The 111,078-nt window shown below is 40.7% G+C and overlaps 8 protein-coding genes and 1 long non-coding RNA gene across 9 annotated transcripts; 2 read left to right on the top strand and 7 right to left on the bottom strand.

Annotated features, from left to right (window-relative positions):
- Positions 1-10,328: 10,328 nt before the first annotated feature.
- LOC144468432 (uncharacterized) lies at positions 10,329-72,309 on the bottom strand. Its single transcript, XM_078177891.1, has 25 exons — positions 72,070-72,309; positions 71,820-71,990; positions 70,477-71,715; positions 69,573-70,302; positions 69,223-69,393; positions 68,792-69,149; positions 67,595-67,947; positions 66,317-66,373; positions 66,087-66,174; positions 65,769-65,799; positions 62,150-62,289; positions 61,865-62,068; positions 61,458-61,784; positions 61,041-61,277; positions 60,712-60,962; positions 60,154-60,629; positions 59,995-60,096; positions 59,512-59,915; positions 59,034-59,397; positions 58,773-58,957; positions 36,737-36,841; positions 30,072-30,178; positions 10,917-11,047; positions 10,462-10,591; positions 10,329-10,381 (listed from the first exon to the last, which is right to left on the bottom strand). The coding sequence occupies exons 1-25, from the start codon at positions 72,307-72,309 to the stop codon at positions 10,329-10,331; spliced, it is 6,654 nt and encodes a 2,217-aa protein (XP_078034017.1).
- LOC144468639 (uncharacterized) lies at positions 62,823-64,314 on the bottom strand. The gene is made up of 2 exons (XR_013493838.1): positions 64,178-64,314; positions 62,823-64,010 (listed from the first exon to the last, which is right to left on the bottom strand). It is a non-coding gene; the product is annotated as an uncharacterized LOC144468639 (long non-coding RNA).
- Positions 63,206-64,094, top strand: Polz2 (DNA polymerase zeta subunit 2). The gene is made up of 3 exons (XM_078178254.1): positions 63,206-63,346; positions 63,422-63,719; positions 63,782-64,094. The coding sequence occupies exons 1-3, from the start codon at positions 63,328-63,330 to the stop codon at positions 64,086-64,088; spliced, it is 624 nt and encodes a 207-aa protein (XP_078034380.1). The 5' UTR covers positions 63,206-63,327; the 3' UTR covers positions 64,089-64,094.
- Positions 72,310-75,621: 3,312 nt separating the features above from the next.
- Positions 75,622-78,199, bottom strand: LOC144469358 (uncharacterized). The gene is made up of 3 exons (XM_078179539.1): positions 78,188-78,199; positions 77,767-78,120; positions 75,622-75,726 (listed from the first exon to the last, which is right to left on the bottom strand). The coding sequence occupies exons 1-3, from the start codon at positions 78,197-78,199 to the stop codon at positions 75,622-75,624; spliced, it is 471 nt and encodes a 156-aa protein (XP_078035665.1).
- A 1,359-nt stretch (positions 78,200-79,558) lies between these two features.
- On the bottom strand, positions 79,559-80,142 carry LOC144468998 (uncharacterized). Its single transcript, XM_078178838.1, has one exon. It carries the CDS (start codon positions 80,073-80,075, stop codon positions 79,731-79,733), a length of 345 nt encoding a protein of 114 aa, XP_078034964.1. The 5' UTR covers positions 80,076-80,142; the 3' UTR covers positions 79,559-79,730.
- Positions 80,143-85,576: 5,434 nt separating this feature from the next.
- LOC144468966 (tubulin beta chain) lies at positions 85,577-96,152 on the bottom strand. The gene is made up of 5 exons (XM_078178794.1): positions 96,096-96,152; positions 93,944-94,408; positions 88,173-88,477; positions 85,907-86,204; positions 85,577-85,795 (listed from the first exon to the last, which is right to left on the bottom strand). The coding sequence occupies exons 1-5, from the start codon at positions 96,150-96,152 to the stop codon at positions 85,577-85,579; spliced, it is 1,344 nt and encodes a 447-aa protein (XP_078034920.1).
- Positions 96,153-97,413: 1,261 nt separating this feature from the next.
- On the bottom strand, positions 97,414-98,760 carry LOC144469084 (uncharacterized). Its single transcript, XM_078178990.1, has 2 exons — positions 98,701-98,760; positions 97,414-97,927 (listed from the first exon to the last, which is right to left on the bottom strand). Exons 1-2 carry the CDS (start codon positions 98,719-98,721, stop codon positions 97,640-97,642), a joined length of 309 nt encoding a protein of 102 aa, XP_078035116.1. The 5' UTR covers positions 98,722-98,760; the 3' UTR covers positions 97,414-97,639.
- Positions 98,761-105,135: 6,375 nt separating this feature from the next.
- Positions 105,136-106,080, bottom strand: LOC144469086 (uncharacterized). Its single transcript, XM_078178992.1, has 2 exons — positions 106,019-106,080; positions 105,136-105,462 (listed from the first exon to the last, which is right to left on the bottom strand). The coding sequence occupies exons 1-2, from the start codon at positions 106,031-106,033 to the stop codon at positions 105,136-105,138; spliced, it is 342 nt and encodes a 113-aa protein (XP_078035118.1). The 5' UTR covers positions 106,034-106,080.
- A 2,064-nt stretch (positions 106,081-108,144) lies between these two features.
- Positions 108,145-108,738, top strand: LOC144469214 (uncharacterized). The gene is made up of 2 exons (XM_078179230.1): positions 108,145-108,213; positions 108,481-108,738. The coding sequence occupies exons 1-2, from the start codon at positions 108,145-108,147 to the stop codon at positions 108,736-108,738; spliced, it is 327 nt and encodes a 108-aa protein (XP_078035356.1).
- Positions 108,739-111,078: the final 2,340 nt, after the last annotated feature.

Raw genomic sequence — 111,078 nt, 5'->3', positions numbered from 1 at the left:
AAAAAAAAAAACAGTGGAAAGTGTAACAAAATGTGATAAAATAAAATGCACTAATTGCAAATCGCAGAAAATAGAAATAATGTAGACAAGGAAAACTATTTTGAATTTAAAGTTGCAATGTTTCTAAGTGCAAAGGGTTAACGATCTATAAACATTCTTCAAAATTTCTAATACGTGAAGATATGCGTAAATAATACGAAAATTAACCCTTTGCGCCACGACTTCATCCAGGACTGCGCTCATTAGCGCATTTTCGTCATTAATAATTTACTTGATGAAAGAAGAGACTTTTCGTTTACCTTTTACTTACAGATTTTAATGACAGAAAATTCAAATCTTGTTTCGATTTAATAGAAACGATTGGCAGACATATTTATTAGATTATATACGAAATGTTCGTCACGAGCCCGAGTCGTTGTTATACTGCAAGGGGTTAACAGAAATTGATAATTTTTGTAAACAGAATGGAACAAAACAATTCATTTGTACGTGAGTAAGCAAAAATGATTAATACTATGTAGCACGATATAATTATAATGGTTACTGGTATAAGTGTTAAGTAAACAAATAACAAATTCCCCTTTATTGGTTCTCCTATTTTAAAGCTGCATTAATCATTATTAACAACTAACGAACAAATTTCATTAATCATGACTAATTATTCGGTAGTGGTAATTACGAATTTATACATAATTGTAACTAATAAAAGCATTTTCGTCTGACGTTACTAACGAAAGCAATTATTTTTGACAAAACGTTTGAAACGTTTCCTTATTTCGATTAATGAACAATCATTATCTTAATTCTTATTCAATTTTGTTGGCAAATGCTCAATTCCACTCTAGTCCTAGAATTCTTTACATTCTCACATCTTTACATCTCCATTTTTGCTTGACAAAAGTATACGAACGCCTTTTGAAACAGAAAAACTTTTTTATTATTGTGTCACGCGTTCTAAAATTTTTAAAGGGATTAGATTATTAGACAATTGTTATAAAATTATTTTCAAATATTGCAATTGGTTAGAATGAAGTCGGTTAACGCAGGGTCAAGCTTCACTCATGGAACGACGCAAAGATCTGCAGATTTCTGATAGTTATTGCAAGTATACAAAAGATCAAACAGCTCGTATCATTTCTTCAAATTTTCACTACAGGCTCAGATAAAAGAAATTAGAAAACGAAAGTTTCTTACCTGCTCTTGTCATTCAAATCAATTGCAATCTTTGAAAACAATTTCTTAGCCATTGTCGAGTGAACTTAGCTCGCAAACATTTGAAAAATTTATTCGGTTTCAAAAGGCTTTTGTTATTAAATTACTTTCATAGCTCACTGTACATCCGCATCTTCCTCTCTTAGGATCTCCGTATCGCTTTTCCCGCTTTCCTTCCAATAATCCTTTGCCTCGTTCGCACCCCTAAACCTCGCTCTCAGCTTCCTGTCTCGGAAGGTTGCGACGCAATTAAGCGTTCTAGAGAACCGTTCCTTGACAGCCGTTGAACTCCGAGAAAAGAGGCGGAGGAAAGCAAAAGAGCGAAGGGCCACATCGCGAAGTCGGAATCGAGAGGAGCATGCGTCCGGGTAATTGCTTAATTTGTGGAAGCCGCCTCGAGAACGGTTTCGCGTTGCCCATCGGCCGGCCGGCCGGCCGGACTCCTCCTTGCAGGAGACTAGGCTTACCCGGTGCCGGTGTAAACGTGCGGCTCGGTTTCTGTTTTACGAGCGAGTAACCGCCGGGAAAAAGAGCCAGGGACGCACCCAACACCCTGGTTATACCGTGTCCGACGTAAACCGAGTTAAACTGTCGGCAGAAGGATCCTCCTTGCCGATCTGTTATTCTCTAACCCCTTCTCGACCTGGCTCCTGCGAGCTTCGATCGACGTTCGCTAGACGTTTCAATGTTCAATCGAGAATATTAACACTTTCCCTGTGCCATATAAATTTTTATTTATTTATTTATTTATTTACAAATCATTTGAATTGTTTGGTATAATGAAAATACAGATGAAAAATATATTTTCTGAACAAACTTGATAGATACTTAAACGACGGCCCTGTGTCACCTCTTTAATCTGTATTTTCACTAAACCTGTTTATGAATAAATGAAACAAATAAATTTCGTTTCGTTATTTTATTTTTTTACTGTCCTTGTATTTAATCGTTACCAAATAACAACATTTGCTTACTGTACATCGTAAGATATTTTTCAAACAGTTCAAAGTTCCATAAATAAATTTGTTGTATTTAAATTGAGAAGATAGACAAATTTTGAAAATATTGTATATTTAATACAACTTATAACCGTTTAAGGTACACACGAGTTGGTAATGACACTTTGTCAAATGCATCTTGGCAGAGAACATGTTAATTTCAACTAGCTGTTAAGAATTCAGGATCTGTCTTAGCGTTGGATGAATCTACTGACGGACTAGAATCGCGTTTGCAAACTTAAATAAATTACTGTAATCCACGGTACCTCTAACATTCTTCGAACTATAACCATTTCTTGTCATTTGGATGATGAATTATAAATTTGACTACAAATAGTTGCAAAGTTGTCTTAACATTGAATCGCATATGCAAACTCGAATCCCTGGTTGTAATCCTCTGCATAAGGTAGTCATAAGGTACCCTGAACTGTCAACATTTGACAATTTGGACATTCAATTAACCCTTTAAATGAATAGCCTTTGATAGTGAAAAGCTCGCCTAACTCATGGATATGGCTCAATAACATTTATTAAAAATTTAATAGATTTAATTGACGACTTTGAGGCACTACTAGAAATTGCTGCATCATTTTAAAAGTAATTTTCACTTTATTAGATTGGTTTTTATCTTAAAAATTATGTAAAATCGTAAGTACTGTACAACTAAACTAATACGAAATCAAAGCACTATACGTTGGAAGGAACACCTTGGTTTTAATATCAAATGGCTTCGTGTGCAAAAGCTTAAATAAGAAAATTACGTTACCTAGCAAGCAACTTAATAACAGAAAAAAACGATAAACAATTTTAACCTAGATTCATTAAACTTATGGATCACTTGAAGAGCTTAGAATCTAACTGTAAACTCGTCTTAGCGTTGGATGAATCTACTGACTGACTAAAATCAGATTTGCAAACTTATACCCCTTGTTGTATCCCTCCGCATTCCTAAGACCCCTGTAATTGTGGCCACAGAAAGTGGCCATGACTATGAACGACCTTGACAAACAACGTCAAAGGTATCTAACCCCTGATCCCTCCAACGTCCAAGAACCTAACAACGAATTGGAGAAAGTTATTTTATTATGTCGAGTCAGAAATTCGTGCCGCGAATGTTCATATTTTTTGTGATATATTTAATTGATTTCGTAAAGAAAATGTTTGCCTCGAAGATCAAGCACGTTTTAGATCTTAGTCATCCAAAAATAGCATCATCTTCTGTTGCGACGAGTACACTAAAAATCAGCTATCTGGTTAAATTAGTAAATAAATAAATATTAGTAATAAAATTTAAAAAAAAAAGGACAATCGCTCTAAATGCTCCAGTCACTATTTTATAGCAATCGCTCATACACTTTTCAAAGAGATTGCAGCAGCTAACTAGTTAATTGACTTTCTACGATTTATTCCTTACACAAGCCAGCTTTTGGAAGACGTCGGACGAGTTTCGAGCTCATCGCGGCACAGTTTTTTGTGGAAATATCCGAGCTATCCCGATTGCCTATGGTGACGCTGCAAAGAGGGCACCGTGAAATCGATTTCACGAATTCCAGAAATTAGTTCCGTCGTACCGATTTCCATGTGGACGAGTCCCGCGGCCGCACTAACAATCGTCGATCGAAAAATCGAGCCGTCGAGTCGGACAACGGCCGAACAACCGTTTTTCCCGATCGATTAAAAACGGGAAGAAAGAAATCCGCGAACGCCGAACAGGAGGCGAGAGAGAAAAAAGGAACGAGAAAAAACGTGATCGCGACCGGTGACACGGAATGTGAGTAGAAAGTAATATTTACCGGCGATCGGCGTTACGACGATTACGTAAGCGATCGTCGGCCGAAGCGCGGACCGGCCGGCCGTTGTCCCGATTTGCTCGCTTGCTCGCGACTTGTCGCGCGCTCGACCATGAAACTCCTCGATTTTTGCGATCCGGCAAAAAGCGACAGAGAGCTCTCTCGATTTTTGTCAAACGTGACCGACCCGCGGTTGCCCTCCGCGGCTACTTCCGAGATGGGATCGCCGTCTAATCTCCGCCTGTTTAGTCTTCATGCTCGAGGAACGACGGTGTCCATCGATCTCCGACCGATCCTCTTCGCTCGGAGAACATCTCCGAGCTGTCCGTAGCGCCGGCTCGAATTTCACAGTTTTACTACTCGCCAGACCTGGCAATTATTGCGGTGAAACGCCGCCGCCAGTCGGTCACTTTGTACCCGACAATTTTTCCGGGTTTCTTTTTGCCAGCGGAAGACAGAGAAAATTCGTTGACCCGTTGCCGGAGACGATTAGGCGTTCCAGAATTCGTTACGAATCTCCGCGGAGGATTGCTTCTCCGGAGGGAAACGCGACGAGGAAGAGAGTGGCTGCGCGCGATGGTCTCTCGAAAGGTGGGCTCTTGACACGCTCAATCGAAAACGGGAGAAAAAAGGGAGGTCGCTTCGGTCAGTGGAACTATAAAGAGAGGGCCACTGAATGAGAAGAGAGGAGGCTCGTCCTCCCATTGACGCCGGCAACCTTTCTCGCGGGCGGATATTAAAAAACCTGAAAAAACCGGGGCAGCCTCCGACAAAAATTCGGTAAATGGACGACCCATGGAACTCGACGATTAATAACGTACTCCTTGCCATTAAATATTCATGCTGTCGGCCGGCTTCGACTTCTATTGTGGTTTTGTAAAAATCGATTTCATTCGCGGAACACGCACCAATATTTTCTCGACAGACAATCCCCGCCACAAGTATTGTATACAGAGTGTGACCCATTTTAAGACGAGAACTTGATTATCTCCTAAATTATAGATTGCTTGTAAAAGTATTCTAAATAGAACTTACCCTGTTTCGAAGGGAGAATCTTATAGGAGTCACACACTCTCTGTAGGTAGATGTGCCATCGATATTCGGAGGTATTGTATTATACTTAAATTTTTTAATGTAACTGTATGGTTTTTTCAAGTTCAAATGATATTGTTTACGTACAAATTGAAGAAGTATTCGAGCTAGATATATTTTAGGGACATTTAAGAAGGTAAGCTTTGTACGGCATTAATTAAATGACCTTAACATCCTTGGAAAGAACAAAGTGTTATAGGTCAATGAATTCGTCTTGGAGTAGATTACAAACTTCAGAGGCAAAATCTGTGACTACTGTTATTGTGACTACTTTTAGATATCCCCTTCGAAACAAGATAAGTTTCACTTGGATCGTCCTTAAAAACAACTTACAGTTTAGGAAATAATTAAGACTAAATCTTTAAATAGGTCACCCTGTATATATATTTTACATTATAATAAAAATAAGGTCAATGTTATAAAAGTAAATTAAACTTTCTCTTTGATGGCGTGTGCATCGCGTTTTTTAATTCCTTGTTGGAGTAATCTTGACATCCGTTTTATTAGTTTGTATATTATTTATAATCTTATTTGAAACTATGCATGTGTAGTATGTTCGACATATTTCGATAACATATCGCACGAAATGTACTCAGCTATGTTTATGTGACAAACACTTATAATTTAATGTGTTATTTCAATGATACGATGTCGTAAAACTTAATACTAGACTTGAAACATTACCTAGACTCAATGAGAAATTAAAATTTATACTAACTCAGCAGGAATCCTTTTAGAAATACTTTTGGAAGGGAGAGGGTGAAGATTCATAATAAATCTCTTCAGAAATCTATCAAAAGAGGACGCTGGTAACTCTGATCCCCTTGTCATACTTTGGCAGGTCCGACTACTCATGGAAATTTCTCAAAATAGCCATGTTGAACAGTTATCTGTTTTTATTGTGCATTACATAAAGTTATTCCGTTTTAAAAGATGTACGATTATTTTCCACGCCCACTTTATTTGCTTAAAGTTCTGATCACTAATTTATCGTATTACAAATCCAAAATATTTAAAAATTCCGAAATAGTTGAACTTAGACAAGTTATTTCCTAATTCAAATTTAAAGTGCGCATAATACCTGTTGACGCTCCTTGCGAACAATGTTAAAAATCTTCAAATTAAGATCGTCATATTAAATTTGATATTTTAATGAAATGATTAGAGAAAGCCAAATATATGAATTTAGTCTGATTACCAATCTTGAATTTTGCATCTTTTACAATATATTCGAATTGAATATGTTCTTAAATTTTCATTGTACGATCAGATAAAAAAAAGTTAACAAGACGAAAGTTAATTGTGTCTTATTATCCCAACCAATTGCAAATTAGAAAGAATTGTTTTCACTTATTTTATAATACACTAATCGAATTAATATTTTAAAAAATTCAAGTCATTTGAATCAATTTTAAAAACATTATTCCGTTTGGGAATAATTGATTAAGAAAGATATACACTTTGACATTGTTTATTAAATTATACAATACTTTATAAGAGTGTTGTATTCGAGCAATGTATGAAGAACAGCTAACTAAGTCCTCCAAACTCTAAAAATGGCTAAAATGTTTTGCTTTATAAAAATGACAGAACTGAAATTATTTAAGCCTTTTCACATTTCTATTACGAGCTTGAATTTATATATGAAACTCAATTTATACAGACGTTCCACCATTTTTATTATAATGTACGCTTAAATTAAGCAATTTATTTTATCTTTATAACATCAGTAATTCTCAAATAAGGAGTGTGAAACCGGTCATTTTAAACGATGATAGGTTTGGCGTTATCTCAATGGCTTAATTTTTATGGGGATCTCTGAGGTTTATTTTCGACGCGTTACGCAAGATTGAATTTATTATAATTTTTCGCTACTTTTGTTATAATACAAACTCCAATAAAAGCATTTAGTCAATCGTTTCTTTAAGAAAAAGTCTTCATAAACTCAACAATTTAAAAATAAGAAATGTAAGACCGGTAACTTTAACCGACATGGTAGACTTAACATTAATATTTAACTACTTGCGCTATAACAACGAGTCAATTTCGTGGCAAATCATAATCTACAAAATATAATTTTTAAGATACAATGAAATAAAACAAATTTTTAACGTAATTGAAATTATTATGAACGACAAACTATTAAATAACTGGTAAACAAAGGATGGCATTTATGCTAAGGACACATTTACTTCGAATGACCTCATTCCCCGATTGTGAGTGACCCATGGGTCACCCTGTATATTGCATGATGTCCTCCGGAGACAATTCTTGACGTTTCGGAAACAACAAAATCTACGATGCCACATGAAAAAAATAACATATCCCACACGTCATTGTATGTCAAGGAATTAATTAAATGATTAAGCACGAAAAATCAATGAGTCGATAAAAGTTTATGAAATTCTATACATTTCGTACTTAATAGCATAATATAAACTATCTTCTTTCACTAAGAAGTTATTACAACCCTGCATGAATAGGATTTTTACACAAATGTACATAAATATCGTATAGACTTGTTTAGTTGTATCTATAAGCTTGACATTAAACATTGTATGACATACGATGTTTTATACCTGTCAATAAATAAATAAGTGAATCAATAAACAATCAGAAGAGAAATGCAAACGCTTCGAAACAAAATCAAAATTAGAACCTTCATTGTGATGTGGTACGTTTTACGGGACATTTCAACTTGTTAGCAACAATAACGATAAAATGAACATATCGACAACTGGCGTTACAAAATTTAAAACAAATCTTTCTAAACTGATTAACTACTTTACTAATTTTTGATTATTTAAAATAAGATATGTTTTTGTTTCTGTTATTGTAAAAATGGAAGTTTAGCCGTATGTAGAAAGAGATTAAATTACATTAAAGAACAGAGAAGACTCAGAAGATCCAGCAGAGATCGGAGCGAAGAAGATACAGCGGAGCTCCGCGAAAGCCGTAGCACAAGAGCGGAAGCAACACCTCGAAGAAGAGAAGGTCTGAAGAGAGAAAGAAAGAGAGAGGAAGGGGACCGAGTTGAAAAGGGACCGGGCACGGGAGGAAGGAAGGCCCAGGGAGTCGAACGAAGTGGAGTGAAGTGGAGTGGAGAAGTCGGAGAGGCCTGTTATTAGCGCGAGGTTTATGCTCTTTCGGGTTTTTGCCGGTGGCCCCGAAGAAGGAGAAGGAGACGGGCGCAGCCTCGCAATATAAATACGCTTAATAGTTTAAGCACACTGCCGGGGCCCGGGCATATGCTAACCAGCCATAACTACGGCTTTACTACTTTCGTCCACCGAACAAACCCGACGAACCTCTGTCTTTCTCTCTTCATCGTCCTATTGCTCCCTTTCTGTGTTGCATCGAGTGTCTGACTTTAGGAGGACCTCTGTCTTCGTACCAGAAACCCTCGTAAAACGATGCTTTTCTCCGGCCACAGCAATCTCTTTCAATTACCCCATGATCACTGTCATTGTCAGCAACTACGTTCGATCGCGGAACAATGGTTAACCTCTCCCGTAATTCAATACGCTATTCCCCTAAAATCCAAACACGGGGACCTTGCAGAGATCGAGAATGTTTCTCGATTATTCTGGATATCCAGCTAGCTGACGGTAGAGCATTCATTGCGTTAGAATTGTTCGAATTAGAACTGGCTGTGGGTGAGGTTAGAGTTAGGCACTTTTCAACAAAACAGGCACTTTTCACAGTTATATATTAAATCTCAGTTATCATTATCGAATAACTGGTCATAATTAATAGTAATTGTCAATAATTGTTAGCCATTAGTCATTAACGTTCCAGCGCAAAATTTTTGGACACGATTTAACCAAATCAAATAAATCGTTAGACAAAAATATTAAAAGTGAAGTACTTCTGAAGGCGAACTCTAATTTGTTTACTTAATATGTTCACTTATATCTGGCAACATTATAATTATATTGTAATATACAGTGTTAATAATTTGTTCACCCAAGCATAAACAAATTCAATTGTTCAAATAATTTTAACCTCGCAGGTACTAATTAATTAGTGAATCAGATTTTAATAGGCAACTAATGGCTAAATTATCCTTAGTCAATATAACATTAACACATAATTACTAGCAATTCGTCATCTATCTACAATTAATAGTGTCTTTAATTATTAGTCACTGTTACACAAATCATTGAAGTCAAAGTCATTAGTCATATCTCAGACTACATTTTGTCCAACTATAGGTGGAATGGATCTGCGAGATAATTATTTATCTTTCTCTATTTTATGAGAAATTATGTAAAAGGTTACAAACAAATATTTAGCGGGTATTACCAGTTTTTATGTGGAACCAACATGCATTCAAGTTTTTTTAGTAATCAAGAATACATGCTCGTTTCCGGATTTTCGATTGGATATGACAAAATTAATTTCGCAAAATGCGTTTCTTAATTCTGCAAAGTACTTTTGATTATCAAACAGTGGGATATTTTCCATGGAATTTCTCCCACGAAAGCTGAATAAAGTCAACATTAAGGAGTAGAGCGAGTGCAAAATAAAAGAAAGGAATCCTTTGTTACACTACGTATTCCAGACTAATTCGAAATACATCATACACTGTACAATATTATTATCCCTCGGACTGCGAAGACTAGGTCAACTTGACTCAAAGTATTTAAATTATTATCAAGTTACGGAACTTTTAGCAATTACATAATATATTGCTAAAAAGTGTTTTCAAAATTATATTTCCGAAAAATTGGTAATTAACCTTTTAGATACGGCAGGATTTTGCGCAAATAAAGTTTTTCGTAACTAAATTACGATTTTCTCTTAATATATATTTTTTCCGGATATCTATATATAGTACTAATAACATATATTCTTTTCTTAATATATTGTATATACACACTTTCACTTTAATTGTTTGCTTTAATAAATAATAAAACAATTGAGTAAAGCGCGAGCCATTCGCGAAAGCCACTATAGTGGCGCGTAGTGTCTAAAAGGTTAAAGTTGAAAATGATCACAAGTATTGTGGTCCGCTGTTTGAGGGTTAATTAATAAACTGTGTACATTAGGCTTTTTTTAAAAAATGGTGCATTTTAAATAGTATTCAAAACAACAAAAATGTTTAAATAATGTAAGAAAATCAATTATTGTTATTATTATTATTATTCTTATTATTATTGTTATTTCAACTTATTAAAATTATTAAAGACACGTTATCTGTTTCGTGTTCGTTTCAATTTCATTAAAATAATCTTTATTTTGCATGAAGATCCGCAGCATATTGATTAACAAAATTAGTGTACATATCTGCGAAAAATTCTTTCCGAAAACTCTACGAAGTTTTCTCGTATCAACTCGAAAATTCAAAAGCGTGCATAGATTATTACGAACACTCACCATTAGTTTCAGCTCCTTGAGGGTGATCTCCGAGGAGACCTTGAGCTCGTGCGAGCCCTTCAGGTTCCTCCGGGTCCTCGAGGGCCTGGCGTTCTCCATCTTGGGTCTCTTTGCCGCCACCTGAGCAAACCAAAGCGACCATTACACTCGCGCTATAAAGTCTTCATCTACGTATGGTCTCTCGAGCCAGAACACTTTGACCAGCCCGAGGATAAAAAGGGAGGATCCAAAGGAGGCAGGTGGGCCTGTGGTCGCGCCACGGAAACGTAATGACGATTATTATCGCGAAATGGACGAGATGAGGCCAATCTCCTTATCGACCGGCATCAATCTGGACCGGTTCCAGGAGACTCGGTGACTCGGCACCATTAACAAAAATCCCTTTTGTCGCCATCCCCGCGCCGCTACAATGTTGCACAGTCGTTTCTCCGTTGTTCCTACTCACCTCCGTGTCGGTTTCAGACTTTGACTCCTCGGTGTCCTCCACGCACTTCACGTAGATCGTCGCTCTGTCGTACTTCAGACTCTCGAGACGCTCCTGCTCGACCCTTGCCAGCATGCAGGCTGGACATAGATCTAAAAGAAAATGCAAGGAAACATTTTGTTTAGTCGACGATTAGGTAGATTCGGAAAATTGGATTTCAGATTCCGTGAAATCCATCCCCGGAATCGATCGAAGGCCTCGTCAGGGCCGACCAATTTCAAGATTCCTTTAACACCCTACCCGCGGCCACCCTTCGTTAACACCCTTCGGGGTCAGATTACATCGAGCAGCGAAGTTACAAAGTCACCGAATGAGAAAGGGTGACGGGGCGGAGGGTGGCCGCGTGGGCGGGCATTTTGACGACGACGGCGACGACGCCGACGCCGACGCCAACGCCGACGCCTAGCCGCCGCGGGGCTCTTATCCCATGTATAATAGATTGCTTACGGCCGGCGAGATTAATACAGTAATTAATAATATACGGTGACCAGAGCGGCGTAAGAAGCGGCCATTGTTGCTGGCCGGACACCGCAAAAACCGGGCTGAACGGCTTTCAGGAGCGTTACGTCATGTTCAGACAGTTGCCCGGTAAAGGGGCTGTCGGCCAACCCCCTAGAGCTACGCTCTGACCCCGAATGAATTCGAATGTCCACCGAGCTGCGCTGGGGGAGCCTAATTACGCGATCGCGCCGTTTCGCGACAAGAAGAACCACTCTCTGGCGGCCGGGATCACCTAAATACAGAACGATAGTTCGCACATTCTCTGCGTGGTCCCTCATCGATCCCTCGGCCTATTGATCCTCGGAAGATCGAACGCATTCTCTAATGAAAGAGAAATGGTTTACTACAGTAAAGTCATCAGTTACTATGAATATTGTATAAGACGTGTTTAACATTTTTGTTACAAAAGAGACAAAATGAAAGAATTTCATGTTTTATTCGATAAATATAAAGTTATTACATGTTGGTTATTTAACCTTTTAGGTACGGCAGGATTTTGCGCAAATAAAGTTTTTCGTAACTAAATTACGATTTTCTCTTAATATATATTTTTTCCGGATATCTATATATAGTACTAATAACATATATTCTTTTCTTAATATATTGTATATACACACTTTCACTTTAATTGTTTGCTTTAATAAATAATAAAACAATTGAGTAAAGCACGAGCCATTCGCGAAAGCCACTATAGTGGCGCGTAGTATCTAAAAGGTTAATAAAAAAGAGATTGAACATTTGTATAAATATAATATTGATTACAGAATTCTTACATTTTGTTTATTTTTGAATGATGCAATTTAGCATGTATTACTCGATAAATATAGAGTTATGTGTAAATCGAAAAAGGAATGGAAGGCTCAACAATAGGTAACCCCACAATAACCGGCTCACCCTATTATCCGATTTACGTTCTGAGGAATAGATTTCGGGGGTCGAAGCAATCCTCGATCTCTAGCAAACTGCTAACGAGTCGAGAAAATTTTCTAATGACGTTCGTTTATCTTCCGGTGTGATTGCAGCAGGGCCGAAGTGCAAGTCTCCGCGACCAGCAAGAAGCAAAACAATCGGATTTCGGACGCCTGGACGTTTCCGGGAATCACGAAGGGATAGGAACCGGTAGATACTCGAAATGAATTCAAATGTCCACCCTTGGATCCTCCAATTACATCGTCGCCGGGAGGGTGCACACGATAGGATCGTTCGCTATCGAGTTTAATCGGAAATGCGAGGAAACCTGGGCTAATCAGGAACGCGTGGGGACGACTGAGAATCAGCGGCTACCCCTTTTCCGAGTCTTTTAACCCTATCGCTGTAAATCATCCCCTTCGGATCGGGCGACCGTGCTTTCTTGAGCAAACGTATTAGAACGAGTTGGGAATTTCAACGACACTAATTAGCTATAAAATACTAGTACAGAAAACCTTGCTGACCGCTTAACAGATCAGAGATTCACAGCCGACGGCTTTTGTTACTGTATAGAGTATATGTTTTGTAATTCCCCGTCCCAAACTGCAAGCACTTTTTACGAAATACATCGATCATATTCGATCTGTTTCTTGTAGCATACGTTTGTAGCGAATAGTAATAACTGTTCATTTATTTTACTCTGTGATCCTCGATTTCATCCTGATGAGAAGTCAAATTAAAAAATATTAATTGGTATGGCGAATTTCTTTGTGGTAACGTCATTCAACCACATGGCTGCGAACTTTCGTTCTGTAATGAGTTTAAAACGTATCTTCTAGTTTTTCAAATATACAGGGTGTCTTGCTTAAGTGTGACTTTAAATTTTCTTGTAAGCTACATTTTGCAACATAAAATGTCGAAACATAAGACAATGTTTCGAACAGCAGTTGTTTGGTACGAAGAGAACCATACATTGCAAAGATTCAATTATTGCTTCTTCCTTTTTTGTCAAAATATGATCTTGAGTTTTTTTAACTATAATACGCAACAATTAATCATGCCATTCTAAAGTCTATTAAATACAGACTAACAAATTATAAAGGTGTACGAGTTAAAAACTAATGTTTATCGAGATATTCGGTAGTTGATTTTCAATGCAACGAACATCCAAAATGTTGTCAATTGCAATAGATGCAAGCATAATGATTAAGCAATGCGAACGATTTGTGTTTCATAATTTGCTAAAAAAAAAGTAACACCACAAAAAACAATTTGTTTTATACAACAAGTGGTTTACAAGGAAAATGAAAGTAATAGTGTTAAATGAGTTAATAACTCTATCGTTTTATTAGTAATAATAACTCTATCGTTTTCTTATATCCCTGCGCAACAGTGGCAGAAGCTGTTCATTTATTTCGCACTACGTTTTTTGGTTACGTGTTTCATCCCGATCAAGAGCTGTTACGACACAGGGAAAACTGTCTATAGGCTTGCGGTAAACGAGAAGAGTAGCTGGAGATGGAGGCTATTTCGTTAAGAAGATGCATTGCTGGAAGAACGAGGAGGCCGAAAGTCGAGGAGGAATCGTAGGAGGCAACGATGCGTGTCTCGAACAAACAGCGACCGGGTTTTATTGGCTAATAATACACAATAGGCTGTAGCGATTCCCGATAGAGTGGAGCAACGGCGCGGATTTCCTCCTGTATTTCCCTAAAGTGCCATCCGAGGGCAGTCAAACCATAAACGGACGCCGAGAGGGGGGCAAAAACTTGGACGGGATCGAGCGGAGAAGTTTGCCACAGTCCGATTCCTCGGGATTTTATCGCGCGCGCGGAAGTGGCCCGCGCGGAACTCTCTCGTGGGACACCCAATCGAACTTGTCTTCGAGTTCGAGACACCATAATTCCCGCGATCTCCTATGAAATCTACAAATTACAAGAGAAAATATTCCTGCGAAGATCTTCGACCGATCAATCACGCGGACAAATCCCCTCCCAGATTACAGCGACAAAATCGCGTTGCAGTCGGTGATCGGGGCCAATTATATTTGTCCCCAGGAACGACTCCTGCGACTTCTGGGGACCGCACCTGAGACTCGGCGGGGAAAACGCGCCGGCGATTTCCGTGGAAGCTAATTAAGATCGATAAATCAAAGTAACAGTTTGGACAGCCGTGTCGGACGTCCCGTAGGAACTGCAGCGACACGGAAACCCGGGGATCAGCGTAATAGCGAGCCGGAAAAAAGGAATACGCGGGGTAAAAATCGTCGAAAAGGGGAAGAGCGAAACGATCGTGCGGAACTGTGACCGTCCGTGAAATTGGATGATCGATGAGTTTCTCCGAAAACCCTCGTATTCGATTCCTTGGAAAAGATCAATGAATAGTTCCCGCTGTCAATCTGCTGCAGAAAATTCAGAACCCCAGATAATAATGACTTTTCGACCGTAATCGAGGAGCCGCGAGATGCTTATAAGCCCACTTTTGTTCTTAACGCTTTGACACGTTCACTGCTGGCAATCGACCACTAAAATCCCCACACAGTTCAAGCAATTTAATTAATTAAAGTGAAACTAGAAAGTTAATATTTATCATAGGGGGTGGCATTGAAACTCTTTCGCATCCGAAACATTCTGGTCAGATTCAATTTGTTCAAATATATTACAATAAAAATGAATTTTCAGGATTGGTCCAGAAATTAGTGTTCCATATATTTGGATGACGTAATGCACAATGTGCTAAGTGGAGGTCAAGATTAATCTAAAATTGTGTCATAGTTATAATGTTTATAGTTTAAATTTACTAATAATTACAGTTTCCTTAATTCCATTGTAACATGAAAAGGGATATTCTTCAATTTTAATTTGATATTAGCATTACTTCATTAATCCGTTCTCGTACAAATAAAATAGTGTTCATGTTCAGAAATATATTAAATAAAAACAATAATATTTTACGCTAAATCAAGTTGTCGATTATCTTCTACACAATGCATAATAGCAATTTTTACCAAAATATGATTTTAACTGCAAATGACCTCTGCTAACTAGATATGTAAAAAACCTTCGTAACTTAGGAAGATCACAAATAGAAAAATATTCGCGTGGACCTTTGGTACTGACTTAAAGCCGTGCAAACTTCTCGTATTGAACTTTTTCGAACCTTCAACCATTTACGGGATATTTGCTAGGACGTTTATAGACTCAGACGATCTGTACATGAAAACCATTGATACAAGTTACATCGTTCCTCTATAAAAAAAAAAGGAAAATACCCAAAGAATTGTCTCGTCAAAGACCGATGCTTTGCAACTCCCACAAAATGAACAGCAAACTCAGACCAAATTACTTTTTCAAGGAACGAAGAAGACGACTTTTAAACTCGGAAAAGCAAGGAGATAATTTATTGTACGTTTGCACCGAGAATCTTGGAACAACGGTGTAAAAAGCTGGTTTACATGGCAACGAAGGAGTAGGACCATAGTTGCCGAGGAGGAGCGCGCGCACAGAAGGAATTTACCGAATCCAAGGAGCGCGGTTTCCAGTTTTAAGCGCTAACGATGCCAGCCGAAGAAGGAGAAGATCGTCGCAACAATGATTTCGCTAACGAACGTCTTCGAGCGCCACAACAAAGTCGAAATATAATCCTCTTACGGATCCGGGCGGGTCGCGCGTGTAATCGGGGCTTAAAAGCGGGCATTACACGCGGCTTTCCGGATCCACAGCCGGTACTCCGGTGTCTCGAGGAAATCGGAAGGACCTGCCGCCTCTAATGGATCCTCGATCGACGAGTTAATTAAACGGGAACCTCGGTTTTCAGTTACCTTGCTCCTTACTCCGTTTACGAACAAACGGAAATCATTCGCGACGTCTTTTCACTTGTACCGCTGCATCCGAAAATATTGAGTTAGTGAATAATTATCAGGCGTTTCTTTGACGTGCTATATTCTAATACAAATTTAAAATATTTTATAAATCCATGGGTAAAAATATCCTTCTACTTTTAGGTTATAAAAATGCGTGTCGATAATCATACTCATATTCATCATATCATGTACCACAGAGAATGGTTTGCCCGTTTCAAATTTGGCGCGCTAGCTTTGAAGATTACCATGCGAATCAGTCGATAAAAAACTGGCAGGCGAACAAAGTTTATGACGATTTCGATAATTTATTGAAGTAGATGGTGACTACGGTTCGGATTAGTCGTTTAAAAATGTTACTGTTGCATTTTTATCCTTCCTTTTTCATAATAAATAGCGTTCAAGAACGCCTGATAATTATGCACCGACTGAATAGTTGCAAATATTAGGTAAATTCACATGTTCATAACGTGAATCGATGTCGTATGTTATAAAAATATTAAGGAATATCATTGTTATTTTAACGGTTTGTTCATGGTACCCCACTTAATAAAGAATATCAAAGCGCATATCCTTCTTAATCAAGTTGCTATTTCTGATGAGTATAACCGTCAGCTAACTGATTAAGAAAGGATATTAGATATAATAAAGATAAGATATATAAGAAAGAATATTATTGTTGAATATTTGTGCTATCGTTGGATGAATTCCTGTTTCTAAATAATGTGACGATTCGAGAAAGGACGATCATCGTATCGTATGCTAATCGTCATGGACGATCCACGGTCATCCATTATTTTCTATTAACTGTTGTACAAAAATGTACAGCTAGCGATGTCGCCACTGTGACACGCCTGGACGTAATGCTTCCTAGACAAACAATCTAAAAGCGCCCGTATTTGGCTAAACATTTTTGTTTCCAGCTGACTGTTACATAACAGTATTTGCGCGAGTAAATGTATAAGGAACAATGTTCAAAACTATCTATAGAATTTTTATATCCACTTCCATATGCTCCATCTATTTGTTGTTGTATTACCCATTTGTGATACTGTTTCAAGGAACGGTCACAATCGAGCGGTGTTCCATAATAGGTACTTTTACGTTACTTCCCCTTGTAAAGTTAGCAAAATACTTGTCGGAAACCGTGAGAATACTTCCCGAGCAACCTGAAATTCGCAGGAGGGAAAAAGCAAACTGGAGCACCGGCTGGAGTCCGGCGATCCGGACGATTAGGCTTCTGGATTAACGAAGGCTCGTCGCTGTCAGTGCCGCGGAACAACCCCAGGGCCGTTGTCGGAGGGGAGGCAGGTTCTAAGTGAGCTTTATCCTCGTTTTATCTTGTTTTCCAACCGCCCCGCGGTCCCCTCGCGAGGACGAGCATCGGTCATCTAGGCGCTCCATTTAATCCCGCTGGAAAAGAACCCCCGTCGCGCGGAGCGCAAGTGGGGATATCCTGCAGGATAAGGAGCAAGACACGAAGGGAGAGAGAGGTGGGACACCGGCCAGGTCCAGAAACCGGCGGGACGTCGCTAATTCGACCCTTCGAAACTTGACCTGCTCTCGACTTTCCGCGTCCACTTCCGCCCCGAATTTACGGCGATATCTCCTGCGCCGCGGACTGATGAGTCCTCTTAATTGTCCGTGACTAATGTCGCTATTCTACTACAGTCCGGATCTTTTTCGCGGAGCTGTTCAAGCATCTTAGATTGTCCAGCGAAGAATTTATTTAGGGTTTGTGCGATCTCAAACAGGTGGTACGTGAGATTTTTCACGATTAACTGGGACAACTCGGGACACTCGACGGTCCCAAAAAAGCGCGTATCATTAACGCATTTCGTGCCACGTGTACCACCGATGGTAAATGCTTGCATGTATATTTAATGGGGTAAAAAATAGTTTATAACAAATCTGAAATTAAAAAATCAAATTCCACCACAAAAATGGATCGTAATGAATTTGTTTTATTATTATGTACGATTATTAATATTTACAGATAATATAGCAAGTTTTAGTGAAATAACGAATGACTAGAGTGAAGAATCGAGTAAAAATAGCTCGGCATGGAACGTGTTAAGAATTCACATTTATCGACAGTCGACGTCGAGAAAAAAAGGTAAGGAGAAGACACGTGTGCAACGCGCTACATGTGGCGTTAAATTCACGACGAAAGACGTTGACGAAAGTTGGGCATATTTTACCGAAGACGATAGACTGCCGATTGGAGAATGTATCGCGGACTTCGAGGAATTGAACACATTATTAACACTTTGTCGACCGATCGGGGAGATCTCCCCATTTAGAAAAAAGTCGGGGCCCGAACGATCGGGGAGATTTCCCATTTTGACTTTAGCAATGCGTTTCTCATTTTCTATCATTGTTAACTACCTGGGCCTCGAGTTTCTTTGCGATTGCTGACGGACTGCTGCTGCGGAGCACAACATATAATAAAGTCAACTAATTTTGAAGGCTCCTTATTGCCTATTATTACGGTTCTTTAGGTTCGGGATTTTGGGATCTCTAAAAACCGTTAACGCTCAAGTTCTACCAGTCATAAAATCTGACTCGACCATTACTTTATGACCGCTACATGTACCCACGTGTCTGACACGTGCGAAAATAGTCAACCCTCGCGGACATTTTTGCACCTTACTACCTGGTCTCAAAAAGGTCCAGCCTTCACCGTCACACTAACATTGTGACATTTTTCTCTTCCATGTTTGAGTCGTCTTATTTATCCTCAATTATCTTCAATGTCCTTAATTTCCCGACATTGTTGGCTATACTTTTTGAAACATGATTAAAAATAATTGTTATAAACTTTTAATTTTATGTTTTGTACAAATAATACGTGAAATCGTTAAACGAAATTGATGTCGTGAAATATAATTGCTCACATGACTAGTTTTCTGACTTTTTTGAGTTCAAACACTGAATTTCAGTCCGTGCTACTTTCCAAAAAATGCGCGGTGGACAGGGTAATTTGGCTTTCTCAAGTGCGGTGGAAACCGAACAGTTCTCTGTGGCGGTTGCGGTCGGCAAAGTGTTAAGATTGAACGATGTGCAGAAGCTGCTGTACGGTAAACGTATGCTGAAGGGGTCAACCAAGCAGTTCGTAATGCATAAAACAGGTTTAACGTCATGGCAGATATTAAAGGAAAGATGAGTTCAAGACCGAAGTGAATAGTGCAATAGTTCACGCGTAGCTTGCAGAGCGAAGAAGAGACCGAACGAAAGCGCACGACTGTGCATCGATGTGAGAGATAACAAGCCAGGGAAACATGGAGGACATAGCATTTAACGCAATACAGGATTCGGGTTGAATACTCGAGTATCGCTAACTTTCGGATCCCGATCCAACCCGATCACGTTCAATCCGACCCGAGGTTTGACTATCCGTCCATCTCTCTACAAAACCTACTTAACTAATTGCCTCAAAAATTTAATTGCACCTTTAGCATATTTCTGACTACAGTCCATACTAGAATTAGCCAAAAATTTGTATTCTTTTCTACTGTTTAGATCTCCGAAGTTTAACCACTGCGCTACGATTTAACTTTCGGTAGCCGCGCTCTACAATATAACATGCGGTAAGGCGTTACATTGACTGTAGCTCGAATAATGAACTGTTAGTCAACGTGACGGACACGTCGTTTTTGTTTCTGCGACAAATGCCTATGGGCGTGGTATATATGTCGCTGGCGGTTTAGAAACAAAAGTATCTCGACGCGAGTGGCGCGTCTTTACAGCGCAAATGCTTAGGAAAACGTGCAAAAATGTATGATCGAATTTCAAAATATCGTTATTTGTTTTATTGTCGACTTTTTTTTTGTTCTAGTACCTGCTATAGCCAAATTCATGCTAATTAGGGAACTTTCACGTTTTTTATTTTGGAAAAAACAGAATAGCCGGTATCATGAACAACGTAAAACGACCTTTTTTAAAAGCTCTATGTTCGAGAGTATAACGTGCCATTAATTTTAAATATTTTTATCCTACAAATTTTAAAAACGTTTTTGAAATACGTACAAGTAAACTCTACCAGTTTGACTGCAAAAGGTATAATAGTTTATATAGAAAAAATTCTCGAATAATATTAAAAACTTCATACTAGTATATATATTGCCTTAACTCTTTGAGACACTGAATTTCACAGAACAAATATACCCATGTGGTACAGGAATTTAGTTACGTTTTCAATGAAACACAATTGGTTTATTTTGATTAACAGAGGAGTCACATGATATAAAAGCACAAAAAATGAATAGTTCAATTGAATTTCTTATAGTCCCACCGTGCCACATAGGTTCCTAATGAAGACAGCAATAACGCAACTATTGCAATATTATGAGGTGGGTCTAAAATTGTTCCATGCATTACTGTATATCAAAACGGTGGGACATTTTTAATCCCACCGTACCCTAAAGAGTTAATATGAATCGTGAAACCGTGCGAACGTCGCTTTTCCAACAGGTGAAGGGTCGAACGGAGCTTCGGACACAGCGTGCAAGAGGACAGCGAGGGAGTCGAAACTCGAGCAAACAGAGATCCATTCCGGAATGCTGGGTGTCCAGGGAACAAGTCGCAAAGTCGTGTCCATTGGTCCGGGAATGCATATATTAAGACGTGTCCGGCGCACTTGTCGCAGCGCAGGGAGCGCTAACAAATGTCCCTCCAGAAACGTTTGACCCCCGACAAAGACCACCCCCGCAGACTAAATCTCCAGCCGAGGCAGGGCCGTCGTTCATCGCAGCGACCCGTACACCAAACTAATCAGCAAATTCGTGTTCTAAATCTAAATCGCCGACCGAATATTAATTCGAGACCGGTCTCTGTCTCCGTTCCTCCGTTCCTCCGTTTCTCGGACCCTCGGCCGCAGCTTCTACGGGACTCCTCTTCTCCTCCGTCCACAGTTTCGCCTAGGTTTTGCGATACAGACAGTGCCGTAGCTAGCCTGATTTGTGGCGGCGGTGGTAGGAGCGCCGCGGAACGCTTCCTAAGCGATATTTACGAGCTGCGTTCACGGAATCGGAACGCCGTGGTCGCTTTTAATCGCGTCGAAAAGCCTGCCTTCCCGGAAACCGATTTCGAGTCCGAGGCGCGAGTAAAAACGACACCCGACGGCGCGACTCGCAACTGGAATCGCGACTAATTCGATTTCCTGCTTGAGGTTCTTCACCGGACTCGGAGACCTGACTAACGTCACCGTCTTCATCGACACGGCATTGTCTTACAGTCCTCCCAAGTCCTGAAAACGAGGTCAGAGCCCTTAATCTGTCACCCAGGAAATTAACTTTCGTTCGACTCGTTTCACAATCGAAATCTTTCTTCGCAGTGAGAAGTTACATCATCACGCTTGAGGTAATGAAAAGAATCGCTTTCCACATGTTGATAATTTATTTGGACAAAATATCTCGTGACATATTTAGTAAACATATAAATCAAATATTTCCAATGCAGAAATTAATGAAACTGAAGTAATTATCTCACAGTTTTTAAGTATATATCCTGCTACTTGTTGCACAGTTTTCTTTAGTATGTTCTGAAACTTTTACTCTAATACATAGAAATCGTAGTAATGGAGTTGAAAAGTGATTGGTGCAACTTGGAAGCGTTATCATATGGTCGCACCAGGTTTCAACCCTTTGCACTCGTGTGATGAATCGGAGGCACCACTAAAACTGTTCCATCACTTTCCAAAATAATTTTTAACATGTACAAACTGCACTTTGTTACACAAGCTGGAAATACTATAAGCCAAAAAATTATCTTAAATTCACAGTTAAAATGGTTTCGAGTGCAAAGGGTTAATATCTAAGGGCGACGTAAAATAAAATGCGTTCCACCTATTACTTCTAAAAATTTCCAGGACGGAAGATGTCATACCCATTAGAGTTGTCATTATGGTATTACGGAAAAAGTCATATCTGGTTAATAAGTTAAAGATAGATGTTCTATCAGATTCATTTTAAACGTCATTTTATATTTCAGTCATTTTGAGGTGGGTTTTCGTTGTTAATAATTAACTCGTTCTGTCCCAAGCTGTTTTACTCGACCCTTCACATTAATATGAAAATAATATTATTAATTATGTCCATATAATAATATTAATATTTTACTAAAACTCGACATATTATTCCTAATTATTAATTATCGTATATACAGCAAAAAACGAACTTATTATAACCCATTCTTGTGGTGGAAGTTAATTCCTCAGTTCTAAATTTATTATAAACTATTTGTTTAGCGCATGAAATAAATGTGGAAACAACAGTCATAGGCGTCTCCTATTTTAGATAGTTAATTCTGTGATTTCTTTTGTCGCGGCAGTCCAAATAACCCTTGTCCCCCCGGCACGTTTTGTGCCCGATACCGAATCAAAATTCCACTCTAACGATATTCCAAAGATCGTAGGTCGTAGCCAGAACAAACGGACAATTTAGCCATCTTCGAGGACTATTCGTGGACCAAGATGGAACAAGAGTGGACCAAGGGGTGGTCTGGTACAAAAAATCGGGGGTTGCTTTCGGTGACTGATACGGCCCTGACTAACGAGCCACCGGCGGACGATCGTTCCGCTCTTAGAGCCTCGAAGGGTGGTCCCGTCCTCCCTTTCTCGTGCACGTCCTTTCCCATTTCTTTCTCCGTCGTTCGCGGAGGCGCATTAGGCACCGTCCAACCTCGTATCAATCACTCGACAACCCTGATCGCTTGGCTCCGCTCCGCTCGGCTTCTTCGTCGGTTCGGGGCCTCCCGGTTGACAGAACCGGAGGTGACGCGATTGAATACCACCCTCAGACGCCACCCTGCGATCGCCGCGTCGCTGGAAAACCGGGGGAGGAAATGTTTCTCGTTCGACTGCACCCGGTTAATGGCCGACAGCCGAAGAACGATCCGCGGCTAATGATCTTTCCCGTTTTTCCCGGGATCACCAGGTGCATCGAGACAATCCCACAGGTGTGCCGCTCGATGCTCCCTTGGCGCTGCATGCGGCAAATTATGAGCTGTACTTGTTGAATGAATATGGAGAACGGAACTGAAAGTCGAACATCAGCCTCGGATTCTCTTATTTCAACACATTTTCCTATGTTCGAAATTATTTAAGACTTGCAAGCTCTCAAAGTGTCGAGTCTCTGCTGATTTTTGCAAAAACTGTCTTCTTGTTTGAATTCATATCTTGGAAATTGTGAAAGATACAAAATTTCGTTGTTGTTTGGTAATTTCTGGCATCTTTTTTGTATTTGAAAAATATTTTTCCGATAAAAATATTTTTGTCATGCGAGCCCGATCCTCGGTACAAACGTCGACAAATTTGAAAAATGTTTTGATACCAATGTTTTTTTCTTTCGAAAACTAAAAAACAATTTATCTATTAAAGAAAGCAAGCCGGTTAAACAATTCTATATTGAAATAACAAGATGTTTTCCGAAAAATAGGTTAATGAGACTATCGAAATTATTTACTTTGAAAAAATTAAAAACTATTGATGGCGATGACAATCAGTATCCTCAAATATACGGGTACAGATGTATACACGCCCGAATAATACACTGATACTCTAATATTATAATTAGATACCATGTGTTCATTTGAAACCATTCAATCGAAATACCTAAAAAAAACAACAGTTTTAGGAAACATTTTAAACGCTAAAATTAACATGAACTTTAGCACGTATAGTGTGAGTCAAAATGAAAAATATGGATGCATCGCTCCCAAGAGATGTAGATAACTTCTAGCCCATGGAAGATATCACTTAAATCCCCGCTCTACCGTTGGTTCGGTCGAAAAAGTTTCTGTCTAGACTGAGGAACCTAATCGTTCGGGAAGTAGCCGGGATGTAGATCAGACAACTCGTTCCAAGCTCGTGGAAGATATCACGGTTTTAAGCCTAAACGACATCTCCATCTGGGCGATCGGTGGTCCGGCCGTTGGACGTCCCGAGCCGAAGACGCCGGCCATTCGGCGACCGGCTCCTGGGCCGTTTGCAATTCAAATGACTCCCGATGGAGGATCCCCGAGATCGGTCGGGAGAGGCAGAGCCTTGACAAATGTCGCGGAGAAAAAAGGCCGCGCCATCCGCGACCGAGAGACGGACAAGACAATGGGATGTTTAGAGGGCTCGGGAGTCTCGAAACGCTGGTTCCTCGAGGAACGGAGGACGTTGAACATCGGTCCGCCGCCAGGATCCCCCTGGTGCTACCGTTCCCGAGAGCCAATTTGCCTGCCAGCCCGTCGACAAGGATCTGTCGTTCGACAAAGTGGGCTTGTGCTCGCGCGTGCCCCACCAGCATCAACCCCACCCGCTCCGCGTAAATCTGATCGGACTGCAGGCCCGAGGACTTGAATTGAATCGTACACACTATCACCCGCTTCTTTTCGAACCCTCTTTCTTCCCCGGTCCTTCTCTCTTCCGCTTCGGAGCCAGATAGCAGATTCACCTGCAAACGGTGCGGCTCTTTTTTCAAACGAAATCTCGAGTCTGGTCTCGACAAATTCTTGATCTCATGGCTCCGCGTCTCCGATTGCAATGCAAAGAAGAACAAGGTACAGCGATATCATGAATTTTGTAAATGAATAGAAGGACAGCAGCAGAGTGGCCAGGATATTAGGTTGTTGCAATTAATATGGCCAATTTTCATAATTAAAACTTGCCTTCTTGTAGCTTAGTTTCTCGCAGCAGATGACGTTGTACATGCACAGTTTGAAAATATGCGTCCGATACGTAATCTTGACAAAACGTGCACACATTCCATAGATATTGCACAATACGTATAATTGAAAATCGTTTTCATTAAATATTGGAAGAGAAGAAATTCGTATAATTTATTTGTACGCTTTCAAACTCGGATATAATAGGTGCGGGACGATACAAAACATAAACATTGTTCTTGGTGAAAGTGTTACGAGTGATCGAACCATCATTTTACGGCTGTAAACTAACAATTATGGAAAATACCATTGTAAAGGATATGGGTGAAGCAGATTCACGTTCTGTCGTTTAAAAAATCGCTGCTCACACGAATCCATCGAGAAATATACAATTCGTCAAAAATCATTAAACAAACTGATACAACGTTGACAAGATTGAAATTTGAAATTTTTCCTCAGCCTCCTTTTTCATCGATCTTTCAACTGCAGATTACCATATTTTTAAGAACGTATGTCACTTTTTCATTAGGAAACTAATTTCGAAAAAAAGCTAACGTAAAACTGTATTTAACGAATTCATTGCCCCATTTTCTCGCAATTTTTTGCCCAGAAAATGTGTATTGTATTGAAATATCCATTAACACAATACTATACGGGCTATTTGATCGAAAGCTTTTGCGCGTAGCCGACATATTTTACGATATTTTATAGAGTAATTATTTTACAATTCAGTTATAATTAATTTGTTGTTTCATTATTGTATTATATTTTATTTACTAAGAATTTCCGATGCAATGTACGTATTTCCCTTTATATCATACTACATATACATAAGGAAAATGTACGAGTGAAAAATTGCATGATATCATGGAATGAATATAAAATTAGGACGACATTTTTTTCTCGATCATTTTAACTCTAATTTTTAATATCATTGTCGATATTTTTAAACGTGATTTATAGCATTCAAAATCATCTAAAAGACATGCTTTTACACATGGATGGTTTCGTCCTTTTCTAAGCTACAATATTGCATTAATGAAAATATACGACCAGATTTAAAAAATCGATAATGAATTTAAAACCTCGACCTAACACTTTACCGACTGCTAGCGTTTCAACAGGCTCGCGTCGGCTCTGTTCTGGTTTAGACTGTCACGCGGGGGTGTCTGTGTGTCAATTTTCCAAACGATATGATACAGTAGCGTTGGCGGCGAAAAGTCTATTAATCGACTACCGGTCGGTAAGAGTTGGCGACGAAAAGTCTATTAATAGGCTACCGGTCGTTAATGTGTTAAAATAATCAGAAAAGAAAATGTGATTTGTATTCGTCTCATGAACTCTCCTATAATTCTTTACCTACACATTTCTTTATAACGTCAGGTTATGTCAGGTTATGTTATAACGTCAGGCATAATAAATGTATTATTTGTGCTCTACATAAAATGGACACCCCGTATATATAATAACATATACATATATATAAATCGTCGGCATTTCGCGATCATTCAAGGAAAACCAGATTTTTGTATTTCCGGACTGTTATGCATTAAGTTTGTTAAATGAAGTTTAACTTAGATAATCGAAAGCAGCCAATTTTCATTTGCAACGAGCTAATAATTTGACGAATTGAGACCAGATTGCATGGAGCAGACTGCAGCAGTAAATCGAGATGCACGCCGTGCTCGAATGCAGTCAGAGGGAACGAGCAGAGGCCACTGGCGAGGGCCAGGGGTGAGAAACTTTTAGAACCCCATTTGGACCGGCACCACCTACTCGACCCCCCCTCCCTCCCCCTGATGCCGCGCCGGTTTTTCTGTCGGTTAATTTTCAGGATACTTCTTAATTATAATGAGACACTTTGCGAGCGCCGGGGAGAGAGAGGCATCCGAAACAAACGTGGTAGGGGGATTTATGTAAATCGACGGCTAATGTCTTCTGGCATTATTCCTCGGGTTTTGAAGAGGGGAGAGAGAACGACACGGCGTGATCGTAGTGGTAGTGGTAGACGTTTACACAGTTTACATACACATTCACGCGAAATTGTTCTCCTTGCATACAAGGAGAGGATGGTGCATACACCATCACAATATTTAATCTCTCCAAGCATGAATTTTCACAGTAGGGAATAATCTATTTAATTTTTTCTTTTTCACTTGTCATTCGCTTCATTTCATTCGATGAGGTTTTTTCGGTATTGCCGAGGGATTCTGTGGCGAATAGTTTTTCAACTGATTCACATTTTCTTTACACTTAGAATAATTATAATTTGAAGAAAACTAAACGTACATATGCGGGCCGTATCCCTGTACAGATTAAAGAATCGCGCATTGTTTTATTCTATGAACCATCGCAGAAAATACGGACCTCAAAATTGTATAGGTTAACTCTGTACACGTAAAAATAGAAAGAACTGATCAATCATTTTTACCAACATTTATAATTATTATTATGTAAATCATGTGTTACATAATTATTATTTTGTATTTCCCTACGTTTCACCATCTCTCCTCCTCGTGAATGAAAGAATGAAATGAAATTAAAAATGTGTCCTGCTAACCCCACCGATCGTCGTTCGCGAACAATTAAATTATTTGCGAGCGCGATCTCGAAACGAAGCTCTTCGAAACTTGACTAATTAATCCGATATTCTGGTCAAGCGAAACGCAAGACGCGGAACGGCTAAAGGAGCTCTCGAGTCCAGTCGATTTACGAGAAACGTTCGTGGCTCGATTAAGCCACAAATAAGCCCCAGACATATTGAGAGAGCCGGTCGCGATTTATCACGATTCTAATGAAGCTTTGCGACTTAGAAAAAGGATATTCGAGTACTACCCGGTTGCACGTACACGGTGTCCAATTCGCAACGATACAGACCGATCCCTCGGAACAGAATTCACACTGTAATCAACGTATCTTTCTACTCCTATGACAATCGAGTGGACATTTTTGTATCTTAGCACTTGGAAGATTCTTCTTATATACCTACCAGCAACCCAGTATTAACCCTCTGCACTCGAATATCGACTCTAGAACGGCGCTAAAAATTGCTACACTGCTTTTAAAAGAATTTTCACGTCCTGAAATTAATCTATATTCGATAAATTGCCAAATGCTTCTATAATCATACACGATCAATTTCATATGTATCGAATAAAATCATACAAAATGGAAATACTGTAGAATTAGTATTGAGCGCAAAGGATTAACAAATAAAAGATTTTGTTCTTATCTCTGTATTTTATGTAATAACCACATATAGTATGAACAAAAATAATATTTAAAAAGAAATGGTACTTTGTTGTGAGTTTATAGAAAAAAAAAATTCAAGAGATTACATGTAAGAAATCGTTTGTTCGTTGGAAGGCGATTCTGCTGGGCGTGCACAGGTGCTAAATAGATCCTGTAATAAATACCCCACCGGGTACATGAGACGCGAATCGCGCGACGCGATTAGGCGGCGACCATATTCTAGACACATCGCGCGGAGAGATCCGGTCGAAAGCAGCGGGATGAAAAAAGAAGGAAAATCAGCGACGACGGTGTGCTAGGGATTGTGTACCGATAATTAGACCGGGCACGTACACAGAACCGGGGATAAAAACGAAGGAGAGACACATGGGGGAGCGCTGGTAACGATCCGCCTAGGGACGATCGTTTACATAATGACCCCCCCGGAATCGTACGAAAATTAATTGCCGATAAGATCGAACGGTCCCAGGATGGAATAAAGAGAAAGCCGTTAATTGCGCGCGATCGGTCTTCGGCCCGCAGAGTCCACCAGGAAATTGATACGGCTATCGTCGCACATGCGCCGACCGATAACCGGCCCCGCTGTTATAATCGTTTCAATACGCCGCCCACGCCCCGAAACTTTACTTTTCATACAACTTCGAACACCCTAATCTCTTCGCCGATGCCTGCTCCACCGTGATCCCGTTTTCCGATAAATCGCAACCGAAAAACGGCTTGAAAATTTCATCGAGATTATCCTCGTTGGATTCCAATTATCGCTTTTATGGTGTTTGGTATCTATACAATCCAAGTCGTGTGTTAACCGCTTGTAACTACATGTTAGACTCGCGGTGAAGATTTTATACATGGTCTACCAAACGAGTCGTTTATTTTGAAAGTGGCCTGAGTCCATTTGTTTTAAAATCTAAATATTTAAGGGTTTCGTGTTTAATCAATTTTTGGTAACATGGCTATTGAGGTCTGGAGATGAAAAAAGGAAATTATATGTAACGTAAATATGTAAATGTTATGCTGTCAAGAACGCGACGCAGAAGTCTTGGATAGATGTTAATTAGATAATATTCTACGTTTCGTTGCTTGATATGATGTTGAAAAAATTTGAAATCAAAGGAAATTATACAAAAGACGTATATTCCACGAAGAACCATTGATCCAAAGTAAAAGAATATAGTCAAATTAACCGATGCAGCTCATAAAATGAAATGAATCTTATAACTTATAAACCTATCGAACATCAACAACAAAGCAAACATAATATGTTCAAAATGCAAGAAACACATATGCAAAAACCACAAATACAATCGTTGCAGTAATTATGTAGTAATTTTTACAACGACAACATTATTTTCTCCTGCGATATTTAAATCCTCCAACGCAATTTACTCTGTGTACTCCACTAAGTAATTAATCTATATTATTTTCTGTAATCAAAATGGTAATTATCCTATTTAATAAGTAATACTAAATAAATAAATAAATTGTAAAAATTGAAATATTTTTCATATACTGTATTTCTGTTTTTTACTTACTTTCTTTATCTCTCTCACTCATTTTGACAATTCTGTAAATCAATTTTTACTTTCCGTTCTGTTTTCATATGAATTATTGCACCCTTTTGCATAATAAAGAGACTGCGAATCTTCATGTAAAATAAAGATTGTCTTCATCGATTTCATTAACTAGGTTCGTGAACTAAAAGTGATACAAAGAAGCTCTTTCGATACTTTTATTGTTCCAAATTGTCATTTACCCGTTTCTATTTTAAATGCATAAAATCCGCAGTCTAATTAACAAGTTTAAAAACATAGTACTATAGTGTAGTAACCAGAGATATGCAAGTGTTTTCGACCATTGGCGTAAGTTTTACTAAACACCCTAGAAGGGTTAATCGAGCACTCGGAGTATGTAATTAATTATTACTCGGAGCAAATAACACTCACCGGGATTGGTGTAGAACTCCGGGCCACGTTTTCTGATAGTGATCGGGTAGTCGACGTCGTAGAACTGCATCAGTTTCGACCACTCCTCCGCGGTGACTATACTGTACCTGCGAGAAAAATAAAAAGCAATCGGCGTGGGAAAAAGTGTCTGTCGAAAAGGACGACGGGTGCGGAGAGAGAGAGAGAGCGTAATCGGGTTTGTAAGCGTGTACAAAGTGTAATCAATGTTTCCCGTTTCTTTTTCCGTCGTCGTGCTGTCCCGCGACTTTGGAAACAGTGAAGCGATCGTTCGGTCGATTGTTTGCCGAACAATGTGCAACAATGAAACGCGCACAGAGAACTGGCGCATGGCGTGGTCGTTCAGCCAGGGGCGTATTCGCAAGCCGGAATTCACGATTTTCCGACAACGGCGTAGAATCCGTGATGGTTTTTGCCCCGTCCCCCTTAATTATACCGCAAATTAGAAATTTCTTGCCGCGCACCGGCTCCAGCTTTTTGCCCCTCAATTGTTCACCCGATCCTGGCGTGGTTCCTGAAGCTCGCGCGCACCAGCCCGGAATCTCGCGCGCCGCCTTTGATCGATAACACTTTGAAAAATTGACCCGTCGCATCGACCCCGAAAAATATCCCGCAAAATATCCTCCAAAATGCCAATCCGATCTTCTCAAGATCTCCAGCCAAACTTTCCTTGAATTTCAGCGATTTCAACAATCGCGGTAATCAACAATACCCTAAACGCCGCAATTGCAATTAAATCTTCTAAAACAAACTTTTCGTTTCAGGTACCGTGAATAATATTTTTGATTCGCGAATAATGTGACAATGGAAAATTGTGCGCATGAAAATTTTGTTACTGATACCTGCAAAATAGTTAGTCAGAGTTCTGTTGAATTTGTCGTGCATTACTCTTGCATTAATCCACGACGAACGAATCGCGTACCGATCACGAATTGTTATTATCAAGAGTTAATCGCAAATAACGATTTAATTGTTTTCAACTGTTAGTTACAATTAGGGATAAATAGAGGAATTTAAAAGAATAGAATAAAGTAATAAACACGATAAAGACAGTTCTTAACGGAAATATATCAACATATTCTTCCGATTGCAATAATAAATCAATAATTAATTATTTGTCAGTCGACGATTAAAAGAAACTAACATTGTTGATGTACTATTAATTTCAAGTCATTAAAATGATCACAAAAAAAAGAAAATTAGGCTTGACTCATGTTTCGCAATCGATGTAGAAAATATTTATTTTTCATAAAGATTCGCAATCTAATTAAAGACTTAGACACTCTAATTTTAAACAGGAAACAACTTTTTTTCAAATTGCATGTAAAAAATTGTTTACAGTTGGTTGGGACGATAAAGAACCTAAAAATTACGTTTCTACAACTTTATTAGCTGACAATGAACCTATACAAAAATTTAAAGACTGCGTTTTGTCGAAATGTATAATTGTCGCAAATTCTGAAAAATATCCGCTATCTTCAATTATTTGCAATATATACCAGCGTGAACTAATTTAAGTGAAAATTCCAGCACGTTTATAAGTTACCGGGAAGTGTCAAATGATATTTTAAATTTTCTTTGTGGGCTCGGATAAAAAATACTTTTACATTTTGTTATCATCCCAACCTATTGCATTTTTTAAAAACAAATTTTTACTCATTGTCCAGTAAATTATTTCTTCTGTCATCTTAACAAATATTCAAGTCGGTTGATACAATTTGACAAAAGTTATTCCGTTTTAAAGGAATAACTTTGAATATTTCCGTATCCGACCGTATTGTATATTATACTTCTATACGACTATGGTAAATAAAGAAATAAATAAATAGATAAATGATTTCTATATCATAAACTGTTATTTACTAACTATTTGACGGATTTAATTTTATAAATATTTAAATACTTCTTCAAATATTTGAAGTTCCCAAAAAATAGATTTCAATTCACGATCAACGCAACAAAACTCTTTCACACAACTTTTTTTAGAGAAATAAGCAATTTTTCGTGTAAAATAGCCGCCGCATTCGCAAGTTTGTTCTTCAAACATTGGAAATTTGAATTCGTAAATAGCGAGCCCAAAGACACTGAAATATTTAGTTCTGATTAAATTGAAGAACGTTTCAAGTTTTAAGCCACGATTCCGCTGTTTTACAAACGCTGCGGGGAAAAGAAGCACTTTGACTTTCCGCAATACAATGGAATACGAAGATAACCGTGACTCGTTCGAAAAAATCTGGGGGAATCGCGGATTCGATTATGCGATCGTGAATGTTCGAAGGGAGACTACTGAACGACGCCGAGCGATCCCGGCGAGATAAAAAAGAAAATAGTGGGAGGCTCGTTAAACGATTTAATTGAAAGTGATCGCGGTGGGTAATAAAAATTAGCGGGAATACGGGTCGGCAGACGAGAGGGCTGGGAATTTATAGAGGCGCGATCCGTCGCTACGGGACGGTCCATGGGGTGCGGGGGTTATGGGGATGTACGGGAGCGGAGGAGCGAGGCGGCGCTGATACGGGACGATGATGACTCGGCCCGATAATTAGTTGCGCGACATTAATTTCGATTCAGCGCAATATGCCGCGCGGTCTCATTTGAATTTTCACGAGGCAAAAACCGCGCGGACGAGCTTGTCGCCTCTCCTCGTGTATTTGCCTAACGCCCGAATAATGGTGGATGCATCGAGGAGACCCGGAGAAAAAGGGAGGGAATCAGAGAAATCATCGTCGAGGGGAACAGAAAGAACGACGCGGCGCGAGCTGATGGGACAGGATATCGCACGCTTTTGCCGGGCATAATTACCGCTATCGATAAATCGTAAATCCTCTAAATGAATTCTAATTTCAGGATCAAATTATTTTTCCGTCGAGGCGAAAATAGCCAGCCACCCTCCTATTAATTATTGTAAAAGAAATGTACATCTATTCTTTAAATAACGTGCACAATCCTCGAAACAATATTAATTGCTAGGGTAAAAGAATTATTGTTAAATTTTATCGCGAGTGTTTTTTTTTCTACTAAGATTAACCGTTTGCACTATGACTTATTTCGTACCTACATTTATTAGCACTGTTTCATTCTTAATAATTTCCCCTAAAAGAATGATAGAATTATTGTTTATAGCACGTTTTCGACTACAATTATTCCTAGATATTGGTAACAGATACATCAAGTTTTATTTCCATTTAGAAGAAATATATAAAATTTATATTTAGTAAGTTATGCGTGACATCGTCATATATCTGGCACGTTGTTATAGTGCAAGGGGTTCAAATCTGTAGAAATTAAAAATTATAAAATGTGTAGAATATCTTCTACCTGAGAAAACAGAAATATTATTTACATTAATATTTTAAGTAACAATCTCCGCATGTAAAATACGTCCTGGTGCTTGAATAATTGCACATCCAACACACGACATTCAGCATTACATACACCGGATTGGTGAATTACCTAATTATTACAACATAAAATTCAGCGAGATCGTACATAGACCGCAGTAACATCATCCATTGAATATAACTTATAAGGTAGGCTTAATACCTACTGAGTTAACCTTGACGAATTAACAGTGACGAATGGAAGAGGTTGAAAATACGAGACGAAACAAAACGAAAATTGGAGGATAATGTAGAAATGAGAAGAAAATCATATTAGATAAAAAAGAGTTGAGGAAATTGAACAAGAAAGAAGATGAAATCAGAAGGGAAGAAGAAATAAGCATCATAAAATAAATCAGAGACAGGAAAAAAGGCTGGAGAGAAGAAAATCACCATTCAGGAATTGTTTTCCCATAAGAAATTTTTCATAATAACGAGTCCAGCTTATGATACATAATCTACTAAATACATACTAGGTATGTAATCGTCTAAAGATGAATAACAATGATTCTATTCCAAGTTAAAACAAAATCTAATTGTTCTATTATCGAAATGTTGAGATCTTTATTGAGAGAATTAAATGGAAATATAAAAGAAACAAGAATTGCAAGATTTCGTTAGAAACATGATTTCCTTCGTATCTACAGTGGCGAACATATAAATTGGAAAGTATATGTATAATATGTGTCATCAATTTTTTAACCAAATAACTTGAATTGTTTTAATATGTTAAACAACTAGCTTATTAGAAAATGAGTAAAAAAAATCTTTGTAGATTTTAATTGACTAGGATAATAAGAAATTAGAAAATGATATTTTTCAACTTTCCAAATTTTATAAAGTTACCAAGATCTAAAAACGCATTTCGTTATGGAGCCAGATAAAATGTTGCAAAAACATTCTTTAATTCTTTATTATTCAACTAATTGAAATACAACAAAAAATTGTTTAATCAATCTCCAACAATCTCATCGATCTAACGTCTAAAAAAAATTCGTCACTTCAATTTTAAACAAATCGTGTTAGTTAGCACCTTTTCGTCTTTAATAATTTCCTGATAGAAGGAGACAAATTTTGTTTGTCCTACGTCTTCATATAGTTTCACTCTTAGACTTTGATAATTGAAAAATCAAATTCTGTTTCAATATAGATAAAATTAATAACACGTATTTAATAAATCATGTATGAAATCTTCATCCCGAATCTGATATAGGTGCAAGGAGTTAAGAACAAAGTGCTGATCAACGTAGCTGCGAAAGAAATATCGATGCAAGAGGTTAATGCACTCTAAGAGTGCATCTTGAGGTCAAAGAGGTGCCGAAGAGGTTTAACTTTTGAATGACTCCTAAGGTTGAAAGGTGTCTCTCCTCCCGATTCAATTTCCCTTGGATGAAGAGTGTGTCGTGAGAAGGTCGGGAAAAATGATTTTTTAACGGGCCGAGGGTCGAGCAGACGGCCGACTTAAGCCGTCGGCTATCTTAGCCAGATAGTGGACAATGGTTTAGCATAATGGTCAGAGGGTGGATGCCACGCGTTGGCCCCCGGGCCGTGCCAATGACATTTTCGCGTATCCATCACGTCACGCAGCCTCGGAGGACGTCGGAGACGCCGGAGGACGCCGGAGGAGGACATCGGAGAACGTCGGTGGATCGGGAAAGGAAGAAACCAGTGCCAGGAGGTCACGCACTTTCGCTTTATAATACCGTGGCCCCCAGAGAAGATCTTTTCTCTAACCCCTCCTCGGAAAAAGAGACGTCTCAATAAAGATGTCTCCCTGGAATGGACACCGCTGTTCATTACATTCCACCGCTCTTCTCGGAGAACAACATTTCCCTTCCAACTGCCTCATCCTCACCAACTCCCGAAATGTAATCTCAGTTAATCATTGATTCAATCCGATCATCGAAGGCAGGAACTTTGATGTATGAATAACGATCTATCACTTCGTTTATTTAAATGTTTCATCACTCGCTTGTCTCGTAAACCTACAATCGCTATTTTTAATTATTCTTTCAATAATTCAGCGATTTCTACTGTTAACGAAATTCGTGACTTTGGCAAAAATTTTTTCATCGATCTTGCATTCGTGCGACATATTATAAATATCTGCATCTCAATACTCCACTAGACTGCGTAAACAGAGTTTTCTAAACAACTTCATCAATATTAATACCGTAATTACCATCTATTAAATGTACACTTGTACGCTCATGTATCGCGTACTGCTCTATGTTAGAGAGATCTTAGCACCGATTTTTGTGTCTAGTATCCCTCCGTTTAGGTCAGTCAATATCAACTTACAACTATGACTTTGTTCCCGTATTACGTCGTTGAAATTTACTGCCTCTCGAAAACAGGCGTCTCATGATACATATTCTATTTGTCCATAATATAGTAAATGGCAATGATACATGCTCAAGTATACCAAAGATACTTCAAACTTAAATGTTACGTCGCATCGATCAGGTCACATATACAGTTGAATTAATCGTATTATAATAACTGCGTATAATATTCACAATACCACGAACTTTTTCTTGTCCCATCTTTCTTTTAAACACTGTTAATATGAAGTTCTACACACCTACCAGTCTTTCCGTATTGTAAACCAAATGTTTTTTGCACGTTAATAAATAAATAAATAAAATATTAATAAGTCAATACAGAAGCCAACTATAATAACGATAATTAAATTACTGAAATGAAAACTAAATACTCTACGTTTATATCGAATATGGTAATCATGAGTAATGGGGAAAGTAAACTTGCTTGTAAAGGAAGCGGTCAAAGAAAGTCCCTTGCCTGTTATCACGACTTCAATTGCTGACCTAATTAGACTCATCAAAATTCAAAAATGTCAAGTAACGTCATAATCAAAGAGCAAGGTCTGGTGAAAGGTATCAACTACATTAGATTTTATAATGAGAATAAAGCCATGGTATACTGAACTTAAACTTTCCAGAGGTTCTGTAGTTTTTGTTCATAGATGTCGTTCCAATCACTACAATTTAAATGCTTTATCAATAAGAGTAAATATTATATGTAGCAGTTCTAAAAAGCAAGTTTTATCTTCCTCTTTGTATTAATTCCTTCTTATGTAATCCGGATATAATAGAAGTAAGAATAATTTATAATTTTCAGCAATAAATAAATAAAATTTTCCTTCCAAACACCATAAAAACTACATACGCTCTCCAGAACTAGGTATTTATAAACTAGGCTGTGTACAGACTATTGTCGACGATAAAATAACAAGAAATTACTTACAGCTCGTTGTTGATGGTGAGATAGAGAAATCCTTTATGCGGCTCGCAGAGCAACACGGCGTTCCTGATCCCCGTAGGCGGCGCCTTCGAAAATACTTCGGCGTATCTGCGTCAGAAAAATGAAAAAGTTCAATCGACACCAAGAACAAATGAGCCGTTTATTTTGGAAGTGGCCTATGTCCACTTTATTTTAAAATTCAGACATTTGAGGATACCGTTTTGTAATAAATTTTAAAACAACTGATGACATGGTCTAAGGATTATTGCGTTCTAGATGCTTTGCTAAGATGAAATTATATGTAACATAGGAATGTAAATATTAAAATAGATTGACGTTTTTGAAAAATGAACTTAGGTCATCTTCAAAATCTCCTGAGAACAGCCTCTAGAAATTGCATTTTCTAAAAGCCTGGACACCCCAAATTTCAAAAGTCTAGACACACGAGTGATAAATCTCAGAGCATTAAAAATATACTTGCTGGATTATTTTTTACAGGGCACTGTCAGTCAGTTAATCGTTTCGAATAATGCAACCTCGTCCGTGACACGTCTTCTGGGTCGTGGACCAGAAAGACGACGAGGAGGAACGCTTCCTTCGGGACATTCCGGGGGTGGAGATGTGTCGGGGGATTGGGGTTGTGCATCATTTTTCACATACCACGAGGGGGCGGACGGTTTTTGCCGGCTCCCTACCCGTCCACCATCCAGATAATGCTCTTAAAGACAGATATCTCCGCGGAACGAGCCAGGTACGCCGTCACGTTTCTCCAGAAATCTGCCTTCGTGTTACTCGAATCCTACAGTTTCGTCAAACTTTTATATTTTCACCGTGAAAAATCCCCTACTCGACGGCGCCTAAATAAGAGTTCAACTAGAGTCCGGTTTCCCGACGATTTAACCCTTTGCCAATATGTATTTTTTAAAGTGACAAAAATATTTTTCCCAGGAAATTAGACTGTGATCAAAGACGCTAATCATTCGAAAATTGAGTAGTATATCCGATCTTTTGTCCTGTATATAAGCGAATCGTACCTTACCAATATTTGAAATAACATACGTAATCCTGACGTAGTCACTATCTTTGAAAACATCTTTTCTTTTTTATTTTCTTGAATGAACATAAGTTCATGATACATTTTTTTGTCGAAACTATATTTTTCAAAACAGTGTTCATGATATTTTAAAATGCGGCTCATTAGTGTCCAACTTCGTTGAACATTTATTTATAAAGTTAAAATTTATGCGATCTAAAGTTACATACAACAAATAGATTTATAAATGAAATAATAAAATGCCAGTACCTTCGATCGATAATTTTCTAAAAATTGATATTTGGATACGTAAGTTGTAGGAAATTAGATTAGAAATCTTCATCCCGTGTGCTCATAATCCCTATAAATCCCAATATTTTTGTTAATAATAATGTAAAATGATTCAAAACTTATTAAATTGATCGGTTAATGATAAACGTGTTATTCGGAGCAAACTGAGCTGCATCGGAGAGCGGACGAAATATGTGTGAACAAAATGCGCAGTGACATAACCTAGAACTAATCTAAGACTTCTACATCTATTAACCAAAATCAGGTTCCAAAATAATTATAACATCGTCGTATTTATTCATATCGAAAAACCTGTTGCTTGAGTCACCAAATTCGTATGTATAAAATACAGTAAATTACATAAAATGAAAATACTATAGGTACGAGAAACTATCTGAGACTTCGAATTAAAATGGCTTCAAGTGAAAAGGGTTGAATTCGTTTTAATATTCTATTACCAAGGTAATCTGTCTCCAAACTTTTTTAGACTAACTTTGCCCCGGTCTCCCCCACTAGAAAATCTTCCGACTCTTCGAAACGGAGGAATACGGATAAAATCGATTCCGAAAGAAACGTGTTCACAATGAAAGATACAGGGATGGAGAAGGTAGGCGACGGGAATCGTTCGGAAACCGCGAGAACGCCGTGGACGAACAAATATGCGAGGCGGAGGATTTAAAAAATGTCTCCCAGCCGGGTAGCTTCGGGCGGGTTTTCCAGGAGCGAATACGCGTATTAATTATGAGGCTTGTTCAAACACAGTCGAACGTAGGTGGACCGCGCACGGGGCGGAGGAGAAAATTGGTCACCCTTATTACAGTCGGACCGGGGACACGTACTCTCTGTGTCTCTCCACCCTTGTTTCCTTGCAAACGATCTGCCCATCTACTCTCTTTCTCCCTCTCCCACTCCCATTTTTTTTATTTCTCGTTCGAGGCTTTGTTTAACGTCTGTCGCGGAATTTTTCCGGCCCGCGGCGATTATTGCTCCCTGGAGATGGAGGAAAACAGGAGTCGAGAACTCGTGTGCGGGGGTGGTTTGGTGACCGCCGCAACACGGGGATGTGAAACGGTCGCAAGCGACGGCCGAGGAAATCGTTTGGAAATGCCTCGATTATTTGGAAACCAGCCGTCGCTCCTTGGGGCGACGGCATTGGTCGCAACCGTTTGCACAAATGTACGTCCCTAACCCTTGCACCGATGATGATCAGAGTCAAAGTTTTACAAAGTTCTACGTCGACAGTTGCCGATATTTTTGATTAACTGTTTAATCCTTTGCGAATCTATGCTGTGCCAGGTTATGTCAGTCTCAACATTTACTGCAAAAGTTACCTATTAACCTTAGCATGTCTAAGGGAGGATCATAAAATGTCCACCGAATTTTAAACGTGTATTTTTATTTTAACAATGTTCTTTTATAAATGTATTGTATTTTACTTTTGCAGGTACCAAAATATAATATTCAACAGCATGATATAATACTATGTATTAACAGCATACTATTTGTATCACTTTTTTACATGGATACAAAAGGTTTCACAAGCAGACCTAATATTTTAACTCATTGCGAACGGGTCACAAAAATGTTGTTCTACAGCCTGCAGACAGTGACCACAGGAAAATAGACTAAGGAAGAAGTGGAGTGGCGAAGCTTTCGCCGGGACTCCTACAGTGCCAAGTCTACCGCGTGGACATTATAATTTGAACTGTAATTGCGACGCAACATAGACCCTCTGTAGTTCAAAGTTATAATGTTCACCCGGTAGACGCACCACGCCGCTGTGCGATACACCCGTGCATACGTCGCTTGCCCCCACTACTTGCGTAGTCTATTTTACTGTGAACACTGTTTGCGACCAATCACGGGAACTGTCATTGTCGTCAGTTAGAGTCAGCAATGTAAAATATGTATAGCTGACCACTGAGTAAAGATAGTAATGAACTGTGGATTTAGAGTGGATTTATATGAAAATAAAGCACAGTTAACTTACTATTGAAAATACTGGATATTCAAAATTAATTTTCGCGACAACGAAGTTTCATTGCAAAAGTTCCATTCTTTATTTTCCCTCTCGGTTTTACCGGCAATTCTGAGGTGTCAAGGATGAAAATAGCAACCGCCGGTTTAGAATAGAGCGTGAATATTTTATCGAAGTTTGCGCAGAGGGATTGCGGCGATTGTTCTTGACGCTCGTTGGCAAAGTTGAAAGCAAGCGCGACGGGTTTTCCGTTGGATTGAGCTCGAAGGCTCGTCGGATGATTCACATACCGGCCACGATGCGTCTTGAATCAGCTTGTAATCATTGCGGTTTATATGATCACTGTGGTCGAGATATCATTATTCGATACCGGTGCGCAATATCCTGCTCTATGCACGACCGATCCTGGAGACAACGCGATCTTCGCCGAGGACTTTAATCAAGAGCGAATCGAGACGAGTTTGATCCGAGTCGCGAGGCTCGTCCCGAAGAAAACGAGTAGCCTCGGATCCTTGGTTCTTTGCGTCCGGCGAGCAACGACACAGAACCATTTCAATTTCACGCCGTCAGCCGTATTAGCTGCCTCGCCCTCTCCCCGCTTCTCAGCAAATCGCTTTTCCTTCGTCGATCGTAGCTTATTTTTCCTTTGCACAAAAAGATTGGCGAGATCGACGCCGCGAACACTGGTAGCAAACGCAAATTATTTCCAACGATTGATACACTCGTCGATAGTCGAGAGAACAAATAATGGAGAATTGGAAAGGGAGAGCGAGAATGAGAACGAGTGCGCGCGCGTGTATGTGTGTGTGTGAGAAAGAGAGAGAGAGAGAGAGAGGGAGAGAGAGAAAGAGAGACGGTTCCAAGGAAGTATCGAGGAAACAGATAAATTTCTTGGCGACCGGAGGAGCGTCTAGCGAACGGCAATCTTTTCATTAGCAACGTCAAAAGTGACACGCGGCGAAGAAGAATCGCCTCGAAGGGGACAACAATACCATTCCTACCCCGACATCCCTTTGAATGCGACCGATGGCTCGATATTAGCCCGAGCAAACCGCTTTCGACGAGAACGACACGATTATTCGAGCGAAACAGGGGTGAATCCTCTCCGTTTCACTCGCCAACACCCTGATAACCTTCCCCATCCCTTCTGCCTCTCTTCCCTATCTTTACCCTCCCTGACCTCTGCTTTGCACTTGTCCCACCTACAGTTAGCGACTCAAAAATTCCAGACCTCGAGGTCCCAAAGACACTTATGTTTTCAACTCTCGGGATGCCAAAACGTCATTGTTCTTTTCTGACTTCTGCTTTGCGGTTGCCACACGTATTAGGTTGTTACACATGAAACGGCGGTTACTCACAACTCAAACGTCGAACCACCAGACGTTGGTTCGAAAAATTTTATTCCGGTGAGTTTACCTCACGTCTATAGACCAACTGTTATAGAAAATACCATTGTAAAGTACGTGGTTGAAACAGATACACATATCACCGTTCAAGAAATTGCGGAACGAATGTTGATTATTCAACTGTTTTTCAATTTATCAAAATTCATGAAGCAAACTGTAACAAAGTTAACAGAATTAAGGTGTAAAATTCTTTCTCACCCACTTTATTCCACCAATCACATACATACTACTCTAAATTTTAAGAACTTCGATCGCTTTTTCACTAGAAAACTGTTTCGAGAAGAAATTGATGTAAAAACTTCATTTAACGAATTTATTGCTTATCGGTCTCCCATTTCTCAAGAATACATTAATGATCTTGATCTATTTTTATTAAAGAAATATTGATAAATACATTGTTGATCGGCAACTTCACAACGTCCAAGACTAAAAAACACGAGCTAACTCGTTATCCGTCAATAATGGATTAAGTACATATGTTAAGTATAAGTTGAAATTAAAAGTTCAAAATCTACCACTTCATTTACAACAACTTAATAGAATTAGCAACCACAAAATTTGTGGCTTCGAGGTCCCAAAAGATCTTCAGCTTTTGATTCTTGAAATAGCAACGTCATTTTCTCTCCGTCACCCCTGTCCTGTCGGGTGCTTGTTACTAAGATTTGGGGAACTTCCAAAAATAACCGTTCTAAACTGTATATATTGATATGTATTGATTTACGGTACATATTGACTTTAATAATAATAATGATAATAACATTTTTATTTAGGGAATTGACTCTTTGTTATAGAAGGAAAAGAATATGAGAGAAGAAGTGATATAAATAAAAATTCACGTAGAAGACAATAGTTAATTAAAACTATTGTTTAGCAATTGTTTGCAACTATTTTTTTGAAAGGAACGATTATGAAGAACCGAAAACCAGAACTTATCATAAGTAGACTGCGGATTTCATGCATTGTTCCATTATTTCCAATTTACTAAAACTGTTAAGAGATATTACACACTTTTATGTAACTCTTTTTTTTATACAATCAGTATAATCAACTCTCATTTTGAATAAAGATCCGTAGTACAGTTACAAGGTGTATCGGTTATGACTTTGGTCCTTCAGGACCGATATAATACGTTGGTTCTACAATTGTTATTTTTTGGTTACGAGTTACGATTTGACTGTAGTTTTACTTTACGTAATAAATGTGTTCCATTTCCTTTAGATATTAAAAGTATATATTCTTTGTTACTGACAAACTGCGACTATGACTATCTCATGAAATCAAAACCAAGAACCGAAAGATAACTATAATGGAGCCAATACAATATTGATTCTGAAAAACCGAAACCTATATCACAACTGTTTTGCAACCCCTGCTTGCCATTCCTGTAATTAGCGGTCCAAAAATTCAAGACCTCGAGATCCGAGACATTCTTTTGTCTTTGATTCTCCGAGTGTTTCGTGATACGAAAGCTCCTGGTGTTTCCGACTCTTGGAACAGCAACGCTCTAGTGCCTCGCGAAGTAAAGTTTGAGTGAAAAATATCTGCAGCGCCTAACGTTACGGCTGGTCGATCGGAAAGAGCCGGGAGGCTGAGAAAAATGGTGAACGACAGGGCATCGAAGAGTATGGACAAAGCGTCATCTCCATCGCGGGAGGGGCACAGAGAGACACTCGGGACTCGGGGACTTCTGCGGGGCCCGATATCGTGCTCGGGCCGCGTCCGGGCCGGCCGGCCGGCCTCGGCTAAAAGTAGTGCAAGAAAATAATAGAAGCGAGTATGATCGCGTCGGCTCGGATAACGAGCCGGATGATTTACAGTTTATCCTTACACCTCCATTTACGAAGGGACCGGCAGAACTGTGATCGCTTTAAATTCGCTCTCGTTGATGCAACTGGTCGTCCGAGCCGACGCGACGCGACGCTGCAACGGCTGCAACGGTTGCAACGGTTGCACCGGCGGCAAGCGAGGCGGGGGAGGAAGCGAGACGGGCTCTGTTTCTCATCATCCGTTGCCCCCCTCGGTCCACGGCCCTCCCCCTGTCCCTCCGCCCTCGTTTCTCTTCTTGTTTTCTGAATGTCCCGCGGTACCGGGCGCAACATTGTTTTTCTCCCTCCTCGTCTCTCCCTCCTTTCCCTCTCGCTACCATTTTCTCTGTCGGACGCTCTCCGATGGTCGTTCTCTCCGTCGTTCTCTCGGTCGATCCGCGGACGAGCTTTTTGGGATTCCTTTTTCGCCGGCCGGACACCGGTGGACCTTTTACCACGGACACGTACACTCCGGTGTGCCTCTCTTCTCTTCTCTACTCTTCTCTCCACTCCACTCCACTCCACTCCCTTCCCCTCCGCTCCTCTATCCTTGCCGCGCCACTCCTTCCCCTGCTACCGTAATGATCGCAACGCTCCGATGCGCCCGGCCTCCGTGAGTGCATCACCCGCAGGATGCATCTCTCGTGTACCTACCCGACCACGGCCGTCCTTCCCTCTCGCGTATCAAGGTGGCCGGCTCTCGATTGTAACGTTATAAATTATTATCGTGTTATTACCACGCGGCGGTTTCGGGCCGCGGCAGTTTTTTTCCCGTCCCTAAGGGAGACGCGGTTTAACTTTGTTTGCGAACCCGTACCATTGGCCTTTATTCGATCCCTAACTACAAGTTCGTTGGATCGGTGGAGATCGAAGGAAGATCGTGCAGGATTTGGAGACGGGTAGAGAGAGAGGTGGAAGAAGCGTGTCCCTGGGTAAGCCGAGATCGCGTGGGAGCGGCCTGTCCTCGATCGTTGGTCGCGGTATCTCCTCGATCCGAGAGCGTTTAGTCAAATACCGTCGGTGGGAGCGGTAAATCAGGGAAAACCTGGGGACAGTCGTGCTCCCTTCTTCCCGGGCCGGAAGACAAATGTCGGCGGGGAGTCGGGGGTGCGGCGGGACCGGCGGCTTGGCCTCTCTTCTGCACGCGTAGATGCATGGTCTCGCGGTCGGTAAATCAAGCCCGGTGATATTAAAAGGCCGCTTATACGCGAAAACACAAGATTTATTTCTGCTGAAAAGAAGAGCCGGCAAGAAATCGCCTGTGTACCCAATCAATGGACGGGGGAGACAGGGACGAGAACCGAGACGGGAAGAAGAGAAGGAGCCAGAGACCAGTCGGGGGTAAGGCGAAACAGGGACCGATTCGAAATTAACCAAACGGAAAGAAAGAAGCCCACGAAGACCGCTGCCGGGAAGCTCAAGATAAATAGAAGGCGCGTTATTCTACAAGTGAGATCGGTTTCTTGTGCCGCGCCGCTCCGCGCCGCGCCGGTCGCCAGATCTCGAAAGATCGAATTTGTAGATCTCCTAAAAACCGTTAACGGACAATCCTCGCGCTTGCCCCGTAGAAATCCGACTCGAATCTCGGCAAAAATCAAGACCAGCCGGCTTGCGGATCGATGGAATTCGCGCGGTCCACGCGGTTCCTCGAGGATCCAGCGACGATTCAGCGACAGGGATCGATGGTATCGGCTCGATTTCGAGTCGGGCACGCGGCTCCCAGGTTCCAGGACCCGAGCTGCATACCGTGATCGCCGAAGCATCGTCCACGGATTTCGTTTTTACCGCGACCGATCTTCTTGTTTGCTCGAGGGGGCTGCTCCCTCGGTCGCGAAGATAGCCCGGACTAAATTTACGCAGCCGCGCCGGGCCGCGCCGAGCCGCGCCGAGCCGCGAGTAGCACAGTTGACCGACGGACTGCGGCAGGATGTCGATTATCGACGGTTTTTGCAGGCGCTGCCCACCCCTCCTCCGCCCCTCCTCTTTTTCACCAACCGAACGCATAATTAGCTTTCGTTATTCTAGCGCGCCCGGCTTCCGCCCGGCTGACAACGATTCCGCAAACGATTCCAACGTCGCCTCTCTCGCCTTGATCCGCGTCCAGCCTCCCTCCCTCCCACCCTCCATCCCTCCTCCGCCACCTCCTCTTCCTCCTGTTCCACCTCTGTGTGCCTATCCTTCTCTTCGATCGTTCCACCTGAGGAAATTGTGAAATCCTCCGCGCGTTTCCCTCGCCGCGGTGCGGTTCGCATTTTTTCCGATCGGTTCGTTGCGTCTGATTTGTTTTAGAGATTGATCTCGATCCGCTTAATCGAGCCGGAATAACTCGCATTGTCCTCCTTCGTCGCCTTGAATCTCCGATCCCGGTTCAATCTGTTGCTATCTGCGATCTATGATCGTTACGAATCTCGGCCTCCCAAAGATCGACACAAGAATCGAAACACGCTGTGTCACTGAAACGGGACTGTCCCGGTCAGACCACGTTCTCCGCAATTTTTCATTAGGACTTAACGAAGACTTCGATACAGCAAGGATTCTTGCTATGTAACTCTCGAATAGCTGGTGCCGGGTCTGTATGGACCCAAACTTACAAACGTTTCATCTAAATTTTAATTTTGTGGCAGTCATATGTAATTACTAACTATTAATATTGAAAATAATAGAAGGATATTTGGCCTCAACAAAGAGGTTCTAATAATGTGAAAATGAAAATTACTCTCAAAGATTTTTAGGCATCTTGCCGTGGCTGCCATAAATGCTCAAAAATGTCTTCCGTCCAAAAATCCAACGACATTATCGGCGATATAAGGAGTGTCAAGCGACAATAAAGTGAGCAATCGAACAACTTTATATTTCCACAGTAATTCTAATCATTTCATTTAGGCTATTTGTTGTTTTGACTAAAGATTAAAATATCATATATAATAATTACTTATCGTGTATTTACCAGTTAAACAAACTTATTTGCTTCGTTCTACACCGCATTTTTCGCGATGTTGCATTATTTTGGTGAAAATATAATCTCTAGCCTTAAAATTGTTATAAAGTATGTTTTTGGCGAATTCAGTATGCCAACGGTTGCTAATAAATTCAACTCGTCGAGTTGTCGGAGGTTTCATTAATTTTTAAATAATTACACTAACATATATTATTGAGGACTTGTTTAAAATTGCGTTGGATCGCCGCGGATATCATAATCAAATTAAGAATTATTGATTATTGTTTCAGAATACAGTAGAACACTTCTACCTTGTACACCTAGATTTGCTATTAACGCAAATAACATTGCTATCCTATATAAACGACACATTTTATTTGATATAAACGTAACGAAAGAAGTAATTTAAGAGATTCATTGTGTAGTTATAGGTAGTTAAACAAACTGGGAAAACATTTTTGTAGTGTAGGTCATTAATCACTGTTTGAACCGTTCATAGCTGCATTCTAACGTCTTCGTTCCAGTGCAATTAACTGTTCATTTCGATTCATTTATTTATTTACTGAAATAGTGCTTCTAAGCCCGATCTAGCATGCAGGAAATGATGCAATTTAAATGAATCTAGAATGTATGCGACGTGTGACATATAAACGAGATTACAATGTTGCCCTAAGTACGTATAAGTTACTGTCGCTTTACGATTGCAGACATTCCCATTGAATAATTGGATTTGATCGGCATTTGCATTGCATAAATACAAATTCTTGCAAATGCTTGTTACATATTTTAGTTTCATTATACAACGTATTGTACGTAAAAGTGTGATAATGCCAGCCGCAAAATTTTTAGCAAGGAATTCGTGTTGCAGTTCTAACGGACGGGAGGCCTGTGCCCACAACGATATTGTTGTAACTCTGAGTGTCACCGGAACCGGAGAATCGAAGCAGTATCGTAGCCTCGATTACCGGGCGGTTCCGCGGCGAGGACGACAGATTGCCGATCACCTATGACAAAACACGTCCGAGGAATGCGACGGTAGCTTAATTATGACTTCAGCTTAACCCCGCCGCGGAATGATTTAATGCACGGGAATTCCGACAAAGTTCTCCTCGCGTCCGTTGTTCGAAAAACCGATCCCCGCCCCGTGCCCGGCGTCCGGTATTTACAAAGTTCGCTTGTAACGAGGCTTCGTTAACGGTACGGGAAGCAATAATCGCTGGAGTCGCAGTGAACCCGCATTCCACGAGTTATTGGCGAATGGATCGCTCTCTCTCTCTCTCTCTCTCTCTCTCTCGCTCTTTCTCTGCCAATCTGTCTCTCGGTTGGTTATGCTCCTAGGATATTCCGTTCGAAGCAGGAATAAGAAAAGAAAAGAAAAGAACGGTGCAAGATTTTCGACACGGTTCGAGGTCGATCGCGCGATCATTGCGGAAAAGAGTCGACGCGGCGCAGCGGCCGAGTCACGTTTCGCGATCGTTGATCAATTAATCGCGGCCTGGCAAAAAAATTCAAATAGAGCGAAAACAGCCTTTCGCCGAGACCTCGAGCTAGAAGCGATTCGAGGCAGCGATCCGACCTTCGCGCCGATCGGCTCACCTTGGCGCGATCGATGAAACCAACGGAGCTGAAAACTGGACTTCGATCGATCGAGATTTCGAACTTGAACGCATTTCGAATTCCGAAGAATTTCGCGTCAGAGTTCGAACAAGTTTTTCTCCAAGACTTTCGGAAATTCATCGAGGAATTTGATCGTCGCGGGAAAGAAAATCGAAGAGGATCGAAGGCTAGGGGAATATCGACGCGGCCGTTTCTCGCAACGAGACTGCGGCGAGAGTAAGCCGAGGGAACCGGCGAATCGCTGCACCGTGTTGCACCGAGTTGCACCGCACCGCACCGGCAGCGCTGCGCTGCGCTGCGTTTTTGCTCGATTTCTCAAAACCGATCGACCGTTCCCGATCAGGGAGCAACACGCGTACCTTGCACGCCAGGCGTGACCATCGACTACCGCGATACACCACGAAAAACGCAGCCGCCCGCCATGCTCAGTCGCTCACGTCTATTTACATTGGACACCATTGCGTTGCGGGGAATGATCGACCCTGCTCGGACGTGCTTACCATCGACGACAATCCGCTTCCTCCCTCCCATCCCCAGCCAATCGGTATTACCGGGGCGTTCCTTGAAAACTATTCAAAAATCCCAAAAGAAATCTGCCCGCCGAATACTCTTGGGACCTAGCCCTATAGTTAACAGTCTTCTCTGGCAAGGCTGGATCAAATTGGACCCATATTTACGCATTATTTGTCAACAGTGAACATTTCGTACACAGTGTATATTTTGTGTGAAAATTGTGCAAATGTGTAAATAACAATAAATAACGTAGTCTTCTCATGATAATAATGCAATACTACTATTCCTTACATTTTTCACTTTATTTAATTATCTTTATCTCTCCTTTTATCCTCTTCTGTATATACAGGGTGTCCCGGAAATCGTAGTACAACTGGGCAGGGGGTGATTCTACATCAAAAAAGAAGAAAATATTTTGGTATAACATTTTTTGTCTTGAAACTGTTTGTTTCTGTCCGGGTCAGTGTTTACAAACAGGGATAATTTTGCGGTTGAAACAATACACATTTGTTACACATTTGAAACGTAAAATAACTGAGGCATTCAAAAAATTAAAAAGCGATAACAACTTACAGTCTGTCCAGATGTCATTACTTCATCGAGCAAACTTATGTATGCAGCAGCGAGGAAGACATTTTAAATAATTATTGTAGCATTGCAAGAGTAAGTAGTAAAAAAGAAAACGGATGCGTAATCAGTAAACACACTTTGTATTGTTTTAATCGCACAATTAACACTGTTTGTAAACACTGTCCCGGACAGAGACAAGCAGAGCAATGAAATACACGACAAGCAAATTGTATTAAATGGTTTAAAAGTTGAACGAACTTTGAAGTCGATTATCACGAAAATGGAGCACCGGATTGAAAAATGTTATACCAACATATTTTCTTTTTTTTTATGTAGAATCACCCCCTGCTCGGTTGTATTACGATTTCCGGGACACCCTGTATCATTTCTTTTACTTTTCTTTTACCTGTTACTTGTGCGACATATCGTGATACTATTGTACCACCAGAAATTCCTCACTTTGATCAAAGAAATGTTATTGTTATTATAAGTACTTTATACAATAAAATATAATTTTTCGAATGAGTTGCACAATATTCCATAAATATATTAATATTTAAAAACATCGAAATGACATCAAATACTTGTAACAAAAATTCTTTCTCTAAAATTTCGTATATTAAACTTTGTAGAAAAATGAATACTGATGAACTTTTGTTGGAAATATTTTGTTATTACATCATTGGATGTATGAAAAAAAAATCGTTGAGAGTTTCGATCTGCCTATAGGCGCCGCACTGGGTTGGAAATCTGTTCGTCGGATCAAAAAATCCGCAGTACTTCAATGCAGTAAATCAGTACTCCAGGCATGTGTTTTATAATATTTGCATATCTTAAAGATCGGCGCCTAAAGGCTCTTGAAATTAACGCGTTTCTCTTCACAATGTTTCAACTTCCATATGAAGCCATGTGTAACACCTCTAAACGTTTTTATAAAACCCTTCTCAAAATTCAAATTGTTTATATTTTGCGGCATTCTTACATAGATTATAGAATCATTAGGGACTAATAAAATAATAAAAATTCGCTTATTAATGTACACGGTGATCCACGCCATTTATGCACCAAACACATCTTATAAAGTATGTGTTGGACATTAAAGTTTTGCCTACATTTGTTGCTTGGTTTAAAGATGCATCTATTTCTTTTTTATAGGTGCAGGCACTTCGGAGTAAAGATGTATCCGGCCTTTATTAACACGAAAAATAATAGCCAATGAGTAATTTCACTTTATTACAATGAAAATTTTCAAATAAACGATTCTGACCTGCTAAAATTTGTGATAAGTTCAAATCTCCATTTTGATAATGCGTGAAGAACGTTTTCAAAAAATGCAAAAGGTGCGTAAGTTGCCTGAGTCACTCTGTATGTAAACCATTAAAGTTCCATTGGAATTTTCAACTTTTGTCTTTAGTGCGATGTCCCCGTGCATATAATTATCTAAAATAGCTATCACATTGGATATTGAATCTCTGATGGGTTGTCAATAAATGTATACAAAAGTTTATCAAAAAAATCTAATTTTGAACACGATGAACGAGTTTTGTGGCCCACCGCGCGACGGGTACTGGTTTGTGCCTTGAAAATCGGAGGGTCTCGAGTTCGATTCTCGCATGCGATGCTCCTCCACTAATTTTTTAATTTCTTCGCGACAAACTCAGCACGGGTCTAAAGTGTCCCGCCTTCGCCATTTGCCTGCCTCGCAAACTGTCCGCCATCTGACTGCTAAGTAACAACAATAAGAGTAATCGTTTCTATTCCAGTCGACCGTTTCTTCTCATTAAAACCGACTGGAAACGCGACGAACCTCGTGGTCCGAGAAAGCCTTTCTTTTCTGACGTCCACGGTTTCGGTTCCGCTTTCCCACCCCTTTTCGCAACTTCTGAAAGACCGGCGAAGACCACGGAAAAAAGAAGGAGCGCAAAAGGGCGAGAGAAGCGAAGTAGACGGAGGCGGCGGAGACGGAGCAGGCGGAGGAGGCGTTCGGCTCGCTTTGCCCGAGCACTGATGATAGTTTTTGCTCGGCAAGATTTTTTGCCGACACTCCCCGCAACCCCCTTGCGACCACCCCTCCGGGGGTGGATGATATATGACCGCCCCCGAGACACTGGCCACCCCCGCTGGGAGCTGCGCAAGGAGAGACAGAGACAGGACGAGGGAGATACATCCTGATTCCGGAAGAATTCGTTCGGTACGCGGCCGGGCATTTGTGTTTCAAACGGCGGATCGTTAGCCACGGTATTTGGGGGTGGATTTCGCGGGTGGTAATGCGAGTTCGATTCGCTCTTGCCTGTTTCTTGAGAAGAACCGATTAGTTCATAGGAAACCCTTATTTTTTCATCTTTAGCCCGCAAGAACAAGGTTTACCATCTAGAGCAACGGCGCACAGCGCGGGACCAGGGGAACCCGATGGCGGCAAGTTATTCATATCAAATACTTCTACAGTATGTTGCCGGGATAAATCGTCAAACTTTAGATATGAATTTAAGATCGTAAAACAAACAAATTTCTCCTGTATAAGTATGCATAAGTATGCTTGTAAATGCTTTCTTCAAGAAATATTTACTACTATATTTGTACCACTTAGTAATGTATGCCAACAAAATAATTCAGGTTTATCGCGTAAATGATTGAATAAAATTGTTGTATTTATTTTAAAAATAATTGAAATAATAAAAGTAATAGATAAATAGTATACCTATGAATAACAGAAGAAGTAGCTGACTGACACTGTTCACCTACTATTTCGTTAAATGCTTGCATTATTCTCAGTTTTAATATTTCAATGTTATTAACGGAAACTCAAATCGAGTAAAAGAAGTTTTGTTCGCAGTGCAAACGGTAACACGGTTAGTAATTGTCTATGTTGGAAATACGGATATTTCAGTTATACTTTCCTAACTCTCGATAACTATAGAAGCAAATATCTCTTAAAAGAAACACTTGCGAGTATACTTTCAGTGGTAAAAATTGTTTATTTTAGGGTCCTAAATTTATGTATGACATAAAGAAAGTTAATCTGCATTCAGTTCATTGGAAACGTAAACTATGATTTGGCATGATATTTTTTATAATTTTAGTGTTGAGTAGAAGGTTCTGAATTGGCCCATCTTGAAATCAGTCTTACATAAAATCGTAGTTTATAATTGTGTTATTTTCTTCAATTAAATAGAAATTAAATTATTTTCTTCAATTATTTTCAATTAAATAGTGAGCAACGGAATCAGGTTCACCTCAAGTGTGCTTGAATCACACCAAATGACGTTTATAAATATATCACTGCTTCTTTTCGAGTTATACTTCGCTGAATACGATTAATGTAATTTTATACTTAATTTATAATATAAGATATTTACGCGAAACCCTATAATTGGGTCCTTATGTACAGAAACACTTCGAATTAAAATTTTCTTATTATTATCGTCATTATAGCAATAATGTTATCGTCATTATTTTATCGAACTTTTTCTCTAAACAAATGGCAGACGACATCAAGTGTCAAACGGTCAAGACAGGCCCCGTACTCTGAGTCCGAAAAATCCCAGCCGTGGTACAGCGATGGTTAATTAAATAATTTAAATTTGTGTATTTAATAGGTATATAACTGTGCGTAGTTATTTATAATAAGCCTATGAATTTTATGCATTTATGAGAAAAACGTGTAGGTGAAATACGAAATAGTAAAAAGATTGTAAGACTTTAAGAATTCTATTACATTATATTTTCCACCTATTAAATATTGTATTAAGATAGAAAATAAACTGATATTTTACTCCAGTTTGTTGCAATGAAAATAGACAATTTTTATTTTGCATAAAGATCCGCAGTCTATTTATGACATATGAAAATCTGAAATTAGGTTCTCAGGAGAAAATGGTTATTTGTTGCAACCAAAATGTGAATACTCAATGCAAAGTCTGTAGACAGTTCCTAGGAATCCCGTTTCAGCAATTCCGATTTAAGAGTACGCGATGCAGGGGTGCAGACCGTGTAGATAAAGAAAGAGGTGTAATTGCCGTGTAAAATGTCCGAGCAGTGTCATAACTCTCTAACAAGATTCGTTCGAAGCACGGAAAACAAAGAACCAGCGATTTCGAGCAAGAAGGCGAAGGTTCTTCATTGGAAAATGGGAACGAGAAGATTAAGTGTTTCAATTAAACTGATCGAAGGGACGATTGCGAATTCTGTATTCCCCGTCAGTTGGAACAGCTTCATAAACTCGAGGATGTCAATTACCGTGAGAGTGGCCAGGAAGCAGCACACCCCAGGCCGACATCAGACGAGAGACAGCTTATGGGAGCGAATCTCGATGATAAAACGTCAATATTTCACTCCCGAAAGATATCCTGCAAGAAACACCAGCCCGTAGTCTAGCGAATCTTTCGAGAATTAGCAAAAATGTCGAGTTTCCAAGGGGGCGCAGGGAATGAAAGGAGAGAGGAAGAGTGTCGAGTGTTTCCATAAGAGAAACAAGGGGTCGGAGTCGTCTCTGGCTGCAGAGCCTGCTGCAATGAATCAACTTATTTAAGGGTAGTTGGATTTCGCGAGTCGATGCACGCCGACTACAACCACCCCTTGGACCCCCTGCAACCCCCTGCGACCCCCTGCGACCCCCTACGACCGCCCGGTGCTCCGACGCAGCACGCCTCGCGGAATGATTTATAGTTTTCCTTCCGTGGCCACCCAGCCACCTTGCCGCCCCCTTTTCCTCGGCCCACCCCTCGGCGAACGGCACCCCTCTGCCAAATGTACGCAAAATAGTTGGAATTTGCTCGCAGCCAACCCCTCGCCAACTTAAATCCCGGTGTACGAAGATGGAGTGCCGCGGATATGAAGTAACGGTACACACTCTCTTCCTCTCCCTCTCCCTCTCCTGCTCGATTAAGACGTTCGAGAATTGTCGATGATTGGATATTTAATAACGGGGCGAGAAGAATGGGCGGGCGACACCGTCGAATGATCGATGGACCGGCTCGAGGTGTTGCATTGTCGCGTCAAAGAATTTTGCATTCAGGGGCGTTTCACAATTTTTTTCCCATCTTGTTTCATATTCAAAAGAATCGCAGTGTCGGTCGGGCCGGACCTTTGAACTCGATGGAACGAGTTCACGCGTCCCTACCCTCGATTTCCCTCGATGCAGGGTGTCCGTCCGGCCTTGCCCGGGGTCACCTGACACGGTTCCGGCGTAATTAAAATCGCGCTCGGAACGGAAACGAGTAGGGAAAGACGCGAGAACCGGAAGAAATCGTTGGCGAAGGTCCTCGAGGGTGGTCCTCTAAATAATTATTAATGACCCGACCGAAAATGTGACTCCGATCGTGTTGACACTGCATTGTGAGCCGCAGACAATGCTCCGGTGGCTTTCTAAGCGTGTGCCACGAGCTTGATGGAGGACCAGAACGGCAACGTTCGGGGCCACGGGCCGTAATTAATAACTTGGAATTGATTAAGGTGTCAGATAAGTCCATGGAGCCGGTGGCTCGTGGCTCTTTCTCCCTTTCGCCCGGTCTTTCGAGCGCCGGCTCTCTTTCTCCGACGGCGAGACGCGTTACGATATGATTAATAATTTCGAGATAACGCCGAGCCGTCCCTGCCGAGTCCCTTGCGCCGCCGTTGTCCCTTCGAGAGGGACCGATTTGCGATTTGCGGCCCCACTTACGGCCTCATAAATGACTAATTATTCCGCCACCGTCCGTAGCCGCTCTCTGACCGCTGACCTTCCCGTGGAAATTACGGTCTCTCTTTCTCTCTCTCTCTCTCTTCCTCTTTCTCTACCGAAGAAAATGCAGAAGCTCCATGGAAATGCTGTTCGTTCGCAGTACCTGAATCGGAGCTAGTACCTCTAATCGGGTACACAAGATATACGAGACCCGAATATCCACGAGGGGCCCGGGTGCAGCAAAAATACCCAGATATATCATGTATGGTCAAGTACTGATCGAGTTACTCCGATTATTTCAAAAACTGCAGATTCATTCTGATGTTAATTGCGCCTAAACTCGAGCGCGGCCTCGATTTTCAGAAGAAAGTTGAACGTTGGTAGTAGCAAAGATTCCAGAATCCACGAGATCGTTCTGCGAAAACGGCCAAGGAACGGCGCTTGACGGCCGAGTAAACCGTTCCCGACACATCGGGACCAATAAAAAGACGCGGGGGGTCTTCTCGATAGAAGTTGAGCGATCGTCTATGCAAATACGTAATCCTTTCGCGGATCCATCCAAGCGACGTTGACGGATTGGCGGAGGACTTTACTCGGAGGCGGCCCCAACAGATTGCAATCCGCGGGACCATTTGTTTTCTCGAAGCTGTGAAGAGGTCTCCTATTCTAGGGAGAACGGTTGTCGATTAACGGGTCTCCGTTAATTGCCGATCGAAGGAACAGACACCGGATGACGCTCACTTCTACTAGATACGAGCTATTCCGAAATACGAGTTCCATTGCACCTTGAAATATCGAGATTCATTTGCCGATCCATCGAAATTTGTTTGTTGAATATTGCGGGATCTTAGAGTCGTCACCGTTCGTGGTTTTCAAAATCTTAATAAGCTTGACAGATTGACAATAATTGGCAATGATAAATATCATTAAAAATATAAAAGTTATGTAGGGTTCTCTCTGACTATAAAAGATAGAATGGTTGCGAGTTATAAAATACAGTATGAATGAGACGGATGTTTACAGAGTGTTTGGGCGACTTCGAGTGATCGGAGATCATTGTATAGGTTAAATAAGGAAAAGAAAGAGAGAGAATGAGCAAGAATCAGACAGAGTGTGAAAGACTGTATGCAAGAAAGAGAGAAAATGGTGAGATAATGAGAGAAAAGATGGTAAGGGTGGAAGGGCCTACGGAAAAGATCTAGGAATTCGTAAGAGAACCGTCGCCCCGTAAAGCTGTGCATAGTTGTCGCAGTTGTCGTGGATATAGTTGTTGCGTTGTCATTGTTAAGTGTAGTTGTCGTTGTTGTTGAAGTCGTAAGAGCTGACTGTACAAGATCATTAATAAACTGTTACTGTTACTTTTATCGTTACCCAACGTTATTTATTGCCGTTTGGTATATTATCACGGAGTTTCGTAGGATTTCCAAAGAACAATCCCTATAGTTGCTTTGAGTCTACAATAATCCATATCACTGTATATCGCGTTGCAATGTGTTTCCGTTTAGAGCGATAATGTCTCTTCCGTAGAGTTCGAGATGTGTCATTTTTGTTACCAGATTTTGTTCTAATTGATCGTACATGAATTTGAATAGTAATCGTTTAATATTTTATTGACAAAACTATTGTCTCAATATCCTATAATTAATATATTTTACTTTCTCAATCTGATTAACATTTATAAAAGGTAAAATTGGCGGAAAAGTAATTGATGTCTTACGTTAATTTTATAAAATGTTAAAGCTTTGCGTTCGAAGATGTTTTCAATCCAACACTCTAGACATCTCTTCCGATAATGTAATATAATGTAATATAAAAAGTGGTAGAAATTGAGGAAATGTATTGAAAAATATTAACTTTTCAGAGCGCTCTGTTAATGAATTCGCTGACAGAAATCTCAAGAAGTGTTGTCTAGTGACACGCGCATTTTGGAAACTCTCGAATGCCTCAAACTATTCCAGCCGACCGTGACAAATCCCTTTTCGGTCCTCTCGAGTTCAAACAAATCCTCCGGATAGAATTTCCTAAAAATGATTTCCCGAGGATCCGCTGGAACGAACCAGAGCGTTGATCTCCACGAAGATGATCATCGCGAGGACTCGCGGCGCAGAAAAACGGTCAGCGAAGATGTCGCAATGGGTTCCCGACGCGAAATTAAGCCCGCTTCCGAAACACCGGTGTTAAATCTTTCTGACACCGTCGGAAAAAAGCCCCTAATGCCCGGGCAAGGGTATTACGGGAGCACAACCGGCTGATTATACGCTTCCTCCTGGACGGTCAAGATTGACGGATTCAAATTTGCCGGGGCTTAAGTCCCGCGGGTTCCACGGTTTACGGACAGCCGGCTAAACTGGGATCAACCCTTTGCGCGGATTACGGCGTGTGTCATGTCACGCTTGATTTCGGTGCCGGCCAAAGGCCCGTGAAAACCCGAAATAAGTGGCCGTTCTCTCCCACCCCTCAACCTCGACCGAAACGAGGGGGCAAGCCTTATCGCCGGTGTAAAAGGATGAAACGAGCGGTGATTAAATTTTAATTGCCAGAAACGATTAACGAGACCGCTGGCCGACGTTGTATCGAATTAAATGAAGATCGAGTCAATTTTCTCGAGACCAGTTCAAAATTCTGGTTTAGAAGCAAACCGTGGAATTCGATTTTGCGCCTCCGTGGTGGAAAAATGAGGAGGAATGCGAAGAATTCCCACAAATCTGGCCCGTAGGTATTCCCTCGTTGAACGGGAACGATTTCAAAAGGAGAATACTTTTCCAATGCCATTGTCTTCGCTCGCGCCTTTCAGTAATTAATTTTTCAGACACCCTTTCCCATGTCCGTAACAATTTATAGCGCGGACAGAAATTGTCCCGAAAAACGTGCCTACAAAAACGCCTGGCTCGAAATGTCCGAGAATAGTCTTTGCATACGCTATCAAAGGAAATTGATCATCGCAAGGATCACAAACCTGAAATAATATACGAGAACTTCTCCTAGAAATTTGCTTTTAAAATGTTTATTCGCCGAAAGATTATTCACCGGCTTAATAGATCCGCAAAGTAGTATGCACGATCACACAAGTTTAACGAGTCGATTGAATGGGTAAACAGAAAACAGTTTCCGAGAAGCATCCGCGAGGCCTCGAATTCGACAAGGGCCGGCCGGGAGGGCGAGGCGGGAACTGCAGGGGCGCATTAACGAGCTTTTCCTAATTATGAGAAAAAACTGGACCGCGCGATTAAGGGCTGCGGTGGGCTCCCTCATCCTCGTGTGGATGCCGGGCCAGAAGCAGCACGGAAAACTAATTGAAACCGCCTAACGACCCGCCGGCAAATGATACATCAGCCTCGAGGAACACCATCCGCCGCCGTCTTAATACCGTTTCGCCTTATTCGGGGCTCGTCGCGGCCGCAATTTCGCCCCTACTTCGCCACCCCCAGCCGAGGACCGATTTTCCGCACGGTCCCCAGAACCGTTTCCACCCCCGCGTTGCTGGCTCGGACCCGCGTCTTTCGTCGCTTAATTGCAAGCTCGAACGAAGATCGAGGACGTTTCCCGACCGGATGGAATGATTTATAGCAGTTTCTGGCTCGTTTCGCGCGTTGTCTTTCGTCGCGGTTGTTTAAGCGCTCGGAAAAAGGGATGCATCGAAATCTCTCGAGGCTCTCGGTGTCTCCGAGGCAATCTACCCCAAATAGGAGATGCACCGAACTCCTAGTTCGATAGAGCTTTAAATTCGAGTTTTACTTCCATTCAAAAAATTGTAAAAATTCAATTCATTGTAAGCCACACAAATGTTAAATATTACGTGTTTCTGATCATTATAGTTCAAAAAGTGCATCCGTTGAATGTTATAAAATATTTAAACTTATGTAAACTAGTGTGAGTGATAATAACTAATTAACAATAATAATATGTGACATTTACTTAAAGTAATATTTAATCAAAATAATCTTTTTTCATTATTTCAGTCTCTAGAGATACTTGTCGCGCCATCTAACATGAACAATGGCGTATAGGTTCGTGCGATTGTCTAGAGAAGGCAGCACTAGTCGATCCCAAAAATTAAACATAGCGAGCTTAGATCAAGCATAGAGTATTTTAATAAATACAATACACATAAATTGCAGATCCTTATAATTTCGTTCCATTACGGGTTTTATTGTTTTCAAAAAAGGGTAAAATCGATCGGATGAAGCCCCATAAACTAATAATTATATGTGCTATTCGAATGAACTTACCGAATGAAGGAACGCCAGCTGTCCAGGAAGCTCTTCTCCACGATGAAGAATACCTTCTCAGGGTCTTCGCATTTTTGTATCTCGTTCCTATTCCTCCCATGATACAAATCGTTGAGCTCGTCCTTCTGCTGTTTCGCTTTGATTTTGTCGTCCTTCTTAGCTTTCTGTGCATTCTCCATTTTCTCCTGAAACAGCAGTACATTTCCATATAGATGTATTGCAACAGATGCATATCACCAAGGAATATTTTGTAAGGCATACCTCGCAAATCGAACAAGACGCGGATGAAACAGGGTACTCCTTTGATTCAGGAAAGTATTTCCGGAGGGTGAGCCAAGCTTCTTTTGGAACCACCTTCCTGGTCGAGTCTGGGGTCTTTAAAGATCCATGCTCGCAGAGCAGGTCCTCGTTGAAGTAGAGTATCACCTCATTTTCTTCGTTCTCCTCCACTTCTTTTGCTCCCTCGCTGTCTTTTCTGCTACTTTTACTGTCCTCTTCCGGCTCGTTCGAAGCTTGACCGTCCTCGTCTTGAATCTCATGCTCTATTTCATCTATAAATTTCTCCATCGCTAGCCTCCGCCATGATCTCAACGAATCTGCGCCCACGACGTAACTAGTCTCGGACCTACAACAAATAAAAGAATCTTATATAAGACCGCCGGCTAAAACTTCGCCATAAAAGTAAACCGATTCTACCAAATTCTTATTAATCAAGAAACTACAAATAAGAATGACTTACGGTTCCTTGAAGGTTCGGATAAGCTCGCTGACCTCCTTGTGGTCGCGTTCCAACGAAATCTTGAAGCGGAGCAGCTTATATCGCCGCCTTACGCAAATTTCGCACAACGAGTTTTGATCTAATCGCGGCCCACCGCGGTATTTCTCAAAGATTAATTCTGCGGCTGGCAAAGGTAGACACTTAGCGCGATTCACTTTCAGTGGATCGAGTCGAAAATGCGGACACATCAGGGTGGAATTGTCTATTGGCGGCACACCCTCGATAAACGCGTGGCCGTTTAACCATTTCGATAACCAGTCGCTCGGGATCCACTGATACTTATCCCAAGAGACAGTATTAGAAATAATGTTGTAAATGTCTATTACGAGTTGTCTCTTCAGGTTATGGTCTTCGATTTCCTTTTGCTGCAAAGAAAGTAAATATAAGTCACCGCCAAGGTAGATCTTGCAAAGAACATAAGTCACATAATTTATTGACGTATACCTTTTCTTGCTGGATAGCCAAGAGGCTCAACTCATGCTTCACGTTCTCCTGCCTTACTAACTCGCGTAACGTAGAACTGACTTCCCAGCTCTCAAATTCCATCTGAAAAAGATTAGCCGTATATTTTCGAAATATTGTACAAGTAATACAGTCTCTTACTTCTTCGTAAAAGTCTCTCTCTCCGCAGCTCATGGCTCGATGCGCAGCACCGTTTAGCCTTTTATAGTCCACTTTTGCGTTCTTAAGTTCGAAATGATTTTCCTTGGTTTCTGGTTCATGTTTTCCATTTCGTTCGTTGGAAGTTGAATCTACAACCTCCGAAGAAGACACTACATTCTCGAACTCAGCATTCTTTTCTACGTCCAATTTCGGCACTTTGGTAGGAACGCTGGAATTAAGGACAGTAGAATCTGGTCCGTTCTTGCGCTTCACTTCGTCCGGCGAGTCTGGTTTTTCTTTATCGCTATAAGTTTCTACATTATTACTATTAGCCTCGACTTCTTTCTTCATCTTGTTCTTCTTTATGTTGTTTGTTTTACTGTCCATAGTTACTTTTTTATAAACTAACATATACGCCGTGTTGGATGATAGGAAGCCCTTTGGGACACGTCCACGCTTTACAACTTTCGTACTGTCTGAAATCCATAAAGTATATTCAATTGAGTCTGACAGTATCGTTAAGAGAACAAACCATTTCGTGATAAGTCCCATGCTTACCATTCACGCTGTCTTCAATCCGTTTGTTCTGCATTTTCTCAACTTTGTCATCGCTAAACTGATACCACTCTCCGTTCAAGTTACATATATTGGCAATGTAGTGACCCGAATGTGCGGATGGCCCTTTGTGGCTCAGAACCGCAACAAGGCTGTACACATGAGTTTGTGATGGAGACCTGACATACTCAGACATGTCTAGATCCTCCGGGAACTGTATAAAAGAGTTCAGCTTTCTTTTCTGACCAGAATCTCTATCGGGCACAGCAATCGGGAGGATTAGTGTAAGGTGTACCAAGAACTTTAAGGAAAAGCGACACGTAGATAATTACCTGTGAAAGACGAAACGCATTAATTGTATGTTCAACGTTTCGGGGAGGGACTCCAAGCGTATAAATCGCCGGGCGTCCTTTTTATCATTGCAAGTAACACAATGATACTGATTCGCTCCAGTTAGATGTTCCACGGATAAGTATTTTTCTATCGCCTCCTTGAGGGTAGCCGCGAGCTGCAGATCCAGCTCGTAGAACGTGGTAGAGGTCGGGTATTCGGTGCCGCACTTCGAGCAGCTGCATCAGACATAAAACCTCGGTTATTTAGGAGGTATTAGCTTCCATGTCGGTCAGATCAGTTGATCGCACCAGTCACCGTAGCGAGCAACGTGTCCTACCATGTTCTCATCGTCAAGATCATCAGCATCATCATCGTTTAGGACAATTCTCATTTGTTTTCCACTTCAGAAAACCCACCAATTGATATAGCTGTATTTCCCTTGTGTCAGCCTCTGCAACGTCTGCTTCAGTGCCGCATTTTGTTGCAGTTTCCCTTCGATATGGCACAGTAGCAGCTTCGAGAACTCCTGCGCATCCTGCTGAGTTCTAGTGTCCAGAGACAACACGATCGCGAGATTCATTGGGTCAAGAAGTCGTCTGTTTCCAAATTGCATCATAGCAAATATGTATTGCAACTGGCCGACTGCTGTCACAGGATGGAATGGTACTCCCGCCTTCGTAGCTTGACACACCGCCTCCATTTCTTCTGGGTCCTCTGTGATGTTCCATTTGTATATTATTCTCCTGAAAATATCCAATTTAGTTTCTCGTTAATACTTGCAAAAATAAGATGAAGTGATAGTAAGAAAGTCAAGTGTATATACCTCATATCTTCATTGTGAAACCACATTTGAATTAAACTGTTCACATAGCAAGTAGCACCCAGATTCTTTAAACCAACATATTCTGTAGGGTCACGTAATTCAGATAAAGAACTTTCTAAAGATGCTACTTCCACTAGTTGAGACTTCATATACTTTTCTTCGCCTATGCCTGTTAGACATTGTGGATTATTCGTACAATTACGTCTGTAAAGAAAATATACAATTACATTAAGCATTAATCTAATAAGAAAACGAGAGAAATTTTTGGGAGATTGTAAAACTCACTTGCAATTTTTACAGGCTTTTAAACCTATCCTATAGGCAGATTCTAAATGTATTTTCTGTATTTCTTCGGGTAAGACATTCTCTACCCAAGCCCATGCTAGTTTCTCTAAATCAGTCTTCTTATATGGCGGCATTTTTCTCTATAACAATAATTATACCAGTTAGATATATATACTCATTATAATTTCTTTATTCCAAACTTATAATAAAATTTAAATTATGGAGTACTGTATAAAAACGCTAATTATTAGACCAGTTGTTCTTTGTATTTAAAATTCACAGGAAAATTTAAAAATAGAAAATATTAAATAAACTTAAACACATTCATATTTTGCTTTTGATTCAATAAAAATCTTAATAAAGAATATAAATCTGTATCAGATCGTCATTTTTGTAAATTGATTTATTAAGTATTACATTTTGTATGAATATTTGCAGCTTGGTAATGAAATAGTGTAACATGAAAATGCACGCGTTTCATTTCGCGCCATAGGCAAGTCACGATTCGCTGGTAAAATAAAAACGTAACGAAAGTGGCACTCGATACAATTGATTTTGTCAGTTTTCTTCGGTCAAGAATAACGATAAATAAAAGACGGGTAACGTAGTTAATCGGTAACAAATTTAAAACATATGAACAATATTACACGCCTAAAAATCGTAAGCTATATACCTGCACGAAGGTGGAATTCGTTGCTGGTGTTCGAGGTTATGAGAAATGCCGCTATTATTTCTTCAACATTCTATTCTTCCCCTACAACATTATCTGATTGTAAGGGAACACTTGTCACGTTCGTGAATCCAATCACACTAGTACTTTTTACTAATCTTTATTAAAAGGTAACAAAAGTCACACAAAACAGTCTAACCGTCTGATGTACACTGACCGCCATATGCAATTGGTTTCCCGTGAGGCGCGCGTCAAATTAATCTCTAAATATACGATATACAACACAAAATTAAATATATCAGGCATATTTTATTAATTTATCTTCTTATTTCCATTTCGATAATGTATTTATTTTGATACGTGTATAGTTTTTTTCTTGAAGTCTAGCACGTTTATATGAAACTTCTTTTTTCAAAAATTGTCTAATATTTTTAATGCCCTTAATACCGTCATTTGCATAGACTTCCGTGGTCTAGTAATTATTTTAAGAGGTGAAACAAGTTTCGAAATGTCTCAACATAATATAGGTAAATAGTTCAGTTTGAACAATTTGAATTAATAATACATAATAAAATTGAATTTTTAATTGAAAATGTTTGCAGTCTGTTTAGATATCTTGCTGGAATTTTTAGAAGTGGCATTTAATCATATATTATACTTCAGAAATTTATATCCAAAGGAAATCTTTACAAAGAGGAAGATTTATAGTACAGTGGTGTTTGTTTCTATACATCCTGAGCTTAATGAATACTTGCAAAATATTCTTACTGCTATTAGGGAACTACTCAAAGAAGATGAGAACAGTGTGAAGGCTGTAAATCTTGTTGTTTACAACATAGACAAGCAACCAATTGAGAAATTCACTTTTGATCTTGTTAAGCTACAAATAAATCATACAGAGTACGTGTTCTTCTTTAAAGTTTGTAGCAAAGACTTACTAAACATTTTGATCTTTGTTGCAGGAATGATCCATATTATTTAAAAACAGAGGAAGCTCTCAGAACAATTTGTTTAAAGTTGTCCATGTGTGAGGGTTATCTGAAACCATTGCCAGAGGATTCTACTTTTTCCATTGAGATTCAAACAAATGAAGCAGCCCATGTTGGCCTCAGCGAAAACCCAAATTGTGAAGACTTTCCATGGATCATCGATGAAGATATATCTGAGATGACCGATACAAATTTATTGCCACTGAAAACCATTAAAACAGATTGTATGAATTTGCAAATGTATGTGACCGAATGTAAAAAGAATAAAGGCACGAACTAATCGTAATTATAGCACATGAAGAAATTTGATAAAAATAAGTCAAAGTTTCAACCCTTTGAAAACTGTTCAGCTTTATACCTTTCTCATACCTTTTATAAAACGCTATTACAGGAGCTCAGTATAAGAGTCTATAGCACCAATACTCTTCGATAATTTAAAATGTTCTTTTTTTAAAAATTGAACGAGAAAAGTGCGTAGCAACTCTACATGAAAGTGAATAGTGGCGCCATCATTTGACGAAAGCTGGACCTGTAAGCTCATTTATCACCTAATGGACATCATGAGCTCCTGATACAAAACTGACTCTGAAGCTATTAGGAATCGTATAAAACATTGTTCCAAAGTAGGTGGCAAAATTGATCGCTGTCCTCGTCGCGCAATTGATTCTCTTTATCTTATACATTGTTAGAACTAGAGCAAGAAACATTCCCATGTAAAATTGTTAATGCAAGATATACACTCTATTAACATTATTACCAGAAATGGGCTATTACTAAAGCTATTATTCAGTTATTAGGCTTCACATTAGTTTCCTCAATTGTAAAGGCTCTTAATTAATCTTCAAAAGTGTTAAAATAATTAAGTAATGAAATAATTTTTCTTCATCGTCCACTTTTCCATCGTTGCGATTGCGCATTCGTAATTTGTAATCAAACCTTCACAAAATTGAAGTAACAATATAACTAAATATAAACTGGCTACAAACTATATGTGTAAGTTGAACATGTCTTCTGCATTATCTGACTGGAAATGTTTATAAATTGCGCCTCATTGATTAATTATTAACGATATTTTCTCGAGTTACTTATACATATCCCTAATACAAATATTGTGCAAGACAAGGAGGTCTTTTTTGTAATTTAATTTCAGCAAGCTCCGTTCACATGGGTTATTAGTGAAACACACATGTAACTATAAATTCACTATTTAATATAAACGTGCAAAGAAAAAGGTACAGCACAATTAAGACACGCGTTCAGCCCACATGGCTGAATATTCGCAACAGACTAAGCGCATCCAACAGACTGAGCAAAAGAACATCACGCAGAACCGTACCCACCGCGTGCATTGACATAATACGATCGCGCATTAATTCTCCAGTCATATATTTCTCACAGGTTCGACAGTGAAACAAGAAGAAGAAGAAGAAGAAAAAATGTAATACTCTTCGCGAATTCATCAACTAGAAATAAAGCCTGCACAAGACTGAAATACAAATGATTTTTTATTGCTGAAAATGTATAATTTATGGCTTTAGAAATTAGTTTCTAACCCTGAACCTGTCAAATTGTTTTAAGTAATTTTCCGACATTGCTTATTGCGTATTTTATATTTTTTTAGGTGTAGAGACATTATTGGACCGGTATATATGACATATTATTAATATTTAAACATAATTAATCTTTCATGATAAGACTGCTGTCACAGCCTGAATATAAAATAAAATGAAATACTCTTTCGCAAGCAATTTTTATAAATAACTACGTTTATAATTACAATACTCTTTTTCGTTTATTTTTAACTTTTCATATTTAATGATCAATTATCATATATTATTATTGCCTATATCAGTTCAACCATCTCAACAGTCCTATCTTTCAGTTTAACAGTTTGTCCTTTTAATTTCTCTACTAATTATTTCTTCTTCGCTGTTGTGTTTATCTATGACTACATACGTACCTTCTTCATTTTCCCTACATTCTTATTACTTCTTTAAAATAAGTTTTAATGACACTTAACGTTTTATAATTAATAATTCGCAGCTAATATAGTAAATTCTCCCCAATTGTTCATCAACTTTTAAACGAAGGTGGATATGTTCGGAAGAGAAGATATGATTATTGGAGCCTCGCAACGATTATTAATTAGACGAGTATCAATTAGATTATCAATTATTTGCTGATTATAAACAAGTACAGAAACGAGTCGCGTAGTATCCCCTCTACCCGAGTTGTCCATTTCTGTTTTCAGGTTGAGGAACAAATGAGAAGAATTTACTGTAGTGCTGTCGCATTTCCCCTCTTTTCGTCTGTTTTGTTTAATTTTTCTTCTAAATTCTCTCCTTCGAAGATCATATAATCCATATCTACAAAGTACAAGGTCACATGAATTATGACAATTACATATTGTTCATTATTTTTCACTAATTTTTATCAGAGGATTTGCATGCTACTAGAGTCCTTGTCATACACATGGGGATGATAGGGACAATTAGTTTACGAACTCACCACTGTAGATGGCACCACCATTCTCCTTGTCTATCCTTGTTGCACATTGCTCCTGCCCTTTCATGTTACAAAATACCGGGATAAGTAACGTTAGTTCAGAAATACGCCGACATAAAGGGTATAATCATTGCTGCCTATTTTTGAGTTGGTGCAGATTTTTAAAAAGTTCAAATAACCCTTTGCCGCAATTTAACGAATTTGATCTGTGATAGAGATTTCTAATAATAACAAGTCAATCATGAATGTTATTCCGTTTTTGAAAATCCCGACCACCAACATTCTAGTATCAGTTTTCGTTTTCGTCTAAGAAATTATTGCAATCCAAAAGGAATCATTATAGCCGTGATGAAAATGATACGAAAAGATTTAAAGAACACCTTTTCAAATATAAATATACGATGATACCAATGATACTATTGCATCGATTTATAGATTACTTCAACGGTTCTGAACCAAATCAGTGTAAGTAGAGTGCAACTGCATCTTTATCATAGGATCTTCCTGTCGATAAACTAATATAGTAGATTTCTTCATAGAAACACAATAGGTAGCAGCACTTGTATTGACCATGGAATGACTAAAAAATTTATAAAAATTGAGAATAAAAGAAATTAAATAAAGTAATTACATATTAATATTAATAACACTTGTGTTTTGAATTATTAGTGACATTGTTATTTTTTAATATGTAAAATTCTTCATTTAAATTTTAGTTAACGGATTTACACGAATTGGCTTCCATTTATCAATCAAGATGAATTGACGTAAACTATTATTGAAATTTAACATTCTGTTACTCGAACTAATTGAACAGAGAAAATTAACACTAGAACTAAAGATTTCTCCTAAAAATATTTTCATAATATTAGAAACTATAAAATAACAAGTAAAAGTCATTCACGTTGACTATTAGTTCTATCTGTAATTATTTATGCAGCTGTAGAATCCAATATTCAATTGGTATCGGGTGAAAAAGAAAGAAAAACAGGTTGACAATATTACATTAGTTGTATTGGAACGAACATTGCGTAACAAACATATTGCAAATAAAATGCATTACTCAACGATCCGAACGTACTTCGAATCATGCTTTTGACGAGAACAACTCGTCACAAGCTACATAATTTATCGAAACACTCCCAACTTACGCTAGCGCATTCTTACACATATATTACACACCCTCTACATGTTTATAAGTTATACATAAAGATACATAGATGATTTTGGGCGAATAGCTCGGACGAGCAGTCTGGCAACGAATAGAAATTGTTTAATAACGATTGGTGATCTGTTGAATCCAGTCGAGATAGTGGGAGACGCGTGAGTAAACACCTGGAACACCTGCCTGACCGCACCCGATTCCCCAGGACACGATTCCAGCCAACTGCCAACGACCGTGTCGTTCGCAAACCATAGGGCCACCACCGTCACCCTTGCAAGCGTCCTTGCCTTCCTCGCCACCAGCACAGATGAATCCTGGATGCAGATTGAAACTAGGACCCAGTCTCGTCCTACGCATTTGGTGCTCGCAGATCTGGTTGTTGACCACGGGCACGTCCACCTCCTTCAGGATATTCTGGTATTTGCCAAAGTCTCCAAAAGCGTCCTTACCCCAACCGGTGGTCCAGCATCTATTCAAGCAGAACGATCAACGGTTCACAACGCTATCGCAGTGTTACATCCATTGGATAAAAGTCAAAAATTCGAAATGTAAGATCTAAACAGTCTTCTGGCGCGAAATATTAGGTCGTGTCAGAAATAACTTCTGATGCAGCTGGGTAGAATTTATTGTTCCTATCTACACACCGGGACAAAGCTTTTGCTTTCGCTAAGTAGACGAGAGTTCAAAACATATAAAATAGAAAGAAAATAAAGAAAATAAATAAAAAGAAGCAAAATAAATAACTCTTAAAGAAACAGAAGTTATTTATAATTCGATCCAATATTAATGACAAAAAAAAGTTATTCAGTAACTATTTCTACGATAACAAATTGTAATAAATTAATCGATCAGAAGCTTCGTATCTAATAACGAAATTGTAATCAGTTAAATTTATGTTTAAACATGTTTTCTTATCGATTAAAAAATTTTGATTTAATCTTTAACGCGTTAACTGCCACACGAACGACAGAAAAAAATTAATAAAATTAAAGTGTTACATTTAATCAAATTAAGATTGAAAAGTTAAATTCTATGAAATCAATTGCTTTTTCAAAACTCGTACGTTCTGCAGATTCTAATAAAATGATAAAGATATAATAGTTTTATGTCAAAAATCATTTATAGGCTTGTGCAAATAATTCTGTCACTTGCATGTGTATAACACGAGCGTTAAACTGTTGAAAATGTATTAGAAGTTCCATATCGAAAATGAAGCACTTAAGAGACCTTAATTTAGTCATACATTTTCATATAGGAGCGAACGCTGTGCGCCAGACCGATATAACTGTTCTGAATCAAGAATGCTCACGAACCTGCTTTTCACGAAGTCGTCGCGTTTGTCCGGTAGACAGGCTGGACTGATGTGAGGGTTCTTCAGGAAATCAACTTCGTGGTCTATTCTTAGGATCGCAATATCGTTGTAGAGAGTGCCTGCGTAGAATTCAGGGTGCACGACGATATTGGCCACGTCTCTTTCGATGTACGGATAGAATTCGACGTCATGATTCACGTCCCATTCTCCTAAACGAGCTCGGAGATCGTGAGCAGCGTACGTTTTGACGCAATGCGCCGCAGTCAGGATGTGTCTGGATGAGATGAGGGTGCCACCACAGACGTACACGCTCTCCGTGGGATCCTTCTTCAGGATGGCAACTTGCCACGGGTACTCGCCTATGGATAACAAAACGGTTTAGTCGTGATAAGGCACATGGCGCAGGTTTCGCGAAGGTAACGGAAGGCTTACCAAACTCGGCGTCACCGTCGACGTTGACAGGGGTCTTGATGCGTCCATTGATGCCTTGCGTGTACCTGGTTCCGCACTGTCCGGGACGCGGTCTCGCGGCCTGTTGCCTCTTACGGCAGCAAACGTAGCCAGGACTGCAGGATCTGGGCGGTCCGCCGAGGAACTGTCTCTGTGGAGAAATCGGATATCTCGTTGGACGACGAGCTCGACGCATGATCACGGTGTCTTACGGGTAATAAACGAATGGATTCGCTCGAACCAGCAGGTTCGGTAAAGAGAGGGAAAGAGAGACTCTCCGAGGACGCGACGAGCATGTACCTTTTGGATCTCCGCCGACGACGACCCTCCATCGCTGATACTTACCCCATCTTCGGTCGTTAGCTCGCGCTTTCTTCTGTTGGGGAACGATACCTTTCCAGAGGTCCCCGTATTCGCGACTGCCCCTTCAGCGAGCCTCTTTTCGTCAACGGGTCGATCCTCGGGCTGGGGTTGGTTCGCGTTCGATCGCCCGTACGACCGATCCTCGTAATCGTAATCGTAATCGTCGCCCTCGCGATAATAATCGGAATAGTCCGCGGCCGGGTAGGAGGGCTCGTGATGGTACGCGGGACCATGCGACGGGTAGAACGGTTTCGAGGGGTAGTAGGGTTTCGGGGGGTAGTGGGGTTTCTCGTAGTACACGCTCGGCTTTGGAGGGTGTTGGTAATGGGGCGCGTAACCGGGTCCGTAAACAGGACCATGCCCATAATTTCCGTAGATCGCTTGCTTCTTGTACGCTAGAAGATCACCGAGTTTCTGGACGATGTGCCGATTCGGCGTCACGTGGAAATTAACGAACGGCTTGACCACCTTGTCGCCGTACTCGTCTTTGCTGAATTGCACGGCTAGCAGAGGGTTCACGGAGACCAGGCCCAAATTCAGGCCCTGATCAGATCCGTAACCGCCGTACGGGTTTACCAGGGGATTGCCGCCGTAAGGATTGATCGGGTACGGGCCGCCGGTTTGCGGTAGACCGAAACTGACTCCCCAGGTCGGCTTCAAGTTTAATTTCGACGAGTCCAGATCGCTAGCATCGAGTCTCTGCAACCAGGGATCGAACGGACACGCAGATAGAGATCCCAGTCTCCGTAATAAGTCGCGGCTCTAGTCACGGGCAAAAGTAGGACAGACGGCGACCGGCCCGTCAAACTTTCGGCACCCCTTCCCACGATAAAAGGGTCGCAACTAACGATAGAAACTTGTCAGCGGTCTTACCCCTTCTCCGGTGTTCTTCTTCCTGCCCTCGACGGTCGCGTCTTCCTCTTTGGCAACCTCCCTCTTGGTTCTGGTCTCAGCCTCGCTGGAAATCGGCGAGTCGACGTTGGTCGTGGTTCCATTCCCTTCCAAGTTCGACGCATCTGTTGGCGCGTCGGCGGCCTCGGCATCGATATTCTTGTTCAGATTTCGTGGATCGATGGCCAGGTAGAGATCGTCCTTGCGACCGGCGTGCTCGGAAGCCGGGCACTGTTCGTAAGGCACGCACACGCAGTCGGCTGCGTAGCTCCCGGAGAAATCGTTTCCGAACTCATTCGTTCCGAACTCGTTCTCGTTCTGATAATAGTAATTGTTGTTCGCGTTGCTCGAGCCGAACGAATAATCGTTCAATCCGCTTTGAACCGCGTTCGACGAGACATAATTCCCGGGTCCGTAGTACTTGCCAGTTTTCTGGCCGTCCTGCTTCGCATAGGTGAAATCTTGAGGCGGTTTCTCGTAGACGGGATACCTATTGGCGTAGTTGTTCGCCGACGCGGAACCGTCGGACCCGATGAGGCTGTTTCCTCCGCTGCTCGACGGCGCTTTCACCTTGAACGCTTTCTTATAGTCGTCCGACTCTTGGAAACCGCCGGCGTAAATGGACTGGCCAGGAGGATCGTAGCTGGTTCCAACAGTACCTAAACCGATCGACGGACTTCCGACGAAGCCACCGGTTTGGCTACCTCCCTCGCCGTGATGATAGTGATGATGGACATGCTGCTGCACCGACCCGTCGGCTCCCACGATGCCCGGTCTCAGCGCGATCTGTTTCTTGTCGATGAACCGATCGTTACCGTCGTATTCGAAGCCTCCCTCGTACACGGGCTTCGAAGACGCGTACGACGGGTACGGGGGTCCGGGTTTCTTCAGGCCACCGGGGTAGGAGCCGATCAATCCTCCGGGTCCACCGGGGTAGGAGCCGATCAATCCTCCGGGCCCACCAGGGAACTGAGAGATGGGTGGAGGAGGCACAGGCCCACCCCCGATTCCGTAAACGATGTCCGAAGTCGGACCCGAGGAACCGAAGCTGCTCGATAAGCCGGGCGGCGCCTTGGGTGGGCCGTAAGGTCTCTTTACAGGAATCGCTGGTAGTGGTCTTCCCACTGGCTTTATGGTAACCGGTTGCGCGTAGATGATGTCTTGAGGGTATATCCCTCGATGGGGTGAGTAATACGGCCTGCGTCCCTCGACGTTCTCGCACTGGAAATAGTTCAAAGATGAATCGACGAGTCCTTTGATGTTATTTTAATAGTTACTTTAATGTAACTTTATTAATAGAGTCGCGAGTTTCTCGGCGTACTAACGTTCATCAGCCCCAACGTGCACAGCTTGTCTCTGATGTAGGATCGAGCAACCGTGTCGTTTCCGAGTTGCAGCGCGTTCTTCACGTTCGGATCGGCGTACACCTGATCGAAGCCTTCGATGCTACGACCCTGGCGACTGGACGCCAGGATTTCATCGACTACAGCTTCCACCTGCAATAGAAGAATCATTCGTATTACGTTTGTCGATCCTGAAAGAAGTTGTTTCGAGACTTAGCGCAAAAAGTCTCACCGATTTCTGTTCCCTCGCTGCGTCGCCGAAGAATTCTTGGCTCGGAGCTGGTTCCGACGTTAATTTCGTGTCCGTGTTACCATCTTGCAATTCGCCCGTCGATTCCACGGTTTCCAAGTTCACCGAGGGTTGCCAGGACCAATCGTTGGAGCCCGAATCGACCGGCACTTGGGTCGCGAAGGTACCCGTCGCTCCGCATACCAACAAAATCACCCACAGCTTCATCCTGCAGAAATACATATTGGGATTTCTTCGTGTAGCGAACAAGCGAAGAAAAATCGGTAGCGTGATCCGCGGGAAAAGTATCGTTCGAATTAAAGAGCGCAAACGCGACCTGTTTGACCGAGAAATCGACTGTCTAACGAAAGCGAGAGGATGTCGGGAGAAAGTCGGTAAACTGGCCTTGCCGCGGTCTCCGTCTCATGTTCATCCCACGCCCGGCTCTTTCCTCGCGACCGCTCTTTCGAAAATTTTCGAACCCGGTGAAAGTTATTGCGTAATAATCGCGGAACGTCGATCGATCATCTCCCAGTCCTTTCTTTGTTTCCTCGGCACTCGATTGACCAAACTGCCAAACTACAATTTTTGAAAATGTTCGGGAGCGGAAGCGCGTGGATATCGCCGAAGATGTTCCAGAAATTGAAGAATATTATTTATTGGTCAAAACTAAGTTGCGGGCCGAAGAACGCGTGAAACGAAGAAGTCGCGCTGATATTAGGGAGGCAAACTCACCTTAGGGTGCGGACGCGTCTTGAAGCTCGCGGTCCGATCAAAATTTCTGCGCGCAAACGATCTCTGTAACGAACGGCTGTCGGCGAACGTCTGCGATGCGTTGTCGGAGTTTCGCTCTTTAACCAAACACTTTCTCCATGAACGAGGTTACACTGTGCGTTCCCCGGCGCCATGCCTATCTTATATAGAGACGTCCCTTTTCGTGATGCTGGAACGGGTGGCCAAACCAATTCACGACGGTGGGGTTACGCTCGTGAGTCATACAGTGGCCGGACATCCGTCTCGAATAGGTTCCCCGAACCGCATCGTGTTCGAGCAGTCCGGTGTCAGCTTGCCAAATCCTCTTCGAATCTATTCGGTACCCAGCTCGTGTTCCTTCGATCGCAACAGTAGAAACTTCTGTCGCCTCGATCGTTCCGGCGATCGATCGTCAATGCATTTCGAAGACAACGTTTCCTGTTACCATTCTTAAACGGCTATACCCGCATCTTTCTTTATCGTAATCTTATTTCAAAGTGAACGTACCTAATACCACTGCGACGCGATTTCTATCTGATCTCTGAGGGCATCGTTTGCGTCAGTACCCGTTTCATTTGAAAATTTATTTATTTATAGATTTATTTATTCAATATATACGAGAAAATACCCATTAGTTATGATATTATAAATAGGATAACTTCAGTTTCTGAAATTACTATAATAAATCTTTACGGACTATAAGAACGTTGCGATAATAACATCCTGCGTATCACTTTCTTTAAGATTACAATGATTAGAACTTTCGCAATAGTGTTTTAGAAGGAAAAGAAAAGTTACGTTTATTGAAATAAGAGATAGCTTAAAGCAATGGAACGACATTCATACCTAACAGCTTGTTAATAGAAATCTTTACCAGTAGTTTGATTGGTTAAAGTACGCTTTGAAATACCCTTTAAAATATGTATGAAAGAATATAGCAGATGATAGAAGAGTGCACATTATTTATAATATAGAAAAACTCTGTGTTTCCAACAGGGAAAAGTTCCTTTGATTTAAGATGAAATAATAGAGACACATGTATCACGATACATGTACAATAAAAATCAACCGCGCTTATAATTAAATACAATAACGTGCTACTTGTTTTTCGTATCAAACGCCGTATCGCGATACAAGTATCTTCGTGTGAAATAGATGTAAGGGCTGCTCTGGGATAATACCCTATATTGCATAGACAATGAAGATCGTATCTTCGAAGAAACGTTGACATCGAATTGGGTTACGAAAATAACGCTGCGTGATTAGGACACCCAAAAACGGATGACTCGGTCGCGGACTACGTAGGTGCGTGCGACGTGCGCAAGCAAATTGTGTAACGCAGCTTTTCGGTAATGGAGTTACGCAATGGATGCTAAGAAGCATAGCAAAGCAACCGGGTGTGTTTCTCCGAGAAGACATTGTTCCCGGAAAGTAGGAGCCTGTTTCGAGGGTCGTCGGCCATGGTGTTGCTCCTCAGGACCCTGAAAGAGAAATCTTTCCCCGCGACCCAATGACGTCTGAATCGTTCGATTTCCGCAGGGTGATGAAAATAAAATGGAATCCTGACGGCATTATACGAAGAATTTTCCTTACGCAGCGTCGCAGACAACCGCATACGGTCTAAATACATAACAACTGCATTCGCATGTTTACGATCCGAGCAATTAGCATAGAGACAGCCGCAACAACTTTAAGAAAGTTTCTCCGCCGCGGTCGCGGCATCACGCGGGGAAAGTGATTCGACGATTGTTCAGAAGCCTTTTTCCGATTTTGGAAGCGGACGAAAGCTTCGCCGAAGGTTAAGAATAAGCCGAAACGGCGCCACGGCGCGATCGCCTTTTTCATAATCCGTCGCTCTTTCTCTCTCCCACGAGTTCCGGGAGAAAGTGTTTCTCCGCGTTCACGAAAACTCGGATCTATTCACGATCGTGACCGAACGGGATCGTCTCCTTCGGACACCCATTGTCTCTTTCGAGGACCGGCAACAACTTCCGTAGATCCGAGATCGTTCGAGGATCGCGAAAGCGTCGCCGGGTCGGTTTTCGGGTCAAATTACGAACGCAACGATCGAAACTAATGTGCATGCCTCGCGTCGAGCGAAACCGCCGCGCTGTTGCGTAACTTGGGTTTTCCACCCTGTCTCGTAACCCTCGGGGTTTTACGCGGAACTCGAGCGACCCGATTCGAATCGTGGATCGTTATCGATTCCAGTTTCCTTCGTTAACTCGTTCGAAATGGAAAATGCGCGGTTTCTTCCATTTCGCTGTCTCGAAATACATTTAGAAAAGCTTTCAGCACCTGGCGCAAAACTTTAGCCAACGACTAAGTAACTATCATGCACGCGCGTGATAAGCGGAGAACAACGGGGAAATCGGTCCACGATAAAGAAGGATCACGGTGCACTAATTAAGAGGGGAAAGGTGTCTACGCGAGAAAAAGATCGTTACAGTTAAGAGCGCTTAGTGTTCGAAGAAGGTTTGTTTGCCGAGAGAAAGCAGACCCTATCTTCACTTTCCATTTCGATTTACGACCGGAGGAGGACGGTGGAAGAGAGGAAGGTCACGGGTGCGCGTCGATAAAGTTCTCAAATCTCGTTTTACAGAAGGAATATGTATTTCAGTTTGCTGGTCGCGTTGCGACGCCGAGACGAATTTATCGATGCAAGGTACAAGAGGATCACCGGTGAGCGGAGAAGCCGGGGTCTGGCAGCTGATACACGTTCTGGGAGCTGTTCAGCGCGCTTTGGACGCGTTGTTACCGCGCGAAGCGGTCGGGAACGCCGATCGCTGGCGATTCGCCGATTCAGTAGGTAATGCGATAGCCGTGTTGTTCAATGGAGTAGCTGGAAGGTGCCGCTGCCAGTTCCAGAGATGCGATCGCCGGGGCGGTGTAAATGTACGGCGTTATCTGTAACAGAACCACATTCATTCGGAAACGTCTCAAAGAATCGGAGTTTCTTCCACCCCGCTGCATTCTTCTATTTTATCCGTTCGTATTTCCTATTCCGTTCCGCGGTGTCATTTTAAATGCGTGACTCGATCGAAAACTGCAGCAGGGTCAGAAGTAGCGATGGAAACGATGCTGTTATTATTGATGATATTTGATCGATTCGAAACCAAACTGCTCGATAGCAGGTATCGATATGTGTCCAAACTTTTGGTACTTAGTATTATTCGTCGATACTGAGAATTCTTAACTCTTTGCACTCGAAACTATTTGAACTGCAAATCTAAAATAATTTTTCTGGCTTCTAATATTTTCATTTTATATAAGAAAATTCATTCTATGCATATGAAATTGAGCCCTAGGACTCATATAACAATTACACTTTCCATAATTTTTCAAATATAAGCTTTAACGATATTTATAGAAATAATTTTTGAACATGTTATACAAATTTTAATGGCGCCGCAGAGTCGCCACTGGAGTGCAAAAGATTAAAATGATACTAAAACTAATATTCTATTGAATTGTAGTTTCTTTAATATTTTTTTTTTTAGATTAGTCGATGCTTGTCTGGTACTTTACGAATTATCGTTTATTAGAGAACATTTGCGTACAATGTGGTAGAAGTACCAGTCGGGCATCGATATTTCCGATATTTTAGAGGAAATATTGGAGTAGTATCGATTCTGTTTAATACCTATGTCTTTGATACAAAATTTGTCAACCGGTATCGATATGTATTAATGTGGTACCAATCTCAACACTAGTCAGAAGGTCTAATAGACTGTCTTCTTCTCTCGAATTTATTTTAAACTAATAGCTCGTAGCAACGTTAAAAGGGTCTAATAGTCTTCACCCTGATGCGTTCTTCTTTCGTCTACCTTATTTCGAACGTGTAGATCGATAGAAAGCTACAGGGTTCCAATAGATTGTCTTCCTGACCCAACGACCCCTCATGCTATAACATTCTTCCATCGTCAAACTTATTTTAAACACGTATCTCGATGCAGAACCATGGCGTAGTTAAAAGGGTCGAATAGTCTCCACGCTGCTGCGTTTTTCTTGCGTTCACCATATTAAAAATGTGTAAATTGGTAGAGGACGGCAACAAGGTCAACAGGTTCCAATAGTCTTCACCCTACTGCGTTCTCCTTTTGTTCATATTAGCTCAAACATATTGATCGATAGAGAGGATCGTGGAAGAGTTAAAGAAGTCTGTATGCTACTGCGTTCGTCTTTCATCTACCTTATTTAAAATGTGTAAATCGGTACAGAAACGTATGGTGCAAAAGATTCTAATCAATTGTCTATGGTGATCCAACGATCCTACAACCTGCTATGTCCTTTCACCCTCAATCTTACTCTAAATGAATAGCTCGATCAAGAACTGCAGAAAAGTCATACTTATTAGTAGAATGTGGATTTTATGCATTTATTGTGAAAATAGGTAAATGTAACTTCAAAATTTCAGACAAATTTCAAAAACTTAACATCGTACGTGTATTATTTTCAACTTACAAAAATCATTAAAGAGGAATAGGAATTTATTGCAATTGATGAAGAACATGTCTATTTCGCACAAAGACAGCGGGTCTTTGCGCAAAATGAAGGCTTACTTCAAAAACTTGAACACTCAAGAACGAGATACAAATTTCATTCTTTGTTTAATAATTTTGGCAAGTGCTTAATTATATATAAATAATCTAAAACTCTTTCGATCTTTGTATATTTTCCAATTTCATCAACTCGTTGATCATAAATGCATAAAATCAACAATCTAGTTACAAGAGTCTACCAGCCTTTACTTTACTGCGCTCTTTCGTTCAAAATCTTATTTGAAACATGCAGTTCAATGGAGGAACGCAGCAGAGTCCACAGAGCACCGATTAACAAGTATAACACATCTCCTCGACCCAGAAGGGGTTGCTGACCAAGAAGACCGCCTCCAGCAAAAAATTACGACACGCGAAGGTTGCTCAAAATACGAAGGGGTTTACGAACCTGCCGAGTGGAGAGAAGCGGCGCGGCAGCAAGAGGCGTGATTACAGGTGCGATCAGCGGGCTCCTAATTTCGGAGATCAGAGAAAGCGACTTCGGAGACGGAACGCCAGCCTTAAGGTTGGTAGTGAGGGCGGCATCAGCTTGAGCAGGTCCACCAGCAGGCGCGGCTGCGACCACGGACGCGGAAGATGACGCCTCGGAGAGTAGCGGGGCTGCTGCGAGATTCGTCTCAGTCTTCAGCAGCGGAGGTATTACCAGGTCCAGCGGCTTCGGGTCCGTCTCTAACTTGACGTTCGTCGTCGACGTCGACGTCGGAGCGGCGCTAGCCGATCCGATCACAGCAGCCAAGAGAATCTGCGAAACAACGAGACACGGTTTCTCTCGGTATACGAGGATGATTTCGAAGAAGCTCGGTACTCACGTATGCGTACATGACGATTCCGATTCGTTGGATTCTACGAGCAACTCTCAAATCGCACCACTATTTCTGTGTCGAGGATCCTCGCGAACCTGCCGTACTTATAGAGATCCTGCCGGCACCGTAAAAAGAAAACTCGTCCTCGTTCCTGGGACCTACCAGTCCCTGCGCATCGCTGCTCGCCCGGAGACCACGGGGCGGGACTTATCGGCCCATAACTTCGCTCCACCCTGACTCCCCGTGTGCAGGCAGAAAATTTCGAGATGCTTTTATCTCGTCGCGGACGAGCAGACACCGGCAAACTACCTCCATGCGAGCAAGCTGCCGAAAAAAAGGAATCGGCCATCGTCCGAATACAAAACAAATACGTTCGCCCTGCTGGACACATCTCCTTGGCCTTGACCTCGGAAGAACGCGAGCCACCTCGGTTAAATGGTAGCCGATTCTATCGAGACATTAAGCGAATTTTCGGAGGATGCTGTTCCTCTTCTTTTTATCGAAGAAATTTCGACGAGGACGTCGTTAATTATTTCATAGATTCCGCGTTGCGAACGCGCGATTTTTCTACCGTGGACTCGCAGCCTGGGAAGGAGGCAAGGGCGTACCTGTTCGGACGACAAAAATCGGGGGGACGATTATAACCGGTTCCCGAAGCCGCTAAGTACTCCGTCCCTCCGCGGTCGCGAATCCTCCAGCGGATTCGCCGGGGCTCGATCTCGATTTCCGAAGCTGTATAAATTACGCCGAGTTCACGGACCCGCATGAAATAGGAGCTAGTTCTCTTATCAATTAAAAATCCATTCTCAGCCGCGGTCTCCGCGATGTTTCCTCCGGAGCCGATTCCGGATTGGAAAACTGGTTTCACGAGAACCGTTGCCTCTTCGGATAAGCGCGCCGTGCAACCATCTAATGCTTCTTGAGAAATTTTAATGAAACGCGCGAGATAAGTGGCGCAACAGGTATCGCCGAGGTTACTCTAGGCCAGAGCGAAGTCGGGAAAAGAATCTCGCTCTGCCGATTCCATATCAAGAACAATGGGATAAGCTGTCTGTTCGTGGTCGGACCTCTCTACTTGATTTACCTCCAGCCGCCATGCTTCGTGCTCGCAACTCGCGGCTCCTTCGCGAGGACATGCAATCCTGCTTATCCCAGGATGTAAATTCGACATCCGTGGAAAATGGGATGAGAAACCTAATCATGGCTGAACCTGTACATTTATTCTAACTCCTGCGTCTTCGTTACGCTAGAATGTTGCTGGTTCGAAGTAAAACCAGCAACTGTTTAGGACACTAGGTAGAAAACAGGAACGTAGGATCGGGCATCTTAGAGAACGAAGGGAGAGAACAGACTTGGAAGAAGAAATACTGATTTGAGCTGAACATCGATAAAATTTATTTTCGTAGATTAGACGACACCGTTACGGTGTGGCCAGATGGCTGTCACCGCATCATGGGATACGACGAGGTTGTTGAGGAGCAGCAGGTCGACTAGAGCGGCTCTCGGTTCAGGGTAGAACGGCAGGCCGATCGTGGTTGGCGTTGGTCGCTCAGAGGGTGTATCCAGCAGCGACTACCGGAGCGTGAGCGTAGATGGAGGCAGCCGGCGCGGCGGCAACGAAAGGAGCGGTCTTGACGACGGTGGCGGCGGCGATGGGAGCAGCGGCGGCGTAGTAAGGAGCCGTGGCGACCAACGGGCTCTTCACGCTGACTTTGTAGGTGTTGGCGTAGCTGGTGGCAACCGGCACGGTGTGCGCTACCGCGACTGGCGCAGCCACCACTGGAGCAGCGTGGAGCGCAACAGGAGCAGCGGCCAGGAGACCCGGCGCTGGTTCGGGATGCGGCGCGGCCAAAGCGCAGGCGAACAGAGCGAACAGAGCGGCGAATTTGTACATGACTGCGGTTGGGTTGGTTGGTTGGTTCAACAGTGAACAAAGGCTTCGTAGACAGCTGTGTGATCGCTGAGAGACGAATGATGCTCTACCGTCGAACTTGCCGCGCTTTTATTCCGCCGAGCTGCGACTGACCTCTCCCACCCGAAACGCGTCCACTCCGTTGTCCATTTCGTTTCGTTTCGCCACCACCGACCCCGATTCCTCCTCGTCCTGGGACACAACGCTCGTTGTCTGTCCGCGTGGCCTGCGCAACAAGCCAGTGCCACTCTTCCCTCCTGTTTTCGCAGTCTACTCAACGAGTACAACACACGCGGTTCAGGGTCTCCTCCGAGGCGATACGCCTCGCTTCCCTTCGATTCCTTTCGTTTCGTTCCTCGTCCGTGGAAGTACATTGTCAAGGACGATGAACCGATCGACCGGGCGAGCAAGGATCCGCGTGCAACGTACTCGAACGGCCCTTCGAACCCTCCCCTGCTCCTGCTCCTGCTCCTCGGCACCTTCGCCGCAGTCGGCCTTCGCCTACACCGCTGCTCAAAAGCGACAATCGCTGAATATCGAGGCGGTTCGTTCTTCGAGAAAATTCCGATTATTACTTCGTGAGAAAACTGATCGAGTTTCCTTCTGGTACAGCGCAAAAAGTATGCTGCATCCAGGTATTTCCAACCTGCAGTTTCAAGGGCTGCTGGAAACCTGCTAGTGGATCCAAGCATCGCGTCTATCGGCTTTCAGAGAGTCACTCAAGAAATAAATCTCACGTGGTTGCAACAACTGACAGGAATTTCGCAACGACGGTGAAATATAGGTTGCTATTTCGAAGCCGGCAGGTGTCCCGGTACTTTTGGACGACGGTGTACGATGAAATCCGCGAACAGCAGGCTGTTGGAACCGGCTAACCGACCTTACCGTATCGTTTCCCATCGTCGGTCGTGCACGACGAATCTGCATGGTGCACGCTCGTCGACCGGGCACAGGTAACGCCCGGTGCCTAGCGCCCGACGCATTATTAGATTGGAGAACTTTGTTCTTAGATAACGCAACAGCGCGTCGGATCGGTCCCCCGTCAACTAGTCTATAACGGGCGGCCAACCCTCGCATTTAGAGATAACACCACTTAATTAACGTATTGACTGCGCGTTAATTAATAAACGCGATCCCCATCTGGTAGTCCGGTCTCCCTATTTCCACGATAACGTAACGAGTCTCTCTCCGCGCGGCTTTCATCGATGCTAATGCCAATACCGATGACGTTACGTTATACATCGTGTTTACTTCGAGCGACAGAATACAATTGCGTAACAATTAGTAAACCGTTTCGACGCCCACCCGAGAGGCACTTGGAGACGCATCGCGACGCATCGCATACCGACGGACATCGTCGCTTAGACAAGGACGGTCAGAGGAACGCCTTGCCGTAGGCAAACAGCTCGACAGCTTGCGAAATCGATCCAGTCTTAGCGTAGCTAACACCGCGGTCCAACCTATCGCAGTTTCATCAATCCTCGATTGTTCTTTTCGGAACCTGTCCACCTCGCCTAAACCTCCCTGCACCCTTCCGCGGCGCCAGTCCCCGTTCCGTTTAGCTCTCTCCTTTCCTGTACTCTCTTTGTCAACCGCGACCAAGACGGCCGCGAGCAATTTTACAGCAAGGTCGTCAGTTTCGTAAACGCCGTTCTCCCCGCCCGAAGAAACCGCTAACGATCTATCGATAACAACGCTCCACGCCTTCCTTTTTTGTCTCTCAGTTTTTTAACCTCGTTTACTTGGCCGGGCCCCGCTGTTTTGACGGGCCCACGGACGGCTGATCGATCGAGAAGAAAAAAGAATCGAAGATCCGGCTCGCGCGATAGCGGCTTCCAAATCCGGAAGACCTTGGCCTGTCCTGTCAAGACGAGGGCAGCGAAGAACGTTAACCAGTTTCTTTTCGGTTCGGCTGGGCCTGGCTATAAAAGAGCCCGTCATCCTCGGGGTCCGAATCAGTAGAGGTTTATTAGGGCACCGAGCAATGTCGAAGTCGAAGCTCCTCGCGCGTTCGCAGCACCCAGGTCGTTGCCTGCTGCCACGATCCTACGCCGCGATAGACAGTCTTCGTACACGCGCGTCTCCTTCCGGTCTAACGCAAGTCTAGATCCTCGGCCTCGGCCGAACGGACACCAGAGATCCGCTGATTGATCAGCACGGTTCCGAGAGAAAAGCTTCTAAATGTTTCACGTGGAAAGCGGGCTAATCGGAATCGTTTTTATTTCCCGAGACGTTTTCAATAGAGTCACCGTGTACTCGTTTCATCGGTGGTGCCGCCGAGGCGTTGCGTAGGCTTCCCCGGAACACGCCCATCGCCGGGAACCTTGAAAACACGGTACTTCTAACTAGCACAATAGATGGTCGAGAATAAAAGTATTGTTTCTATCGTGAGAAAAAGAAAGATCCTTGGAACGTATCCACCGACGCTCGTTTCCGTTGATATCGATGCCGTTCGCGTGTTTATGCACTGTTCTCTCGGCGGTTCACGCCCCATCCAGTTATCTCTGTCGAGGCCTCGAACGTGGAACGTGTCACAGCTAGCTGAGGATTCGCGAGACCCGTCTACCATGACCGATTATCGAGCTTTTCCATTCTAATCTAAGTAACAGAGATTGAAAAGGTACCGAAAATAACTGTTTCAAGCTGTTATAAATCGGTTCTGGCTGAAACATTTATGAAGGAAAGTCTCGTAACTGTTATTACAAGGTGTATCGGTTCTGACTTATATTGGTTTCGGACTTTAGCTCTTCAGAACCGATGTTGCGCGTCGGTTTTACAATAATTCCCAAAAGTATTCGGACACTGGTATAGCTGTGACTTTTGCGCCACATATTTAAATAAATGTACATTCAAAGGAAAAAATTCTTTACCAAAATATTCTTTATTAAAGTAGAATATATAAATGTCAATATAAAACAAACTCTCGATTTAGAATAAAACGTAATCTACGTGATTCACAAAATATAAACGAACATTGAATTTTCACGCCACGTAAGTATTCGGATAACATATAAAGTTAAGTTCAAAAATTATAAAAATAAATTTCTTTTTTATTTTTATTACTAATTTTATATCTCTATTGCTTGATGATATATTTCAAGAAATTTGAAGGTTGAAACATTACTGTTTATTTACGATCGATGTCGTTTTACATTCCTATTTTACGCGATCCTATGATTTGTTTATAGTATGTATTTTTCTGTTGCAACTTGTATGAGTTCATGTATAAGACACTTGTAAACGTAATTTGCTATCTTAATTTGTTAATCCGTCTGAAGAAATTTTTAAAATCAGGTTGATTAATCGTATAAATGGGTCAAACATGTGTTCTAATTTTACAAAGTTCTTCAGACGCATTAACAAATTAAAACAGCAAATTATATTTACAAATGTCTTATACATGACTGTTTATCTCCATAAAGTGTATTTGATAATACAAGTTGTAACAAAAGAATACATACTATAAAAAATCATAAAATCGTGTAAAACAGAGTTATAGAAAAACGTAAATAAGTTATCATTTAAAACATCTAGAACTTCTAATATATTAGTACACAATGAACATATAAAACTAGTAATAAAAATTTTAAAAAATATTTTATATTATAAACTTAACCTTAACTTAATAAGTGTATTGTGAATACCTCTGTGACGTGAAAATTCGGTGTCCTTTTTATATGTTTTTTCAATTATATAGGTAAACATTTTATACTAAAACAAGAATTTGTTGTATTTTAACATTTATATACTCTAATATACTGTAAAGGATCTTTTTTCTTTCAATGTATATTTATTTATATATATGGTGCAAAAGTCAAAATTATACTAGCATCCAAATACTTTTAGGAGTCAATATATAACCGTTATATTTGGGTTTTGGATTCCAGTAGTTGGATTTTGTATTTTTATTTTATATAATAAATATGTTGTACATTTCCCTCTTCCAATAATTCGATATATCAGGCTGCAATGGGATATATTTCCATAATCTTTCCATTCTCTACAAGCAAAGGTGGTCGTTATTTTATATATACATTCAACCGATTAGGCTACTTTATACACGTACTATGCCGAGCTATTTTTAATCGGCTCTTTACTCTAGTCATTTGTTATTTCTCTAAAACTTGCTATATCAGCTGTAATTATTAATGATCGTATATAGTAATAAAACAAATTCATTACGATCCATTCTTGTGGTGGAAATTAATTTTTTAATTCTAGGTTCATTATAAACTATTTTTTAGCCAATTAAATAACCATGCAAGCATGTACCATTGGTGGTTCACGTGGCACGGAATGTGTTAATAATGGCAGAAGCACTCGAACTTAGTGGCGTTGAATGCGAAGTATTGGGAGAGGGTAAATACTTTGTAATACTTTGTATTATTTGTAAGGTGTATTTATGTGTAACCTCGTAGGGTGGTTTTGTCTATTATACAGAACCAACAAAAAAAATAATTTTTATGAAGATTATTCCTGTGTTAGATCGCTAATATATTTCGAATTCTACCTACATCAAAGAAATTTTTCCTCTGGAAGTATACAGTAAATTCTTTCCAATTGTCCCTCTACTTACCTCTACTTTCCTCTACGTACCTCTAAACAGAAATGAACAATTTGTTTTACCAACCTAAATCCGTATCTAAAGTTTGGCTATTTAACCTGTGAACGCACGGATTATTACCCTCTTCTCAAGAACCGGAACCAATATAAGTTAGAGCCGACATAGCTTGTAACTAGATCGCGGATTTTTGTGCAAAATAAAAATTGTCTTCATCAGTTGCAAGAAATATGAAACAAATAGGAAATTCTCTTCTTTTTCAATCAATTTAGTGGCTTGGAAATAATACACTGACATTTTTCAATTCTGTCAATGTAGCTACTGCTTTAAATCGCAGAAATCCAATTTTATCATGAATGGATAAAATCCGCAGTCTACTTATTACGATACTTTTTCGGTTTTTGATGACTGAACCGAAATCAATGCCATGACCGTTTTCAAACTCTGCTAAGTATCCGCCATCGCGCCTCGGTTCCGACAGCAACAGAGAAATTCAATTCGATCGTTACATTAACTCTTGGAACAGATAGAGATTACATTTCACATGGTGTATTACACGACAAGTTTCGACAGACAAGAACACAACAAAGAATTAAGATTGTAATGCGATAGACGCACGCGTAACGCTGCTGGAACGGTCAACTACAAGTAGGGGGTTGAGATTCAGGAGGGCTGTATTCGCGTGCGTACATTCGTGTACGGATATACATGCGTGTACACATGTGTCGGGGGAACGTACACGTTCGCACGCATGTGGATACAGACGACAGAATTGATTCCATGAAAGCTGTACCCTGAGAAGGACAGAAACGGATCGGAGTGGAGATGAGAGAAAGACAGAGAGGGAGGGGGGAAGGCAGTGACGATGTTGGGTTCCAGGTGGGACGAGATTCGCGTGAAATTTGCACGGGACCGATCGGTCTCACTGGTTTTCACCCTCGCCTTCCTCTTCCTCGTCGAACTCGCCCTCTTCGTCGGCGGTGGCTTCCTGGTACTGTTGGTACTCGGACACCAGGTCGTTCATGTTGCTCTCTGCCTCGGTGAACTCCATATCGTCCATGCCTTCCCCCGTGTACCAGTGAAGAAATGCTTTCCGCCTGAACATCGCAGTGAACTGCTCCGACACTCTCTTGAACAGCTCCTACAATCGGATCAATCGATTCGTCTCGTAAGTACTCTGATCTTCTCGATCGATCGATCGATCGATCGATCATCTCCGCCAATTCTTCAATTTCGAAGACCTGATATATACCTGAATAGCCGTCGAGTTCCCAATGAACGTTGCAGACATCTTCAAACCACGGGGTGGAATGTCGCAGACAGCGGTTTTCACGTTGCTCGGTATCCATTCGACGAAATAGCTGCTGTTCTTGTTTTGTATGTTTAGCATCTGCTCGTCCACCTCCTTCATCGACATCCTACCGCGAAACACCGCCGCTACGGTCAGATAGCGACCGTTGCGGGGGTCGCAGGCTGCCATCATGTTCTTCGCGTCGAACATTTGCTGCGTCAGCTCGGGGACCGTGAGAGCCCTGTACTGCTGCGATCCTCTGCACGAGGAACACGTACAATTAATTTTGATAACTTTCAGATACAGTAACTTTCAAAAAGTATTTCAACAATTGTTAATCCTTTACTCTCGAATTACGACTTTAAGACGCTACTGAAAATTTATATATCGCATTTCCATATCATTTTGACGTTATCAAATTTGTTCAGGTTACAGGAACTGTTAAAACTGCAAATATTGTACGCGCTAATAATCTCAATTTCATACGTATAAAATGCAATAAATGATATCAAATGGAAATACTATAGGTTCAGTATAATTTCCTTGGATTTAGAGTTAAAATAACTTCGAGTGCAAAAAGGTAAAACGTTTTCAAAAATAGACTACATGACTCAAATTGTTTACAAATGTTAGAGGAGTTTATTATACTAAAGTATACGTTGAGCCTATAACGAAAATTTAAATAATGTGTTTTGAAAATCTCAATAACTATATGCATGCTGAATATTGCTACAGTTTTGATCACTAACTAACGAAAATCTGCAGATCTTTACATATTTCGATGTCTGTAACTCAATTTTGCATTAACCGATACAGAAAATATAGTTTTATATTTTCGTTATAAACTCAAATAAAAAAGTTAAAAATCTAGACATTTTTATTTTCTTTTGTCATTCTAAATAACAGCAAAATTAAAAGAATTTAGGAGAACAGTTTAATTTCGACAAAAATTCTATATTTAGCAGATTATCAATTTTAAGTAGGATAATTATTTTATATTATATTAGATATTTATTTATTAATTTCAATTAATTATAATTATCAATATCTAACATACCAGAAATTTATTGAAGTTATATTAAAAATTTGACACTGAAAAAAGTTGGATTTGAATATAGATGAAATAATTAATTAAAAAACCTGTGACTGTATTAAAACTTCTGAACATTTTACAAAATTCAAAATATAAAGTAGCAAATGGCACATGATTTTAGAAAATGCTGCTCATAAATGTATGAACATTTCTAAAATAGTTTTATATATGTTTTCAATTCTTGTAACATTTATATATTTTTCAATACAAATCAACAACGCAACTATGATCAGAAAAATTAAAAGCTAATTTTAGCTTTAGTTTTAAAGTCACCAAATAATACTTTTGTCCACATTTTTGAATTAACATTTCTTCAATTAAATTACAATAATTATTCTAACAATGCAATTTTTATGTTTAACATGTGGATACATTGTTACCTAAATTACTAAATTAAAACGTTTCCCATTGATCACGAACTTTTAAGAAATTGTTCATACACGTAAATATTAATTCTAAAATTGTAACCCTATAAATTACAAGAATAATGAAATAGGAATTAATCCTTTGCACACCGTACCATTCTGGACGTTAGCTACTCATCGCTAATTTGTTGCAAAAACGTGCATTTACGAACCCTCATGTTATTTAATACAATTTTGTTTTTAAAAAATTATAAACAATAAAATATTGGATTTTTTACAAATATAAATATATTTCTCGATGTCAACTATTACGTTATTTTTTATAATATTGTACAGTATGACAAACTTTGAAATAGTTCCCAACCTGCATTGCAGGCTGATTTATGCACGTTTGACAATAATAACTAGTTTGACGTAGTTTTTCTATATATCTTAGTAATTTTACTATATCTTGATTTGATTTCTTGTGCCATTTCAAGAAAAAGTTTCGAGAAAACATGCATTTCTTAAAAAGTTGTGCTGGAATAAGTTTCCGGCAGCTACCTCCACCACTCGCCTAATAAAATAACAAATAAACATGAATATTCCCTTAGAGAGTACATCCGAGAGATATGCTAGAATTATTGGTCCCTGAGAGATCCGGAGAGCGGAGTGCTAACGGTTAATATAAATTCAATATTTTGAGTGTCCAACATCGCGACTCGACGAGGTTGGCAATCCTAATACCTTCCATTGTTGGGAAACTATGGTCTAGGAACAACGGTGGTACCTGGACGTCAAGGGGGCAAAGCCGGGAATGAAAAAGTGCAGTCTAGGAAAGGGCACCATGTTCACAGCGAGCTTCCTCAGGTCAGCGTTCAATTGACCCGGGAACCTGAGGCACGTGGTGACGCCGCTCAGCGTCGCGCTCACCAGATGGTTCAAATCGCCATAAGTCGGCGTGGTCAGCTTCAATGTGCGGAAGCAAATGTCGTAAAGAGCTTCGTTATCGATGCAGTAAGACTCGTCCGTGTTTTCAACCAGCTGATGCACCGATAGGGTACAATTGTACGGCTCCACTACAGTGTCCGACACCTAGCCATAAAATTTTGTCAAGAGAAACTTGTTAATAAGATAAATCTTCTCGAAAGAAACGAGGGTGGCTTACTATTAGACTGTGAATCTTTATACAAAATAGAAATTGTCTGCTTCTATTACAAACAACAGCAATCGCTACGTTTCTTCTTTCTGTTAATCATTTTAACACAACGAAAATAATGTATCGACACTTTTCTGTTCTTTTAAACTTTCTAATTACAGCTATCCATTCCTGTCATAAATGCATAATATCCGCAGTCTACATATTATTAGACTGACGATTTTATGCATTTATTTTTGTTAATATTTACCAACCGAAATACCTGGCGACGAAGATGTTAGAAGAATTAAAAAGTGTTCTCAATCTTTCTTTAATTTATTGAAGTTTCTAAAAGAAGGAACACATTTTTATGTAACTTCGATTCTTTACTAGGAAACTTATTATATTAAAGATTCATGGTTTACTTGTTATTAGATTGTGGTTTATATGTAATTTAATTTATGAAAAAATGTGTATCGGTGGAATATTTACATTATTTTAAATTTTTACGTTATCAAATTTGTTTATATTATAAAAACTGTTAAAAGACTCGATTTATAAAATGTACTAACAAATAAATGTAGTGTAAATCAGGAAACCTACTTTCAATTTAGAGTCGAAAATGCTTCGAGTGCTTTTGTTTGAAATGATGCAAAATTGGCAACAAATGGCTCTTTAGCTTCTGACGGTTTCGATTCTTGAAATCGTTATGGAGAACGGAAAAAGTATCATGTAATGTAATGAATAACTATATAATAATAATAATTGTAACTGCTATTTTTTGGTTTTGTTGGTTCCGGTTCTCGAAGACAAACAAAAACATACGCTGACCGTAGTCCCAGCTTTGAAAATACAAATAAATTATTACAACGATTAAAAAATTATCTTTAAGAAATAAATAAATTATTTTTTCAGCGACACCGCTTTTCACGGACATTATTTATGTACCGACATGTTAACATAACCTGACAAATTTTCGTGTATAAATATATATTAGTACTGTAATAATTAATGATTTTATTAATTGTCATACATTAATATAAATTATATATTAATTGTACTTGCGAGAAAGAATTAGTAACTATTTCATCAATTATAAATGGAATTACAAAAATGCATTATTTGCTAATGCCTTAGGGTAATTCATTTAACCCTTTGCACTCCGAACGATTTTGGACATTGGCTACCAGCTACTCAGCGCCACTTTACGGCAGAAACGTCCATTTACAAACCCTCGTATTATTTATTATAATTTTGGAACTAAGTAACGTATTATAATGATATTGGTCTTATATGATTTGGTTGAGATCGAGGAATGTTTATTTGTAAAAAAATCAATATTTTATTGTTTATAATTTTGCAGAGTATGATAAATTTTAAAACACTCCCCAATATGCATTGCGGGCTGATTGTTGCATGTTCGACAATAATAATTTGTTTGTTGCCTGCTACCAGATGATTTCCTGTTAGAACATACTATACAGTCTCGTTTTCTTCGTCCCACATCTGGAATATGCAATTTATTATCTAATCTATTGTCCGCAGAAGATGTGGATGGGCGCGTTCTTGACACACGAAAATCGCCCCTCAATTGGTTAATTAGTGTTTTCACAAACTTGTGGTGTGTCATTGGCGTTTCATTATTTGTTTGTTTTGAGATTCGATATATGATGTATGAGTTTATCACACACATTTCCAACCCCCAAAAAAATAGTTTTCTCCACCATTTCAACGATTTACGGAGGAAACAATACGTCGAAGCGTATTGATCCGCACGATCCACACCACCCATATTTGCCGTATATTCTAAAACCATTTCAGGCTTATTCACTGTTACGACATTACCACTGCGTAATGTTCTGTGGGTAGATTGTAGTTGAGTGTTATAATAATTCGTGAGCATGGTAATAATTCTTTTATCTTTCCACGCAAGAAGCGTAGTATTATTTTTCCTGTATGCAACTGTTTTATTTGTTGAAAATTTTGGTTTTTTTATTTGTGGCGGTACGCCTTTTCGATTGATTTTTATAGTGCCAGTAAGATGACATTTCATCTTTCGCAATTCTTCCGCTAAAAGGATGCTGGTATAGTACCTGTCGGTGAACATGTGGTATCCTTTTGCACCAGGAACTCTGTCTAATAATTTCTTGTATAAATGTAGCGGAATCCTTGTGCTTACTGGAAGATCCGGCCGGGATATATTATCTGAAGTTATGCTGCCATAGTATGGAAGTATTGTGAATAAATATCCTGTTCTTGAGTCCGCCAGCGCATATATGCGTATACCCCACTTTGTTGGCTTGTTCGGATTATAGGTGATGAATGCTATTCTGCCTTTGAATTTTACAATTGATTCATCCACAGCGACTGCTTTATTTGGTATGAAATATTGTCTGAATTTTCCATCTATATATTCTAAATAGTTGCTGACTTTTTGAATACGCGTTCTTATCGTTGCATTTCCTTGCGTTGGTTTCTTCAAATGTAACATCCAAAATATCTGCAGAAATCTGGACCTGGTAAATGTTTCCGGAAAAAAAGGGATTCTACTAGTGTCAGCAGTAGACCAGTATTCTTGGATGTTGGGGAGCTGAATTAATCCCATATTCAGGATGACGGCAATGAATGCTAAAAATTCTTCTTTGGTGGTATCGTACCACTTGTGCCAAGTTGACTTTCGTGAAAGCTGCTTCTTTCCAATTTCTTCTTTGGCATAATTGTTGGTTTCTTTTATTATGCTGTCTACTAATTCTTCAGTAAAATATAGTGTAAAGTAGTCTATGGGCTCTTTTATGTTAGTTGGTACCTGTGGTCCGGCTATTTCTCCATGTAAATCAAAATTTATTGTGGCTGAGGGAACGTCCGATTCAGTAATATCCTCCCACTCTTCACTTGACGATACGTTGTCCTGTTGCCGTGTGTTTTCTTCCGTCCTACTTTCATCACTGTCGCTATCTATGCGAACTCTTCGTCGCCTTCTTCGTGGAACGATATCACTATCACTGCTGTCGTTTTGTCCTACAGTTAGTCTTTCTAACATGTCGGTATATAAGTCTATCTGGAGGTCATCTTCACTACTACTACTTGTGTCATAAGACTCAGTCGTGGTTGGACGCTTTGCCATTGCTCTAATAAAAAATATGAATAAATACATGGGTTGAAAATTTCTTATTGTTATTACTAATTCACAAGATAATATTTACCAAAATAGCTTTCACCAAACAATTTTTCACTAAGAAAGAATCACTTTTCCGATTTTCTCACTCGTTAGATCTGTGTTTCTGCTCGAAACTTCAAACCAGACTGAGCTCGGCTTTGAAAATCTTTTCCTCCAAATTTAGACTTGTTTATTTATAATTATAAATCTCACTATACATTGCGTGCTATGTTCGCATGCCGACCTTTCTTCTACGAACTCTCCTTATCGCTCTTTTCAAGTGGCGTTGACAGATGCTCGGACCGTCGTGAGCACGCCTCTCACGTTCTCGTCTGACACAAAACCCGCTTACAGTTTTTGTTTATACTTAGTAATTTTACAATATTTTAATTTGATTTCTTGTGCCATTTCAAAAGGAAACTTCAGACAAACATGCATGTCTCAAAAAGTTGCGCTGAAATAACTCAATTCCCCGTAATCACTAATAAACTTTAATGTCCCCTGAGAGGGGACAGCTGAGTGGTATGCTAGAATTTCAATGTCCCCTGAGAGGGGACAGCGGAGTGCAAAGGGTTAAGTTTCGCAATTTTGTAATATTTCTTAACTTTTTCTTCCTTTCTTCCACATTTGTTTGAAAGAAATAATTTTTGCTTCTCAACGAGAGTCGATGTAAACGTTTACCGATGATTTCAACGTATTGCTATATTAAACAATGTCGCTGAATAGAGAACCAATATAATATTGTTTTTAAAAAACCAAATCCAAAACTGATACAAACCAGAATCGATATACTTTTCAGTTATGTGATCTGTTGGATTCATCATAATTACTTTAGTCAGAGCAGATGATTTATCACCTATCCTCTACACATTAAATATCTTTGTTGCTTTTATAGGTATGCCAAATGTATTAAGGACAAAGTTGAATGGTTCAATGAGGCCCACGTGATACCACGAAAATATTTACTTGTGCGATATTTTTTTGAAATTTATCAAATTCCTTCATTTTGTTAAAGGGAACAACATCACCTTAAACGCGTACAATGACAGCTCCTTTTATTAGGAATTAGACGACTATAATAATTCGAAGTCACTTCAGGTCACGGACAGAGAAAACGTATGAGATTTAAACGAGCAATAATATTGAAGGTCCTCGGTACATTTATTACGAATCTTGCTCTTGATAAACGTATTCTGCTTTCTATATTTTAAATCTTATTCTTTTTGGTGACCTTGAATAATTATACTCATTGAATTCCAATGGAAAGGGACTATCGCCGTATGCGTTTAACATTTGCTTCACCGAACACTAAAACCAGCTGTTTTGTGCTCCTCATAAAAGTAATAATCGCTTGTTTATTCAACTTTTTAAGCATTTTTGTCATGATATATGCCAAATAAAATCAATTTACAAATTCTATACATATTTAGAAATTCGACAATTTCAATAATCATAAATTAGAAAATTTAGACCGCGTCATTAAGCTACGTTTTATAAACCTTGTGTTAACTTTTTAATTATCGGAAACCTACTAATAGAATTTTCAACGTTCGAAATGAGTCTAATAGAAGCTTAATAATTTTCTTTTAAACATTAATTACTAAAAATCTTGTTACATTGTATTAATCTAACTAGTGTTATAGATTATGGACAAGATTATTGTAGTTTTTAAACAATCTTTCCTAGAAATTCTTAACTGTCGATCTTTGATTTTAAAAGAACTACAAAACTACCAGCAAATAAAATGTTATAAAGCGGCAGGACCGTTTAAAAATAGAAGGCGACTTTTTGATATTTTTAAATAGGATGACATACAAACAAATATTTTAGTACCATCGCGTGAGCCATTCCAACCTTATCTTTAAGACAATTGTTCAGGATTGAGTAAAAATAGGTTTCTGAGATACTAAACGTCTTATAAATATTTGTACCTTCTCGTGTAATACAAAGTGGTGAATAAACTTCTTTTCAAATAGTCTTCACATGGTATAAATATTGCGTAGTTAAATATATATGAAAATGCAATTTCCATACGTAACTACCATTGCAAGTGAAGTTTATTTCGAATAAACGTATAAAGCAAACATTAATTTTATTAATTATTCAAGGTTATACAAGCTACTTGAAAAATCTATTCTTCCCCAGCCCTGCATTGAACGTATCTTTAAAAAACAACAAAGATATCCAAGGTGCAAACGCGAGGTGACTCACCCTTTACAACTATTGTATCGTCGGAAGCTTTTCAATCGTCGGATGAAAGGAATACCTTGGGAGACGGAACCACACTGAAGGTCATCATAATCCTATCCGGGTACTCCTCGCGTATTTTTGAGATCAACAGCGTGCCCATGCCGGCGCCGGTCCCGCCGCCGAGAGAATGGGTCAGCTGGAAGCCTTGCAGGCAGTCGCAGCTCTCCGCTTCCTTGCGTACAACGTCCAGAACGGAGTCGACCAACTCCGCTCCTTCGGTGTAATGTCCTTTGGCCCAGTTGTTCCCGGCACCGCTCTGACCGAAAACGAAATTGTCGGGTCGGAAGATCTGCCCGAACGGACCGGACCGGACCGCATCCATGGTGCCGGGCTCCAGATCGACGAGAATCGCCCTGGGCACGTATTTTCCTCCGGATGCCTCGTTATAGTAAACGTTGATGCGCTCCAGCTGCAGATCGGAGTCGCCGTGGTAGGTTCCGGTCGGATCGATTCCATGCTCGTCAGAGATCACCTCCCAAAACTGTCCAGGATCGACGTAATCGATTAGTTTGCGAAGAAACAACGGAAGAAAGTTGGGCCTTGCGTAGATAACAAATCGTTTGAATAACAATTCGGATGAAAAATACTTTATTCGTTATTCAAACGTTCGAATAAAAAGGGTATATTCGACGAGAATTTATCCGACGAATGAAAACACTTTTTTTATACAAAACGTATTTATTCGCCGCGTTGAATAAAATATTGATCTTTTATCTGTATCTTTATTTGAAAGCTTTGAATAACTTTTGCCGGCTTGAATGACCGCAATGATGGCATCGAGACCCGAACGTGAAACATTCAGCGAATTATTGAAGGCATACAATGTAACCATGCACGAATGAAAATTTGAACTTTTAGATTTTTTAATGGAACTTTTATAAAAATATTACTAACAATTTGAGGAGCGTTTCGCGATTAAAATGAGTCTAAACTCGAGTCTAATCGAGAATTATTTATCGATAATGTTATAATCTTTGTAATTTATTCGCATTAAAAATAATATTAAATATTATTCGTATTAAAAATATAAAAATTAAAATTGTCAATAATGCTCGATTCTTACATCGTAAGCCCTTGGTCAGTCGCCGAGTCTATGATGTTCGAGTCGATGTAAAAGTTATTCGAAGATTTATCCGAAGCTAAAATTTGATTCGAAGCTACGAATATATCCGCGCCGAATAAAAAAAGTTTCTTTATCCTTCGGATGATTTTTATTTAATATTCATCGAGTAAAAATGTTTCTTTTTTTTACTTGAACGTTCGAATAACGCATAAAATCTTCTTTATGTTTTATTCGTTATTCGAAATTTTTATTTTTAATAGAGATTTAACCCAACTCTGCATTACAACTTCTAGTGAAAGGTATTTCAAACATCTTCAAACATCTTCTAAAAAGCGATAACTTTATTAAATGTTAAAGGGTCTAGTTTACTGTACATTGACCAAAATATATATTTTTACTTTTGCTGTTATTTGGAATGATAGCAAAAACTTTTTATTTGGACCTGGAAGGAAAATTTAAAAAGATGCGTTTTATAAAAGCTGTAAAAATTACCTGCTTTTGATTAAAATTGTAAAAAACTGCGATTTTCAGGACCTTTAATTGTTTGTAACTCATAAGAACGTCAAGCGATTTCGATGAATCAGTATGTATATAAATTACAGAGATTTACAAAATGCATTTTATAAATAAATTTTCGCTGCAGCTTCAGATAGAAAAGTCTATTTCTTTTTGCAATTTCAAATTCATGTTACCAAAAATTGAAAAAATAAATGGTTTTAGTCATTGAACAGTAAACTAGATCCTTGTAATATTTAAAAAGAATTAAAATTTTTTAAATCGTTTTTAACTACATTAATACATTTTATCCCGCGAATGGTCAATCTTTCGCAGAGACGCGGAAGACCAGCACTGGGCCAGATCTGTCCTTATTATGTACGATTAACTAATATATATAGCATTAATTTCTCCGTCAATATTACATGCTATGGCGGATAATTAAGTGACATGTACATCTCGTGGAGAAAAAAAAAAGATAGATTTCTAAAGAATAAATGTTTTTTATTTCCTATTTTTACAGTATATCCTAGTTTTAGCCGACCGAGAGTTAAAGGATGTTCGAATACTTTTTGCCAGAGGTAGTAGCTGGGGTTTACGATTGCTTTACCTTGGCTCCTATTTGATTGCCGCATTGGCCCGCCTGAAGATGCGCGATCTCACGCATTGTCGTTCAATTTCGTTCGAAAGTTTCTTTCGCGAAGCTTCCTTCTCACTGTTTCCTTGTCTCTCGACGAAGCCTCTCTTTCCTTCCCTCTTTCTCGCTCTCTTGATAGGGATAGACTCCGCGGATTTCAACAAGCTCGCTGAGAACGACTCGCGTGATTAATCTCCTCTTGATCCCACCAGCGAGACACGAACGTGAAGTCAATCCAAAACGAAGCGATTGTCCCGAGCGTACGCACGAAAACGGAAAGGTTCGACCTCGGCAACGACGATCAACGAGTCGTCGTTTGTTCGCCGGTTGCCAAGCATCTTTTGTTTCCGGGATCGGCGGGACAGTGAACTGGACCGGCCTGCCTCCCTCCAACTAAGAACCGCCGAGTTCCGACCTTTTTCACCACAGCAATTTCGTTTCTTCTTATTCTTCCTGTTTATTCGTATTAACAAAAGATCGGGCTCGGTACGGTAGTATTTATTTATTCGCGAGAATGCGTTTGGCTGCTTGCAATCGTTCAACGAAATACAAGGAACGAATAAGAATATATTTATGTTGACTTTGCGATGAAATCTGTAAGTACATCATTCGAGCGATTAAAGCCGCAACATTTTCTTTCTTCCATATTTTTCCTCGCCTAGAGAAAGAATACTCAATGCCTTCGGGTACAGTTCGATCGATTCTCTTACAATTTTAATCGTAGCTACATCATAAACTCACTCTTTTGCAAGAGCACATCGAATTGTTTGCGATTATCCAACGAAATACAAGGAACTTACAAAATGTGAAACAAACATATTGAAATGTATTGTTAAACAATAAAGATATAAAACTAGTAACAGAAATTTGAAGAACATTTATTTATATAATTTATAATCTTAACTTTAAAAGACGTCCAAATGCTTATGTAACGTTAAAATTCGATGCCTTTTTATATTCCTTCCAGTATAGCCAACGTTTCATACTAAATCGAAAGTTTGTTGTATTTCGACGTTTAATTACTTCTAATATACCCAAAGAATGTTTTCTTTCAATGTATATTTATTTAAGTATATGACGTAGAAGTCGAAGTTATATTAACATTCGATTACTTTTAGAAGTCATTGTATCCGAACCGTGTAATAATATTTACCATATATTTTCAGATATTTAACTTGTTTAAATCGCCCTCGTTTACAACCGGTATCGGTCTACCTTACCCCATAGTAAAAATATATACATCGGTAACAACGAGTAGTTACAAGGAGCGTGTAGCAAAAAAGAAAGTCAATTAAGAGAGACAAGGAGGTTTTTTATTCTGTAAAATGTACATGATAGAAATTGCCAATTCAATGAAAGGAAACTATAGAAGATGATCGCTGGAACATCCTGTTGCGACGTCGGCGGTTGGAGAACGAAAGATGGACGCGTTCCTCCTCAGAGACGACGATTGCAGAACGGATGTCCCAAGGTCCTCTTCTTCTCCTCGAGGTAACGGGCTAAGGTTCGCGCAGGACTCAGCGTCTGCCGGCGATCAGTGCCGCTGTTGGGTAGCCAGAGTAAGCGTAGGATGCAACCGGAGCGGCGTAGGATGCAAGCGGAGCGGCGATGGGTGCCGCTGCATGAGCAACCACTGGGCTGGTGATGTATGGTGCGGCGAAAGCGTGATTGATGGCATGAGCGTTGTAGCTACTGGCATAAGTTCCGACGGTCAAAGCCGCTGGAATCGGAGCCGCCACAGCCGCTGGGACTGCCGCTGGGATCAGACCGGCAGAACAGACGGCGATCAAACCGGCGAAGACAACCTTTTAGGAAAATGGTATCGATTAGATAGATTATGTTAACGTTGCTGCAATACGAGTAACACGATTTTCATAGAATGAACTTTACAGGAGTCTGTAAAGTCTATGGCTAATTGGAAGCTTCCTGTACTCTAATGTTGTATATACACCCCCGCCCCCATCTTCCAAAAGTATTAGGACACTTACAGAAAATTCAATAAATATGAAAACCTATTATAATGCGCTTAACTTATTCCAAAGTTACTTATATTATTATATTATATTATATTGGTAATAGAAATAACGCCAATATATAAAAGAAAATTAAATTTTCTTTTCGTCGATACATCCACCCCATTTTTTAATTACTTGGATGAATTTCAGCATCCGTTTTAGTAGTTTTTCGATTATCTTTGATTTTCTCTCTATTGTTTGGACAAGTCTAGCTTGTTATCAAGATTTCTATTAATACCTTGTTAAGTATAAATGTTATTCTGTTCTTTGAAGCCGGAATCAAATTCTGTCCTCTTGTTGTCGGCATTTAACCATTTAAGTAAATGTAGACAAACGCGATAAATATTTTTCCTTTTTCTTCTAAGAAATTATTACAATAGAAATAGTGCTTATCCTTTAAGCAAGGGGTTAACACGTTTTCAATAAACAAAATGCAATAAATGGATAGACTAATTGCATAAGTGACAAACACTTCTAACGTGGTATGTATAGTTCAGACTTGAAGACATTACCAAAATTGAATGAAATATTAGAATTCAACAAGCAGGTATCCTAAGACTTACCAAGAACTTTGCGGAACTCATTTTGCTTGTTGAGGATCTCGAGGGTGTTTCGAGTGGAACGATGTATGAGACTGTGATACCAAAACGATTAGGCAGACCGCTTTTATAGTTGGTTCCGCGAGACACATACTCCCACTACGCAAAGAATGGCAACAGAACGGTGGTTGCGAGGCACGATGCGACAGAAACACGCTTCTGAATACCAAATCGCTTTGTTCGGTTTGTACCGGGTTCGTTACTTTCATCGGCCGGACTCTAAGGTCGAATCTAGATGGTTTTTTTCAGAGGTCCGACGCGCTTCGTGGCGGGGATCGATGGCCCGTGGACATGGTAATTGCAGGACCGATTGGTTCGGCTCTGATCTTCGGCCAGATCTAATTCTTCGCCCATCCGGGTGTCGTCATCGACCAACTATGGACCTGCTCTTGTTTATCGGCGAAGGTTTTTTGTAAACTTAATCCTTCGGTAGATTTTAACACAACGTTCAACCGATCTAGACGAGACCGGAGCTTGCACCAAAGCGGATGAAACTCAAAAATAGGCTCAAAGAACGTCACAAATCAGATCGGGACACACTTGAAATGACATTTGATAAGATATTATTTCAAATAACATGTTATTTTATTTCATAATTATTTCCACACCTGTGATTACTTTTGATATTACATTATTTTAAATATTATTTTAAATAACATGTTGTTCTCATGATCATTTTATAAAATAATTATCTGTAATAAGTGTGAAATTTATCTTGAAAATTGAGTCTGATATAAATCTCTGTGTCCGATTTACACTGACATCATCATTTACACTTCTGTAACGTAAAATCACCTTTCATTAAGGTAAAATCACCACTATTTATACAATATTGAATGTAGTTGTAATTAAGTGCTAAAAATGAACCTTAAAATTTTGTACAATATCAAAGCAATTTATTTAATTAAAAAATAACTAAATCTTAATCCGTATACAATCTCAATATCCTAGTTAAATTCAGTTTGTTCGAATATATTGCAATACAGATAAATTATGCAAAGTAATAAAAGATTAGTGTTAACCGTATGTGACTAAACGTAGCTCACAACGTGTTCAGAATGAACTTCTTGGAAAAAGAACAAATTGCTGTGAAGTTTTTTTAGTAGAAAATAAAATCTATTGTAGCATTTATTTTTCTTGTCGAATTTGAGAATTATTTCCTTCATCGTATTTGAAATAAACAAATGACGAAATATATTCGTTACTTTTAATTGTCATTATTTTAAATGTTTCGATATTATTTTTATTTTCAAATAAAAGCATTGTAAATGATGGCTCGAAATCAATTATTTAAAATAACTGCTTCTCATTCTTATTTCAAATGAAATTAGCTACCTCGAACTGAGAATATCCCAAAATTATCTATCCACAGTTATTCGACCCTTTGGCTACTGCAGATTTTGATACATACCGTGCACATAGCATATAATAACCGCAACCGGAACTATGAGCAACATGTATCTTCCAGATTTACATTACAATGGTCGCTGCTCTAGACCGTTTACACGCGTGCATCAACCCACCAACCGCAAGCAACGTACGTTTTAAATATTTTATCAAATTTAGCAAAACAAAATACTAAACTTAAGATATATCAAATCTTTCGAAATTTGTAAAATATTGATTTCACACTGAAAGATTAATAACTCGCTCGTGGTCCGTAGATTGATACTAATAATATTAATTCCTAATCATTTATCGGTCGCTCCCAGACGCCAACAATTTTCTAGTATCTGCTGGTTGGCCATAGGCATCAACAGTGCATCAGAAGCAAACGTTCAAAGCACCTATAGGGGTTGCGAATGCTTCGAATGCCAACCCTCGTAGGAAGTACGCTCTGGAAATGGTACTGATTTCTCTGAAGATGGATCAAGATGGCATCGAGGGTCATCCATCGACCCTTGGATGACATAATCCTCGGCCAGCAGGAATGCCAGTTTCACTTGAACCAGTAATACAGATTGGGTGCGGCTCGTTCACGTTCTAAATACGAAAAACAGGCATACGTTTTACGTCGTAAGGTTGTGACACCGTAAGTTTCGAAGATCGTTCCACAGTCGTGACTCGAATTCCTAGTGGAGCCTCGTCTACGATCCTCCTTTGGAGGCTAAGACTTTCCCCTGATTCGCCTGCCCGGAAAAAACGGCGCGACGAATCTTAACTGTTCTTTTTCGGTAAATTGGGCGACGAGAAAAAGCGAGAACCATTTATTCTCAGGGTCGAGGATCGAGAGCGTCACGAAAGCCTCGGGGGAAGAGCCGGGGCAGTCGCCGACATGCAGGTGCAGTGTCGATGAACCACGAATGCACAATGAACAGCCTCGAAACGGTTGAAAATTGCGGTAGTAAACTTGCTCGACTTCTAAGTTGGGAAGCTGTTATACTCTTTCTCGCTAATTCGTAAAGTAAAGAGCGGTATGTTACAATGATACGTTTATTAGTTATCTACGGCGGTGGTCATAATTACATCACTTACATCGTTTCAAAGTAACTTTCACATTGTTACCGATGTCTAAACAGAAACATGGTAAAATATTATATTTGCATATTTTTATTTTTCTATTATTTCTAATATAAAATATTATATTTACCTTTTTTTTTATTTTCTATTATTTCTAATATAGAAATACACAAATGCGTTGCTTTGTTAAGTTTTTTTTTTCTAAATATATAAGATAACACAATTCAATGGGACCATGTATAGTGCTCGGAATAATTATAACTTTTACATCTTTATAGATATTTAAACAGAAAACCAAGAAAACAACTATATTTATATAATTCTATTTAGAAGTAATAGAAAATAGAAATATACAAATGTGATATTTCGTTACGATTTTGTAGAAATATTATTAAAAATGTAAAAGTTATTTTAAGTTTATAATTATACACACCATTGTATTGGTGGTTTTGATAGATGCGATGGCTATACATCGAAGATAATGGAATGTTTAATGTAAAGCGCAAACTTACGATTATAACTAAAACAATCAGTCGAGTATAGTTATCATAACTTATGATATCTTAACGTTACCATTCTTTCACGATAGTATACTCGACAAAAACGAGCTATATATTTTGATATAATATTGCTAATTATATATTTCACAGAAGTGTAGTAATTAAATAAAATATGAAGAAGATCGAACAAGTACAGTATAATTACAGTAACTTGTGCACTTTTCAAACAGATTGAACAGTTAATTGGATAAAGATAAATTAGGTACGGTTAGCTTTATATTTAACGAATAAGACGTATTAAATTTTCGGCTTAGAAGACAAGAAAGATAAAACGATAAAAAAAGATAACACGTGTTGTTCGATAAATATAAAGCAAATTAACCCCTCGCCGTACCATTTTCTTCATAGTTCCAATGGCAAACACCTTTTCGATTGTAATAATTTCTTAGGAGAAAAAGAAAAATATTTAGTATACGTCTACATTTACTAGAATGATTTAATATTAACTGCAGGAGGACAGAATTTTAATCCGATTTAAAAGAACGGAATAACGGTCGCACTTAACAGGATATTACTAGAAATCTCCATCATGCCGAGAAAGGAACCAAAGTTATTGTAATTATTCAGCCAACAGTAAACGACTCCACTGTCCTATATTTAAATACAAGTTAATATGATGGAGAAAGAATTATACCTGCTTAAAACCTTATAAGCAAAACGCATGTCGTGAACAATACGGGGACATTGAAAAGACTGAATATTCATGCGAGCAGATATCGGCAGATAATTACGATCGTCAAAAAGCATTTGACGTCAAAGTATGAGCGAGCGCGCAAGCAAAAATTAATGTTGTACAGTTTCGATTTTGGAACACTGATTTTTGTAACATGGACACCATATAATAGATCAGTATTCTGATCGCTGTCGTACTAATGAACAATACAATACTGTAAGAGGAATGATTAAAGGGCCAATCGATTTCCTGGTTGCCGCGGATCATAATCTCATGCTACCGCGGAAGGGTGGGAGGAAATCTCCGGTTAATTGCATCCGCGACCTTCGGCTAGATACGGTTTCGTTGCTGAACTTTCTCTATGAACTTAATTGTTAATTTGGTCGCGTAAGCTTGATTTCTTAACCCGCGACCGGTTTTCGAGCGACACGCGTGTCAACTTCAAGGCGGCGATCACGTAAATCCTGTGTTACGGTGATAACTAGACCGCGAATCTTTACGCAAAATACAAATTTCGCGCGTTCGTTGCAAGAAACAGGAACTGCCCAAACATTTGCTTCCGTGTTGGATAATCTCAATGGGTTATAAACAATAAAATGAAAAATCATTAGATTGTTGCAATAGTGCCATTACATTGTGTATTGTCTACTCGGTTTTGTCATAAATGCATAACATCTGCAGTCTAATGATAACAAGAAGTCGTTCCATAATTAGAATCGGGTATTTGTGAAGCAAGCCGCGGAGCCGACGCTCGTAAAATTAATCTATATTCAATTGTAATTAATATTTTGTCACGTAACGCAATTCTGTCGACGGGTCCGTCACCACTGGTGAAATTCAATTTTACATAATTCTAATTAATTGTCCGTGTTTTATTGCAGCCCGCGACCCCCGTCATACCGGTTCCTGCCCGTTAACGATCCTTCGTCCGGCCGAGAAATACCGAAATTCCGCGGTTTATCAACGTGACGCAATGGAAACAGGAGAACGAATCACATCGTTATTGTCGTACCAACGATGCCGATAGACGCGTAACATTTCGCCGCAACGTAACAAACACACGAATGCTTATATTAACCTGTTTGCATCACGCTCGAGTTACGGACAATATACGTTTATAACCAAATTTTTCCTTTGTCGCGTTGTTGCGTGCGTCGTGCAACCGTGGTGCAATGTCATGCGTACGCAAGGTATTGCAACGATCGTAACATAATCGTGACGGGGGTGAGACCGAATGGACGTAAATAAATCAGAGGTAAATAACGGTGGTTTCTCGGCGTGGAGAATACGTAGAATTGATCAGCCGTGAGCCGACAACTTCGACAATTTCTGCGCTATCCCTGCGAGAACGAAATTGCCCTAAACTGATTCGACTCACGGTTCTCCACCGTCGACCCACGTATCGATGGAAATTATTTAAAGCTTCATGAATATTATCAATATCCAATGATTACGGATACAGTAAATGATGAATATATTCACCGAATATCACTGCTCTGTTTGATTTCCGTTTCCGTAAGTCCGGGTTGCAGCAAGATACACATTGCATGCGTCGCATCGCTAATTTCAATAAGTAGTGTAATGGAACCGATACCTGTGGTGTGACCAACTGCTACGTTTTGAATATGTTTTATAAACATAATCAATATTTAAGACATATTTCATTTTTTTAACAATAAAATAGTTACATTAGGAACGATAGAAAAACTAGTAAGTCCACAAGAAATATCTGCAAGAATATGTTTTAAAAAATTACTGGATAAAGCTCAGTATTGTAATAAACATCGTTAATAGTGCAGTTACGAAAATGTCTCGCCACCTAAAGGTTAATAAATAAACACAAGAAAAGAATAAAAAAATTAGAAACTGGTAAAAGTGAAAGAATAAAAGAATTTAATACGTCTTATTCGATAAATGTAAAGTTAATGATGTCAGAAAACAAACCAAAGGCGCGACTATTGACCACCCTTCGGTAACCCTGGCTCCACTGCCCTATTGTTTGTACAAGAGTTCAAAGAGTTGAAACCCAAAAACTTCCCAACAAAAATATAACTGCGCTTTGGATTATTTATAATTTCATTTATCAATTTTGTTCAATCTATTACCCAAACCAAAACTTCTTTTCCGGACACGTTCATTTTTCTATCGATCTCAATTGATAGAAACTAGACAATCAAATACCGGTATTTATATTTCAAGTTCAAACGAAGACCATCCCGACTGTTAAAGTGCATTTAATTGCATTTAATCATTAAAACTGCTTACTGCAACAAAGTTACACGGTATCAACGCGATAACCACCGCCGGAAATAATGTTGCGTCACGTCCCCAATTTCGTCATTACTCGTCCCGAAATATATTCCAAAGAGCCCTCAAAGGGCCCTCGAATGCAATTTCCAAAACTGCGTCCCACGACAAAGTTTCACGATATCGATTCGACTCTTCCACCAGAAATAATGTTGTGTCACGGTTATTATATACCCAGTGTCAACAGGCTGGGTTATATTTAGATAAATCGAGGCACGTACAAGCGTCGATTATTCGCATACGTGGGATCCCATTTTGGAATGCATACATCCAGGGATCGCGGTACCAATCGGAGGGTGGCAAGGTGTTGAAGACGTGTAGTTCGTTTGTTTGTTTAAAGAGGCGATTTATTCATTAGAACAGAAGATAGAAAACAGATTGCGATTAGAAAAATGTTGTTCAAGGAAGCACGTATGGCGCGGAGTAGGCGAAAGGAGCATAAGACAGCGGCGCGGCTGGAGCGGCAGCGAGAGTGTACGGTGCAGCGTGCGCAGCGGCGAGAGTGTACGGTGCAGCGGATAAGGCAGCAGGTAATGCGGCAGGTAAGGCGAGCGGTGCAGCGGCCAAAGTGTTGTAGTTCCTGGCGATGACTTGGCTACTCCTTGCAGTGACTATAGGTGCTGAGACAGCTAGCGGGGCTGCTGCCAGAGGTGCTGGAGCCGCTACGAAAGGTGCAGCAGGGATGACACCGGCGGACGCCATGGCGGCGACTGCGAGAATGAGGCACTGAAAGTATAGATACAATTACAATTGCAGTTGCCGCGATGTAGAAGTTTCAGGAGCCTCGAGAGATACCCGAGGACGAATGCAACACTGCAGCGAGGAACGAATACGCTGACGTACTCAAAGTTGATCAGTACGGAATATGTCATTCAATTAAACGAAAGTACGTTTATAATCAGAAATTGGTTAGAACAAATGCGTTGATCTAATCTGTGATCATCTAATCCAATCATAGAAACTGTAAGACTTTTAATAAACTATATTGCTCGAAATTGGCCAATGACGAAGATGCGACTCGACAAAATTCGATTAGAACAAATGCATGGAGCTAAATAGCAACCTACGGTGAAATACTTTACGATCAATTTGGTGGAGTTTGATTTAAAATAGAAATTGATTAGAACAAAGCGTAGATCCGACTTGCAATAAACGATCAAAGCAACTTCGAAACTTTGCGATCAACTAGATGCACTTGTTACGGTTCAGTTGCATCACTTTATCCGTACGATGGTTAAATGTAGAGTGGATGATCTAGGATAGACGATCCAGGATGACTTACCGCTGACTTGATCATGTTGAGCTTAGATCGATTCGGTAACTCTGGGACGAGTGTGAAGAATCGTCGAAGCGTCCTCACTTTATACCAATGTCCACCGCTCTTGGCGCGCGACACACCACTTACGAAAATTTGTCGAATCGTGGACACGGAGCGAAGCGGAGAGGCGCGGAGCGGAGCGGCTTGCGAAAGCCTCGACCTCCGCACGTATAGCCCGACACGTCCTGTATCGATTTCGTTGGTAGCGCTCGCATTGTAATGCCGAACGCGCTTTCATGCCGCGATCCTGCGTCGATTCCGCCGCGTACACCGGCCGTCCTTATTTTCAATCCGCAGCGCGTCCATCCCGCTTTTCACCCCTACTCGGATCGATCGATCGATTTCGATGACCTTGATCACCGAAGAGGGACGCCGCGACCGGACGCGTACGTTCCGCCAGTATGGTCGAATTATGTAAGCAACTATGCCGGAGAAATTGTATAACACCCTCGACTATGCGCCCGTTCATCCGTCCGTCCGTTTGAAAAGCGTAACAAGGTTATAACGGATTACGCGGGCCGTGTCTCGCATCCCACACGATTCCTCCATGTCCGATTACTTTTAATTCTCTTTCCGCCACCTTTGACCCCTACCTTTTATTGGCTCGACGACATCCGGATACATCGTCACCGCGTTCGATCGTGCTGCCACCCATCGACCTCGAAATTGTCAATGATCCATACACGCGATAACAACAATTTCGCGATTTAGCTTCGATCGATTCGCTTGCAGTGTTTCGGATCCGCGGTCGCTGATCGTAACCCTTCCCTCTTTCTCCCTCCCTGTACCGTTCGCTCTTTCTCTCCTCTCCGGCAAGGCCGGACAACTTCAAGGCGAAGCACCCGGTTTTTTCTCAAGTTCAAGTTCGTCGAGTTCAGAGCGGGAGAACGCCTGTTTCTTCCAGCATGGGTGTGCCTTGCACTTTTTACAAGGGGTAATTCCAGACCGTGCGCGACCATATACGCGTCTTTCGCTGACCAAGCGAATTCCTGCGTTTCCTGGTCAAAGACACCGCTCGGTCCCACGGAAATTTCGACCCTGGTCTCCCGACGCTTGTAAGATTAGCGCCTACACGAATAGGGTGAGAGCTAAACTCGTTATCTGAAATTCAGCGTTTCGCGATTTGGGCGCAAGACGCGTCGAAACGAACCGAACCGAACCGAAATAATTGGAATCTTTGTTGATAGTTTGAGTAAAGGAGCAAAGGATCCGGAGAAGAAAGCAGACCATGCGGCGAACATAGTTGACTGCACTTCGGACATCGTATCAAAATTCGAACGAAAAAATCTACAACTACAACTTTCATGTATAATTCTAGAGTTGCGTCATAGAAGTATGTATACCATAATTCAAGTAAAGAAGCAACAGATCCAGGAGAGGAAACAGGATTCGTGACCACACAGCGAGCATCTTGGTCTCCGGCTCAGCCCTTCTAGGGACATGGAAAAGCGGAGGAAAAATCCGCGAGGACAAGGTTTTTCTGAAGCCCGAGAAAGGATAGAGGATAAATGACGGAGGGTGAGAGAAGTTGAACGCTCGGAGAGATCCGGCACGAGAGATCCTCGACGAGTTCTCCCGATCGCGACCGTTTTTTTCAAAATTGCAAGGACGTCGCTCCGCTTCGAGACGATCGCGAAAAGGGGAAAACCAGTTTGCGATTTTACGGAAAAAACTCGCTCGAAACTGGCCGAGGGAACGGGGCAGATATACGAAAAATAGAAAAGCAACCGGATGAAAAAACGGCGAAATAGAAACTGAGCGCATTGTTGGGCCACGCCTGGAGGAACCCGGGGGAGGCGCACGACCTTGAAGAAATCCGCGGTTTCTTCGGCGCACGATCAAAACCTTCGTTGGATTGGTCGAGCGGAGCTTCGAAAAAATTGCCGGGGCAACAAGAAGGGGGCGAGAGTATCCAGCCAATGGTGTACTGCTCGTAGGACTGGCTGTTGCCCTTCGCGGAACGATGAAAACGGGTAAAAAGAACGATCTCGGGGGAGAGAGAGCCGACACGGCGGAGGGGGATGCAGAAAGATGAGAATCTTCGTCGCGGTGTTCGCCTATATAAACTGCGAATCCTCGCGAATTCGAATATGATCGTTTCAAGTCGCCTGTCGTGCATCCACATAATCCCTTCACACGTAGCCACCATGTTCAAGACGGTGAGTATCATCATTCTATTAGTTTTATTTAGGTTTTTCATCTCCGACCGACCTCCGTATTTTCCGACTAGCTTCCTTTCCCCCCTATCTAGGCTCGCCTCACCCTCTTCCTATCACGTTACTGCATTTTACACCCCGCACCTGTTAAAAACTATCCCCAATCACTTTTCTCCGTTACCACATTCTCCTCAATTTTCCGAGATGGACCGCGTAGAAGGAGGATTATCGTTCTCTGAATAAATAAGAGCTAACAAGATTTTGTCGCAGCTGTTGTTCGCTGGATTGTTGGCGGTTGCCATCGCCGCCCCCGCTCCGGGCCCGGCCCCTGGCCCTGCCCCGGCTCCGGCTCCAGCTCCGGGTCCTAACGGCGGCCCCGCGCTAATTGCCAGCCCGCTGATTGCCCCGCTGGCTCCGTCTCTGCTGCCGAACATCGCCTCTCCATTGATCTACACCAACTACCCGGCGCCGTACAACTACGCCAGCTACGCCCCTGCATCTCTCATCTACAAGAATGTCATCTACTAAGGGTCCGGCCGCGAACGACCGTCAACCGTAACGAATCGAACCGAACCATTACCGAACAGTCAACCGATCGACCCTACTCATTCTCTGAACACGAATCACCCTAATCCGTGTACCAACCGCGCCGCGACGCATCCTTTCATCCTCCACACAGACCACCTCCACATGGAATTCTCTGTTCCGACAATTCGGTGTGAATAAAGCCGCTTAAAAGCAGACACAGCCTGCGATTGTTCTCTTTCGTGCACCCGTTCCGTCGATTTCGGGCACCGTCTCCGCATCGGACCGGCCGGCCGCTCAATTGCCCGCTTGTTAATGAGCGGCGACGGCCGCGGGGGAACTTGTTACGCGATTCGCCATCGCTTTATAAATCCGATTACGTAAGCGCGGACGTGGGCGTGATCACACTTCAAATGATCGGCCTGTACACCCACCCGCGCGTGCACGCGTGTGCATGCGTGTACATGCGTGCACGGAAAGGATTGTACCGGACCTGGCGCCGGTCCCCTGCAACGCGATGTCTCCCCCCGTAGCGCAATGCTTCTATTCGCTATTGCATGTAAACACGGTATAACGCAACAACGAGATCTAGGACTCGATGGTTGCATTCGAGTTGCATCTCGGACGCTTTGGGAACGGAGGATCGATGGATCCCGTGGAGCAACGAGTCCTCTGGACTGCCTCCGACCGCAAAGCTTCGATCTAGAGGCTGTTAATTGGCCATTTCCGTGGAGAGGTGGTGTGGCTCTCGTTTTTAACGAAGCCATAACAACGCCTCGGAACCATTTTGTGCACACGTGGAATATAGAAGGAGCCTGATTCAAAAGAACCGAGGTTCGATGAAGTGTTTCACTGCTTTAGAATGCTCACAGGGGATATGCTTCGTCTTCGAGACGTTAATTCGCCAACTCTATGTACAGTAGGCGTGGCTTCGCAGCCCTAGACTTGACTGGAGCTAGAACAACGCCACTGGGTCATTTTTGCATACATTGAATACAGAAGAAGCCTAATTCAAAAGGATCTACTGAATAAAGAATTTTAGTGATTAAAATGTCCCCGATAGGATAACTACTGTATCGAAGGTTCTAGTTTGCTAATTCTATGTAGAGTAGGTGTTACATTGTGGCACTCCACTAGAACATACGCAGGAGCAACGCGTCACGGCCATTTTGTGCACATGACGAATGTAAGCAGTCTGTTTAATAGAATCGAAACTCTACGAAGTGTTTTAGTGCTTTAGAATGCCTTTGAGAGCAAAGCGTCATTCTTGAGGGTGTTCATTTACCGATTATACATAGAGTAGACGTGGCTCGCTGTCTCTCAACCTGAATGGAGAAGGCTGTGCCCAACAACCTGGCCGATCGAGAGGGTTGAACTTTGCCTCGCGCATCTCTGCTGCATATATTTAACTTGAAATCAGGTGTGCAAGGTCCGCTAAATCTGCCAGCCTATCGATCTGCACAAATCGAAATTCTAATACGATTCGTTATTCATGAGGATAGCAGATGGTTGAACGAAAAAGGCTACCGATGATCCAGGAATGACGCGTTAAATGCCGTCGAAAGGTTAGAGACGCGCCGGTGGATCTCGCATCCCCTGTCCTCCCCTGAAGGTGCTTTTGTTTCTACGGGTTAATTATGCAACGAACAGAAACAATACCGAATCGTTACGTAAAGGTACATGCAATGTCCTCGCGGCCGTGTGTGCAGCGGATAGAGGCGGTGCAGCGGATGCGTTTTTTACGGCGTTATCGTCAGGTCCAATCCGTTTCGCATTGCTCGACAGCTGAACGTCGTCGCTGTTGTGGTTTGCGGGGATGGGAACGGGGGATGAGGAACAGACAGCTTCAATTTTTCGCATTGCAATGCCGATCGATCATTCGCAGCCAGATGATATCGCGCGATTGCGGGATGAATGACGCGCGCTCGACGCATTCATTAGTTTCTAGAGATACGCTCGCCGCAGATTTCTCGATTCGGACGAGGTTCGTGCTCTGTGCGGCTGTCTCCGTTTCTATTTGTATTTTTAACTATGCCGATTTGAATTCGACACTCCTGCAACGCCTCGTGGCGATAAAGATTAATGTCGTCTACTTAATCCATCATCAATTTCCGCAGAACTATGGTAGCGACTACACCGGTCATGAAAACACCACGAAAGCGACGACGTTATCAACAGGGTTTGAATGAAACTGTTACAATTTTTTACTTGATTCTGATAGAACAATCATTTCTTGACAGTTAACTTTTCGGTTCTACAAAAACTGTTATCAATCCACTAAAGCTTTTATACCATATACTTGTGTATAGACAGCATATTTCTTACTTTTGGATAAAAATGCTA

This window comes from Augochlora pura, chromosome 4 (assembly GCF_028453695.1).
Source record: "Augochlora pura isolate Apur16 chromosome 4, APUR_v2.2.1, whole genome shotgun sequence".
Classification (NCBI taxonomy): Eukaryota; Metazoa; Arthropoda; class Insecta; order Hymenoptera; family Halictidae; genus Augochlora; species Augochlora pura.
The sequence above is the reverse complement of the archived record's forward strand: the minus strand, read 5'-3'. Positions and strand labels throughout refer to the sequence as shown.

Excerpts from the sequence above, each read along its gene's own strand:
- Polz2 (XM_078178254.1), top strand. Across the intron at positions 63,720-63,781 it reads CTACAAATAAATCATACAGA|GAATGATCCATATTATTTAA; the intron begins GTACGTGTTCTT and ends TCTTTGTTGCAG.
- LOC144469084 (XM_078178990.1), bottom strand. The coding sequence starts at position 98,721 with ATGAGTTCCGCAAAGTTCTTG. Across the intron at positions 97,928-98,700 it reads TGAGTTCCGCAAAGTTCTTG|GTTGTCTTCGCCGGTTTGAT; the intron begins GTAAGTCTTAGG and ends TTTTCCTAAAAG.
- LOC144469358 (XM_078179539.1), bottom strand. Across the intron at positions 75,727-77,766 it reads CGCTTCTCTCCACTCGGCAG|ATAACGCCGTACATTTACAC; the intron begins GTTCGTAAACCC and ends GTTCTGTTACAG.
- LOC144468966 (XM_078178794.1), bottom strand. The coding sequence starts at position 96,152 with ATGCGTGAGATCGCGCATCTTCAGGCGGGCCAATGCGGCAATCAAATA. Across the intron at positions 88,478-93,943 it reads GTGTGGTTCCGTCTCCCAAG|GTGTCGGACACTGTAGTGGA; the intron begins GTATTCCTTTCA and ends TTTTATGGCTAG. Across the intron at positions 86,205-88,172 it reads TTTGCCCCCTTGACGTCCAG|AGGATCGCAGCAGTACAGGG; the intron begins GTACCACCGTTG and ends TTCCTCGTGCAG.
- LOC144469214 (XM_078179230.1), top strand. The coding sequence starts at position 108,145 with ATGATCGTTTCAAGTCGCCTGTCGTGCATCCACATAATCCCTTCACAC. Across the intron at positions 108,214-108,480 it reads TAGCCACCATGTTCAAGACG|CTGTTGTTCGCTGGATTGTT; the intron begins GTGAGTATCATC and ends ATTTTGTCGCAG.
- LOC144468432 (XM_078177891.1), bottom strand. The coding sequence starts at position 72,309 with ATGTATTTCTGCAGGATGAAGCTGTGGGTGATTTTGTTGGTATGCGGA. Across the intron at positions 62,290-65,768 it reads ATGTAGGGAAAATGAAGAAG|AGAAAAATGCCGCCATATAA; the intron begins GTACGTATGTAG and ends TTATTGTTATAG. Across the intron at positions 59,916-59,994 it reads TGGCTATCCAGCAAGAAAAG|CAAAAGGAAATCGAAGACCA; the intron begins GTATACGTCAAT and ends CTTTCTTTGCAG.
- LOC144468998 (XM_078178838.1), bottom strand. The coding sequence starts at position 80,075 with ATGTACAAATTCGCCGCTCTGTTCGCTCTGTTCGCCTGCGCTTTGGCC.